Below are 140,652 nucleotides of genomic sequence, written 5' to 3'. Positions count from 1 at the left end.
GTGAATACCTTATTAAAATAAAATTTTATTAGCTATATGATAATATTTAATGTCATTTGACTTTGTACCATAGGTATTTCCGACTTAGTAGTTGATGATTTTTCACACATTAATGATCGATGGCACATGTTTAAAATGGTTTATATATTGTGTATCTTTCTTTTTTTACACATTTTAAATAAGTTATGTAATTATTCATCATTTATTTGATTTTTTATAAGTATCTTATGTTTTAATTTTATACATTATAAACAAATCTCACCATTGCACTTACTTTTTATTCTATAAATGCATATATTTTATATATGACTAAGTGGATAACATGTCCTTAGTATCTACATCTTTATATAAAAGTGATTTATTTTCAATAAATAATTATGTTTTAAATTAAAATAATTATATTACTAATTTTATCTTTTTAAGTAACATTTTTTTTATTTGATTGTTTTTATAAATTTGAATATTTCTAAAATTAAAATAATGACTTATCACAAAATATTATCTATAAAATAATTAAATTTTATAATAAAATTGTAAAAAAAATATTTATTTTTATAATCATAATTTTTTTATTATCATAAAAGAAGTGAATAAACATAATTATTAGTATATGTAAAAAAGTTAAATACAATAACAGTTTTTTATTTTTTTTCTAGAAAATCTTAATAAAAGAAATGTAAGTTATACAAATAATAGTGTGTTTGAATTTGAATTCTACCTAATAGTTGTCCATATTATATTTTTCCAATGATTATCAACAACATTCCCATTATAAACTTTACCTTCTTTGGTTACCAAAATCACCAATAGATGTGGAATAAAAAGGTGGATTTGTTTAATAAACAAATAAAAAATAGAAAATTGAAAGTGTATGTTTGAGAAGGTGAAAATAAAATGAGAGGAAAAAAAAATCGTGAAAATGAGAATATGAGATTTGATCAAAATACAAATGTGAAAGAGATCAAAATATAATTAGCGGAATTAGCATGGAAATTGTTTGCATTATATTCATTGTTTCTGCATCACAATATTATATATATATATATATATATATATATATATATATATATATTGATTAAACAGTAAATAAAAGATAACAATATCATTACTAAAAAATAATATTTTATTTTAAACTTAAAGAATGATAAAAAGAAAAAAGAATTAACAATTAAATTTTAACCCCTTTATCTTTCAAATACGAAGTAAAGTGACACATTTTAAATAGTTTTAAAATTTAAAAAAAATGTGAAAAGTCACCTCAAATTAAAAAACAATTATCAAAATATCATTACTATCTTGAAAAAATGGTCTTTGAAAAGTGAACCGCAACCAATCGAACAATTTTTCTTTACTCTAACGTTGTTTCCTCGATAAACGTACACAAATGTGAAGAAATTTTTGTTTTATAAAATATTAAGTACGTCTTGAAAACACCATTTTGTTTTCCTCTTTTCTCTTAAAAGTATTAAATTATAGGATAATATTAAGGTATTGGTTAACTAATAATAAATGTACATCGATATAAATGTAGTGATTAAAATAATATAAATGTATATAATAAATTTTATAAAAATAAAAATATTTTTTTAAATTTTTAGATAATAATTTACTGTTACAAAATAAGAATTTTAAAATTTTTAAGATCTCTATTTTAAAAGGAAAAAAATCAATTAAAGTTTTAAATAGACACTTTAATTGTTCTTTTTTTTAACATTTTTAGATGTTTAACATTAATTTTTTTGTTGGTTCTTTTGTTAATTTATACTTTCTTATGTTATTTTTTTAAAATTTTAGGTGTTTAACACTATTTTTTTGTTGATTTTTCTATTAATTTAATTTTTTTTTATATTTAATTATATTTAATTTTTAGCAACATTAGTGATTTTATTATTTAATTAATTTTTAACTTTTATTTGTGAACATTAAATAAAATATTAAATACACATGTACAATATTTATGAGCATTTTTATCCTTTAAAAAAAATAAAGTTACATTAATGATTATTAGGTCAAATTCTATTTAATATCATATTTACCTATACATTTGTATATTAATTATTCTTAACCAGTATTTTTATGACACTGGTTAACAAGACCCTTATACATGTGGATGGTGACATCTAAAACAATTAAAGAAAGTTGGTGTAAGTATTTTCGAGATTTAATGTTGATTAAGTATAATATCAAATTACACTATATGAATGTAGTAATTTATTTATTTATTTATTTATTCCATTTATCTTAATAGAAATTTTGATTTGTCACTCATTATTATACATTTTTTTATTTCATAGACTTTGACATTTTATATAATATTTAAAAGTCATCAATAATCTATTATTACATAATAATTTATTAAAAGTAAAAAATAAAATAAAAGAATTATTATTTTATTTTCTTCAACCAAACAAGCTTTATTGTTATATATAACATGTTCACTTCATTTTTCTTTAACCAATCATCATAGCAGGTCCTTCTTTGTGACAGAGGGTCTTGACCCCAATTTGTTTTAGATCTATATAAATTAATATATAATTTAAGTTTTTTTATTTTAATATATTTGGTATTTAAAAATTTATGCATTTATATACAACTTTTGACACTTCTAACATATTTGTTGAAAATCCACTGCCAAATAAACTTTATTTTTATGATATTATTTTTTCACTTTTTTCATCTATTTTCATTTAATTTTTTATTCACCTTCTATTTTTGATTTAATCCAAGTTTTTTTTTTTCTTTCTAGCAGACAGACAATTCAAGAGGAATGAGATTTCTAAAAAGAAAGTTTTGACAAGATGTATTAACAAGATATGCAAACCTACTTCCAGTACACACTTTATTACAAGTTTAAGTCTACTAAAAGTTTCAAAATTAAAAATAAATAAATAAAAACTTAAAATCACTAAAATATGTTCTTCCTGTAAACTTTAGTCGATTATAACGAGTGTGGTAGAAAGATGTATTAAAAAATAGTATATTTTAGGATTTCAAATAATATAATTAGAAATAAATTAAAATATTCTAACTTCAAATAACAACTTCAATTTCATTTTAACATTATTTTTCCTATCCAAAATTAAATTTATATTATATTTATCATAAAGGGTAAAATTGTAATCATAGAATTTCATTTATTAAATATAAAAATTAATTAAATATTATTAATCACATTATACGCAAGACTTTTATAAATTTTTCATTCATATTCAGTTAAATTAGACAAATTTTTTTTTTAATCCAAACAACTTCATTTTTATCTACAAATCAATGTAAATCTACACCCTAATCCAAACACATCATATCCCTTCAAATCCTTCAAACTAAATTTTTATTTCAACTAAAAAATAAAAAATAGAAAACATTGAATTTGTAGACTTCATTCCAAAGGAGTCGTACATCACAATTACGATTTATATAAGATGTCGTTAATAAAAATTATGATTTTCTATCCCAAGTCGTTCAACTCACATACGACTTTGTTCCTTTAATAAAAAAATAAAATACTTATTCTATTAATGTTAATATCACACTGAAGTCGTATTTATTGTGTACGAAGATAAAATACTCTGCTCTATAAATTCAAACAAAATTGAGCAAAAAAAAAGTATTTTAGCCTTATATTTGTATTCTATTCTTATTTATAATAATTGTATTTGTATAACATGAAAGAGAAATAATTAATTTTAAGAAGCCTTGATTGGTCCATATTCAATTAAGTTGAGCTAGTTTCAAGTGTAGGTTAAACTGAGTGAGATGAGTCTATGTTCATCCAAGTTGAGATTAACCTACACACAATTGAGTTAAGGTAGATAGACCCATCTAGGTCTTGATTCAATTTAGATCAAATTAGTCCTAACTTGACAAAAACAAATCAAGTTGAGCTTAAATAAAACTAAATCATTTAGCCCGAGTTGAGTAGAGTTAGCTCAAGCTTCATCGAGTTAAGTCATTTTAGCTTAGTCTAATAAAATTGAGTCAACATGAATCTAAATTTAGTTGACTAAAATTCAAGTTAAGTTGAGTCAAGGTAAAATCATATTCAATTGAGTTAAACTAGGTGAATGTCAAAGCAAGTTTAGTCCAATTCAACTAAGTTAATCCAATTCAAATTAACTTTAAGTTAAGTCGAATCCAAGTGATGCAAAACTAATCAAATCATATTTAACTAAGTTATGTTAGAATATGTTGAGTCAAGACACCAAATCACGAACATGTTAAATTAAGTTGGGAGAATCCCACGTTACATTGGATTGAGTTTACCTAGACTAAGGTTAAACTAAATCTACCAAAATACATAATTACAAATATGAAAAATTTCATTCTTTCAATAAAATTTAAAATTATTTAATTTTAACTAATTTAATTACTCCAATAAAATTCTAAAATTTTAATTTCTATCAAAATTTCTTACCCAAGAAGACATGTTTTGGTTAAAAAACATTTCAAACTATCTATAAATAAATAAATAAATAAATTAACCTCTTAAAATGCTTTATCCAAATAGTACCCCATAACCATGCTCAAGTATCTTTACCCGGATGACTCGTACAAATCCTACACAGGCGTAGACATTAGGTAACACATATTTTTCAAACATCACTATCCTACTGGTTTAAAAATTGAGTTGCGCATTAAAGTAATTTTATAAGTAGCCCGTACTCGCCATTGAACCACCAAACACCTCACTGTGAAGCAATATTGAGTCAGATAAAATACATAACGAGCACATATCATACATACAAAATGCCCCCTCCCCGGCTTTGATCAGCTCCTCGCTAACTCTTACTGGTACTTGCTCGAGTGGCTTCTAATGAAACTAAAAGTTAACAATGACTCCTTATGTGGCGAGCTAATGGGGAGACCTTTCATTTAAGTATCTAACCTCATCAAAGAATATATCAATAGAAATTGTTCTTTGTCGGGAGGAAAGCTACGGGATTGACAAAGAAAATTCATTACAATGAGTATATATTCATTTGAACAAATATTCTATCTAATAACTGTAAAAAATACACTGACTACCCTGACTTGCTACAGTCCAACTTTGATTGGTAGTAGTATTAGAAGGCCTAAAATGAGACATTGCTGGGCCAATGCATTCTTCAAACAAACAATCAAACATTCACCAAAGCCTTCTCATGTTATAGTTTTCCGAATACTCTATAACCTCAAGGACACGATAGGTCAAAAGTTCTAGCTGGAATGATCATATTTGTCGACTGAAGTACATGTTCATAAAGTATCTAGATGGATTGAAACCACTTAAAATCACTGCAAATAAGAAATTGGGTTCAGATGCAATATCAATCAATCATGAAATAACATAAATGATACCGCTCAATACTTACAAATAGGAGAAAGGACAATTACGATGCCAATGGGGTACAGAAAAAAGGTGGTCCTCTCCAAAAAAGGCAGAACTACAACCACAAATTATATCAAATAAATTCAACGGTATTAACAGTTTCCACAAACTCAACAAAAACTTATAGTTTCAGAGTTATACACACTCAATAAACAACTTTACCCAAAACATTTTAATGTACATTTATTCACTATGCTGACCATACATCCAACAGAGCCACATCATATGAAATTGTTCTCCATATCATACAAAAGGGGGACTTTAGAGTAAAAAACAAGTATTAAAACAGAATCACTGCAAATGAACATATTTATGAAGAGCTTAATTTGAGGATCCAGGCTCTATAGCCCTTAGACACTTTTCATGAAAAATACAGCCATACCCAAGGATATTACACTAAAAGAAGTATTATGAACTAATCTCAACGAGGTGAAATTCACTTACACAATCAATAACTTCGTATAAAATGTGAATTTCACGATCTAACTACTGAATTGTAGGTACTGCCTCCAGTCCTTTTTGTAACAATCTTACATGGAACGTTAGTCTTGATTATTTTCAGACTTAAACGTTTTCTCATCCCTATAAAATCAGTGGCTTTTTTTGGTCCCTATTAAATATTTGTTTGCTTTTGATCCCTTTAGATTTGAAAATCACTAATTTTTTCATCCCTAGAATTATAATACTAGTTAAAGGCTTATATGTTGAATAAAAGGTCAATCACCATTCTGTAATAACGCATAATAGTTTTGTGATATAATGTTTGTATATGACATCCAAAACAAACTCCTAAATAATCAATAAAATAAATATTATCTATCCGTCATAAATGAGTGTTAGGAACTAAAAAAGTTACAGGGATGAAAAACAATGAAAAATTTTATAGGGACCCAAATGAAGACTCACTAATTGTACAGGGATTAAAAACACATTTAGGCCTTATTTTTATAAGAGTCCCTCCAAGTTGTTTACCTCATTGATTTACATTTTTACAAAAACTCCCTTAAGTTGCCATACATCAACTAGGTATACAGATCGAGAAAAAGGAATTTCAGTGGTTTTAAGGGTAATTATGGAAAAATTACACAAATTGTTAAAAAATTTAATGCCATTAATTAAATTACCAATATTATTTAATTCTTGTGAAGCAGTTAAAAGGATCCTATATATATAGGATAAAAGATAGTGTATATTCTGAGATTTTTCATATTAAATCATATAAAAATTGAATGAAGATAACTAAATTATTCTTATTTTCATATCTTTTAAATGTATATAGTACATTAAATACGTTAATTTTGATGTGCATATAATTTATGCAACGCATACTTTTAATCTATTGGTGAGTTCTGGGATAAAATAATCTAGTAAAAGGTTGTTGAACTGCGTGTAAGAGTGTGTATGGATATGCTTTTAATCTATTCGTGAGCTATGGGATAAAATAATATAGTAAAAGGTTGTTGAACAGTGTAAGAGTGTGTGTGTGTGTGTGTATAAAAGTAAAATATTAATGAGTGAGAGAGAGAGAGGGTTACCATCATAACCTAGGAAATTTAGATAATGATAGTATGAAGCTCCCACCATGAACAGAAGATTTGACAGCAATACTGGAATGAAACCGTGAGCCACCAATAGAGGAGATACAAAATAATGGATCACTGTCAAGGGACCAGACATCAGTACCACTCTAATGCAAGATATTGTAGTTTCCTATATCATAACAGAGTTCACACTAACCAAGGAGTCAGAAATTACCATAGAGCAAAACAAACAATGGGAAGAAAGAGTTGCAGTGTACATCAAATGCATACATCCTTCCATGAGAAACCAAAACAAATATAATCAGCTATTGAAAAATAATTAACAAAATTATAAAGATAAGGGTGTTCTCAATTCAATTCTTTGCTTATCAATTGATCAGACATTTTAAAGAAACATGGCCAAATATTAGAAAATGTTCTCAAAATACTAGCAAACTAAGTAACACATGAAACAGGCACAATTACTTGAACTTACCATTCAACACGTTGTTCAACCACATAGCTATTTGGAGCCTCTTCTCGAAGATAAGAGTTAGTCAGGAACCTAGAGAATACACGGATAATATCCACCAGTGTTGGTACCAAGATCAAGTGATTAAAAAAAAAGGATGCAATAATTTGTACAGGAAGTACCCTTACCAACAAAAAGTTGCCAGAAATACACCTGTCAGTATAAAGTGGAAAAACAACACTGAGAAGATAACAAGAAGTGTATGGGCAGTACTATGGTCATACCTGAAAGAATATGGGAAAATACAATACCAAAAGTTAGTAGAGGCAGAGTGGGAACAAATATAAAGTAAAGTTACATAATGGATAATCCAATAACAATAGAGGTTTGGTTCATGATTCACGATTTAATAAGATTCACGTACCAAAGTCTAAATCAACTGAATGTTTTCATAAGGGAAGTTTTCAAAATATCCTCCTTCAGTTAAATAAATAAAATACAAGGATTTACTTTAGCTGCATTGCATATCCTTTCTGTTTTACAAAAGTATAGTGAATTTTAGCTACTGGTCCACAAGGAGCCACCACCATCAAATGTTCTAAAAAACTTACGCGGCACAATAAGCCAAAGTTGCAACTGCCAAAAGAAGACTGCAGATCACAACAAATGCAGGGTCATCACGTGCCCATTGATTCTTGGTTTCTAATATCAAACAATAAGAAGGAAATCATTAAACAATTTTTTGAAATCACCAAATGAAATTTCCTAATTTCATAAAACAGACATTAATTATACAATTAACTCTGAAGTCCTTTTTTCCTGAAACATTTGCATGATCGTGTATCACTAAAATAAGTTGATTTGCAAGCCTAATAATAAGCCAAAGTTCTTCATGACTCATCTTCAAAAGCAGCTCTCTGTGAAAGATTTAACTCTCGCATTCAAAGGTAATTTTACTTGAAAGAAACGTAAGCTGTGAAATTCTTAAATTCTATCCCATCATTGGTTGTGTCTGTCAGTTGTTATACGCATGTATAACGTTTACAAGAGATTCGTGAAAAGGGAATGGAATGATTAGGCCCAAATCAGTTAAAAACAATATTGCTCATAATCTCTTGTTTGAGAAGAATAATATTATGATCCCAAGTAAGTGAAATCAATTCACCAGTGAAGATAAAAGGAATTTCAGCATAAGATCAATGAATGATGTCATTGGCATCATTCATTAGTCATGGTTGTGAAGCCCACGAGTCAGTTTGTAGAACCATACAAGTCTACAGCTGTGGGCAGGGGAATCAAACAGACTCAACTTCAAACTCATTACTTGATAGACTCAACTGGACTCATTAGACTTCCATTCTCTCAGGAGCAGGAGGCTGGAAAAGGAATATGTACGAGCAGGAGGAGGCATGTGGGGCGGAAGGAGGCTGGAAAGGCTTCTGCCTCAGAGAAGGGCCGCTACCTGCAAACTAGGGTGATCGCCAAGTGCACCTTATTTTATACTGTCTCCTTATTTATTAAAACTTCACATTGGCTTCTGATTCTAATGTTGTTTAGTTCCACCCAGTGAATTTTAATACAATTTGAGGTATTTGAGTTTGTTTTTTAATCCCTATCATCCATTCTATTTGTACTTTCAATCCAGAATCAATGCACATTATTTGTGTTCTGTTATGTGTTTTCAGAAATAACCATTGGCAATTCTCCGAAGTAATCTATTGTGCTTTGCTATACTGAAATAATAAGCACTAGAGCACCATTCTGTTGGATGCTTTCTATGGTCTACTGCTTAAGTTTGAACCTTTCATTGTTCCCTATGACAATCTTTGTACTTTTCCTCACCACTCACTATAAGGAGTTTTACGAACATTTTGTATTAGGCCCACAAGTCAAGTTTAAGGATGCTCCACAAGTTTACATATAAACTCTTGGCTTTGACAATCTACCACTAAATGCATTTCCAATCTGACACTACATGTAAGATACTTACACCAATGACAACTATTTATTGTCCCTGGAACATATCACAAGGATGCAACTAGCCTAATGCACTATAAATTATTTCAAATAAATGCTACCCAAGGAACATAGCCTAGTAAAACAAGCTCAATAAGATTGGTGAACTAATCACTGTGAAAAAATTTGCACCAATAAATCAAAAAAGAATAAAAATATTCACAAGACACAGACTTACGTTTGTGATATTTAGTATGCTGATAGCTGCATCCGTTGTACAGTTCCATTCCAAGAACAACACCAAAAAAGCATTCAGAGAACCAGTTATAGAAATTTCAAATACACACAAAGCAGAAGGGTTAATCTCGACAAAGAATCATGAGCATACACAATAATAATGTCCCACGAAATTAGATTCACATTGCTATTGCGTTAGATCATGGTAACAAAACGCGAATTTCATTGCTAACAGCAAGGGGAAGGGCAGAGATCAGATGATTTAATTTACATGTACTTACACAACTTTCGGTGACGTACATAGATGAAGCATTTGCCAAAAAGTGTATTCAATATCCATTTGTTGCCACTACAAGAATAACAAACGAATCAGCACAGATTGAACACTGACGCCTATCGGACTCTTCAAATCAGAACAGCACAGTCCAACCTATTCAATTTTGAACCGAAACATTAAGAAATTGAGCAACAATTTGGCTTACACGCCGAGCAATTTAAGCAATGGCATTTAGGATGTAAGAACGAAAGGCAGAGATAAAAGCAGGAATTGGATCTTAAAATGGAGCGCGAAGTAAATCTACGAAATCGGGAAATTAAAGGAAGAGATCGGAACCTTGATGATTCTGCGGAGGTAAGGAAGCAGCATGGGATTATTAGGTCGAGAGGAAGAAGAGGAAGAAGAAGAACGTCCTTTGGAAGCTGTGGGTAACATCTTTGGCTTCGATGACTCCTTCTCTTCTCGATTCCTTTACCTCTTCTTCTGCAAACGATTCACGATTCAATTATTCTTTGTCGTGCTGTTATGTTTTGTTGATTGCGATCTCTGTATTTCTCTCCGGTAGCTACCTCGAACTCTCTCACAGATGCGAGATGGGATGGGAAAGGGCTGAAAAGTAAAATGACTACACCACCAACCTGGGCCAATTACAATCTCGGTACTGGACTCTAATCACCTTCTGACCCACTCTTTCTTACGGAGAAAAAAACCTTTCCCAATATTATCGATTAAATAAAAATTGTATTATAAGATTGCAAGTTTTATTTATATAAACTGATAATTACGCTTACATATTTTTTTATTAATAGTCATAAACAGTTATATTTTATTACATATATATTCTTTTATAAATAAGTGTAAATTATGCAACAATTTGTAAATACATAAGAAGAAATGGAAATGTGTTAACCGTAACATCTCATAACACATAAGGTTAGACGGTTAACAATTTGGTAAATGTAAAACTGTTAGGTTATGACTTTTTGTTCCTTTCATCATATATATCATTAGAAAAAATATTTTTTCTAGTTATTATAATTATATCACAATTTACTCTATCAGACAACAAAAAGTAGAAAAACAAGAAATAATAACGAAAATATGTTAAGTTGTCGGATTCATAAGAAACAGTGAACAAAAATATGTTAGTTGACAATGAAAAACATCTAAAATTTTCAATTCTTCTTCTTCTCCTCCATCTCACTCTTTTGTTAACTACCCCTTCACTTTTCTTTTTTTTAATTCTGCCTCCTCTCCTAAGATTGATTTTTGTTCTTTTATCCAAAAGAGATGAAAATAAGGTGTCTGTGTGAGTTCCCACTCATTTATTCATTGTTTTCCAATTAGATTGAGATTTGATTTGACCTGTACATAACATATACATCCCATGGGATGATAAAAAAACAATTAATTAGTAAATTTTAAAAATTTGTACGTCAAAAATACGCAGCTCCCCGTGATTTTTTGTGACTTGTAAGTAAATTTGTGGTACACAAGAAATATATGTCATTGGATAACAAACAGAAGATTTATTAGTATATATAAAAAATTTTACTAAAACTAATATGCAGTTCTCACTCATTTGTTCATTGTTATTCACTTAGATTGAGATATTATTTGAGTTATTTTTTTCTTCAAGTCAACCACCTAGGACAATTAATGAGGGTAGATTTTTGTAAGTTATAATCAAATTTGTAGTACATAACAGGTACATACCATATGATTATATAAACAAAATAAATTTTAAATTTTAAAAATTTGTACTAAGAATAATACACAGTTGTCCATGATTTTTGTGACTTTAAGCAAATTCTGAATACATAAGAAATATATGTCATTGGATAACAAACCAAAGATTGATTGGTATATTTAAAAAAATTGTACAAAATTGTACAAAAAGTAATATGCAGTTCTCCACACATTTTATTTATTGTTCCCCACTCATATTGAAATATGATTTGACATGTTTTCTTCTTCAACCCAGTCACCCAGTGCAAGCAATAAGGGTAGATTTTTGTAACTGATAATCAAATTCGTGATACATAACATGATATCCAATAGGATGATAAAAAAAGATTAATTAGTAAATTTTAAAAATTTGTAGGAAAAGTAATATGCAGCTCCCCATGGTTTTTTTGAATTGTAAGCAAATTTGTGGTTCGTAAGAAATATATGTCATTGGATAACAAACAAAAGATTGATTAATATATCTAAAATTTTTTACAAAAAGTAATATGCAGTTACCTACTCATTTGTTCAATGTTCTCCAATTAGACTGAGATTTGATTTGGCCTGTTTTTTTCTTCAATTTAGTCACCTAGTGCAAATAATAAGGGTATTTTTTGTAACTTATAATCAAATTTGTTGTACATAACAGGTATATCCAATAGGATGATAAAAAAGAAAAATAGATAATAAGGTTTAAAACTTTGTACGAAAAATAAACGGAGAGCAATTTGAAGAAATGACTTTAAATCTTTGTGTATTGACCCCCAATCGAATTGTTTGGGATTCAGAAGTGAAGGAAATCATTTTACCTACTAATAGCGGACAAATTGGAGTATTACCTAATCATGCGCCTATTGCCTCAGCTGTCGATATAGGTATTTTGAGAATACGTCTTAAAGACCAATGGTTAACAATGGCTCTGATGGGGGGGGTTTGCTAGAATAAATAATAATGAGATAACTGTTTTAGTAAATGATGCGGAAAAGGGTAGTGACATTGATCCACAAGAAGCACAGCAAACTCTTGAAATAGCAGAAACTAATTTGAATAAGGCTGAAGGCAAGAGACAAACAATTGAGGCAAATCTAGCTCTTAGACGAGCTAGAACACGAGTAGAGGCTATCAATGTTATTTCATAACAAGTTGAAATTGATGCGTCCCAATATCCGAAAACAATAAAAAGAAAAAAGAAACAGTCAGAAGAAAAAAGTAAGTAGAAAAGCTTATTAGATACCACAGTCAAAGGTATCTAATAAGTTATAACTATACCTTACCTACTATTGGATTTGAACCAATGACTCCCGCCGTATGAAAGCAATACTCTAACCACTGAGTTAAGTAGGTAATTTAGGACTCCTCCTCAAAAAAAAAAAAAAGAAGAGTACCCATTTATCAGATTAATTGATTATAAATGTAAAATTACTGATAAGCAATACCAACCCCCGTTCAAGGGATTCGATCATGTAATATTCATCTTGACAAGCAATTATCTTCATACTATGATAAAATATGTATCAAAAACACAAGGGCTGTAGCTCAGTTAGGTAGAGCACCTCGTTTACACGAGCGCCAATGCTTTTTTTCAGAGGAGTTCATCTTGTAATTAAAAAAGTTTATCTTATAGTAAGAAATCATGGTTTTTGTGACTTGTAAGCAAATTCTTAGTACGTAGGATATCATTGGATACCAAACAAAAAATTGATTAGTATATTTTAAAAAATTTAACAAAAAGTAATATGTAGTTCTCACTCATTTGTTTATTGTTCCCTACTTAGATTGAGGTATGATTTGACATGTTTTTTTCTTCAAGCTAGCCACCTAATGCAAACAATAAGGGTAGATTTTTGTAATTTATAACAGCTACATTCTATAGGATGATAAAAAAAAATTGATTAGTAAATTTAGGTTAAATTACTCTTTTGGTCCCTCTATTTGTCAAGAAATTTCGTTTAGTCCTCAAGTTTTTCGTTGTCTCAAATTGATCCTCATTTTCTTAAAAATGATTCAACTGGGTCATCACGTTAGTTTGACCAAACGGTGTCAAAGTCAATGGCACGTGTCAATCTCTGATTTTTTTTGATTTTTTTTTGAATTTTTTTAGTTGTTTACACGTGTCACTTCATAGTTGTGCCACGTGTCAAAATGACTCAATTTGATCCTTATATATTTTTTAGTTTCAATTTAGTCCCAATTTTTATAAAAATGAAGTAATATTGTACTTCTTTAAATTGACACTAAATATACTTTTCTATAAATCTTATGGTGATATTCTTACTAAAATTAACGCTTTTATTAAATATTTCTATAAACATTTTAAATTAACTTTAAATTCTATACAAAACATTAAACTTTGGTTTTGTTTTGAACTTTAAATTTAGTTCCTAAACTTATGTATGACAAGTTATTTGATTTTTCATTTTCACTAAGTTTGTATAATATGATACACTTGATGCCTTTATATATGATAACAAAATTGTTAATTTTTGAAATAAAGTTTGGGGTTTAACTTTGTTTAATAATAAAACTACAAAAAAAAAACTTGTTTAAAAATATTTCTACAAATATTTAATAAAAAATGTCAATTTTATTAAGAATATCATCATAAGTTGTATACAAATATTAAATTGAGTGTCAATATAAGAAAAGACATTATTGCTTCACTTTTGTAGAAATTGAGACTAAATTGAAATTAAAAACAAATATAAGGACAAAATTAAGTCATTTTGACACGTGACACAACTGTACATGACACGTGTAAACAACAAAAAATTCAGAAAAACCCGAAATTGACACGTGACGTTGACTTTAATACCGTCTGGTCAAAATTAACGACGAAGACCAAATTGAGTCATTTTTTAAAAAAATGAGGATCGAATTGAGACAACTAAAAACTTGAGAACCATACTAAAATAAATTGCTTGACAAATAAAAGGACCAAAAGAGTAATTTAACCTAATTTAAATACTGTGCATTCTAAAATACCAATTTCTATCGCTCCAATTAAAAGAATAATCAAATTTTCATTTTGGTTGGATGGTCTTTCATGAGATTGGATAAGTTTATGGACACTCCTACATAATATAGTTACGAATAATGATATTTTAATTCACTTTTTTTGACCCATTTTTAATTCACCACTCTTATCACCTTTAGATCATTTATTTTAATTTTTTGTAGTGATGGAATGTAATATGATGATATAAAGATAATGAAAATGATGAGTTAAAAATGAATCCAAAACAGTGAGTTAAAATATCATTATCCATCAATTACATTCTATCACTAGTATTCATTCAAACTCACATGCATTTGAAACTTTACCACTTACTCAAAGGAGAAAAGATTAACAGTCTATTTTTCCAGAACATTTATTGGGAGTTTATTTTCTTTCTTTTATTTTTAATTTTTATAACATGCGGAGAGATTTTCCCCCAGTAATTTAATAAAGAACATAACCTTTTAATATCACTATCCATATTTTTATCAGTTAAAGAACATCTATAAATATTGGAAATCGTTACTCTTTAACGGTCGTTTTCTAATGAAATTGTGAAATCCCCCAAATTCAAGAGGGGATTGGGATTTTGTAAGAGGGATAAACCGACACAACAAATATTATTTCCTCGTTCCCGTGTAGTTTGAAGGGTATGAAAAACAACTGTTTGGAATCAGGGTCTTGAAATCACTAAACTGACCTTGTCTCCAGAATTAGGGCTCACGTCTATAGTGAAATTTAGGGTTTTTGTAAATCCCGAAAATGTCGACGGGCAAACCCAGAGACGGTGATTTTCAGATTGTCGCAGCGCCAGGAAATTCGAAGCCGCCCCTCCCGCCAACAGCAGCATCGAGTGCGATAGTAGAGTATACTCCTGTCGTTTTCAAAGAGGAAGAAGAGGACCTAGAAGTCAAGCTCCGACGGATTATCGACAATGTTCCCGTTCGTGTTAGCAACACTTCTGGTAGTTCCGCCGGTTCAGGATCCGGCGACTTCCACCAGGTACAAGTGCTTGTCCTTTATCTTAAATAAAAGTTATCTTTTGTGCTTGAGGTCGCTCCAGACATAAAAATTGCTCCCTTTTGATAATGGAATTATATTATTTTTACTTTTTTTTTTTAATTGAGGATATAGCTTCCCCTGCTTAAATTATCGTTCGTTTGTTTGTTTTTATTCAAACGAGATAGCAAAAACAATTTGAAGTGATAACCCTATTGAATGTTGTTTGGCTTTTTGATCACTAAAGTGATGATACCCATAGGTTGTTGAAATATGATAACACGTTGTTGGAAATACTCTGTATTTAGTGAAACTGTTGAAGTTCTACGAGATAATGGTGCACGCGAGGTGTTTTTGTTGGTTAAAAAGTGCCGGGTTGAGATGGCAGGGTTTAAATTATTTGAAATAAAGCTGGCCTTATGACTAAGGATTCTCAAAGAAAGCTTTGCTTTTGAGTTTTTAACGATATGCTAATCTCCTATTTGGGGATTCAACCTAGAAAACTTATTTACTTGTATTATAGAGTAAAATACTGGTTCATGTAGAAGTTGGATGTGAACTGGTAGGAAAAAACATCATACTTCAATGTTGTGAGGTTTATTTACTCATGGATGAGTTCTGGATTTACCCATTATATAGAATCACAATCTCTCAAATGACAACCCCTATATAAGAAATATAAACCCATCTGAAAGGTATACAACTTTGCTCATTTTATTTTTTAAAATGCTGTCTTGTTATTGAATTTCATTAACACAGTTGTCGAACTCTCTAGAGTTAACCCGTAGACTCATATGAGTTTATGGTTCCAGTAAGAAATAATAGTGAACTTGTCGTTCAACCTTTTCACGATAAACACAAGCAAACATATTAAACTGGTCTAAAATTGCGTAAAATTGAGTTGGGAAACAAGTTCAGCAATTTGAAATAAAATGTAACTTTTGTCCCTTGGTGACGGTGTTTTACTAGAGTAAAAATTATTTGAAGGAATTAACTCCTTTTTGAAATGTTCTCACTTTAGAAACTTTTGTTTTTGTGAAACTATATGATTTGTTTCATTTATATAGTTTGATCATATCTAGCTGGTACTAATGTACTGCACATTTTACTGTTGGGGTTTGCTACATTGTTTATGGAGTTGAAATGTTTGCTGTGTTAAGAATATTATGTTATGCACATATGTTGGTAATGGATATTTCAATATATATTTCTATATTAAGTATTTTCTTGCAAGCTTACATAAGCTGCACAAGTTTAAGTCAACTTGACAACCTTGTCCGTTAATATTAAGGTATTCTTTCTTGCACTTGATGTGTCTTGCCTTGAGTTATGTTCTTAAGGCTTCTATGTGTGCAACATCTTTATAATTTGAGTAATATTTAATAATCTAGTCCTGCACTCTGAAGTGCTTAGCCACACACTTGGATTTATCTGAGTAGTGATGGCCTCGTTTAGATCAGCTTTTGCATGTGAGTGAGCTTTTCTATGATGAAAGTCAAGTTCTGTTGAGTTCACAATGGGAAGCTTTTAAAAGGTTGTGGTTCGTAAACTGGTTTCAAGCTATGTGAGGAGTTTGATTTATTTTATTAAGAAGTGAGGAGTTAAACTGGCATTGTATCTGGGTTTTTTTCTGTTTGTGTCGATTATGGGTAAGGTGATGGATATGTTGATCTGATTGTTATTCTTATGTGCTTGCAATTTTGTTTCCGACAGTATCGGCAGATGAGACGCAAGGAGCAAGATCGTCTTGCTAGAATGGAAGTCGATTACCAGAAAAGAAAAGAGGTGGCAGAATTTAATTTGAGAAGGGAGGAAAGATTGAAAGCAGCCGAGGAAAGGACAGCAAAGAAGCGAGCAAAGCGTCAAAAGAAGAAGCAAAGGAAAAAGGAGAAAAAGATAAAATTAAATGCCGAAGGAGAACAACAGAGAGAGAAACAAGAAGAGTCCTCAAGTGATGGAGACACGGACAACAATGAGAAGCCAGCACCGTAAAACAAGCTTTGGTGGTAGGTGGTAATATCTGGCTTAGGTAAAACACAGGCATGACTCTGGGTTTTCATTATTTGTATCCCAAATGTGATTTCTGTGGTTCTTTGTTCGAGAGGGATTTAAGCAAGAAAATTGATGCAGTTAGAGAACAATTCTTACAAGCTTTCCTACTAAAAAGAATCCATCTACTCATTGAATTTAATGCTGTGTAAATGGTAACACGAAATGTTGCGCAAATCAACTTAAATCCGATGAAGTCATTCTTCTAGTATTTTCTTAAAATTTCGTTATGCTATAAGGAGAAAAAATTTATAAGAAAATCTTTTAAATTTTTGTATTAACAAAAAATAGTTGTAGAATATAACTTATTCTAAAATAGTGTTTCTGAATTATATATTTTAATCACATCATTTAAAAGTAATCTTGAACTTGATTTTTTGTAACGATTTTCCTTCATAATGGTATAAATAAGTTTTAGAGAATAATTTCTGAACTTACCTTCCAAATTTTGGTAGACGAATATTTCAGATCCTATGCTTCTAGAAACAATTAATGGTATCTGAATTTACATACTGAAATATATCATCCACCTCTTTTGATCTTATTTTTTATCATCATTTTACAACAAAAATTAAAGTGCTTGTTTTGTAAATTCATGCACTAAAGAAAAAAAATATATGGCCTTCACAATTTCATATACTCTATGTTGTAATGTGGACATCACAATTATCACGAAAATAAAGAGTTTTATTGTGTAAGCGAACATAAATTAAATTCTACCTTAAACGGTAATGGATATAACTGTAGTTTATTTATTCTCTAAAATGCATTTTTTTTTACCGTCAGAAAATGACATATGTAAATTCTATATTTTTCTGCGAGTAAGTAAAAGTATTTATCTGTGATACTGCTACAATGGTATTTATTCCATTTGATGGGCCAGAAGGGCCAGGCCCAGCCCAGTATCGAGGGACATCAGAACGAAGAACGAATGACGTTTTTGCGTTTTCATCTTTCATGTGGAGTAGATGAGCAAAAACGAAAGAAAGAGGCAGCGTAACCGTAATCGCACTGTTACTAGTATCTATAGTTTGTTACTGACACCGCACAACTTCCCCAATCACCATGGGAGATTCTCAACGGATTTCCATTCACCGCCTTCTCGGCCAAGGCTTAGGTTCTCTCCCTTTCTGATTTCGTTCAATCTCCTCGATCCTTTACACGCAGTTACAATTGATGGTGCAATCTGATAGTAGAAAATATCGGAGTTGATTTTTTTTTTCATTCTATTTGATTATGTGTGTTAGTTGCCGATGTGGTGTTGTGGAAGAATTGGCGTGGAGCGGCGGCGCTACTCGTATCGTCTTCGACGTTGTGGTACCTGTTCGAGCGAGCCGGGTACAATTTCTTGTCTTTCGTCGCCAATGTCTTCTTGCTTCTCGTCCTCATTCTCTTTTTCTGGGCGAAAGCTGCTAGCATTCTCAATAGGTAGGTACTTTTTTACTTTCTCCAAATCATGTTGTGTTTCCTAGATTAAGGTCTCTTCTAGATTCGTGTACTTGATTTCTGTTATATAAGTTTTAAACACTTCATGACTGAATAGAAAATAATTTCATTTTGAGAAAAGGAATTTATTGCATATAAATGTTTCGTTGACTGTTCTAAATATTTATGCACTTGAAAATTGAAATGACGGTGAGGAGTATGCTGAGTAACACTAAATCTGCTGTAGTGTAGTGGTGAATTTACTTTCTTTCTTTTTTCATTCGAAGTTGATTTTAGTTTTTTTAATGTCGCAGACCCCTTCCTCCTCTCCCCGATCTGGAGATCTCGGAGGACACTGTTGCCAGGGTTGCTGATGCAGTGCAAATTTGGATGAACCGGGCTTTGACAGTTGCACATGACATAGCGATTGAAAGGAATTTGCTGCTTTGCCTCCAGGTATGGTTTATAGTTTAATTTTATCCTTGTTTTATGTTGATTTCTTTGAATATACATTGGGTACAGAGTTTTTTGTTGAAACTTCTTTATGTGAACTTGCTAAATCAGGTTGTCGGTGGATTGTGGGCAATATCTTTCATTGGTAGTTTGTTCAACTTTTTGACTTTGATCTATATTTGTAAGTTCAATCTTCTGTGGATTTTCAATGTTCAGGCTATCTTTTATGAAACTCTCTTGGTTGGCATTCATTTGCTTTAATATTTTTATAACTTTCTGGACAGGTATTCTTCTTAGCTTGTCCCTTCCTGTGTTGTATGACAAGTACCAGGATCAAGTTGACGACAGATTGCGTGTTATATATGGGACTATTCAGACTCGGTATAAAAAAATTCACAGTATGTTTTTAAGCAAGATTCCAAGTCAGTCACACAAAGAAAAGAAGGCGCAGTAGTAACAGGGTAACAGCATTCTATTCCTTTACGTGTATTTGATGCAAATAGTTGCTGAAAAGCGTATCTTAGCTATGTTCGTGGGCAATTTGTCTACTGAATGATTGAATGTCTATGACTCTACTGTTAGTATCAATGTAACTTATAACAATTCTGCCTGTGGAAGAGTTTTCATACTCGTATCTATTTGTGTCTCGGTAACTCTCTTCAGCAGAAAACTTGTGGTTTAGCAGCTCTCTACTTAAGATAGCAATTTTAATAGCATCTCTCTACTTTAAGACAGAAAACTCTTTTGTGCGACATCTTTCTATTTTAAGACAAAGCTTTTCTGTTCTGGCACACCCCCAAAGTCAATAAAATACCATTTGCTATATTTTTGACACTGCTATTTGGTCTCCTGTGTTACCTTTTGGTGAGTTTCCATGTCAATTAAAGTTGTCATTGGAAAAGTTATATGTGCCTTGAAGCTGAAATAACTAGTCATTAGTGACCGCTGAAAGATGTAAAAGATCTGCAGAAAGGGTATATTTACGGGATAAAGTTGTAATGCATACAATGTGTAATTGTATTTTCTGGTAGTTATATCATATTTGTGCAAATTCCATTTGTTTATTGTAAGGAGACACTTTTTTTTGTGTAACTTTTTCAACAAAATAATTCTAGCATTTATTTATGAGCAATATAAATAATTCCTTCACTCTGCAGAAAAAACCTTTAAATTGCTCACTTGAAATTTTTGGTTAACATTTTCCGTTTCATATTCAGGGTGCAAATGGATGAGTGAAGTTTCGTTAGGAGTGTACGATGAAGTGCTTGAGGTTTGAAATTTCTTTTTGCTGGGATGCTATGGCTCTGTTGATTGGTGGTTAGATGGTATGTTTATTCTTCAGAATCAGGATTGACCAATAGATTTGACGTAGGTGCGTATTCTCTTGTGATTTTCTATGTAGCACATGGAAGAGGCTTATGTGAACTTTTATCAATGGGTATATTGCCCTAGTTCAATTTTATTTGGATAATTTTATCAGAGAGGGTAAAAAGTAGGAAGAAAGGACATGGAGAATTTGTATGCATTATGGTTTTTTTCACGAAAAGGATTTGGGTTGGGTGGGTTATATAATGTGCTGCTGAATTGGTTACTTACGACTTGGAGAGTAACGTGATAATTGGTCAGATAAGGTTATAAGATGGATGTTTCTCTCCAACTTACTCTCTTGTACTTGTGTTTTTGGTTCCCCAAATATGCTGAAATGCCTTCTTCGTGTTTCCTTACCGAGAGGGAGTAAAGTGAGATACTCAGCATAGCGTATTGATACTATAATAAGTGTACAATGAATGATCATTACTGTCAATCTATTTATAATATTTTAATGGGTCTTTCGATTAAGTGCATAATGTTATTTATGTGTCAATTCTGAGACAATGTTGTTCCCGGTAACCGATATTATCTCAGCTCCAATCAAAATAATATTTTCTTTAGTAGAAATGCAACCCTGAAAAAAATATATTGAAAAAAAGTCTTGGCGTGTTCTTGCTAATTGTGTTTTGTTCATTGAGTACATTAGAATCGGATACATCAAGTCTACGAGTCGTTTACATTTTAAATTTGATATCGTTAATTGGTCAATATCGTACTATTCCTCTTTAATTATCCCGAAAAGTAATTCAGCTCTATTAGCCGGGAGTATATTATTCAGTCACTTTGAAAATGTAGTGTTTACTTATGGCCAAAATCAAACGAGGATAAAGCTTTCCAATGGCTGGCTCAACCTAGGGAATGATATACGTAGTTAATGCACAGGCTTGGTTTTTTTTAATAGGAGTAGATTTTGGAACCTGGTTTGCTTTTGTTGGATTTCTTGATAACTTCCAAATTAAGGCTTCGGCTCGAAGAAAAAAAAAATGGATCGAAAAAGAATAAACCATTTTGGTTTTCTGCTATGTAATGCATTTAACGAGTAAAGAATAATTTTGTACAGCTTTAAAGTTGATAAAGAATTCAATCACATCTCCTTCGTAATAACTTGTGAGTATTTTTTGTAGGAACCCATTGATTTAAAAGGCCATTGTCATTCGTAGTTGCTAATTACACTCCCTGGCCTTTAGGCACAAATTAAAATCCCCTTACTTAGTGAAAATTATTACTTTCAATGTTGAATGTAATTCAATCAATTATGATTTTCACCCTGATTTGAAATTTGAAAATGTGGATTGCTTGGTATTCCTCACTCAACCCACATATAGAATTGAGTACTTATTTTTCTTTTTTTACTTAGAAGGGATTCTGTATGAGCTAATCCTGAACTACTGATGGTTCAACATCGATAGATGCTAAATGTGACGATTGAAAAACGTTAAATAACCGTTAAATTACATTTATCTAAATGTTTAATTAATAACTTTTATACTTCTACACACCTAATAATTATAAATTACCATTTGATCATTAAATATTTGTCTTTCAAATTAATACTAAAAACAAATACTTTTTTTGCAATTTAAATTTATGCAGACCATGCAAATGAGTTTGTCCCATGTCATGTTAACCCACGTGACTGTAGATTATGCGAGATGGGGAACGGATTCAAAAACTCAGCCCTTTCGGCGCTTTTTCTTACGTCTGTGGACTAGTTTTTATGGTTTATCCCGCATTGTTAAAAAAATTGTATTTTTCAATATATTAAAAATTAATTCAAAAATAATTGGAGTATAAAGGTACTTATTTCATATATATCGGCATATAATGCAAATAGATAAGTTATTATCTCACTAGATGATAAACAAACAAAAATATAAGAAGTTATATTCTACTTAAATCTAATATTAGACAAAATAAAAATATTATTTTCATTTGTAACCTGTACTAAGGATAAAATTCACATTAAGATTATTGAAAAATCAGATATAGTATTTTTAAAACAACCGCAAAACACAATCATAAATCATAATAATATACTTCACATGTTTCTGAACAAGCAGTCTAAGCATTAACTGGCTAAATAAATAATTGTAATTAGAGGAGTTATCATTATATATACAAATAAAAATACGGGAATCCACTAAACTACTCTACCATTAGACAAAATAGGGATCCTATTTTTCATTTGCAACATCCACTAATAGACCAAAAATACATATATATATATATATATATATATATATATATATATATATATATAAATTATATGAATGAATATTTCATATAAAATTTAATAAATATATAATATATTTTGTTTAAATAGTGTCTTCATCCTAGCGGAATCCCTGAGATAGATCAAGAATATGGTCGTCCTTTATGTTGAGCAAAACTAATTGTGTGTATAAGCGTTAAAATTTTAATTTTTGACTGGACTAAAATACTCCAACAACTTGTGCAGTCAAAGGCATATATATGTATATTCATATTGAATATCCTTGCATAATCAATTTTTTATTGTAATCCATCAATCACCAAATTATAATATATTGCGGTCCATTCACTACAATCTGCAGTAGATTGGAGCATCATGTGATCAATCCTAAGTGCTTTGTGATAATGTAGTAGATAGATTTACCCAAGATCATTTTCTAACAAGACAACAAAAACAACAGAATAGAAATGGAACAAATACTGTTATATGCCTACCATTAAGGAAAAGACGGAGAAAACTATGCATTCGCGTGTTAGTAAACACTAAGAATATCCCATATTCAACATTCCCTCCGCCCGAATATTCCATCCCCCAACCCTATTAAACCCTGCATTTCGTTTCCCTTCAACCCTTCCACTCAATCACTTACAACCATCTTTCTGATAAGTATCATCGTAAGATGAAGTTTGAGAAGATCCTCAAGAGCCTCATCGAGCAGACCTTACCCAGTTGGCGTGACAAGTTCTTGTGCTACAAAATCTTGAAGAAACAGTTGAAACTTATGTGTTCCGAACATGGCCAAATTGATGCCAACCAACTCAACCGTTTCCTTAACCTCTTGCAGCTAGAGATCGACAAGTTTAACACTTTCTTTATTGAAAAGGAAGAAGAATATGTCATCAAAGGGAAGGTGATTAACCAAATACCAACTTACATATTCATCTCTTCATCTTTTTTATTTATATTCCATACTTGTTTGGATATACTTCTCAAGCAAACACTTACTAAAACGAACGTTTCTTTACAAGTTAAAACAAAACCTTTTCCTATGAGAGACATTTTACCTTTCTGGTTTTCTTATATTATTCGTACTTATGATTAAGAGGATTGTCCTATAACGAAACCATGGTTTGTGTTGCAGGAGTTGCAAGACAGAGTTATGGAAGCCTTGGATTTAAACGTAGACTTAATGTCAGAAATAGTAGATTTTCATGGAGAGATGGTGTTGCTAGAGAACTACAGTGCACTCAACTACACAGGCATGTTATGTTCTAACTTCTAAGACCTCATGCATGAATGCAGAATTCACCAAGTGGTTTTTTAATGAATATGTATATATACTTGAAGTGTGAAACTCTTCGTACTATAAGTTAACTAATCAGAAGAACAGATTAAACTTTGATAGAAACTTATATAATGTTTGTGATGGATTGAGAATTAATGAGTTTGATGATGGATATTTAAGAGCAGGTTTGGTGAAGATAATAAAGAAGCACGATAAGAAAACTGGTGCTCTACTTCGCGTGCCTTTTATCCAAGATGTGGTGAAGCAACCCTTCTATGAAATTGACGTAATTAACAAGCTTGTGAAGGAGTGTGAGGTACTCAGCATTCTTTTCACCAACGGTTCGTGCTCATCGATGGGCCAAGATTTTATGGAAAATGGTTTTGGCTCAGTGAGTATCAATGAAAATGAAGAGACTGTAATGCAGGTTCCCGATGAACTTTCTGACCTAAAAAATATGAAGAACATGTATATCGAACTAACACTGTCAGCACTGCATACCTTGGAACAAATCAGGGGTAGAAACTCAAATGAGAACATGTTCTCATCACCTTCTCCTCATAACTAGCCTTTGCAATTTCAAGAGGGTTGAAACGAAAGATAAAATGCACTAGAGATATAGCAACCTAGTAGATAAGAATAACATGGATCTTCCCGTGTTTTTTTTATATGTGGTTGATAGAGAGAGACAAAAAGATAATGGGAATCTCAGACACATGATGTGTGTTGTTGAGTCTTAGTCTCATATGTTTCCTGATATAGCAAATTCATCGATGCTCTTTTCTGTGTGGAGATCCAACTCAATAAATTTGAATGGAGAACTTGTTTTACTTATGGTAGGTAGGTGTGGTTTGATTTTTTTTTCTTTTCCTTTGTCTGGTTTCGATGTACAAAGTGGTTTTTCTTCAGGCTTTTGGAGGTGTTATGAACTGATAAGATATGTTCTGCTCAATCTTCAGCCCTCAAAATGAGGTGCAAGCAGTATCAATGTTTCTTGCAGATGTAAATTTTTATATGAAATTGTATGTTACTTGCATGTATGTTTAAAATTTGAATTATCTGTTAGATTCTTTTTTATTGTTTCTTTGTGTTACCTTCAAATATGAACACCAAGCAGTATCGTATGTTTACTGTTCATCGTACAGTCTTTTAGTTATTCCCATTGCTTATTAGTGATTATCTCAGTGATGTAAAAAAGGGAAGAAACCTTAATTCAAAATTTACTTCTAACGAGAGTTAAGACTCATTCCTGACCTTTTTTCGTTGTGTTTGACAAATACAAACCCTAGATGCCGGTTATAGTATCTTCTTCCCATTTTGAATCGATCGCAAGGAACATCGAAGAATAAATTTTTTAAGAACTTTCTTCAACTGCTTCAGCATCAGTAAAAAAGATGTCCAAAGTTGCTTAACATTTTTTTAATCAAACTACACTTACAATGCACTAGTGAAGCAAATTATTTTCTAACGAATCTGATAGTGATTTTTGTTTAGTTATGCGTCTAAAAAAATTAATTGGAGAACTGCCCTAATTGCTTCTGCATTTCCACCCGAACAAAAAAAAAATCTGACCAGGTTATTCTCTTAATTTGGAGTTAATTATTATTAGGGTCAGATGGGTTATCAATTACGTTGACTAAATTAAGAAAAAACAAATTTGTGTGCAATTTAAAATAATAAATCTTTTCATTCTCATAATTCTAATAAGGAGGACAAAAAGACACTAGTTTTGATCCTATGACGAAAAGAAACCGGCAGAAAGAATAAAGAAAAAAATGAACAATCACGAATTTGTGCAGAAAAACTAGCTTTCAAAAAAAATTTATACCATATCATATAGTATTAGGATCTCTTTGATTAGTTATTTTTTTAAGTATTTTTTGAGATGTTTTTCTTCTAATCGTTAGGAACTCTAAGGTTATGGTCTTTTAAAATAAATGATTTGAAGGAAAGGAAGAGATGAGATTGAAATGGTTTGAGCGTAAAATTGATGTTACTTCTTTTAAGTGATTCGAAAATAATTTTATAATAATTAGAGAATTGAGTTTATGTATGAATTTACTCATGTAAAATTTAATAGATAAAAAAGTTATATTATCAAAATGTTACTACTGTTAAAATTAATATAAAATAATATATAAATTATTTAAAATTATTTTTATAAATTTTATTGAATGATTAAAATTATAAAAAAAATAATAATACAATATATTTAATATGAAAATAAATTTAATATGCAAAAGAGGAGAAATAATTTATTTACATGAAGATTTTATTTTATTTTTAATAATAATTTTAGAAATAATAATTTTTTTTATTATCATAATAAATTTTTATTTGTGTTATTAATTTTGATTATTTTACTTTCATAATTAGAAGAAAGGAATAAATTACATACAAAGAAACTAATATATACAGATAATTTCGTAAATTAATCATCGTTCAATCACCTTTTATCATTTCAAAGGAACATGGTAATCACTTGTTATTTATTTTTGTTGTTTTATATATCATTTATATAATGAATATTTGAGTTGAATTTTACTTTTACTTGTTATTTTTGTTATCTTTTTCCAACAAATTGATCAAAGAAAGTTTTCCTAGTAATAAAAGGAACAAGGGATCCTAAAAGAAATATCAAACTAAATACCAGCCTACTTCGCGTGGTTTATAAAACTTTACTAAATGTTTTACCATTTCTTTATGGATAAAGGTATGGTTAGAACACGAAAAATTATAAACTTGATTCAAGTTCTTGCTATTCGTTATTTTTGGCATGACCATGTTTAAGGTCTTTTTCCCAAATTAAGGATCCCCCTGTTCATATTGTTTAGTGCCACTGATTTTTGGGGTTCTAATAAACTGTTATTACAAAAAAAAAAACAACATATACAGCCTCACACGGATTTTCACACTTATCTTTCATTTTCTATTAATCTAGAGTTCCTGTCTTTATCCTTTATGCTCTCTTAATCTAAAGATTCTAAAAGGTAAATCAATTTTATATAGTAACAGTTAATTTGAGTGAAACGAGGAAATAAGATAGTTCCATGCATTAGTTCTTAATTCTTAGCTGAGTATTATGTGAATCCGATGCATAATAAACCAAAACCTACTATTATGTGAATCCTGCGCATGAACCAAAACTTAAAGAGATTCTGATGCATAATAGGGAGTGATACAAGTACAATATGATGATGGGTAAAAAATAACTCTAACCGGGACAAAAACTTAGCATCATACTGTCAAACAAGCTGGCGAGTATTTTGAAAAGAAACAAAAACCCGCAGATTTCATGACAGGTCTAATATACAATTATTTCAGAGTTGCTTTTCGAAATTTCTCCTAATAGATCTTACCGTGGACAAGCTACGGAGGTAAGTGATGACTCCAAAGCTGTAAAGTGCAGACAGTCCCATCGACTCCCTCCATTGTAGTAATCTGCCCAAGGATCTTCGTTTGTTGAGCCATTATCATGTTTATTAGCAACATTTGCACGGTTCTTTTAAAACTGGAAATACACAATTTCGGGAATTGCCTAGGAAGAGGGCATTAAAATGTTGTATCAAAAAAGAGGAACGTAATTCATTACGCAAACAACCACCAGAAACGGGGGACAATTTTTGGGTGTGATTTCATCATACTAGTCTCTAGGCACATATTATGCAAACTTGGGAAATGGAGTCGCTTCTGAAGGTGGTAACGTGACTGATCTCAACAACTCCAGAGAGAAAACAAGCCCTAGGAAATGTGAAAGAATAGTGTTCGCTGATGCCTGCAAAAACAAAGAGGATAAATGTTTAACAGTGTTACTCATTTCTTGATGAGTAGCACCGAGAAGTCAAACATTGCGCTACTGCCGAAGACCATATATTGTACTCAATACAATCAAAATGTTGCTCACATTGAATTATGTTCGTATGGAAATGTTTTCGCTATGACCATTGATTACAAAATTACACAAGTATACAAGTATAATCTTGAAAACAGTAAATATTAACACATTCGCTATTACACTCTTTCCATTGCAGTCTTCACTACTCGATAAAATTCATGAGACCCACTAAAAAATGCTGAGTCTACCCCAAATTTAATCAATCTCATTCATTATTTGGTAGAACTTCATAAACTTTACCAAATTGTGAAAAAGTGTATTAGAAAGTGTGTTTTACCGGATATAAACACATCAACTTGATGGTGAAAGATATATACAAAACAACAGCCTTCCCTATTTTCAGAAATAAATTACAATATATCAAATTTGTCTTCTCTAAAATAACGGGCGCAATTAAAAGGTGAAAGTGGAGAGCAGTTAATCCGAGGGAGTAAACAATTTAACAATTAAATAGTTTGAAATGCATACATCACAACCTATATAGCTCTGCACTTATCCTCTTGAATGCACTCTCTCTTAAGGGGACTCGTCCAGTTCATCATACACTCTCAAAAACGTTACGAACACTTGAAAACTCTGGGAGGTTCTTTACGTAATAAGAGTTCAATTGTTTCTGTTTTCAATCCTACTGTAAGTTAAGCTCAACCAATCCAAACTTCAACCTCCAATAACAGGAGTCAAGACATGTCCCCAATTATTGTTTATAAACTTATTTTCAAAATGATGAAGATTGGCAATGGCAGAAGACAGAGAACCAAGCAGATAGAAGATCTTGTTCATATGACAAAAAGATGTTCATAACGGGGGCTATAATAAGATAAAGACCCGGCTTACATCTGAATGAGTGGCTTGTTAATAACTAACAACTATACAGGTCAAATGGGAAACTAGTGAGAATAACACTGATAAAAACAAGAGCTGGTCTAAAATAAAAGAATCTGGCTCCAGCACAAACCTACAAGAGAATAGACAAAAATGTAATCTGCAGCAAGGAAACTTAAGGACATACCTGCACCAAAAATACATCCAACGCGAGAACTGGGCTGTTACCAGGGGAAATTCCCTGATAATACGGGTTTGCAGAGGTAGTGAGAGCCTTAGCAACCAACAGGCCAACCGTAGCTTGCATCCCAAGAATAGCAGCGCCCATCCCCAACAGGTTCATTACTATACCATTTTTCAAGCCTTTCACTACATCAGCACGAGGGGGTGCCTGAAAACACAAGTAAAGGGAAAGCTAAGCTACCTCATCAAAATTCACCTAATAGATACAAACAATGATTTCACATTAATATAACTAAGTAAATGTAGTCCATCTTACAACAATTAGCCTCATTCAGAACCCTAAGCAAATTCAAAACGCACACAAACACACCTTGGAGGGGTCATTAGCAGTTTTCCGAAGCTTCTCCGAAAGGCGAATGTAACCAAAGGACCAAAACACAGAAATGAAGGCCGCCACAATTCCACCCGCCGTGGCATAAAATGTGGCCGGAGAAGTCACTTTTCCGGTAATGACAACGGAGAATGACAGTATGACGGCAGCCACGACAGTGCACACTAGCTGACCCCAAAACCCTAAGCTACCCAAACGCTTGAAATACCTGGCCGTCTTCTCCAATCTCTTCGCCACCTGCACCACAACAATTCCATTTTCAGGAACCCTAGAAATGCAATTGGATTTCGCAATTGAATAATTCAAAACCACTGGGCAGTACCTGCTCGAGTTTTGCCTTCTCTGATTCCTCATTCGAAGCAGTGAAAGCCTTAGAGACTTGAGAAGAAGCACTTGCGGTGAAGGGAAGCTTCCATGGTTGACGAGAGATGGAGGAACCGAAAGAAGAAGAAGAACGAGACAAATTGAGAGGGAGCGAGGGCAGGGAATTCGGCCGCAGAAGTGGTTGGGAAATACGAGGGGCGGTGGCAGCAGAGGCTGACAGTGGAACCGCCGTGAAGCTGCCGGCGCGTGTTGCCGGCAGAAGAAGCGTTTGCATTGCTGCTGGTGATGAAGAAAGAGGAGAGTCTCCGTTCGCCTTTTATGGTATTTTCCTTTTTCTGTCTTTTGCTTTTCTTTATTCGATAATAATCCCAGGCTTTCAAATTCGGAATATAACTGGGCGCAGCTTTCTGTTGGGCTTCTCTGTTGGTCCATTTCCTCTTTCCCATTGGGCCCTCCCACTGGATCACAGATCACGGTGTTGGCATAAGTTGGGCTGTTTCTTTCTGCACCCAATACTTTTTCATGTCACCACATACTTTTGGATTATGTCATTTAAAAAATAAAATTGTATTTTAGATACTACATTTCTTAATTATTAGATTGATAAATTGATGTTGAGCTATTAAAAAAATGCATCCTTATCATAAATTTGTAACAATTAATTTAGAACATTTTTTAAAAATTCTGTAATCAGAACAAAAATTTCAGAATTAAGCATGAAAGAGGTAGAGGAGAAAATACTTTAGAATTAAGCATGGAAGAAGGAAGAAGGAGAAAATCCTCAAACCTTGTTCTAACCTTTCTAATATTTCATTCATTTGAAAATTTTGCACATAAGTATTCTAAATTATTTTTCCTTTGAACTCTGTTCAATTTCTGGGTAACTCCAAGTTACTTTCTTCACCTAAGAAAATTTATCAGGAATAGGGTCTGTTATTTATTTACATTTGTTCAGCCATGGTGTAAAGTTGTCAATTTTTTAATGAAGCATCTCCAAGGATGTTTCATCCAGGAATCCAAGGATCAAAACTTTTTCTCCGGGATGGTTTAAAAAGTTATTGAAATAAGACGTTGAGTAAGGTTTTCAATACGTTTTCATTCGTTAACTAACAATTTGAAAACTAGACGTTGTATCAGTTTGTACATGAAAGAAAAAAAACTTTTTTAAGGGCTGAAATTATATAATAATTAAGGAGGCGAAGACACAGAAGAAGGAATCACAAAGTGGAATATTGTTATTTTGTTTGGTTTGATCATAAATAGGCAAACATGTGATGAGGCAATGTTGTCATTATCGAGCACCTTAATGTGGTCACATGTGTAGTGCTGAGAAAATAACAAAAAGAAAACAAATGCATGATTACCACTGAAGGAAAGAGCAAGACAGCCTCAGCTAAAAGGAAAAGCAAAAGAGGAAAGTGGATTCAAAGCTGGATACGCTCTGCCATCTTCCCTTCAAACAATTTCCAACACAGACCATTACAAAAGCAAAAACTTTACACAACTTTAAACAAAGTATGGCTTCGTTTTACAATTTTACTGCATCACCATCCCTATCTTATTTCCTTATCTTACAAGTAACCATCAAGAGGATATGCTACTTTTAACACTTCTCACGATGCATCTTTATAAAACAATTCAAATAAATAATTAAATATATTTTTTGTACTCAAAATATTATATAAATTGTGTTTCTTTTCAAATTAAATTATAAAAAATTTAATGTATGTAGTTTATAAAATTAATATAAAATTCTTCTATAACTCATAATATACGTAGTATTTTTCTGACATTTTACCCACAAGAATTATGTGATAACAAATAAATGAGATTAACAAGGATACACAAATATATAATGTGAAAACTTTAATTATGGAGAAAATATTAAGATCATTGTTCAAAGATAACCAGAAAATAATCATTATGTGTAAATTCATCCTCAATATTTTGACTCCAAATACATTCACACTTTCCAAAATAAAAATTTAACTACACCTCACAATATTCTATTACAAGAATATAAAAAAGTCAAAAACTAACTCAAAGTGTTTTTGATTTATAACAACTAAAAACATAAATCTAGAGTCGAATATATAACAATTAACATACACTCTCTTATTTATCTAGAAGAAGTGAAATTTTACAATATACATATTTTCATCATATTCAACATTTTCTTATACCAAACATAATTTTATGATAAACTACAATAAAACTTTCATATGTCATTTCTTGAGAAGAATGTTCTATGTAAATTTCATAAATTATAGAATTATAGACTAAACACAATGTGTTATAATCGTTTGAATATATAAAAAACATATTTAGTCTTAAAATAAAATACAAACTTTAATTTCTCTTATTATTTTTCCTCATGTCTTAATCTTATAATATTATTATAATATTATTAATGTTGTATGTTTAAGACGGTTTTCTATCAAGAAAACCATCAAATATATAATTTCTTTATTTTGCATGAGTATCTCTCTATTCTCAACAATTTGGAGAAGTAAAAGTTTGAATTGTTGCTACAATATATTCGTTTATGTTTAGTGTGTGTATGAGTATACTTTAAATATAGTTACATAAGAACAAAAAATCAAACTATGTGATTCATGTCACATTGAGTAAAATTTTAGAAGAAAAATGAAAAGAAATTGTCCACTTTTATCCAAAATGATTTCACATGGACACAGTCCACAAGAAGGATCGAGGGTTTTCATAAACTAATTATGGGACCATATATTGGTTCTAGTAGGGTCTTGTTATCACAAGTTTGGAGCGGGATTTCAATTCCTTTGTCTTTGGTTGCATGAGTTTTATCAATAGCCCTGAAACAATCTTTTTGCCACACACAAAATGTTTATCACGGTTAGAAATTTCAAAAAGATTCTTATATGCAGATATTCGTAGATAAAAGTTATAACGAATAAGGAAATGAATATTATAAATAGATATTTATGAGTAATGGGTACGAATATTTTTAATACCGCATGTTAACGGGTAAGATACATATATCATAGTATTTGTATACCCGTGGATACCCGTACTCGTCATACTCTAATTAAAATGAAAAAAAATAAAAAAAAACATGATTAAAATATTAAAATATTAATTTTGAATGAGCTATTTTTTTTATCAATTAGTTTTAAAACAAATTCATTTCTTTATAAACTGTCATTCAACACTATTTAAATGGGTTATTTGGATTTTGTTTAAAATTTATGAATGTTATGTATTGTATTTTATTTAAATTTACGATTAAAATATGAAATGTTAAATATTTTTTTTTTAAATACATGCGGGTACTTGTAGATATCCGTGGATATTATAAAATTATGCGGATATCCACATAACAGATACCCGACGAATATGGATACGGGTATGGAACTAATATTTATCCAGACGAGAGAGCTACTACTTGTACCCTATCCGACCCGCCCCATTGACATCCTTAATCATGTGGTTTCAAATTTTTTTTTTCAAATAGCATACTTTTCTTATTATTTACCTAAGATTATTTTATAATCCAATTCTAACCTTATTTTGTCACATATATGAAAAATTAAGTTAAAAATAATTTTTTTAGACCAAAATTATGATGTTTTTCCAATTTTTTCAACTTTAGAAAACACTATTTAAAAGAAAATCAAATTTAAAAATACGATAATAAAAAAATTAACAGTTTACGACATTGATAATATCTAAGATTTATTTTGTAATAACTTGAATAAAACGTTAAATGTAGTGAACATTTATATTTTTCTAAAAAATATTCAGTTATTTTATTATAAAAATAAAAAATTTAAATACTGATTTAAATTAATGATTTGAATGTTTTTATAATTAGAATTATATATTAATTTAACTACGTAAAAATAAAGTAATATATACATATTTATGAAATTAAACTTTATGTAATATCTTATTTGTAATAACTAATTGATGTAAGGTGTGTATTTTTGTTAAGTGTAATAAATATTTTAAAAATTGAATAAATATATTTAATTTTGGTCTAATAGTATTTTTAAATTTTATTTTATTAAACTAAAAAAAATAAAAGAGTATTTAAATTAAAAAAAAATTGTTCTAACATTAAAATAAAATAATATATTTATTAAAATTTTGTTAATTTATTATAATATTATGACGCTTTTAATGGATTTATTGAGTTAATTAATAATATATAGAATGATATATTAAATTAAGTTGTGATGTCATTGTTAATAAAATAATATGTTACGATTATTTCCACACTCCAACTGACTGTGGTATATTCAGTAATTAGTTCTCCAAAAGGGAATAAAACAAGATCATCATTAACTTTTTATCGTCATAAATTAAAATTTTATAAGAGATGAGGTTATTGTGAAAGGACAAAGGCACTTTTCATTTTACAAGTTGAAAAGAACCAATGGATAACTAACTACACAAAGTAATGTTTAATTAACGGTTTAAACAATTACTTAGTTCCTACTTGTAATTAATTATTATTCATTATAAAGATGAGTTCTGAAATTCTCCCATTATATAGCTCCGACACACTTATTTTCCTGCTACTTGAAAAATTCCTCAGATTACGAAACTATTGGTCCTCAACTCCACTTATCCTGAAAAACCTAAACATTGGTTCCAGAAATTGCTGTGTGAAACCACTCCCACATTCCTCTCAGATAAGTACACTGTTTCTTTAAGCAACCTTCTTCTGTCTGAATCATTGAAATGCGTCTTCAGAATTTAAACAATGCAATCAAAAGTAGTATTGTGTTCATACGGAATAATGGAATTAACCACTTGCAGATTGTGCTCATTTTTTTTTTTCAATTTAAAACCACTTACTCGTAATCTTGGACTGTGTTAATCTCAGATGGAGGTGAAGTCTCATGTGAAAGCCTTGTCCCTTTCCACAAATTACTGACATACTCATCAATAAAGTATGTACATAATTACATAAATTCAGACTTTACCCAGAAAAAAAAAATGTGAATCTGTGCGTTGTGTTAAAATAACTATGTAACCTCGTGACTTAGATTAAAATAAGGAAACTTGGGGGTTTGGATTTATGGCAATTGTTTATGACTTTTAAGGTTGGAATTAAGATTAAACACGACATGCTTTTCGAAGCCTTCTGTGTCCATTATTTAAGAAAACGATAGGGACAAGGGCAGTTACAAATTGCAACTTGTGAAGTCACAGAAACACCTTCCTAATTACTGTTGCTGTGAATGATCCTCAATTGTACAGTGAATTGTTTTGGCCTCGTTACAGTTTATGTCCGTGACTCTTTGTTTCAGAAAGCACAAGTGTCCAAATTGTTACTTAGGGACTTCAGTAGCGAATGAACATATTCAAATTATTTGTAATCACTAACTACCACTCATAATTTGACACCATTTCAGCATCCTTGTCCCAATCCTTCGATTGTCTTTGACCATGATAGAAACCAAACGTAGGTGGTACCGAACCCAGCGTAGACAGGCCAAAAACAAACACAAAAAAAGAAGAGCAACCCGGTCCTTAAGGTCCCGTGGCCTCAACTTATTGTCTCCTTGCATTTTGATAAGGAATTCCAGAAGAAACTATGTGTTACCATTTCAATTCAATTCAAGTCTCTGTTTTTGTTCTTATTTAAGATTTTTTGTTCAAACTGTCATCATTATTAATTTGACTAACTTTTAAGTTAAAAATACTTAAAGTAAGGAGTTATCTTGGGAGTGAAAATAGACATACCCGAAATTCCTCTGTCATGTCCATTTTGCATTGAATTGCATTGAAACACCATAACTGTTGTAATTAACTCTTGTTTGTCAGCAGTTTAATTAGAAATGAGAGACAGAACTACCTCCTGCTGTCTGTTTTTTATTTAAGTAATCAATGGAGTTCCTAAAAATTGGTCTATGTTATTCCTACAGCCTGTAAATTCCATGCCAAAACAATTAGCCATATATATTTTTTAATGTAAAAGACGGTGTAAAAAAAATGTACTAAAATCACCTTCCTAGAAATTTCATTTTTTTCACCATATCCACAGAACACTAAATTCACGGGGGTGGTGGTGGAATATGCAGATACTCTGCTACAGGTTATGGGGTCCAACTCACTCGGGTGTCTTGTAGCAACAATTAGATTCCTTTCACTTCTATTTTCCAATTATGTGTAAAGAAATTTGTTTTTTCATATATTTCTTTTGTGCGACTTGACAGAGAGAGAGAGAGCAGGCACAGCAGTCCCATATAACTCACTTTTATTATGTTTCCTTCAGTTTGGTTTAGTTCACTTCATCTTTATCAACTGCACAAAGCAGAAGAATTATCACTTTCTCTCTGCAACTCAACCCAATTCCTCCTTGTTTTTCTTTTCTCAGTAAGTACCCTCATTTAATCATTTTCTCAGTCTGCCACACTCTAAAACACAACCTAGCTACTCCCCAAACTTCTTCCACTGATCAAAAGATTTGGTGAACAAAACAAACAACTTGTAGTTGGTAACCATATCCTTTCACTGTTTGTCTCTACCCTTCTTTCCTACCTCTTTTTCTACTCCCTGAACTCGTAGTTCCCAATATGTTACATCACCCAAGGGAACCATGAGCCTTAATTCCCAGAATCTCCATTTCTTGTGGAGGCTCTCATCCTTTCTTCTTCTACTTCTTCAATCTGCTACATCTCAGTCTGTTACATCTCTTAACTCTGATGGGATTCTCTTGCTCAAATTCAAATACTCCATTCTCAGTGACCCTTTATCAGTCCTAGAGAGCTGGAACTACGATGATGCAACACCGTGTTCATGGTATGGTGTTACGTGCGACGAAATTGGAGCCCCCGGTACCCCTGATTTGTTCAGAGTAACAGGTTTGACACTTCCCAATAGCCAACTTTTGGGTTCCATTTCTGAAGACTTGGGCTTGATCCAATACCTTCGCCACATCGATCTCTCCAACAATTTCCTTAATGGCTCTCTACCCAACACTATCTTCAACTCTTCCCAGCTTCAAGTACTTTCCCTCTCAAACAATGTTATCTCCGGTCAACTACATCAGCTGGTTGGAAAACTAACAGACCTGAAAGTTCTCAATCTCTCTGACAATGCCTTTGCCGGGTTGGTCCCAGAAAACCTCACTACTCTACCAAACTTAACGGTTGTTTCTCTGAAGAGTAACTACTTTTCTGGTAGTGTCCCAACCGGGTTCAAATACGTGGAGATTCTGGATCTGTCCTCCAATTTGTTCAACGGTTCTTTGCCAGAAGACTTTGGCGGCGAAAGCTTACGCTACTTGAACCTCTCCTACAACAAGATTTCCGGAACAATTCCTCCAACATTCGCCAAACAGATTCCTGGAAACTCAACAGTGGACCTCTCGTTCAACAATCTGACAGGGGCAGTACCAGAGTCTTTGGCTTCGCTCAACCAGAAGACAGAGTTTCTATCAGGAAATGCTGATCTTTGTGGTAAGCCTCTGAAGATTCTGTGCACTGTTCCCTCTACTGAGTCCTCTGCTCCGCCCAATGTCACCACATCTTCACCAGCCATTGCTGCCATACCGAAAATTGACTCAAACCCTTCATCAAACACAACAGGAACCCCCACCAGTTCTCAGAATGTATCGCCAAGTGGCCTAAAACCTGCCACCATAGCAGCAATTGTGGTCGGAGACTTGGCTGGCATGGCCCTTTTGGCCCTCGTCATTCTCTTCGTCTACCAACAGAGAAAGAAAAGGTATTCGGATCCAAATCCAAACCCAAATTCTAAACGAGACACTAATGCTGCTTCTGGTAACAACTCAGAAAAGAAATACGAAACTGCTTCACGACAAGATGCAGATGCAAAAACAGTAACCCCTTCACTTCCCTGTTCCTGCTTAACAATCAAAGAAGAAGAAACCTCAGAGGCAACTAGCTCGGACAGCGACCGCGAGAGCAACACCGCAGTGGACATCATGGCAGCACAAAACGGGAACCTTCCGAAACAAGGCACCCTTGTAACAGTTGACGGGGAAACAAATTTGGAGCTTGAGACTCTGCTTAAGGCTTCAGCGTATATTCTGGGAAACAGCCGCGTCAGCATTGTCTACAAGGCAGTGCTAGAGGATGGGAGAGCCTTTGCCGTTAGAAGGATCGGTGAGTGTGGGATTGAGAGAAGGAAGGAGTTTGAGAACCAAGTGCGTGCCATTGCAAAGCTTCGCCATCCCAATTTGGTTAAGGTTCGCGGCTTCTGCTGGGGCCGAGATGATAAACTCCTAATATGTGACTACGTCCCCAATGGCAGCCTCGCCACCATTGATCACAGTAAGTTCACTCTCCACCTTAATCATTATGACATCAAATATCATTCATATTAATCTCTTCCTCAGATCATTAGGTGATTTGGAATGATTTTCTTGTACTTGTCCAAACTGCTAAAGTCGGAGTTTGACTTTATCAGCCAACATGTTTAATGATATCGAATTATGTTGTTTGGTTTTGTTTTGTTGTTAGTGATGAGAGTGTTATTATGGTTTAGGAAAATCAGGTTCGTCCCCTCTGAACTTGTCCTTGGAGATACGGTTGAAGATAGCAAAAGGGGTGGCACGAGCGTTGGTCTTCCTTCACGAGAAGAAGCACGTGCATGGCAATGTTAAACCCGGCAACATCCTGCTAAACTCAGAAATGGAAGCCATTATAAGCGATTTTGGGCTGGACAGGCTACTCCTGAACGATGTGACCCACAGAGGAAACGGTTCGGCCAGACAAGTGATGGCGAACCAAAGAAGCCAGCAAGAGGTGGCATTTGGTTCAAGTCCCTTCGGCGCAATGGGATCATCGTCGAGTGGTGCGGGCCACATAATGGTGTATCAAGCCCCGGAGTCACTTGAGAACATCAAACCCAGTCACAAATGGGACGTGTACTCTTTTGGAATGGTGCTGCTGGAGCTTCTAACTGGGAGGGTTTTCCTGGAGCGGGAATTGGAGCAGTGGAACGAACCGGGTTTGGTGGAGGAGGAGCAGAACCGGGTGGTGAGAATGGCTGACGCAGCAATAAAATCTGAAATAGAAGGGAGGGAGAATGTGGTATTGACATGGTTCAAGTTGGGGCTTAGCTGTGTTTCTCATACCCCACAAAGGAGACCCTCCATGAAAGAGGCTCTACAAATCTTGGACAAGATCCATGCTTCTGCTCCACTCAATTAATTCTTCTTCATAATGATGTCGCTGATGTGTTCCTTCCACACACACACACCCTGTTTTTAGATCAAGGTGTTTAATTTCTTCATCCTTTTCCGTCTTTTCTTGACTTCAATTAGCATCAACAGAGGAAAATATTAGAGACAAGTGCTTGTTTATGCAACGTGACAATGATTGTAACTTTGACTAATCACCGCTCAAACGAATCATTGTCTGATCTACCTGCATTTTTTGTCATGGGCACGGGCACGAGCATGGGCATGGGCATGGACATGGACATGCATGTGCACTAGTTTTTCTCTTTTTTGAATCATCACGCGCGGCTATAGAATAAAACAGAACTAAAAGCGAGTTATATTATATTGTGATTAAGATACTAAGACAAAAATGTTTTGCTGTCTCATTCCATCTTCGACAAAATTACTCAACTTTATATGTGTATACACATTTTAATAAATATTAAATGATATTTCAGTTACCGTATCGACAAAAGTTTAAAAATGATTTACTTTTTTATAGAGAAATTAAGTAAATTATAAATTATCTTAACAAGTCAAGTTATTGACTCACCTATACATCTAAAAAGTAATTTGTTAAAAAAATTAGGCTAAACGCATGTTAAATGGCACAGGTGGAGCACGTGCTTACTGGTTTTAATTTGTCAGTAGTTTAAGGGTAATGCATGTGATGAATGTGGTTTGGTGGTGGAGAATAAGTGGTGTAGTTCAATTTTTGTTTCAGACCATGACCAACTCTTGACTAGCGTTTTAAAATTTTAAATTTTCGTCCAATATTCCCACAACTCTTGTGGGCAATTCTTTGTTACAGAGTTCACATGTTAATTACTCAGATGATACTCATTTCGATAAAGATGAGTTAATCTGGTATCTGTTTTAAAAAAATGTCAATTACTAATGGCGTTAATAATTTTCATCTGAAAATGACATAATTGAAGTAATTTTTCAAGAGTTAGAATGCAATTCACACTTTTTTTTAAAACGGGTACTAGATTGACACATTTCTATCAGAGTGAGTAACATACGACGAGTAATTAAATCTATAATTAAAAATTAAAAACTCTTTAATGTTTAGAGAAAATAAAATTATAGAAAAATAAAATAAAAAAGCATACCAAAGTTGTTTTGCGTATCTCCCGAAAGAGAAATGTTTGTGATCCCTACCCAATATTTTGTTAATAGTGTAACACGAGGACAACGAACTATTTTATTTGGCAATGAAATAATAAATACATAAACCCCTGTCTACTAACGACAGAACCAAACTCACTCACCATAATCTTCATACCAGTATTGTCTATATTGGTCTGGTCCCCTTTATAAATTTATTCATAAAAACCTATGTGTATGCATAAATTTGGTTTAAATTAATTTTTATCACTTTTCGAAATCAAAATTGAAATACTGTCCAACTAATTTTCTTATTTTTTATATTTTTTATTTTCAATCTGTCAGACTTTGCGTTAAGATTTTTATTTTCTAGATTGATCGGTGTATTTCACTCCTAAGGGAGCCTTGCTACAATGTGCAAGAGTTTTTAATTAAAAAATCATCACATGAACAGTGCAATTTTGATAATATTCTCCTACGCAATAATTATTTTGTATGGTTATAAGGCATTTCAACTTTTATTACATAAGCTCATTTGAAATAAATTAGTGAGTGCTTCGACTTCATATCAAACTAAAAATTAAATATCCTTAAAAAACTGAAAATTGAATTATCTAATATTTTGGTTAAGAAACATAAAGGTCAAACTACCCTACCACCAATATTGAAATCTTGAGTTAAGTAATATTAATTCTTTTAAATTTTCTTAGCTCAATTACCTATTCTATTAAATTTACCTTGTTATTCTTTTTCTCCCCTCTTTTTACATGCAAAGAGATTTCAATCAATATAAACATATCTCTCCAAGTAGATGCAAATTTATTTATTATTTTGGAAATTCTGTTATGAAAATTTCATTCCAAAAATTTTATTCTAAAAATTTTAGAAAAGTTTTTTCAGAAGAGTTTCCGGAATTTGTGTTTTGGAAGTTACTTTTGCAGAACATGAAATGGTCATTTTAAAAATTTGAGGGGTGCGCGAAGAAGAAATTGATGGGATCCTTATCTAAAACATAAATTTTACATCCTTATGAACTGTCAAAGACAGTCCAGGTCCAATTGTTTTTCGAGAAAATAAGCTGACCCACTACTTCGGTGCAATTCTATTAGCAGACTATTTTTTGCACTTTTTTTTTCATATTCAGAAAATTAGTTTCAAAATATAAAATATAAAATTAATTTTCCGATTTTTTTTTAAAAGGTGATACGAAAAAAAAAACAGCGAGCAATTTTATGTTTTATTTTTACTTTTCAAAATTATTAGATTTGTTAACGTTTAGGCCCAATATTCAGGAACTTGTGCAGGACATAAAGCCCAATACACAAACAAAAGATGGTTTCAAACTCACAATAAGGCTTCTGATAAAAAAAACATCACAATATCGCCTCGGAGAAACCAAAAAGAATGTTACCAAATGGCCAAGATTCATGATCGATGAGAAAATCTGTTTAAATTTTCTTTCTTTTTTTTTATCGACGATACTTTTGTTTTGTTTTACATTTAAAAATATTGTCGTGTATATACTTTCAATCTATTTTTTAAAAATTCTATTGAAAAATATGTTTTTAACAATACAGATCTGATATATATTATTTTTTAACTTTTGATATCGTACGACACATGTTTTTAGTTTAATAACAGACTTACAAAATCTGACTGATTGAATGCACCCGTATACAATAATTTAAAGCGTCTTGAAAAGTGTAAAAAAAGTTGTTGCATGTTTATCACGTTTCTCCAACTACTCCATGATAGTGCGGTGGTTATACCATGATGCACAATGTATTATCACACTTATAATTTGTGTACATTTATAATTAAGAGAAAGAAACAACCTCAGCGCTCCGAAAAAGTGTTCCATTCTCTCGTTGCAGTAGCAAACAGAAAGCAATGGAAACCAACACACTCACACTCCCAAAACCCAAAAGGCAAATCTTCATTCTCTCAGGCCAAAGCAACATGTCCGGTCGCGGCGGAATCGTCAGGGCCCCCGATCGCAAATACTGGGACGGCGTCGTTCCGCCGGAGTGCAGCCCCCACCCCTCCATCCTCCGCCTCGCCGCCAACCTCCAATGGGAACCGGCAAACGAGCCCCTCCACGTCGACATCGACACAGGCAAAGCCTGCGGCGTGGGCCCCGGCATGGCCTTCGTCAATGCGCTGCGGCCGCGCGTGGGTGAGGAGGTGGGACTGGTCCCCTGCGCCGTGGGCGGCACCGCCTTAAAGGAGTGGGCGCGTGGGGAGGAACTGTACGAGAATATGGTGAAGAGAGCGAAGGAAAGCGTGAAAGGGCACGAGAATTGCGAGATCAAAGCGTTGTTGTGGTTCCAAGGAGAAAGCGACTCTCTGAACGACGAAGACGCTACAATTTACAAGGTTACCATGGAGACCCTCATCCACAATGTTCGACAAGACCTTAATTTGCCATCTCTTCCCATTATTCAGGTTTCCAACATCACTTTTCTTCTTCTTCTTTTTTCTATTTCCGACAAACTAACCTAAATGTATTTTCGCATAATTCAGGTTTATTTTAGGAATTATAAACAAAATTATGGATAACATATTGAATTAGGGCACAAGTAGTGTAGATGTGATGATGATATATGAGTGTACCGTGTAGGTTGCGTTAGCATCGGGATTTGAGTTCATAGAGAAAGTGAGAGAAGCACAAAAAGCTATTGATCTTCCAAATGTGATTTACGTTGACGCAGAGGGATTGCAATTGAAGGAAGATAATCTTCACTTAACCACCGAGTCTCAAGTTAAGTTGGGTGGCATGTTGGCTCAGGCTTATCTCAAACATTTTCATGTCTAACTTCATGGAAATCAAGTCCAAGTTTAACCCCTTTTCTACTTTCAGTAATCGATTATGGTTTTTTATATGTGGGAGATGATTGTGTGTGAGAGCTTGTATTTCCGAACATATATAATATTATTATCAAATAATATTATTATCAAGTTTTTAGTTATTCAATGGTTTGTAGATGAAATTACCAAAAGTATTTACTATGTCCACATATTCTGACCCACTACTTTAACGACTCTACTAATAATGCAATGATATTTTTACGAGTTCTTTCTAAATTGAGGGCGGAAGAACTTCTTACCCCTAAATTTCTACTTTGGTTTTCTACAATAAAATTGATTTTCATATTTTACAAAGATGGGCTTAGTTCTTCAAAATTAACATTCTTTTCACTAGAAGCACAACACTATTTTTTGGTAAGAACAACTTGTGCTATGAAATTATTTGTTGCGGTTACATTGTACAACATTAAATGTTTGCCATAAGTTTTTTGTTTTCTTTTTCACTTTTCAATTTTGTAAATTTGATAAAAGAAATTTACTAATTTTGATTGGGTTGAAATTATTGAGACCACATCAGATGACATCCTTTTCATGCTTGGCCAAAAGGTAAATCCAAGTAAGACACGATTCTTTTGTTTTTTTGTTTTCCTCAAGTTCAGTTTTTCTGTGTGTGCTAACAGACTCTTTGGCAGGGGAATGACTCTTCTTCGGTCTCTGTTTCTGAGCATTAATATTCCATGCAAATTGACTTTTAGTGATCGTTCCTTTCAAGGCTAAAATATTTATAGATAACTATATATATTTTATTAGTAAACAAATGTATAAATATTTTAATTCTATCTATTATAATACAAACAATATAGATAATCTTTTCAGTGCTTTTCAGAAGTATAGATGCTTCCAAAGTCTCTTTTCTTGTTCAATTATTCCTTGTTTCCTTTGCATAATCCAAAGTCTGATTGATCTGTCTGATTCATTTTGTTTCGGTTCATACTTCCTCTTTTCACATTGTTTTCTACCATTTTTTTGTTTCATGCAACAACTTCAAACCATAGATTCTTCTAAGTTTCTTTTTCTTCTCACTTATCCTGTTATTAATTGTATTTTCATTTATCATTGTTTACTATTTATGCCATTATTTTTGTAAGTAATATGCAAAGGATGAATCACTTAGGAGACTCTCAGACGCATACTTTTTACAATTAAAGAATGGATAAGGATACAAATATTCCTTCTGATTATGAACTCATTAGTTAAAATATTTATCCTCGTTAATTTAAAATGATATCTGAAATATTCAATAAAGAATAATTAATATTGTTTATACTTACAAATATATATCTCACAAGTCGTACATAGGTCTTATACGTTACTCTTTGAGATAAAAAAAAAATACTGTTTTCTTAAAATTAAAAAATTTTAACCGTATTTTTTAATAAATAAGATATTATTAAATTGATAAAACCTTCTGTTAAATAAATCATATAAAATTAAAACTTTTTGCAATAAATAAAGAGATAAATAAAATCAAGATAACCTTATTACAGCAACCACGGTTTGCTTTAAAAATAAAATAAAAGCACACCAACTGAATGGGTCCCACATGGTTGAGGTGATATATGAGTCGTTGGATTGTAATAGATGGATAGCTTCACGCTACAAGGAGAGCGTGGCATCGTGTTTCTGTCTTTTTCACTTTTTATGTAACCAACACCTCAGCTCCACCAACCATGCTATGCTGCTCCTCCTGTCTCTCTCATACAAGGATGTGAATTGGTTTAATATACAGCTGTACAGTGAAAAGGGTAAAAAAACTGTAATAAATGTAGGGATCAGATTGACACAATCTTATTAAATTGGAGTATGAATAATTAAACATATATTGAAACTAACCTTTTAAAGATAACTATTACACAAAACAAATTGTCTTTGACTTTTATCTCTCTATTAAGTCTTTCTTAAAAAAATACAATAGATAAAGTGGAAAATAATAAATTGTCCATTAAATAACTGACTAATAGAAGTTGTAATTTACTTAAAGTCTCATAAAAATAACCATTTTATTCTGTTTAATATTTTAAAAAGTGAGGATATAATTGGTAAAAAAAATTTAATATATTATTGAACTTTATAATATAAGAAGAAAAGGGAACTTTTTTTTATTCTTCCAAAATAAACGAGGGAGTGATTAATATTTTTGTTAATTTTTATAGTTTTTATTATATTTATGATTTAATTTTTTATATATTTATAAGTAAATCACATATAATTAAAAAGTATAATATAATAATCGATATACTGTTTGTTTACAGTGTAAAACAATTTTGGTTTAAACTTGTATATATATTTGATATCGTTGAATTTTTTACTGAGATTCGAATCAAACTATTTAATCAAGAAAAAAAAATCGAAAGACATTATATTTTTATTAGTTTTTTTTATCTCTTTTGTAGAATTGTTTGATTTTGAATTTTCTAATTGTCTGAATACAATAGGTATTTCATATTTTATTCCGTAATTTACCTTAATACAATAATGTGTAATTCATTTAATACAATACAACGTATATTATTACTAAGACCAAAATTGAATTAGAAAGTGGGAGGTGGAGGTGTATAGAAGTTGTGTATGTTTTAAACTCCAAACATTTGTACGTTGAATTCCTACTTACTATTTTACCTCCAAATTGCAGGATTGTGATTGCAAGCACTCAACAAGTGTGTGTGCGTGGTTTTACACCAAACCAAGGGGTGTGCGCATTCATTCATGTATCTTAATACTAATTACATTATTAATTACATGATAAGTACAATTTGATAATACCAATAAGAGGAGAGAGAGAAAAGAAAAAAAAAAAAGAAAACACCATTGAAAAACAAAACATAAACCCTATCACGTTATAAAACCCTTGAGTCTCAAACAGACTCGGTACTCTTCACAGTCTTTCATTTCTTTCATTGCAATTTCTGCCTAATTTGATGGCCACCGCCACATCCACAAACCTTCGCTTCCCGTCGCCCTCGCTTTCTCTCTCTTCGAGGCTTCCTCTCTCCTCTGCCTTCTCCGTCTCGCTCCGCCCGCGCCGCGGCGCCTCCGGTCCGCTCGTTGTGCTGGTATCGGCGGGGCTCGGCGCGAAGCCCACGGTGCTCGTCGCTGAGAAGCTCGGCGACGCGGGGCTGAAGCTGCTCAAGGACTTCGCCAACGTCGACTGCTCATACAATCTCAGCACCGAGGAACTCTGCACCAAGATCTCACTCTGCGATGCCCTAATCGTGCGCAGCGGCACCAAGGTCTCGCGCGAGGTCTTCGAGTCCTCCGGCGGCAGGCTCAAGGTCGTCGGCAGAGCCGGCGTCGGAATCGATAATGTGGATCTGGCCGCCGCCACCGAGCACGGCTGCCTCGTTGTCAATGCGCCCACCGCCAACACCGTCGCCGCCGCCGAGCACGGGATCGCTCTTCTTGCCGCCATGGCCAGGAACGTCGCTCAGGCCGATGCTTCTGTCAAAGCCGGTGAGTTTTCTTTGCTTGGCGTTTCATCGAGTCGAAAATCGTTTGGATTTGAATTCTGCTATTCAACCATGCTTTATTTGAAATGCTGTATAGAGTTTAAGTATTACGTCATTTTTAAATTGTGTTTTATAGTGATGTTTTAGCGTTATTATGTTATCTTTCACGCGTTTTTCTCGTAGAGAATACATGGAACCATTAGGTTTGAATCTTGTCATTGAACTACGGTTGATTTGAAATGTTCTGTGCGGACTTTAAATTTTACGTGATCTTTTTAGAGTTAATGCTTTTTGTCCTTTTGGTATTCTCGAAGAGAATATACGGAACCAAATTTTGTATTGAATGCTTTTCGTCTTATAAAAGACGAAAAATCTTTTCCCGATGAATAAATTTGTCCGTGACCGATTAATTTTTTCTGTGATGAATTAGTGGTTTTTCTTTGAATACCGTGTTTCTTGTAATGCTTTATTATTATTATTATTCGTTGTGGATTCTGTTATTAGCTTCTCTTTAACATGTTGCCTTGTGCAATCTAGGGAAATGGCAGAGGAATAAGTATGTTGGAGTTTCCTTGGTTGGGAAGACACTTGCGGTGCTGGGATTTGGGAAAGTTGGTTCTGAAGTTGCTCGCCGAGCCAAGGGGCTTGGTATGAATGTCATTGCCCATGACCCATATGCTCCTGCAGACCGTGCTAGGGCCATTGGTGTTGAGCTAGTGGGCTTTGACGAGGCCATTTCCTCTGCGGATTTCATCTCTCTACATATGCCTCTCACAGCTGCTACATCGAAGATGCTCAATGATGAGACTTTTGCAAAGATGAAGAAAGGAGTTCGCATAGTCAATGTTGCTCGTGGAGGGGTCATTGATGAGGATGCTCTTGTTAGGGCACTAGATTCTGGGATTGTAGCTCAGGTCCGTGCAACTTCCATTTTGAAGCACTAATAGATCACTTTAATGAAATAGAGAAGTATGTAATTGGTACCCTGCATACTAAAGAGATAATGATTGTGCTATTTCTTTGTTTCAGGCGGCACTTGATGTTTTCACTGAGGAGCCTCCACCGAAAGACAGCAAGTTGATTCTGCATGAGCTCGTTACTGCAACACCGCATCTTGGTGCCAGTACTGCTGAAGCTCAGGTGAGTTACTTTTGGATATGACAAACATTTCTTTAAATCCATTGTCACTATTGTTATTAAAGCTCTTGAAAATGATTTCCAGGAAGGTGTGGCTATTGAAATAGCAGAAGCTGTTGTTGGGGCTCTGAAAGGGGAGCTCGCAGCTACCGCAGTCAATGCACCAATGGTTCCCTCTGAGGTATCAGGAAAAATATTAATACTCTTCCCTTTCTCTGTATGCATCATTTGATTTTATTTCCATTGCTACTCTCCCCGGCCTCGAGAAAGTCGTTGTAACTTGATTTATTGAAGTGTATTACTAGTTTGAGATACTGATTTTGGAAGATGGTACCTATTTTCTTTAATTATGGATAACTTTAGGTGTTATTTACTCAAATGGTCTAAACTAAATGCTTAACGTAATGTCAAAGTTTGATTTGATAAATCTGACGAGAGAAATTGGGAAATGGGAATACAGGGAATTACACCAGTAGTGTTATTGTCAAATTTGAAATTCTGGATTTTGTTTGGTGCTCCACTTTAGCAAGCACATCATAATATAATGAGTCATGAATTAAAGTTGCTTTATGCAGTACATAGTTTGACATCTATTTGTTTCTTTCTTGTCTGCAGGTGCTATCAGAATTGAAACCGTTCGTTGATCTTGCTGAGAAACTGGGTAGGTTGGCTGTCCAGCTGGTAGCAGGAGGAAGTGGTGTAAAAACAGTGAAGGTCACTTATGCCACCGCTAGGGCTCCTGATGATCTGGACACCCGTCTTCTTCGTGCCATGATAACCAAGGGTCTGATTGAGCCCATATCTAGTGTTTTTGTGAACTTGGTTAATGCTGATTTCACTGCTAAGCAAAGAGGGCTGAGGATAACCGAGGAGAGAGTTATTCTTGATGGGTCACCTGAGAATCCATTGGAATTCATTCAGGTCCAGATTGCTAATGTGGAATCCAGATTTGCAAGTGCCATATCAGATTCCGGGGAGATTAAGGTGGAGGGTCGGGTGAAAGATGGAATTCCCCATCTGACAAAGGTGGGGTCTTTTGATGTGGACGTGAGTTTGGAAGGTAGCATTATACTGTGTAGGCAGGTGGATCAACCAGGCATGATCGGAAAGGTTGGAAGCGTTTTAGGTGAGGAGAACGTGAACGTCAGCTTCATGAGTGTAGGAAGGATTGCTCCACGCAAGCAAGCTGTAATGGCAATTGGAGTGGACGAACAACCTAGCAAGGAATCTTTGAAGAAGATTGGAGATATCCCCGCTGTTGAAGAGCTCGTCTTCCTCAAGTTGTAAGATTAAATGGTTGCCCCTATTATTTTTTCCTTTTTATTTTGTAATTTGGATTGGGCATGGTTGCTGAATGTGCCCGGTTTTGATGTGTTAACCATGAAACTAGTAGCCTAGATTTTAAGGGGAGAGAGAATAATTTGCAGTGCATTTCATGGTGTGGTTTAATTAGTTATTCATAGCGCCTTTTATTTGAAAAGAACGACCTGCTAAGAATATTTTAAAATTCCCGTTATTATGCGAGTAACCTAACATAGATTTCCAGCCCAGTTGTCAAAATGTCAAGTGCAAAACCATGGTTTTTCAGTAATTAAACTCAAGTTGATACATATTGCACAGCAAATTCAGCTTGAAGTATTTGTAGTTGTTTGGATTTGCGTTGGAATATTTAAAATTACTCCAACGGTTCGATACCCCTCCCAGACTTCCAATCAACTTTACATCAGTTCTTGTAGCATTTGCCTATTTCTTTGATTCAACGTGAACAAAATTCCAATAGGTGTATATTTCTTTACCACGTTTTTTGAAAATAATTAAAGCACTAGCATACTGTTGTTCCCAATATATACCAATTTAGTACGGTTCTGGTTTCAAGTAAGAATTCGATTTTCTGCGAGTCAAATTCTGACCTGCGTTACATTAATTATTTTGTGTTTTTTCAGACAGAATTCGATTTTGGAGCCGAATTCTGAAATACAAACTAACTTTTAACTTTGACTTAATTTTTTTTTAAATAATCAATAAAAAATATTATAACACCACCTTAAAATCAGTAATATTATATAATAATTTTTTTTGGATTTTTTTTACTTTTATTATAATTCATACAATTTTGTTTCCAAACTTCTATTAAAAAAATACTAAACAAATTAAAAAATATTACTTTTATATTTCCAATATATAATATATTTTTTTTCATTTTATTCTTTCATTAAAAAAAAATCTCAGTTCAGAATTCGATTCCTCGAAAATGAAAAAAATCTCAGCTCAGAATTGATTCCTCGAAAATCAAATTTTGACCGGTAAAACGTAACAAAAGTAATGTAATGCAGGTCAGAATTCCACTCCCCGAGAATCTAATTCTCACCTTAAAACCAAAACCGTATATTGGGAACAATACGCTATCTGGCTAATTATTTTGGGAATATGTGCTAGATGGGAAAAAAAATCAAACAAATGCACTGTATTCAAATATCGATTTAACACGATATTATGAATGCTGAAACACAATTCTTAACTAATTTGAATTACGTGAGTTTAAACACTCCGCTTGTAGCTTCTGCATATTTCATTTGATTGAGAGGAAAATAATTACTTGTGTTTTTAATGTACAAGCAAACAGTTTTTAGGTTAAAATAATTGGTAATGTACTTTTTGTGTCAATCTTTACCTGCTTCCTTTTATGTCGAGTTGTTTACTTGTAGCTTTATATCCGTCTTACTCTCATTTTCTTCCTTTCTATGAGTTTTTTTTTTTTTTTCAATTTCTCTTTCTGTTTTTGCTGATTCCTTTTTCTCTACCTACTTTTCCGTAAGTTTTCTACTTTTTCTTCTGTAATTTTAATTTTTAGGTATAAATATACATTTGGTACCCAAACTTTTTTGGAAAGTTCAATATGGTATCCGAACTTTAGGAATGTTCAATTTGGTAACCCAATTTTCTAAAGAGGTTCAATTTGGTCCTTTCCGTTAAGTTGGAGTTAACACCATGTCCGTACAGGACACGTGTCAAGCTATGAAATTTTTATTTTTTTTAAATTTTTTTTCAAAAAATTAATTTTTTTTTCAAAAAATTAATTTTTTTTTCAAAAATTTAAAAAACTGCCACGTGTCAGTTTATTATCGTGCCACGTGGCAGCTTACAAGCATGACACGTGGCAGTGTAATAGTTGTTTTCAATTTAGTACTCCAATTTAAATTTTTGGTTCAATTTAGTACCCCAATTTTTTAAAATCATTCAATTTCGCCATCTTCCATTTGAGACCAACTTAGTAAATAAGCTTAATTACAACCTATATATACATGTTACAATAACTTTTTATAATATATATACATCAAATCATTTCACCTAAATACTTAAATTATTTTATTTTTTTTATTTTAACCTTTGTAATTTTTTATACATGAAATTTTTTACACTTGTAAAAAATAAAATAATTTGAATATTTAGGTGTAGTGATTTGATGTATAAATTCAAAACAATTATTTTAACATGTTTATATAAATTATAATTAAGCTTATTTACTAATTTGGTCTCAAATAGGAAAGGACGAAATTGGATCATTTTAAAAAATTTGGGTACTAAATTGAACCAAAAATTTAAATTGGGGTACTAAATTGAAAACAACTATTACACTGCCACGTGTCATGCTTGTAAGCTGCCACGTGGCACGATGATAAACTGACACGTGACAATTTTTTAAATTTTTTGAAAAAAAAAATTAATTTTTTGAAAAAAAATTAATTTTTTGAAAAAAAATTAAAAAAAAAATAAAAATTTCATGGCTTTACACGTGTACGGACACGGTGTTAACTCCAACTTAACGGAGAGGACCAAATTGAACCTCTTTAGAATATTGGGGTACCAAATTGAACATTCCTAAAGTTCAGATACCACATTGAACTTTCCGAAAAAGTTTGGATACCAAATGTGTATTTATACCTAATTTTTAAGTTTGTGCTGTGGTTCTCTGTTCCAATACTCGCTTCTAACAATAGTCGTGAAGGTAGGTAAAGATCTTAAACCAATATTACTGCATAATTAAACACTCTCTTCAATCTTGCGTTGAGTTTAAAACATTTATTAATTTATCATTAGTTGCATCATACGTTTATGGTTGAATCATGGGTTTGGGCACATGTCACATGCTAAACACCAAAATCCATTTGTAATCATGCCCACTCTGTTATAAGCCAATATACACCATGTTTTCTCAAAATTTGCACCAGTTGACGCTATGTCAGAAATATGTTTCCTTTCCTTAGAAGGGAAGAGATATTGAAATGGGAAGAGTGCATAGACTCGTACAATAATGGTTTCTCTGTTTTTTATGCAGTTGGGAGGGTATTTGATATAGCTTAAGAGATACGTAAGTTATCTTTCTTGTAAGTGTGTTAAAATTCAGACTAAACAAGTTCTAAAGATAAACAAGAGTAATTAAATTTTTATACACTAAACGAAATTCAATGTAGTTAAAATCCAATGGTTTTATTCGAATTTTACTCATTACCCTAAAATCTTTACCTGGTGCTTTTTACCTAGGTTTTTTTGTTGTATGCACACTAAAATGTTAACCTTTTAACTACTTATTTTACTGGTTGAGTTGTACTCGTTATTATTTTACAAACTATGCTGCTCTTGGTACCATGAAAAGCGAATCTTCATGTTCAAATTCTTGATTTATGAAGCAGAAAGAAAGGAACCTCCCCCGAGAGTTTGTTGGGACATGTTGAGATTATGAAGCACTAAATAGGCAGCAATACCAGCAGCATAACCTGCTAAAGCAAAGCCACTAACCTGCAACAGAGACATAAACACCACCAATCTCATGAACTAAGCATTAACATTTTATGATATCAATTGTGAGTAGGAAATACCTTCCGTAAGTACCAACAGAAGTTCACCTTTTCAATCCCCATAAACGCAACTCCAGCAGCTGAACCAACAATTAATATGGATCCACCAGTACTAGCACATAATGCAATCAATTGCCAGAATTCAGAATCTTGAGGGAAAGAAGAGACATCGTACATTCCCATTGTTGCAGCAACCAATGGAACATTGTCTATTACAGCAGATATGAGTCCAATAGCACTTGCAATCAGTTCACTACTCGGCACATGTGCATCAAAGTAATTTGCTATTTCCTGAAGAATCCCTGCTACCTCCAGGCTAATTGATCGAAATGCATGAACACATGGTTATTGTGCAAAACTTACGGCAGCAGAAAAACTAAAATTTATTTCCTCACTACCTGCTAACGGATAATAGAATTCCCAGGAAAAACAGTGCTCCCTGAGTGTCTATTCTTGACAGAGCATGTGGCACTTTTAGCTTTTGCCTCTCAGAGTCACCATAATGGATAACATCGGTGACGATCCAAAGCATGCCAAGTCCGAGAAGCATTCCCATGTAGGGAGGTAAACCTGTGAGGGCCCTGAACACTGGGACAAAAAGCAAAGCTCCTAAACTCAAGGAGAAAACAAAAAGTCCTTGTGGAACACTCTCCTCAGAGGCAAAGACATCGAGAGAGTTTTGTCCTTTTCCATCATTAACTACACTGGTGAAGACAAAGTTAAGAACCAACGTTATCTAAGTTCTATATGTTAAGCTAAATCTCAGTATTCAAATCAGCTTTTGAGGCTAACTTTTGCAGTGTATGAAGAAGAGTGTCTACCTAGTGAGGGACATCAGAACTAGAGGAACAGCTAGAGAAATGACTGATGGTATAAACAAATCCTGCAAAACAAAGAAAACCCAATAACCTTCATTGTTTGTTCTACAGATATTTCACACAAACTGTTCATATGATCTGAACAGATATTTCCCAACAGATAACCTTCATTGTTTGTACTACAGATACTTGACCGTGTATCCACAGCATAGTAGTGGTAACAGCACCAATAGGACTCCATGCACCACCAGCATTTGCTGCTATTACAACAACAGCTCCCAATATCCTGTCAAAAGAATCCATACCAACTTCTTCATATGTATGATGAAGTGCACCAATTAAACACTAATGATCGAAATCTTAGATGATGCATGAATGTCCATTCAATTATTTTTGTGGTATTGTATGAGATATGGTCATATTTAGTACTTCACATTGAAAGTTAATAACAAATACATACTTCCGTAACTCTGACAGAGGTACCAATTTTCGCAATAGAGAAATCATCACTACGGTACTTGCCAAGCTGTCTAGAACTGAACTTAGAAAGAACGTAACAAATCCAATCTGCAAATTAATCAATCAAATGTTGAACAAACATGTAGGCACTTCAGAAAGAATCAGCTTAGAAGATTCTTTTTTTTTGCCAACAACAATGCATTGGCAACAGGAAATCACTTACCACCCATAGGAGAAGGCGTGGATTTTGGGTTGTTATATTGTCTGTAACAAGCTTAAATCCTCGATGAGCGTCAATTATCTCAACAATAGTCATTACACCAACCAAGAAAAATACTATTTCACTGACTTGTGCAGATGCATGTGTTAGCTCTGAAACTGCTATATCAGTTGATGGAGCCTACAGACAAATCCATGAAGAATAAAAGTAAAGAGCAATGCAAAGTCCAAATAAAAGAAAGGAGACAAATTCAGTAGTGAACGATTATCATTTGTTAAGTAATTGTATTGGGATGCTGGAGGAACCTCTTTGCCATAATATCAATGGTAGAAAAATATATTTCTTTTATAACTATAGCTACCCGTTGCTCCGAATGTCAAAGTTGGAAAACTTTAACCTACAAATAGAAACAAAAAATATATTTGGTTTTATTTCTCACCTATTTCTTTCAACGGAAGCATCCAACAAATATATTTGGTTTTTACTCATTGTATCTTTTTTCTATTCTATTTCTTTCCTTTCTACTCTTTTTGTTGAAACAGAGTATAAAAGCTTAAAAAGTTTGTCCATGAACACATCAAGTTTTGACAAATCATTAATCAAGAAAGAATCAAGTGTGAAAAATCAATAGAAAATTTAGACATTTACCCCAATACTTCGTATCACCCATAAGCTTACAGCCATCAACAGTCCCACTCCACTTTTATTGAAGGCTAGATATTCTTCAAACATGATGACTGCATAGCCTATTACAAATACCAATGCCATAGCAAGATCCTGCAGTGCAACATAGAAAACAACAATGGAAATAGAGTCTATTTAGAGACAATTTCTCAAAGGCACACGTACTTTATTGTGAAACATGCAGTAGTCAAATTAGGAGCCACTCAAGAATGGTTAACTGTCACTGCGCTCTTATTCAAAATCTTGTGATCTTTGCTTCATCAAGTGAAACTATGAGACACTCTGGTAGTATCTTATACCATTTTCAAAGTGCAGTGCAGTGAGAGCATTAAGGATATAAGAAGCAGATTCTGCAACTTTGTAACATTACTAACGTGTTCCATTTCCATGATTCTTGCATTAACAGTCTGAATCACCAAAAAAGTAAGCCTTTGATTTTGCATTCTAAGTCTCTTACTATAGCTCATTCCATTATTTAAAAAAATAAAAACGTTTAATCCATTAAAGATTACAGGGGTGAAGTAGAGTAGCCTCCTTGATAAAAAACGTCGCATGAAAGAAACTAATTCCAAATAAAAACTCTGGGAATTAATCAATGTTCTGCAAAATTTGGATCTTTCGTGAAAAGTGAGGTACCATTAACCCAGATTACACGCACGCCAACATCAAATATCGAAATTGATGAACAAGCAGAGCAGGGTGAGTAAAAGGATTTTCTAAGAACTTGATTAATGGGTGATAGGGATAAAGCACCTGAAACCGTTTCCATGAACTTGGTTGAGACTGAAACGAAGAAACTGTGGAAACTCTGGCTTTATTTTCAGCACGTGACAACACATTGTGGTTTGCAGCTTCAAGCTTTTCTGCTATCTCCAGTTGAGTGAAGGCAACACAGCAAAAGACAATACCCTTTGAAGGATGGAAAATATATAACATGTTTATGCTGTAGTAAGCACCAAAAGCAGGTGAAAATGTTGGTTTCAAGAATCATAAATACCTGTGAACACTCGAGTACAAAGAGCTTTGAGTTTGTTCCTGAATGAATGTAATTGGTCATTTCTGCAAAATCATGCATTGCTAAATCCTGCTAACTCCAATCTCAAAATGTTACAAAGGCATCACAGGCCACGCGATTCACATTACAGGCATGGTAAAAAAACTATAAACCCTAACTTTTCCATCAATGATAGAAAGACACTACTGATAAAATGAAAATTTCCAGTTCAGTTGCAGATTAACTAAATTTAAGTGCTGAACACTGATAAAATATAGTGTTACAAATCACAATAATTGTGCTTTCAAGTATAACTTCTTCGTAAGATTTTTATTTGATGTACAATTTGGACTTTGATAGACCCAATGAAAATGCTCAATTTAGAAAATAATTTAAATATGACAAACTAGTGACAAACAACAAAAGGAATTATAGGAAACGGTCATGCATATAATAGGATTTAATATAATTTTGAACAAGAAAAAAAATCAAATTTATCTTTTTCATGGAGTTATTACATTAAATATTATTTAAATTTTTTAATTTTAAAATAGATATTTATTACTAGTATTATTTCAAAAACACAATAATGGTTTTTACAGAAACATATAAACATTTACTTTTGTTTTAAATAAATGATAATTACCCCTCTTTTAAATGTGACACCCGTTTCCTTTGTTCTGGTTGGAAAATCTAATTTCCTCTTTCTTGTTTGTATATTTTTTTAATTTTTTTAATTTTTTGTGTAACTTTAATGTAAAATGATTTAATCTAAAATGTTAATATAATATTTTCAATAAAATAAGAAAAGTAAATGTCTTTTTACTAATTAAAAAGAAATTTTATAAAAAAAAATTAAAGAAAAGATAAATGTCTATTTAAAAATTATAATAGATATAAATGACATCTGAGCAAAAAGTATAAAAGTGAATATATATTATAAAACCAGATGATTGTAAGTATTATTTTAAGCCGAGTTATTTTAAATTAAAAAAATATAAGTAATAATGCACTAATACATAGTTATTTTGAAAGCCGTGAAATTATCAATCATCAACTTCTATTCTTCTTTTTTTTTTTTTCAAAAAGAAAGCACAAATCACATTGTATAATTCAATTTTATATGACATTGTGTTTTAAAATTACTTACCAAATATATGTAAAAAATATTAAGTTATATCATTTGTAATTTTTATAAAATAACCTTTAATTTGAAAATAAAAAAATCCTAGAAAATTTTAGATTATATAAATGTTTCTTCAAATTAAATGTTTATAATGCTTTCCTTATTAGCATTTATGGAAAAACGAAATTGCTAAAGAAATTATGCTGTGATGAAAACAATGTAGTAAGGAAAGTATTTTAAATATTAAAAAATGAAATTAGTTATATGCTTTATAAATAAAATTGACCACTATTTTAACATTTAAAATAAATTTTTATACAAAATATTTAAATTTTTATGACATAATAAATTAACAAAATTAAAATAAAATCATGCATATCCATCCCAAGAATAAGAACAGTGCAAACAAGACAATGGATTAGAGTTACAGCAATATTCTTGCAAAACTTCGTACAATGAAATGAAGGTGTGGCATTTGGATTTTCAGCAGAAGCTAATTGAGTTAACATGCATTGTTTAACGCATATCATATCATTATGATTATGAAGAGTGAATTAAAATGAGGTGGTAACAACCATGAATAAGCCATGCAGAAGCAGAAGCAGAAGGAGAGCTTCACCATCGTTCACATCACCATCCATGGTTTCAACCTGAGAGTAACAAGACAAAGAAAAACCTTTTTTTATTCCATTTACAGACAACCTTAGATCATACAAAGTTTGACTTAATTTGTTGTGTTAGCGAAAGAGCTTGTTCTTACAGTGTATTGGGAGCAAACGTAAACGGATGGAAGAATAAGCAACTCGCATAAACTGTGTCGCTGTTTTTGGTGCTCAAAGCTCTCCACACTGTTCGCCAACACTAATATTATGCAGACACTACTTCCCACCAACAACTTTTCCATCATTCTCATCCCTCAACCTTCTCAACCTGCACCTACCTCAATACTTATACACTCGTACTCATGCCTCTCTCACACGTCTTCAACAGTTATACCTTATGGGTTTATATTTTTTTTTCACGTGGATTATAATTATAGTCATTAAAAGATTCTGATTCTATATGATTATATAACATTAGTCTTATATATATAAGACATTTGATATCACTTTTACAAAAAAAACTTAAGACAATGGCGTTATGGGTCTTTATTCTTATATAGTGTTTAACTTTGTCGTTTTTATCCAACGTGAGACTTTGACTTACACTTGCACTATTCCGAACAATCTCCTCTCAAGAGTCAGTCACTTCGGTAACCCTTTTTTGTGTTATTTATGGTTATACAATATAGTCGGTTACTCTGAACTATCGATTCTGATACTACTATTGAACCATTATTGAATTATATATTTTTATATGGGTTATAATTATAGTCATTAAAAAATTATAGTTATACGTAATAATATATATATATATATATATATATATATATATATATATATATATATAATATTGTTCGGATAAAACATTTAACTTTAAAAAATATATCAGAAAATAACAGATAAAAAGAAGTATGTAAACCACGACCGGATAACATTTTTCATTATTTAAATTGTTAACCATTGATTATATAATACTTTACCGTAACTTGTATTTTAAGTAAACGGTAGTTGGATTAAAAATTAAATATTAAGGAAGGGTACATTTCAAAGAACAAAGGTACTGTGATTAAGATAAACCGCTCAAATTAAAATGTATATCACTTTTTTTTTTCTGTATAAATATGATTTTCTAAGCATATCTAACAATGTAAAACAAGATTATAATATTAAATGACAATAATAATAGTTTCTTAAGCATTACTTCTATGTAATTATCTACAAGTTAATAATTTTGAATTTGGATAACAATATAAAAGTAATTAGGTTATCAATGTATTTTAGTTAAAAACTATACACCTAAAATTATGAAAGAAAGATTATCTACTTATAATTAAAAGAGATAAACAATGAACTACAAATTTTAATTAGGTATAAATTTTAATTAACATAATGATGGTTAACTAATATTTTTTAAATAAACTTGAATATTAATTAAAATATAAGAAAATAAAACACTTATTTAATTAAAAAACTATTAGAGGACGAACAAATTAACTTAATATAAAATTTCACAAGACATATATATAATATTTGGTTACGTATTTTAAAACTTGTGAATAGAAAAAAAGGAAAAAAAGTGTATTTCAAACTTAAATTTATAATAAAATATTTATTTATTTTAGAATTCCGAAATCTTCGTTAAGAATATTGTATTGTTCTTTTGTTCGATTGAAGTATGTATATTTGTCTATTATGTAATAGTATTTTAATTTGAGTCATGTATTTGTGTCTGACACGTATTTATGTTTAATATTTTAGGATACTTTAATATACTGTCAATGAAATATGTAATTAATAAAATAGTAATACTTTTATGATAATGAATTTTTATGTTAACAATTTTAGTACATACGATTTTAATTTAGATTTACACAATAACAATTATATATATATATATATATATATATAATTATTGTATATTTTTTAAAAATTAAATTTTTAAAAATTATTGTACATTTTTTAATATACATATATATTACATATATATTACGTATTGTATTCTATTATTTTCAAAATAAACATATATCGACGTTACGTGATATTCGATTCATACATATATTGTACTTGTATATCATATGTACTTGTAGATAATGCAGATTGTATTTGTGTTGGATTATTTTAAATCAAGAGCCTTTAAAGTAAATTTTCAGAAAATATTTTTGAATTTGTTCTTTTCTCTCTGGTAAAAATTAATATGAACGGCGTTTAGCAGAAGGTTCCATTGTCAATTCATGTAGATGTTGCATCCTTTGAAATGAGATAAGTTTGTGAAGAGGGGATAATTTTCGAAGCAGCTGATTGCGGAAGTTACATACAGTACACCGAAGCCGTACAATTCCTTTTGCTTTTAAGGTGACAAACCCGAGTACGAGGATGCACCTATTGGAGGAAGAAAGGAAATTTCATATTCCAAAAAGAATATAGATTTTTTTAGTATTATTTTTATTTGCTAAAATTATATATATATATATATATATATATATATATATATATATATATATTAATTATTAGTATAGATAGAACAATCTTTTACAATCAAGAGGAGTGAATTTGTTTCGCATATATTTTTTTTTGTTCTTTTCACTTTAAATAAATTTTTTAAAAGATCTTTAATTAATATGATATATACAATAATACATAGTTTTGAATATTTACACTTGACAAGATAAAAAAAATATGATTAAAGAAAAGCATAAAATACACTTTACAATATGTTGTATGAAGTAAATAACAATGTATCTTAAAAGTTTATATTCATATTTGAACTAATCAAATAACTAAAACCATATTATTTCAACTAATCAAATATAAACATTAATTTTATTAACTGAAAGTTTATTTTTTATTTCAAATATTAATTATTACATCATTTTTATTTAAATAAATGTAGTATGTGCTCAATTTATTTGTTTCTAAATTGACTTATTACATCAGTTATCTAACATGATAAATATTTTATATTACATTATATCGATGAGTTGACAACCGATAAATACATAATTCAAAATATAAATCTGTCACGACGTTCTTTTTATATTTTTTACATTGGTTTTGCTTTAACTGATCTAAAATTTCGTCGTAAAATCTTCTATATTTGTATCGATGATATTGAAAAATATTATTTATATAAATATATTTTTCAATTTTAAATTACTCATTTATATCATATTCATATTAAATTATACTTTTATAGATATATAATTATTATTATAAATAACTAATCGCAACTTAACATGCAATATTATTAGGATCTTTATATTTAAAATATTATATATTTTAATTCGTAATAACTTTATAACAATAACTTTTTCAAAAATTGTCTAAACAAATTAAAATTTTAAAAACGACAATAACTTATATACATAGTAATATATTAGACATGGAATTTGAAACAGATATTTCAAAATTCAAAATTTCAGGATTCTCCCAAGATAAACGAGGTCCACTACTTTAATACCCAAACTTGATCAAAATCACGCCTTTGACAAAAAATAAAAAATAAAAATTCTGTCCAGGTTCATTGCATGCCATTTCCCTTCTCTAAAACAAAAGTCTTTCAATCACTCTTATCTGAACCTCTGAAGTTACTGAATTATTCCAAAGAGGAAGAAAAAAAACCATCTGGATAATTTCTAAAAGTTAATTAATTTATAATTTATTGTATATTAAATTCTTTAATGATAGTCAATCAGTATCAATGTCATAATAATGTTTTGAATAAGTATTCTATAAGATTCTTAAATGAAAATTACCACATAGGTTACTTGATTAACAAATATGACAGTTAAATTTTTCAAAAGAAAATCACAGTGGATATCTCTTTAGGAGAATCAAATGAAATTTGTGTGAAAAAAAATCTCAGTAGTTTGTAGCGTGCTTCTTCCAAATAAAGAATAGTAAGACGCACTTCAAAGATTCCACCAATTTGGGACTTGAGAGAGTACCATTGCTCCACTCCCTCCTCGCCACCATCGCCGCCACCATCGCCGCCACCATGGTTTTCTCGGAGTTCCGACCGCTCGACGAGAAGACCCTCGTCGAATACATAAAGTCCGTTCCTGCTCTCTCCTCCAGACTCGCCAACAGTTTTGATGATTTATCAGTTAAAGAAGTCGGAGATGGCAATCTTAACTTCGTCTACATTGTTTCCAACTCCCAAGGTTCTCTTGTCATCAAACAGGTAACAGACACTTTCACGATCCAAAACCCAAAGGCCCTATGCTCCAAGAAATCATGGGCAATAGCCAATTTCGTTTCTTTTTGTCTCACTGTCTCAAAGCTCAAACCTCTGTCTTTGGGGTTTTGAATTGTTTCAAAGCTCAAAATTGTGTCTTTGGGGTTTTGAATTTGTTATAGGCTCTGCCGTACGTTCGTTGCATTGGGGAATCGTGGCCCATGACAAAGGAGAGGGCTTATTTTGAGACGCTGGCACTGAAAGAAGAGGGTCGTTTGAGCCCTGAACATGTCCCTGAAGTGTATCACTTTGATCGTACCATGTCTTTGATCGCCATCCGTTACTTGGAGCCCCCGCATATAATCCTCAGAAAAGGGTTGATTGCAGGAATTGAATACCCTCTTTTAGCTGAGCATATGGCTGATTTCATGGCAAGGACACTCTTCTTCACGTCTCTGCTTTTCCGTTCCACTACTGAGCACAAACGAGACGGTATAACCTAACTCTTGCCACTTTTTTGAGAAGCTAGACAAGGGAATTTCTAAAAATGTTAGGCTTTATAAACTGATTTAACTTTAAAATGTCAGGATGTATAAATTGATTTTAACTTATGCTAGAACTTTGACTCATTTTGCCTCTCTTAATTCGTTTTAGGTAATCTATTGCATGATCTCGATAACTGTTTCCATTTTAAGGTTTAGTCCCTGATTGAGAAAAGTACTATTTTTATTTATACAGTTTTTTGTGACAGCTTATATCTGTCAGATTATTTTATGGTTGTACCCACCAAAATGACCAAAAGCTAACTTTTATACTCGTATAGGGATCTATCCTATACTGTTTTCTAATTTAGGAACTAAAACATTAAATAAAGACGTCACGGACAGAGTAAATAGTTCAACATTCATTTTATTTTCTTGTAATCAGTGTATCATTGTGAAATTTATGTATATTTACTCTGAACGATATCCTCTTTTTGTGACTACAAGGAAGGTCTTACACATAATTATCTACGGGTGTTACCATTAATTTGAATTCATATTTGCTTCGTGCAGTTGCCGAATTTTGTGGCAATGTGGAGCTATGCAGGCTTACTGAGCAGGTCGTTTTCTCTGACCCTTATAAAATTTCTGAATATAATCGTTGGACTACGCCCTATCTTGACCGTGATGCTGAGGCTGTCCGGGAAGACAACCTGCTGAAGCTTGAAGTTGCTGAGCTGAAATCTATGTATTGTGATACACTTTTTGTACCCAGTATATTAAGTAATTTTGTTGTTACATTTTTGTTATAAGAATAATAATTTATGTTTCTATAGGTTCATCGAGAGGGCCCAGGCACTAATACATGGTGATCTACACACTGGTTCTGTGATGGTTACTCGTGAATCAACTCAAGTTATTGATCCAGAATTTGCATTTTATGGACCAATGGGTTTTGATGTTGGAGCATTCTTGGGAAACTTGATTTTGGCCTTCTTTGCTCAAGATGGGCATGCTGATGAAGCAAATGATCGAAAAGTAAGTCCTCTTTTTCCATGTCTTCTGTGATCCTTACTTATCCTCTTCTTTATATGCTATAGTTGTTATTTAGTCACATATTTATTGTTATTGTCCAAAATCAAAGTAAAACTTAGACTCTTTATTTTTTAGTTGTACTTTTTATTTCACAATGGTAGTTTTGTTTCATGACAGAGGCTTGTTTATTTCAAGAGTTCTACATATTTTTAGACATATCATGGCATTTGCACCAGCTATTTCTGATTTTTGCTGTCTCTGCTTATTTGTAGTTCTTAATTTACTGTATTGTTCTCTTGTTTTGTCTGTGAGGTGCCAATGACTGGCTCCTTGTTATATCCTAAGAGAAGGATTCCAGTGTACTTGTTGATGAGTAATCAGAAATATACCATGTGCTTGTTTTAGTCCAACACTACTAATAAGTGAAGACTTGGTTTTTGGATAGAATTGTTTCATGTTTGTGTTCAGCACATGGTCTTACACTTAGTACTTTTTAGGAGTTCCTTTCTCTCTTTCTGTTCTGACTTTGTTGAAGATTTCTTATCCTCGGACCTTGTACTTCTATTGGTGTGTTTGGATTTCCTTTCAAGAGCACGAAATGGACATTCAAATTCATGATACCATGCCCATGGATTGACTTGAACATGCTTGGAATTTGTGCTAATTATAAATCAAGCACTCATTACATCGTTCTTTTATTAAAAACAAAGTCGAAGATTTGGTTGGCACTGCATCTATTGTTAGCTGGAAGTAGCCTTGTTTTGTTTATCAACCGTTGTGTCTTCACCTCATTTAGGTGGCCTTTTCTATTCACTGGAGTTACTGTATCACGATGCAGGTTGCTTAAGATAATGTGCTTTGGCATTTAAACTGTAATCCTACATAATTGTCTAAGACCATTGATTGTAGCGGAGAATGAGTGTTATTTATTTCTGATGTAAAATTCTATGTTGCGCGCAGGCCTATAAGGAGTGGATTCTGAAGACAATCGAAGACACTTGGAACCTTTTCCATCAGAAATTCACCTCACTTTGGGATGAGCACAGAAATGGTGCTGGTGAAGCGTATCTTCCAGCAATCTATAACAATCCCGAGGTTCAACTCCTTGTACAGAAGAAATACATGACAAATTTGTTTCACGATAGTCTTGGATTTGGTGCTGCTAAAATGATACGGTGAGACTTTTTCTCTGTAATTTGTTTTCCTCTTTTAACAAGAGGTAAAGATAATGTGAGATTGCAGAAGAGAATGATATATAATATGTGTATCTAATTATGATTTTTTGGATTTTTTGGTTTATGTTAACTATGCTATGTAGTGATTCTTGATCATATAATTAATAACTTGATTGACAGGAGAATTGTTGGTGTGGCGCATATCGAGGATTTGGAATCCATTGCTGATGTTGCCAAAAGGGCAACTTGTGAACGCCGAGCTCTTGACTTCGCTAAGATGCTTCTCAAAGAAAGAAGAAAATTGGAAGGCATTGCGCAAATTATTTCAGCAATTCGGCAATACTAACATCAGCTTTTGCTATATCAATACTTCTTTACTGAATCATGTTTTCCAACATGATGTCTTTTAGTTGTGTTGTGTGTAACACTATCTACATGTTTCCGAATCCAACCAAAAACATCATCATGTACGAAAAATTATTTTTAGGAGAGGTTTGGTCAGTGATTGATTTTTTTTTTCTTCTATTTCATGAGAAAACAGTATATTAAAACAAATAAATAAAAAAGATATTCCTCTGATTCTTATTTGAATTTTGAATTATTTTTGAAAATAGAGAATAAAGAAAATAATATATTCTCCTCGCGCAGTTGTGAAGTTTGACCGTACATTTTGAAAGGTCAAAATAATATATTCTATTCTATTTCGTTTTTTAGTTTTGATAAATATTTAAATAAATGAATCTTTTTTTTACTATTTAACTATATACTTATCTAAAAAAAAGTTTAAAAATAAAAATAACTATCTAAAAAAAAGTTTAAGAATAGAAATAATTTATCAAGATGTAATAAAAGATTGAGACATAGTAATTATTTAAAAGAAAAATATATGATAATAGATTAAATGGTTATAAAAAGTACATGCTATATAATTTTTTCTTTTATATTTATAAAATAATAAATATATAAAAAAATTAATGTTGATGAAAAATATTATTTATTAAACTTATATTTTAATATTAATGAACAAATATGTATGAGCAGAATATAAAACATAAGTTTGTGTCTAACTTTCTATTTTGTTATTTATAAGTAGAAGAAAACATGTGAGAATGAGAATATGTAAAAAACAAAAATAAAAAAAACATAAAAAGTATTTCAATAAAATTGTTTACTTTTTATTGCATTTGAGATAAATGTGCAAAAGTAAGAATAAAAGAGAAATAAAGGTAAATGTAGAGACAAAGGGAGTGAGATTTGCATATACTTCAATTACCTCTCTTGTGATATCACGGGCACACCATATTGTTCTATAATTGATTACGTCCCTTTGTATTATAACGAAAATCGTCTAACCCCACACAATTTCTCTAAATATTTTCAAACACACTAAGTTCATATAATACACAATATTTATATATTTATATATGTTTGATCGATTAGTAATATATATTTTTATATTCTAAAGATATATCATTAAAATAATACTAAAAATTATTTAAATTTTGATATTTAGTGAATATTATTTAATTTTATTTTAAATATAATTTTATTATTATTATTTATAATGATTTTTATTTATGTTTATTTTAGTTATAATTTATGTTTTTGAAAATTATCCCTATATTAAAACATTATATATATATATATATATATATATATATATATTACACTTTTTTCATTATTTATATTTTTTTTTACTCTTTCAAATGAAAGTACTCATTAGGTTTAGGAATAAAGCCTGATTGAAAATGTACTGTGGAATGTAAATTTACTTGGGTAGACTGGAAACAGGAAAGTCTCCCCTTAATGGTCTTGGTCTTGGAAAGTACAAATGTCCAATACAGAAAAAAATTTGTTTTGCAAAATTCAACAATATATTATCTATTCTACCTAAAATACTTCTTCTTAAATGCATCATATCAATGAAATATGTATTTTTTTTTTCATTTCTTTATTTTAATATAAGTAATCACATTGTACGTTCTTTTTTTTTTCTTCTCTTCTCCCATTATAACTCAATTTATTTCACTTTCTTATTTTACTTATCTTTTTAAGGAAAATGTGTTTTCCAACAGGACAAATATATGATAAAAAGAAATTTAATTATAAACCACTGAATAAATTAAAAATGAGTCTCGGAGACATTGATTTTAAAATATAATTTTAATTAAAAATTGTACATTAGTGAGACTTTTGGTTTCTGTTGAAGAATCAAAGTGTGGTTGAAAAGCATGGTTATAGTGCTTTATGTGCAGAAAAGAGAAGGTGCTGGTCGATCACGACATTGACTTCGTTTTAAATGTATGTTTGTTTCCTTAAGCACATTCTAAATCCTCTCCTTTCCTGGTAATTGCAGTGCCGTATCGGATATGATCTAGACCATTCTAATGAGAAGCGTCAAAAACAGAAAACATCTATCACAAAATAGTTGAAAATGCTGAAATATAAATTTGCATAAATAAAAGTTATTTCTCCTTATATGTCTTGGAGAATACAAGTTAAATGAAGATTTATGGTCAACATTAGAAGGAGTATAGTCCATGATAAGGGGCAACCCGAGATTTGTATAAGAAACTTTATTGTGCTATTATTAGTTAGTTAGACGAAGGATGAACAATTACTTATTTTAATAAAAAATAAGTTATGAGTGTTATTATTTTCTAGATATGTGAAAAGTATTTTTTTATAAGTTATTGTTATTCTAATTATTAAACATTAGGAAATTTTAAAGTTTGAGTATGTAAGACCCATTCTTTTATTTAAAAGTGTTAAGTGTGATTTTACGAGAGCACCTAGAGTTAGTTTATTGTTTTTTCAAGATCCTTTTTAGCTGCTCACATATTTTTATTATGCATCCTAAAATTAAAATATCTCACTCATTTTTTTCCCGGTTTGAAATATGAGTTGTGCCAGGACAGTTACGAAACTCTCATCTCAACTAGTGGAACTTTTTTTCACCATGTAAGTTGAGTTTAAACTCCCGTTTTTCTCCCTCTCCATTTCAGTTGCTTCGGTTTTATTCTGTGTTCCTCTTTAGAGCCTTATTCTTATTCTTGTGTGCATGTTTTTCAACTCTCTAATCTGTCTTTGGAGTTGTGGTGTTGTTACTATTAGAGCTCTCTTCTAGCAAATCGTTTTCCTAGTGTCGAGGTAAGGGAAGTTAGGACTTTAAAACTTTTTAAGTGTCTTGTATGTTTTTGGTTTTGAATCGTGTGCAAAATGTTGGTTTAATGTTCGTGGTTGTGTTTTTTTTATTAATTTTGTTTGGGATTTTTGGTTTTTGCATGTTGAAAATCTGATATTCTAGCTTAAACGAGAATAGCAGAATTTCATTTTAGTCTCTGTTCGAATTTTAATTTAAGCGAGACTCATCTATGCTAACATTATAATTTCTAACTTAAACGAGACCACCCATGTCAACTAAAACAAGGTTAAAAGCAAGTGAGTTTAAGCTTTTCTCCATTTAAATGACATATTTTGCTCAATTGAGAATTTTCTCATTTGAAGTGACAGCGTATTTGATTGAGCAAAAATAAAACAGAAAATCAACTTTCCTCTTATACATTTAAACTTTTAATTAAGAATTTTGCATCTTCAGAAAACGAAACTCAAACATAGAGGTTTGGCGACGTCTTTCCATATTAGAAAATCAATCTGGTGTAAGATGGATAATATATATATATATATATATATATATATATATATATATATATATATCATCTTAAAAATCATTAATAAAAATATAGAATAGCTGATAATGATTTATATCTTCTAAATGTTTATTCTCTTCAGAATCAATCACAACATCGATTCCAATATAACTTACAACTGATGAACATTTACAAGTAATACAAACCTAGCGACACAGTCGCTTATTTTTTGAAGGAACAAGTTCTTAACCGTTGACCTAGCTAGGGTAGATTCCCATACTTATCCTTGTACTCTTTCCAAAGCTGATCCACCGATTCTCCCAATAGATCAACAAAGAATTGATCATTATAAGCAGTTCTCATCTTCTGATTCAGTTGTGCCACAAACCCACTTCTCAGACTCTCACAATAGTCAAGAAAATGAGCAGTAACATCATAACCCTGGTCCCATTTTGTTCCTTCCCCTGCTTTTCTCCAGTGGCTAGGTGCATAGTTTGCCTTCAGCCTTACATAATCTGCAATTCCTTCAATTAATCCACTAGGACCCTCACCATTCCCATTCCACTGCCAAACATGAACCATTTCATGATATAACACCCCCGTGATTTCTATTCTCACATCCCCACTATACCCATTAACGTACCTTGCACTCACGTGAATCTCATTGTTGATGGTATATGCAGCCCCGTCGATGTCATCCACGAATAAGCTCACCTTCTCCACGTTTTTTCTATCAGCAGGGGCGTTTTGCTGGAAGATCCCCCATATGAATTGGGTGGCTGAGTCCAGTGTCTGCTTCGCGTATTCTTCTCCTATCTCGTCACGGAAACGCACGCCACCGGGGGTTGAGAGGGCGTTGTTAGTGAAACTGTATTCCACTGCTTCTGTTCTTCCTTGCATTGCAGCAGCTACGAACACTAAGAACCAAAGCACATGCATCATCGTCATGGTTGCTTTGCTTTTACAGAGACTTTGTGGTCTGGTTGTTGCAGAAGCATAGTGTTGGATGATTTATATAATGAAAAACATAGGAAAAAGTGGTCGCTCCACGCCATTCACGTTGTTTTTAATGTTTGTTTTTTTCGCTCACAGCATTTTGAATGATCCAGGTAACATGGGTTTTTCTTGAATTTTGATTGTATGCTGATTTTTTTTTCTGTTATTTTCAAAATACATCGATATCATTAATTTTAAAATTTTAAAATATATTAAAATTATTTTTAAAATATTAAAACTATGTTTTTTTAATATTTAACGGAGAATAACATAAAAAAAACTCAACAAAAAAAATAGACTCGGTTTTGTATCATTTGACGTAGTCCAATAATTACAGTAAGAAGGAGCATGGAGAAGACATAGTCTACAGGTTACTTTTTCTTTTTCTGCAATGTAAATAGTCTTTCCACAATAAATGTTGGTAGGAGGAAGTTTCATATGCATCATTGGATGTCTAATTGTGGATAGAAGAAATAGATAAGATACGTACAGTTTTGTTTAATCAATTGCATTGAAAATAAATTGCAATGCAAGAATAGTTTAATTGAGAAATAAAAGATAACTTTTTAAGAAAAGTAATAATAATAATTATATAAAACGCATTTGAATAAAATAATGCTTCAAAAAACATATAAAAGTTGTGAAAAAAAAGGAAAGCGATAAAAAGTTTCATAAAAATTTATTTTTGTAAATCTGAAATTATAGTTATATAATAATATATATATTTTTAACTTAAAATCACAATTTTGTTAAACTAAAACTTATATATTTTTTTATTTTACGTATATTAACTACTTTATCAAACACTGCTAGTCTTTGTAAGTTGATTTATCTGTTCAAATTTATAAGTTAAAAACTTATCAACTAATAAGTATGAACTAGTTTTACCAAATAGACCCTCTTCTAGTTAAATATTTCTCTCTAATTATTTGATATATGATAATTTTAGATGCCATTTGGAATCATAGGAGTGCTATTTTGGAGTGTTTGTGCGCCATTTGGCACAGTGACTTGTGCTCAGAAAACATCCATTTCATTTGGTATAAATAGTCAAAATAAACATAAATAGATAAAAATCTTATCATAAGGTTGATTTTGTGACAAGATCTTATCATAAAATATATAAGAAATCTTCACTCCATTCTATTGTAAGTTGACCATTCCTCACACTCAAGAATGGGGATTCATACAAGTCAGGTCAAGTTTTTTCTGCAATAAATTATTTGAAAATTTCAATGCACAATAATAATTTTCTGTTTATCAAATAAAAAAATATTATTTACAAAATAAACATATCTTAAACTCTTCCAAAATTTGATGACATATTTATTAACTAGGCCGGCATGCCTCACGGTGACCTAGAGGTATTAGGATTTATATAGTTTGCTTTATAATTAGGTTTTTGTTTGACTGTTTATTTTATTAAATAACTATATCTCTCCACATTAAATAACTGTTTTTTTATACAAGTATTACACAACTTTTAGGATTAAGTGTATATAAAAATGAACAAATTCTTGATTTGATTCTTGAAAGATAGAGATGAATGATAGGCACTGAATATTTTTTTCTTTTAATGCAAATGAGTCCCAATTTGATAACTAAGGGTAAATTCATAGTTATATTTGTCCATATTAGTGGTTGTCTTTAATAGACTTTTAGTCACCATTTATACACTTTGTTAGAACTTCTGCCAACCTCGAAAGCACATCAAAACTAAATACAGTGTAATATAATCTGTACAATCTTATTTTAAGAAAAGAAAAAAATCCAACGATTATAGCTAAGCTTATTCCACCTTTTTTCTGCGTAAATATTATTTAATTTTATTTTATAATTTCTTGGATTGAATCAATTAAGCCTGGTGGAATAAAGATTCAACAACACAAAATATTGCCTCCTTACAACATGTCAACATGTGAACGATTTTTCTCTATCATTTCTTTGACATATGGTTCAGTATTGGATCAAAACTAATACGTAATTAATACCAGAATCTTAGAGCTGATACAATTTTATTGAAAAACATAGTCATATACTCATTTATTCTTTAAATTGAAGCTAGTCCTCTCAGGCAGTATTGCCATACTTGGCCTTATAATCTCGCCACAGCTGATCCACTGGTTTTCCCAGTAACTGAACAAAGTATTGATCACTGTAACCATTCCTCATCAACTTGTTCAACTGTGCCACAAACCCACCTTTGAGAGTATTACAATAGTCCAAAAAGCGAGCAGTAACATCATAACCCTGGTCCCATTTCTGACCTTGCCCCGCTTTCACCCAGTGACTGGGTGCATAGTTTGCCTTCAGCCTCACGAAGTCTGCTATGCCTTCAATCAACCCCCCAGGAGCACCACCATTCCCATTCCACTGCCAAACGTGGACCATTTCATGATACAGCACCCCTGAAACCTCTCTCTTCACATCCCCTTGGTAGTTTCCAACGTATCTTGCACTCAGATGGATCTGGTCGTTGCTCGTATACGCAACTCCATCCATGTCATCCACGAATAAACTTACCTTCTGCACGCTTTTTCTGTCCCCGGGGTTGTTCAGCTGAAGGACCCTCCATATGAATTGGGTGGCAGAGTCGAGCGTTCGCTTCGCGTAGTCTGCTCCTATTTTGTCACGGAAAGCTACTCCACCGGGAGTTGAGAGAGCCTTGTTAGTGACACTGTACTCAACTCCATGTGTTCGATGAAATGCGTGAAGGAATACCAAAAAGCAAAGAACATGTTTGATCATGGTTTCGCTTCGAGCCTTTTGCTTTCACCTGGTGAGTAAAGTTTATGGTTGATCACTGCACAAGGATTGAGTTTGGTGCTTGCTTTTTATAGAAAACAAAAACAAGAGTCCCTTACTTCCATGCTACTAATATTTTTATTGAATGCTTGGTTGTTGTTCCAGCATGGAACGTAACTTTGAATGTGTCTTCTTATGGTCAAGTCAACTTTTCTAGAATGGGCCAAACTTGTTAGTCAACAATATGCATCAATATGTGTCCTTTAATTTCTTGATTTTTCTTTTTAAATATTACTTTGTAAGAAAATAAAATTGTAATCTTATAAGATCAAACGGGAGTAGAAAATGGATGCAATAAATAATATAGATTTAATTCTTGGTTTTAGGAAAGCTGTGTTGTACGAATGAGACGTATTCCAACCGGAGAAGGTTGTGATAAGTTTTTAATAAAATAAAATAGTATGATAATTATGGAGTGACACACAAAACAGTCAGTTTATAATGTGTAATAAATATGTCCTAGGAGGATCAGTAATATTAAATTAATTTCATGGTAAGTAGTGCTAAATTCCAATTCTGGGTATATCAAACCTAACGTACTCCTTCAAGGATTTTATGCCTAGAGATACTTTTAAATTAATTTTATAAATACTAAAAATATATTTAAATCTTAGCATGGATTAAAATAATTTGACTTAAATATCCTGGTTCATTTAAAAAATATTTATGTTTTCTTTCATGTAAATTTTATAATATTTTTTTGTCCTTGTAAAATAAGAGATTTTTTTTAATCTATGTAAAACATTTTTTTTTATTTTTATTTTTAAAAATTTGAAATCAATATTTTTAATATTTATTTTAAAATAGATAAAAATAAATTTATGTTATGAATCATACAAATTCTTTTTTGAGGTGTCAAATGTTAGTATTATATCACAAATACTAGTTGATGAAACTTAAAAAACAAAGGATAAAAAAGAAAACTCGTTTATTTTATGTGAATTAAAAGTATATTTAATGTAAAAAGTTTTGATCAGAAACGAAATCACATTTACGGTACTGAGAAGCCAATGCTCCCCCTTTCCTAATCATTTTAGTTTTTAAAGATAATTGTATGTATAATTATAAATTATAAATTATTCTCATAATTTATACTAATGTAATAAGAGAAATCCAGTCAATGCTAAGTATACATAACATAAAATTAGATTAGAAAACTATCACGCTCTTTTCATTTCTCAATTAAATATTCCTAATATTGCATCTCTTTTTTCGGTTGAAAGTGCACTTATTTAACATTTCTACCAAATAATTAGGTCTATAGAGGATTACACAACACCAATGAGATTTGAGCTCAATCACATAAAGCATTGACATCATTCTCAACTAACAATATGGGTCTTCATCCTTATATAGTGTTCTATTTTCTCATCTCTAGCCAATGTGAAATTTAGACTCACACACTTTGATTCCTACCAATATTTTTCTCAAGGGTGAGTCCCTTCAACCACATTGGTACACTCCCCCTCCAGCGGAAGCATTCCCACTTACGAGTACCCATTCACGTACCGTCGTCCATTTTAACAGGACATACTTATCTAGAACCTAGGAAGACTTTCGATACATGGACCTGCACTCGTATCAGCCGGTTAAGATTCATTAGAGAGATATAACATCAATGAAACATGAGTCAAACCACATAACCCAAAACATTATCTTTCATCTTGTAATTGGTTTCTATAAGAAGTTGAAATACATTGATATAAGTTACACCAATATATTTATGGATAATGATACTTTAACCTATTTTTTTATGTCGAAAAATGCCAGGAAATAAAAAATGTAACAATATAGTTATATACTTTCTTCGAATTGCAATTTAAACACTATATTAGGCGTATAATTAATTTAAGTTGAATCAGAATTAGATAGGAATATGGGAAAAAACAAAGGTCACCTTTTTTAGTTTTTTTTTTAATGTTTGTGTTTGGCATTGCACCATGATACGGCCAGGGTGCATGCTTTATCCAGAGACAGAGATAGAAAAAGATTCGTCCATGCGGCTATATGGTTAAGATTTGTGAGGTATTAAATAGATTTTTTGATGGATATATTATGAATAATGATATCTATATTTTAATTATTATTTGATGATGGAATAAATATTACTATTGTGGTATTTAATTCACACATACTAGTTAATTTTTTGTTATTGTTAGAATTCTTTTAATGTTCTTTTGAAACAAGTGAATAATTTTCTAAAATTGGAATTTCTTTTAAGAGATTAATTTTCTAAAATTAAAATTTTACGATCAATTCATAAAGTTTTTGAGGGTGATTCATAAGGAGCATTTAACTAAAATATGAAGTGAAATTTCTATCAAAAATATTAAAATTATAGGTTTATGAATTTTAGTTTTGTATGCTCTTCAACTTTTTCTATCCAAAATATTCAAATTATAGGTTTAAATTTTTTATTTTTTATGCTCTTCAACTTTTTTATCTTTAACATAAGACTTAAACTCGTATATAAATTTCTTAACATCAATTTATTTAGATTTTCCTTTAAATATATCAAAATTATTTACTAATATTTTGTCATACAAATTTATTTTAATTATACTTTCAAATAACTTTATTATCATATTTTAAAAAATCATATTTACACAAACTTATTTAAAATTAAAAAATAAAAATTATCTCAATATTTATGGATAACTACAAATTGCAAAAAAAAAATTACAAATATTTTTTCTAGATAACGAAAGAGTAATGGAGGACATTTTTCTAAACAATATAAATGAAATCATGGTATTTTGTTGACATTAACAAATAAAAAAAAAATGAAACATTAGAGATGTTCCGAATCGTGTATATAAAATGTCAGAAAATAAATACAAAGAAGATGTAAGTATATAAAAATTGAAGTCTAGATCTCCACACCCAGAAAATTAATCTTACAAAAATAAAATTATCTCTACATAACAAACCATGAAAGTATGTAATACACATAATCGTTTTCTCCTATTTTCGCTAGTATGAAATAAAACAATAACACCCTTTAGATTATTGAGGAAATGTTGAAGATTACATTCAAAGTGTAAGAACGGCTAGATAAGAAAACCAAGTACTTTTATTCACCAATATTTTTCAATTTTCACATCAGAAAAAATTGATATGAGTCTTCTATCTTTATCTTTACCTGTTCATCTTATTATCAATTAGTTTACGCAATGGTTAATTACCTTAATTCATTCGTTATAAATTGAAATTATGATTAAATATTGTGTGTACACGAAATCTAGATTTTTTACTGGTTTTGTTGGTGTTGTCATCTGCTGAACATTAAAAATACACTATATTGATATTTTAAATATCTTTTTAATATATTTTAAAATATTAAAATTAATAGTAATCAATGTATTATAGAGATGCAATAGAGAAACAACATAAGAAAAATCAACAGAGAATCTAAATTCGTACACAGGGATATTCTACGTAACACAAATTCGTGTTTGACTTTTATGATATGCACACACAAAAAATCATATTAGTAAGAATTATAGGATCAATAAATGAAATTAATGTCCAAATTAATCTAATAGATTTTGAGAATCATACAAAAGAGAGATTAATACGAATCCATAGAGGAATCCGATTCACTCCTCCACTACTTTGTGCATCAGCTACATACAAGGAACAAGAAATAATTGACGGAGAAAAAAGAGAGATTAGACTATGTGGGTTGAAAATGGGCACTTCAATTTTTTTTTACTTTGTTGGGTCAATCGTGAACAAAGAGTTAGAACTAATAGCATTTAGGTTTAATTGCTTTCTACCAGTTCACTTCATTTTTTAATTCTCCATTTGCTATGCATAATAATAGTTGTTTGCACTTACATATAAAAAATAATGGTAACAATAATTGTTTGCACTCATAATTTAATGGGCGTGCCACTTCATCCACAAGTCGCAATTACTTTTACACTCCAAATTTAAACAAGAAATATACATTTGAAAAATATTTTCATAAACAGGTTTAGAAGAAAAAATATCATCCAATTAGGTTGCGGTTATAAAAAATAAATTATTTACTACATATCTTTAATTGAATTATTTTTAAACAAAGATACACATGCGAAACAAAAAAAAAAAAAAACAATGTTCAAACTTTCTTTTTGAGAATATTGACTGATAAGATATAAAGATTCGTATAAATGTTTGTCAAAAGAATCTCCAACCTACATCTACCACATATATACTAACATAAATTAAGATGTAATTACGACTGTGTATATATTTTTTAAATATATGTAATATTATATTAGTACGTGATGATATTGTAATGTTATTAAGTTAAAATATAAAATAAATTATATTTATTAAAAATAAAGTGAAATATATTAAAAAAGATGAGAGAACAACTATTGATAAATAGAGAAAAAGAGAAGAATTGAGATAAACAATTTTACAAAAATATTTGTAAAAATAACGGTCAACTTTTAAAAATATAATAAATAATTATATTTTGAAAGATAAAATTGATATTTTAAAATGTGAACATAAAAATAATCTAAATATATATTATATATTATTATAGATAAAGCCTTCTGCGAAAGTCCATTGATCCAATAACAAACTAATTGAGAATTGGATAACAGGGTCCCTCCACAACAAATTCTTTAGTGGGCTCAATCGGCTATTACGAGGCCCATTAGTAGAACAGCGACCCTTGTGTTTGTGCATTAGAAAAACAAAAAGGACAAAACAGGAAACAAAACAAAAACTATCACACAGAGGATTATAGATCATAAAAGTTTTTTGTATTAATTATACACTTAGAGCAGCTTTCAAACCCACAAAAACATTACAATATTTCACTAGATAAGTTGGTAAAAAAAAAAGAAAATAATTGAAGAGAACGTAAAGACTTTCTTCAATGACCTCGCCCTTTGTGACTAGGCCCAGAATAAGCCCGATTGATGAATAAATCAATGAAGGAAGGCGAAGAATATTGATCTCTAAGAGATTTTCTGGCTTCTACACAGTTAGAGTACGAGAGCAAGAACATGAAGATGATGAAAAAGGTTGCGTTAAATGCCACTACAACACAGTAACCCTTCATTTTTCTAGGTGCTAGATATACCAAATGACATGGTCTGAACCAAGATTAGTGCCATATTTATACATAGGACGTGTGCGTGAGAAGGTTGGAAAAAAAAAGTACGTTTTTGTGTCTTACTTCATTATTGTGGGGACCTAGGTACGGTAGCGGAATTTGAATGTTATTAGTATTTGCAGTGCATTGAATTAGATATCAGACAAAACATATAAAATACTTCGGTCTTCAAACAAGACTCAGTAAAAGGTATGGAAAATAAAATTAATTAAAGGAGTTAACATTGTTTTAAAAACTGTATATATGTTTTCTTTTTTTTACAAGAACCAAGAAAGTTTTTACTATATCAGATATGTCCTCTTCTTTTAGGTTTGAATACATGCCTAAAAACAATATTACTCTCTTTATCACATAGCCATGCATTTATTAAGAATTCAAATGTGATACTAAGTCCCACAATGATTAGAAATGAGAAAATAAAACACTATACAAGAATAAAGACCTATAAATCTATTGTCTTAGAATTTTGAATTGAAAGTGGTATCAATGTTTTATGTGGTTGAACTCAGGTCTCATCAGTATTGTATCTCTTCAATGAACCCCTCTACAAATCTAGCAGTATTGATCTTATTTTGTGACAAAGCGTGGTACTCGAGTATTGAATTGAAATCCTTAGTTACTATTTTGCTGAGACTAAAATGAATTGTTAATTAGTATTGGGAAAGACTGGGAATTGAGTTTGAATCAGTCTGCAGTTTATTCTCAGAATTTTCATAGATTGATGAACATCCCTATTTATTGGTCTAACACCATCTCAAAGTCTTTTAAGTCATGCTCATCAATACATTCTCATTCTTCATATATATATATATATATATATATATATATATATATATATATTGTGATATTGAGAACAATTCTTTTAAGTCAATTCAGTATTCACATCTGCATTTACACACAATGAATTGGTTAAGAGCACGCCAATCCAAATTGAATTAGCAGTTGCTGACTCGTGAAAATGGGTCAAATTTCTTGGCTTGACGTTGCTACCACTTTCTGATGCATGCACGAGAAATGTATAGTTATTATTGCAACTGTAGCAGAAATCTCAGGAAGAAAACCACTTTTTTCTGTGCACATGATTTGAATTTGAGTATAAGTTGTATTTATGGTCCAAACATTACTGGTTTTTTTCACCGATTGAATTAATCTTCGGCCTTTTGTATCACTAATCCATTACAAAATACAAAATGGAAATATTTTCTCTGTTCACAAAAAGATTATAAAAACAATATTCTTATATATGTTTTATTTATTTTCCATAAATTTCATCTCTTTTTCTGTATAATTTTTATTGTTGTGTTCAAGAATGAGTAAATTATATCTTTATGGGAATAAGGGAAGTGACTTTATAACCTTCATTACAATTTTTATTCTTTTGTTTTTTATTTTAATTAGCCTGAAATTTAAAAGTATTCCGGGAAATATAAAAAACTAACCAAAAATATTTTTAGACGTGCTTAGGAATAAATTTTAAATTATGATGTTTCTATCAATTACATTATCAAGAATATAGAATATTGAAACAAAATATTTTACCTACACAAAAAAAAAGAATGAAGAACGTTATTATTTACGTGCTTTAAGTTATAATATAAAAGTATATGAAAGATGGACTCGGTCTCGTAAAAAACGATGGGTTTATATGGGCCTTAGGCCCATATCAAAACATTAATGGGTTTTACCGCTAATGGGTTTTCGGTGTGGTAAAGCAATGATAAAGGCACCATCCCGAATTGTTTTGAATTATTTAAAGAATGTTCACAAATTATTTACAACGATTTATAATTCATCTTAATATCGTGATTAAAAAGATTATTTAAAGCTAACTAATAAAATTGTAGAGGTTCTCTTTGCAGAAAAAAGTTAGTGTGGCAGTGGCTGTGATTTTTCAAATGTTTCAACTAGATTAGTAATTTTTTTTTTATCAGCAGATTAGTATAAATTGTTGGTTTACACATATTAACCTAATTCAACTAAAAAAGCTTACTTAAATTGGGTTAACCTGAATTGAAAACTCTAATGCTCATCTTAACTAAAAACATTTAATTATAAAATATGTTGATCTATTTACATCACCGACGACTTTTGGCATAATACGACTTCTTCAATCTAATTATCTTTGTCTATATTTACTAATGGTGTGAAATGTTTATCAAATTTTGAAAAATATAAATACATGATTGAAGAATTTTATTTCTATATATTTTGAAAGTGTGTAATACATCAATTATGTAAAAAATAATAAGGAAGAAACCATTATAAGTTAGTATGGAATTTTTTAAACAAGATCTATATGAGAACTTTCAAATTTAATGCAACTGAAGTTTTTTCTGATAAAATTATTCAATAAAAAATTGAAAAAAAAGGTGAATAACTACAAAAATCCCAATACAAAAAAAAAAAACATATATTTAGCCAATTCTCCTACATGTGAAAAGTAAATGTTTTAGAATTATAACAACGATTGGAATTCGAATCTTTAAAAGAATAAATAAATACCAGAGTAGATTTTAGTATTTCTCATCTTAGGATTAGAAAATTAGAAATCTGAGATAAAGAAAATAGAAAAATAAAGGTTTAGATAATAAAATCAGAAATTTTTTAATAATAGATTTTCACAAAATGTTAGTTAAAGAAAATTTTATATTTTGGATACATATATGAATAAGGAAAAAAGTACAAACTAGAACTAAGATGAGATGACAGTATGTATGATATCGAAATTTTGAATAAATTAGAAGTTATTTATTAGAGAGGAACTTATATTGCACAATCTTATCGGATATGCATAAAAATAAAGATAACAAGAAATGTAGAAGATATGTAGTGTCAGACAACGCTTATAAAGGATAAAATAGTTTTAACCTTCAATGTAGTCTTTAAATACATCTTTCTCAAAGTGTTTTCTTTCAGAGTTGAGTCAAGAATCAGTGTTGTTAGTGATTAAAGATTATGCATTTATTTGTTGCATATCATTTGTTTTTATGCAAAGATAAGAGATACCCACTCGTATTAACTTATGATTATTAAATAATGAAATTTTATAATTTGCATAAAAATTGAATATTAAAATTACTTTTAGTTTGAATATATTATTTTGATCTTTCAAATTATTGATCAAAATCCACAAATAAACATGTATACTTTGGATGAAACAATATATTATTATTAAGTTAATTTTGCATATAGATATATAGTAAAAAAAAAAATTGAAACTAAAGGTAAAGATATTGACATGGAGAGTAATGTTAAATAGAATACCAAACAATGATAATAAATAATGTTTATGTTGGGTTTTTTCATGGAAGATGTTCCTTGAAAAGATACAACATTAATGAAATTTAATTTACATTTATTTGAGACCCTCTCACAAAGTGAAATTTTATATTTGAATCTTCAAAATGAAAAAATAAATTAAATTCTCTCATATGCTAAAAAAGATATTGTAAAACTTACAAAACAATTACTTAAAAGTGAAATCTACGTAACAATTGATTAAATAGGTGTTAGGAATGCATTTTTATGCAAGTCAATTGACAAAGCATTCTTCTATAATTGCAATGAATTGTTCCATTACAAAAAAACACGCGCACCCAGGTCGAAAAACAACGTAATTAATAACTCCAACAACATGCTTAGTTTAAAACAAATTCTGCAGATTCATAAACAAAAACACAGACAATTAATTTCCCCCAAGTTACAACTTCCCACCATCTATTACTACGCTCTCTTCAAATAATTGTTTTGATGTTTGAAATTCCATTCTTTTCACCAACTTTCCACATTCCTAATGTTAACCATTTTATATACAAATCTAGGGAAATTCTATCACTTGTTGCTAACTCAGTTTTTTTTTTGAAGAATACCTTCAAGAAATCAATAAATTTAATATATTTTTAGTAGAAGTTATAAGGGTTTCTATTTTAGCTTCCTTATTTTTATATTATAATAATGCTTATGTTTAAACTGATTAAGTATTAGACGAAGAATAAGGGTATAATTGAGAAAAAAATAAGTGATTAAGATAATCTTGTTTTGAATTTTGAAAATAATAGCTAAAGAGGAATATATCTATTTTTAAATCCAACAATTAAAATGAAACTGAGAAAATATTTTCTATTTACAATTTGGGATGGAAATGCATTCCATATCTGGACTTAAGATCGAGTTAATTTATTTTCATCATCTTTTGTCATCATATTTTAGAAACAATAACATAGATAGTTGTGTTGTGTCACCTATTTTATCGCCTACCTAACTTCTCGATTAAATATTTTTATTGTTTTCTTTCTTCCCTTTCTAGAACTGTATTTGACATATTACCTTTCTTCAAATTATCCCAAATTGCCATTCTTTTTTCTCTTCTCTTTTTAGAAGTGCATTTCGTGTTATCTTATTACCTTTCTTTCAATCTTCTCAAATTTCCATTCTGTTGTCTTTACATGATTAAAAATTAATATAAGACATAATATAATGTACAATGTGAAGCTGAAAATTCTAGAAGAAACGAAAGCTAACTGCATAAAACCAAACAAGAAACTACGTGAGTGTTTAGATAACAAGAAGCAAACCAAAGATGTAAAAATTACAAATCGAGATTTGCCCTTTTCATAATGTTGGAAGAAAATTGCTATGTAACTCGGATATCACATTCATACCCTGTTACGAGTGCTGTCAACTGGTGTCATAATATCACGCGTATTTGGATATTGCACCACCATTATTTTGTACAACACTCCAAACACAACCTCAAAAAACCCCGTCACATGTGACGACACCCACAATAAAATACCTTAACACGATTGTTTCAATGGACACATTCATACTTGAATGTCGTGGACATGCTATGTGGTTGATGAAGCGAAATTTACAGAGAAAATATATAATAAAAATATAAGGAATCCTAGAGTTGAAGGCCTACATAAAATATTTGGTTGCTTCCTTGTATAGAATAATGATAATATATAGATATAGTTGTTGTCCTGAGAAAAGGACCTCCAAAACAGATGTTACATATTTAAGGACAAAATCATGACCTCTGAATTGTACCTCATGTGTGAACTTTGAACCACTCTTGTTAATTGTTAACCCTCTTTGCCATTTCCTGCACTTTACCTCCTTACCCATCTATCTCCAGATAAGCTGTCATATTGAGTACAACTCCAATTTGGGCAGACATAGGAACCCATTTCCCAAAAGCCTACAAATTTTCAAAATCATTCATTCATCTTCCTTTCTTTTCACTACTTCCCTGATGGTGAAACCCTCTTCCCTATTGCACCAGGTGACCAGAAATCAGCACCGTTGCTACTCGCCACGTGTACGGTGCATCCCACAGGGATCAGGCACAGACCCCTACTCCTCAAGTCCTTCTTCACTTCCCCTTCGCTGTTTTCTCCTTCTTCTCCCTGAAATAATGCACACACACCAAATCTCTTCAGTCATCAATACCTACCTTATATGGCAATGTGTCACACTGTTCACTCTGCTCACTCACTACAAACAAGGATCAGCATTTTCAAGTAAGCTATAATATCTGCAGTATTGTCCCCATCAAGCGGGCCCTGCAACTCCCACCTTTGCTACTTATACATTTTGTTTACTTCTAATAAATCAAGCTTTTCAATTGCATCCACAATATCGGGGTTTTGCAACCACACTTGTGACTGCTTCGTACTACGTTTGTCTACGGTTTTTCACAACATCAAAGGTTTAAGGTTGTGACAAAATTGCATGTAATTGTGACATCAGTTGCATTTATCAACAGTCTCTCGTAAAGTCAAAGAGACAGAAGCGTGAATCGAATTAAAAACCTTGCACGATAAAGAAGAATGCGAGAATGATGAAAGATGGGATGGGACTCACGTGCTGCTGTTGGTGGTGTGAGGAAGACAGGCTTTGCAAGTAAGGAGAGCACAGGACCTGAACTTGGTCATGAAGAAATCTTATATATCCCATGGCCTCGTGAAGCACCGATGCTGTATCTGTCTGCACATGCAGTTTCGATCAACACTCAAAATCTCAATTCAATCAACCCCTTTTCAATTTACAAAACTCCAATTCTGAAAACACTCACCTTGCCGAAGGGAGAAACAAGCTGTTGTAACGCTGCGATTCTTTCCCCGAGCTTCTCCTTCCTCTGATATTCCAAATAACTCGTTAAACTACATGAAACTATGACAATAACAACCTTTTTAAAAACCATGCGACATTTTTTTTTATTAGAAAACGACAGGCCGTGTATCTGTGACCGAGAAAAGTTTGAGTTCGAAGTGAAGACAGAGAAGAAAACGACATGCAAACAATCCACGGTCGATTATTTTCCTTACCTTTGCATGTCCGGTTGAGGTGGGGTTCTCTGCTTTGGTCTTTTTAGTTTGTCTCTGGCCTCCGACACCCACCTTGGCCACTGGTTCTTGTCCCAACCCATTCCGCTTTTTCTGCAAACTCTTGAGCAAAAGACAAAATGAAAAACGAAAAAAAGAAGATAGTAGCCAGAAAACACACAGAGAGAGAGAGAGAGAGTGACATACAGTGGACTTGGGTAGGGAAGTGAAGGCGGTGTTGGTGTGGTTGGAGGATGAAGCAGAAGAGGAGTCACTGGAAGTGATGACAGATTTCTGAGGGGTGACGGGAATGTGGGGTTGGGTTCCGAAGCATAGCATCTTGGGTGGCTTGTGAAAGGAGAAAAGAGGCGAAGCGGAGAGGTTGTGTTGATCGTAAGAGCAGTGGTGGTGAGGGAGAGACAATGCAGGTGTTGTTGCATCATGGTCATCTCCGAATAGTAACTGAGAAAAAGTGGTCCCTGTGAGTTCAAATTCGTCCTTGGGGTCCATGGTTGGGAGTTGGAAATGAAAAATGAAGGGGAAAGAGAAAAAAAGAGGGTTGTGTTGTGTTGTGGGAGAAAGAGAAAAAGTGGAAGAAACAAGTGTCGAGTGAGAAAGAGTGTGGAAGGGACATATGTAAATGTTAATGTCTGTCGTGGTGAGAGTAGTAATTGGTGAGAAAATGTTGGGAAGAAAGAAGAATAGAGCGATGGGCTGGGTGGGGTGCGGTGTGGTGTGGGAAAGTGGGCTCTTTCCGAGGACGGCTTCGGTTTTCGGCAACCAATGGTCAAACCCACCTGGCCCGAGAAAACCGTGTTTGAGCCCTCCAACGCGTTTTTGTTCCTCTCACCGCTTCTTCTTCTTTCTTACCTCACCAGATTACCAGTGTTAGTTACTGCTCTACTGTTCAATATTTGTACCAATTCATTTGTCATCATTTTGCAATAGAATTTCCTTCCTAAACTTTTTCTAGTTTTACAGTTTTTTCAATTCTTTTATAAAATGGTTTTAAGACTGTCTTTATAATACACAGGAGTGGTTTTAATTTTTGTTTTTTATTACAATTGTTTAATAATGAATTAATAAAGTTTTCCGAATTGTGCAAATGAAACAAAAGTTTAATTCTTTATATTCATATTTAATTATATGATTCATTTATATTTTTATATACATTTTAGTATATATTTTTTATACGATTGAGTTTTCTTTAACCGAGTGTATTTTGTCAAATATTCTGACATCTAACATCTAATAATTTAATATTAATTTTATTTTAAATGTAAAGGTGAATTATTGATTTAAATATAGAAATTAAATTACTTAGATATTACTAAAATCATTTATTTTCTAAGTTTGTGTCTCGATTATAATATCAAAATCTAGTAATTATGATTATGAATCTGTTACTGAGCCTTTCTTAAATCGACCATTGATTAAGAAAAAACTTGATATGGGATATATTAATAAATGAACTCTAAATTTAATTTAATTATATAAAAATTATAAAAATTGTAACGTAAGATTTGTCCTTTATTTATATATTCTAAATTAGTTTTATTATTAGACTATGTGGTACTTTTGACACACATCTCTTACAATAAAGTATATATACTCGATATGTAAGATTATGTATTAATGGTTGATCTCATAACGGATTGAATAATATATCCAACAAATAACATAAGATGGTACAATAGGTCAAATAAAAGACAAATCTTGTTATAATAAACTCTAACAAATATAAATTTTAAGACTAACTCAATATCATAAAACTAAATTATAAATATATTTCTCCACCTCCAAAAGATAGAATCTCTTACGTTAAAATTAAGCGTGAAATTTGTTTTGTGCGTGTGAGAGTTATAGAATCTTCAAATCTCCTTTATTTTGGATAGTGTGAATTGATTAATCAAATGGTGTGGCTTGTACCGAATAAATTTATCTTGGATACACGTGTGGTTTAACAATACAAAGGAAGTTGAACTTATTATATCTCCTATTGGGATTTTTTTTTTTTTCTTTATCAACATGACAACTAAGAACTGGGGTGAAAAGAAAGCAAGGACAAGAGAAGCATTTGATGATAAAATTATTTAGTTTTGTTCTATATTAAATAGACTTTATCTTTTATTTTTTATATTTTATACCTATTATCTTAATTTTTTTTAGTATATAGGGCTTTAGATAATAAAGACTAGAGAGATTAAAAATATGTGTATACAAAAAAATATATTTACACACGATAATTTATAATTTATTTTATGAATTAATAGATTATACACTGCAGACTATTTTAGTTAGATTATAGGTTTTACTGGGTGATAACTGTCTTGAGCTATTCAATGAATCAACATAACTAGATGGAATCCAATTAAATGAAGTTGATTTTAATTTATGATTAAAATAAATCCGACATAATCGATTTTTATCTGGGTTTAATAAAGTGACTTTTTATTTTACTTTAAATTTTAAATTAATTATATTATTTTTTAATAAAATTAATACTTAAAAATAAAAAAATTTATTAAATAAATAAAAGTTTTTAAAAATATTTATCTCATTAATTCAACTCAATCTAATCATTCATTAATTTGAATTGGTTAGCTTCTGTATAAAAAAAAGTTAAATACCTATTTAATTCATATTTTTGTTCATGTAAGATCATGATTTTTTTTTATAGCTTTTTCTTTTTAATTTGAAAAAAAAATTATTTTTGTGTCAAATTACTATCGTGTCATGTGATAGTAGCATAATTATATTAGTATAGTGTCGATTGTTAATTTCTTATATTATCTGTGGGTGTTTTAATATCAGTTTATAAATGGGTTGGATGTAAATATCATACCATCCTTACTCGCGAGTGTTTTAATATCAGTTTATAAATAGTTGGATGCGAATATCATGTTATCCTTAACTGAATGTATATGTTACCCACAAAAAATTAAAAAAAATTAATTTATATTTTATTAAGTTAAATTTATAAAATTAAAATTTAATTTATATTATTTTAGATTAAATTTAATGAAAATGAAAATTTAATTTATATTTAATATAACTTATATTTTTTTGTAAATTTAATTAAATTTTCTTTTGAAATTTTATAAAATATTTGTTTTTTAAATATTAGTAAGTATTCACGGGTATCCGCAAAAGACCCGCAAGTATTTTTAAACGGGTTCTCGTGTGGGTAACGGGCGGGTAAAGGGGCGGGTAACGGGGCGGGTAGCAGGTGGGTTCTTTTGTTACGAGTCGGGTTGCAGGTATGCATTATTTGCACCCGACCTGACCCGACCCGACCCAACCCGTTGTCATCCCTATTAGTTAATATTAGTGACCAATTTAGAGATCAATTCATAATAAAAAAACTATTTTAGTTACCAATTTAGAGAGAATTATAATTTTTTGAAACTATTTTAGTTACCAATAATTTATAGCTTATACTTTGGTATATAAATTTGTCAATCCCTGTATGGATTGGGCTCATGCTCATTGGTAATGTATCTAAGTAATTCTCTCTCAAAAGATCCAATAGTGGTATCAGAGCCTAGTTTGTGGACGACTTAGGTAAAACCCTCTATTGAAAGTCTTGCTGACAGTAAGTCAGGTAAGCGTGTCCGTTAAGAAAAAAAAAATGGCGGTACAAAAAAGGGGTACTTCGTAGTTAGCTCGAGAGGGAAGTACCAATGTGAAGGGACTCGTACTTGATGGGAGATTGTTCGAAATTCAAGTGTGAGTCTAAGTACGACATTGAGTAAAAATGAGAAAGTTGAACATCATACAATGATGAAAACCCATAAACTCATCGTCTTAAGATTCTAGGTTAAGAATAGTGTTAATCCCTTGTGTGTGGGTCGGACTCATGCTCATTGATATTGTATCTTTCCAATGATTTTCTCTTGAAAGACCCAACACTAATTACTAATTCACAAAAATATATCTAAACTACATTGAACAAACTCAATAAAAATAGGACTAAATTATTATTTAAATTTATAAAAAATAAAACAAAAATTCAAGCCAGACCAATTAATCATACATTTTGTTTATTTTTAATATATTTTACTTATTATTATTATTATCTATTTTTAAAATTATATTAATGCACCATTTTGAATATTTATCAAGATATTTCAACTTTCTTTATGTAGCTGTAATCGAAAAAGGTTAACATTAAAAATTTAAAATTAAAGTAATATATTATTTGTATGATAATATATAAAATTATATTCCATAAAAATTTGTCAGAAAAAACCTTATTGTAACATTATGTTAAGTTGATAAATAAAAAATTTCTCAAAAAAGGAAAACAATTAATACTCATTAGATATAAAAGTTCACATAACATGACATATTCAAATAAAACGCAAATATAATTAAAAAAAAGTACTTATTTTATTAATAAGAGTTATTGAGTTTTTAAAAATATAAGATTGCAATTATATAATAATATATTAGAAGCTAACTTCATCAAAAAGAACCTTAATAGTGGTAGGAGTTAATTTCGTCCATCATGAAAACAGATGACATGATAATAAAATTTTAAATTTTATTTTTATATATAAAAATAAAAACTAATAAGACGATCTAAGTGTATTGCATTTTATTAATTTGTCAATATTCTTTTAAAATGTCTTTCTCTCAAAAATTAAAAGATATATAAATGATAATGAATGATATAAAAGGAGTTGGATGGCCATTAATAATTTTAAAAAACGAAGAAAAATAATTAAAATTTGTTTATATTTTATGAAATTTTATAATTATTAAAATACTTACAATAAGTAATGGAGGATGGTAGAAAAGACAATAAATAATTTGGTTTATATGTATGTTTGTGTGATTCATAAAGCTTGTTGGAAACTTCACTGGGCCACACGTGGCCCATAAACTAACCATGACAAAACCTGAGTCTACGTATGCAGTTATCACATGGACAAGAGAAATTAGACAGAATTCTATAGCCATAGAAGAAGCAGAACATGAGGACAGAGAAAATGAAAGAAAATTGGCGCCATCAATGAATCCAACCTACAACCTCAAATACGACACAAAGCTGCACTTACAACCACCAGTTCCTCATCCCTCCGTGGCTTAAACTGCTTCCAAGTTGGCAACCCCGTTATCATTCGTTCGCTCCTTAAAACCCCGTTCCCTCTTCCACATAACCTACACTAACATTTTCCCACACACTCCACAACACACAAGAAACACCATGGATATTTGGTCATGGATATGTGAGCTCCCAAACTCTGTGGAGTGGACCGAGTCTGACTCGCCACTCATGTTCGAACTGGCGAGTGAAGAGAAGGACGAGTCAGCTCGTTCCATCCACCTCAAAGCTGAGAGAACCTCCGGGTCTGACTCGGAAGCGGTGGTCACCTTCACCGTATGCTTGCAGGGTTTTCACCCTCACAACGCCCACAAGCCTCTGTGGGTCTCCGAAAAGTGCCACCTTTCATCACAAAACCCCTTCCTCCCTCTCCTCCTCCAACTGCTCCAAGAAATCATATCCAGCTCTCCCACGGCGCACGATAGCACCTGCCCCCGCTCCCAGCTCCAGAAACTCAAGCCCGAACCCATCGCATGGATCATGGACTCTCACACACCCGAGTCCCTCTCCACCTTCTTCAACCTCGTCTTCACCATGCGCCTCTTCTGGCTCTGCGCGTTCCAAGCGCCCCCCGAAGCCGGCTCGCTCTACTTCCACTCCCTCCTCACTCCCACCCTCGAATCGGCGTCGTCCAAACTCGCCTCCGTCCTCCGCACCTTCTTCATCACCGTCGGCGTCGACACCGAACTCTGCTTCATGCGTACCCTCGGTTACATCATAACAAAACTACACATGATAAAAGAACTGAGCGTAGGGTTAGGTTTAAAAACGCTCGTGCCTTCCCCCAGATTCTCTTACGCGACGGAGGCTCACGGTCTCTGGATCCTGAAGGGTTACTCCCCGGTAATGAATATGAAACTGGTGCGAAGCAACGCTCAAAAAAGTCAATTCTGCGGCATCGACGCGAAGGAGTCCATTCTCCGTTACGCTCTGGCGCACCACCAACTTGAGGCACACGTGCAGATAGAGTACACCGTTGGATTCTGCGAGGGGTTCATCCAGGTTCGTGCACGTCTGGATAACATACGCCTCCAGGTGGCGAGGCTAGGTTTCAACCAAAACGACGAAGTGGATTTCATCGAGGAGAAACACTTTCCGTCCCGGGGTAGGGTGTGGGTTGGCCCGGAGATCGGAGCGACTTACTGTGGCGGGCTGAGCTTGGGGCGGTCGACGGAGAACAGAGAGAGCGAAGTGGAACTCCAAAAGGTGGTGAAGGGTAATTTGGAGAAGTCGGAGGGTTCTAACGTGACAGCGTCGGCGAGGTCGTCGAGGAGGACGCGAAGTAGGAGTTGGAGAATGGACCAGGACGCGGAGGGCAACGCAGCCATATTCGACGTGGTTTTGCATGATAATGGTACGGGCGTGGAAGTGGGGTCGTTGAAGGGCACAAGTGAAACGGGTGATGAGCGTGTTCATGGACTGAGAGGGCGATACGTGAGGGGAAACAGAGCGTTTACCAAAAGCGGATCGGTGGTTATTGCAGGAGATGAATATGGAGAAGAAGTGGGGTGGAGGCTGAGCAAAGAGATGGAAGGGAGTGTGTTGAAGTGGAGAATTGGTGGAGAGTTTTGGCTTACCTATTTGCCCAACCTAACCAAGGGTTCTTATTATGAAACTAGGTATATTGAGTGGTGTGATGAAGTTGACTTGCCTCTTATTCATGCCAAAACACCATAGCCACGCATTTGTGAGCAGCAGAAGTTTGGGTGTAGATGTATGTACAATAAACTTGGAAATTAGTAAGGTTAGTTAGTGTGTCTGTTGTGGTTAAGAAATATATGTTTCTGCATACTTAAACACAAACGTCTTATGTGTAAGACTCATTTCCTAGTTCCATAGCCTCTATGTACATACAGTAAGGTCATATTCATGGCAAGTAGTTGTAAGACTCATTTCCAAGTGCTTTTATAATATTTAATTTCTACGAAATTTTAGTTCATTTTTTATGATTAATGGTATTATTTAACTAATAATGCAAAATAAAGATATTACAAGAGATATTATATGGGTTTTTGAGAAACATTATGATAAATTGTCCGATAGTAATTTGGTATGGAAAATGATTTTTTGATTATTAAATTTTGACAACTTTCTCTTATAATATGATGTGTCATTTTTTTATTTTAAATGGTTTTTTATTTTTTTATTTTTTCATTCTCTCATTCTCAATATTCTAAAACCACTTAAAAGATGACACTTCATATTATAAGAGAAAGTTGTTAAAATTTAATAGTCAAAATATCATTATCCATTTGGTAAATACTCAAAATTATATTACTGGCTAAGGAGTGCCAATATGAGGGAGTTTTTTTTTTTTCGTATTTCAGGTTGGTTTCAAGTTTGAATTTGTAAATATGAATTATTTGACTTTTTTGGTAAAGCAGGAGGAAGTCAAGAGGAGTGTGAACGACATTAGGATTAAAGTCGTCATTGTATTAGAGAAGTAAAATCATTGTGATTCATGACAATTTCAATATAAAAGAAGTGAAGTCGTCATGAGTCATAATAACTTTACTACTCTATATTAAACTAAAATCGTCATAACTCATGATGACTTTATTTTTAAAAAAAGAAACAAGAAAGACAGTCCTGTATAACAATTTCACATGTAAAATCGTTCTTGCTCGTCACGATTTCATTATATTTTACAAAAAAAAAATAATAAACCGATCCATATATACAATTTTAACTTCGAACAAACCTCCAAATAAATAAAAAAAACGTATAAAGATAAATGGGTCTTCCGTTCATGACAAGGCTTGAGGGAGAGTTCTTCTCTTCTCCAGCTCAACTAGTTTTTGTTTAGCATTTGAGGGTTTTTCTCTCCAAGTCGATTAACTTTTAAAATATGAATTTTATATTTATATTAATTAAAATTTAAAATGATTACAATTTTATTTCTGTTGCAATTTGTTCGGGCCCTACCTAGTGTATATATATAAAATAAAATAAATTCAATCTCACTTTTGTTTTTTAATAGTAGAACTTGGGTTTTATAGTTTTTAACTATATACGATCTTTCTGTTTGATCTTTGGTAATTTTCAAAACTATTTACTTTAAAATTTACAGGGATAGCTTTTAATCTCGACATCCAAATTTTAAAGAAATAAAAGAAAAGATAAAACATATTTTTAGTTTCTGTTATTAAATAAGTATTTAAATAGTTATAAATTTGTCGTCTAAAAACACGTATAAAATAAAATATGAGTATATCGTTATATGTATATTACATATTTTTTCTATTTTTATTACTCTTGACTATTAATTTATATATTGGTCGATAATTTACTCTTTGCTATTATCTTGATAAGATTCTTTAAAAGAAAAATGTTTTTTTTACCAACTAAATCTTGATAATTTTTTCTTATTTTTTGAGGTGTCATCTCCTAAATGATTTTTTTTTTATATTTCAAAATCACTTAAAAATATTATTTTATAAAAAAATTATCAAAATTTAATTATTAAAATATCATTTTTACATTTGTAATGGTTGTTGGTTAGTATAAAAAATTGGATAACAAGCGTAATGTCATATATTACAGTCATAGTACGACTATTATACACAATAATGGCTTAACTAAATTTCTTTATACGGTTATATATATTTTAATTTGATAATACAACTATAAAATAATTAGTGTCTATGTATTATTTTTAGATGTTAAAAAGTATTAACATTTGATGTCTAAATCTAAGAGTTAATGGTTCTTAATACTTACTGCAAGATTTTTTTTATATGGGCGATGAAGTTCACTTGAGGTATGTTGTAATAGTTGAATACATCATTTAATCAATTTTAAGAATTATAACATTATAGTTAAAAAAATATTAATTGGTTATATAATATGATTAAGTTTAAATGTTTTTCTTAACTATGTTGATATACATTTTTTTTCATATTTACATCGATTTATTTACTTATACTTAAATAAATCATAAGTAATGTATATACATGTATGACAACGACTAAAATCAAAGATTAAAATAATTGTTTGCATAATTAATATAGAAATACAGATATATACTACCATGTTCAAACACAAAGGATTAGTACAGTACTCTTATCCATTATTAAATGTTCCACGATTTTGTGATATGATCAATACCTTATCCTGTACCCATAGTTAAACCTACCACGAGTTAAAGCCTTTAATTATGATTGATCATTAGTAATTATAATTTCCATTATCACATTCATGCTACCGGATTCTATTCTATTCCTCAAGACATTACTTTATATATATATATATATATATATATATATATATATATATATATATATATATATATATATATATATATTTTTTTTTTTTTTATTTTAATAAATTTATACGTGATAACAAATTATTGACACAAATAAAAGATCAAAGTTCGTAATAATACATACATAAAATTATTTGAAAAGAAAAGGAAGAGATTATGTATTAAAATACATAATATATTATGTATTAAAGTAAATAATGTAATTGACAAAACAACAATATTACATAAATAATACTGGTTTTATAAAATGACACGACAATTCACAATTTAATACATCTTCTATTTAATTTTTCCAAACATGAGTTAGTTGAGTATTGACTTGTTGCAAATGCAAAACTGGTATATAGTGTGTACACGTCCTCTTGTTCCTTATAGAATTTATAATACGGCAAACATTCATAAAGAAAAAACTACTTTATCAATACTGCGAGTAAAAAATAAATTATTTTGTCAATCCAATTTAGACAAAACTTTTTAATCGATTATTTGAAATGAAATGCTCATAAAATAATTAATTTGATTTAAAGATTCATAATTTTATATTGCATCTCAAACAATAGGAAAAAATTAACATGATTTTATAGAACATGTGATGGAGTATCCCTCAAAAAAAGACACGAGAGTGAATATTGGATAGCTGTCATCGCCCACACCTTTCTCCACTCACATCACGTGCAAATCATAAAATATCCCATTTTTAAGCCAACAACAAAGATAGAAACACCATTTTTCGAGGTTGATGTCATATTATGTATCACTGTATCAAACTAATTTTTTTATTAGTCCCAGTGTTGGACTCTAAAATGTGGGAATTTTTTCTAATCACCCATTATTAAATTTAAAATTCAAATTTTGTTTTATCTGGTATTTTTTACTGTTAAAGTTATTTTAGTCGTTTTTCTATAAGACTTGATTTTTTTATAAATTATTAGTTAATTAAATAAGACATTTTTAATAACATATAAGTCAGATTTGTTAGGTTGAGTAGTTGCTTTGTAGGGTGGGTTCCAGGAAAAAACGCCGTCAGCGTGGGCCTGCAAATGCGTGTATAATTTAAAGCGGTCACTGTTACTTCTCTTCATTTACAGCTAATTTTGATTAGTTGCTTTATCATTTCATACCATATTATTAGCTATTAATGTAACATATTTTATTTCAAACAAAGCAATTAAAGAAAATAAAGTCGATTTTAAATGTGAAAAAAAGTATATTCAAAAGGGAATACGATATTGTATATTTCTGATTGCGAATAATCTTTCAATCAAAAATATATCATCTAGACAAGTAATAGATATTTTTATCCTTTATATTTATACTTTAACATCATGAAATGCTTTTCTTTAATTAAATTATAGGAACTCTAAACAAATTATTCACCTAACAGTCTAAACTTAACAAGATAAAATTTTATAAATTTACTATAAATAGCATTGTTTATGAGATAATCAATTACGACACCATAGTATTTTTATAGGCATACTTTTTCTTATATGGGAATTTAATCTAATCCTTATCGCATCTCTAATTAAATACTAAAGAAGCATAGAAAAGTTTCTTTAGTCTTTGTACTGTGGTTTAAGTTATATAAGAACATAATAAAAAGAATTTTTATTTCTTAGAATATATAAATTTTTATAATATTTATATTTTAAATGATTGTTTTTGAAAATTTAATTATTTTTTAATTTAAAATGATTATTTTATCTCTTAACTACTTATTTATTTAAATTAAATATTTATTTTAAACTAAATTATTATATGCAATAAAAAATAAATATAATATGTATTTTCACTAATATGAGTAAAAGATATAATACGCGGAAAAATACATTATATTATTTATGAAAGTTTGATCTATATAATTATTTTAATTTTAAATTTTATTTTGCTATAGGAAGTTACAATTTTAGTATCTATTCCCGATTTAAAATTTATTTCTAGTCGTCATTGGTAATCTTGAATAAGAAAACAAAAAATTATTAGTCTCTAAAACGCGTAACATTATCATAATAGTTTTTAAAATAGAAAATTGAAATTAATTATTTTAGTTCCCAGCATATGTGCATAATGTTTATTTATTTTTTCTTAGAAAAAGCTTAAATAAATTTTTGTCCTTCAAAAGTTTGAATTTTTGTGATCGAAAATATTATTACGATAAAAAAATCGAAGCACGTAAAGGAAATTTAAAAATATTTTAAAAATCAACATAAAATAAAAATGGAAGGCAAGTAAATAAATATTTTTAAAAAATATACAAGTTATTGGCCTGAGCGAGAAAATAATTTATTTTTCCTAAAGAAAATGTTATTTTAATTCTAAACATTGAAATAAAAAGCGTACATAAAATAAATTTGCAATTTCCTGTGTCTGGGGGAATGAATGTTAAAATAGTGAGAAAATCTGTAGAAGTAGATGACAAGGTACAATAATTTGTGGTATAAAATAGTATGTAGAAAGTGAGTGTGATGAGGTGCATTCAGAGTAGAGATGCCAACAGCTATGAGGCAGAGCAATCAGCTTCTTCTCCACCGACTTCTTCTCTACTTTGTCTTCTCTTCCTCACTGTGTTGGGCAAGCCAAGATGGAGAACGGGTTACAGTGCGCAACACCCCACAGAGTACGTGGTGGACGCCACTTTCAGGCAATGCAGGGGATGATGATGACTCTCCTCCAAGGCCCTTGAAGCTTACTTTCGCTGGGCCTGCGACGCACTGGACAGATGCCATCCCCATTGGCAATGGCCGTCTCGGTGCCATGGTTTGGGGTGGTGTACCCTCCGAACTTCTCCAGCTCAATGGTATTCTTGCTTTCAAACTCTAATCTGGCAAACCTTCGCTTTTTTAATTGCTGTTACTTCGATCCAAAGGCCAATGAAAGTGATGTTGTTGTTACATGGTAGTTGTAAGAGTTATAAACTACATGTTTTATTCCCCGTTTGATAATTTTTTATGCCCTTTCTCACTAACTCACCCTGTATAAGTTGCATTCTTAAAATTCACCGAGTTTGTACCCGCATATTGTCCTTAATTCCTTCAAGATCTTTGTTGGGATCCAATTGTACGTTTGGGACTTGAGTCCCGATTAGAAGTATGGTATTCTGGTGTGGGGTTTGCTCTCCACCTAGAAAGGGTTGTTTTTTCTGGTGTAGTTTTACTGAGGTTCTTTTCTTTGGATATATATATATATATATATATATATATATATATATATATATATATATATATATATATATATATATATATATATATATATTGTTAAAGACTTGTAAGAATAAAAAATAACGAAGAAAAGTGATTTAAGCTTCTTTCATGAGCTCAAACTAGCTATCAATAAGTTAATTTATAAAAAATTTCTTATTAGTTTTGCTAAAAGTTTTAATCAGGTGGAAACTAGAATTAGCTTATGAGAGGAACTTAGTTATTTTTTTTTCTCCTTATTTTCTTCTTCTGTAAGTATTTTTTTTTTTTTCATCAAATGGGTGACACTATAGCCATTTGTACTTGTGAACTTGTATAAGTGGGACGAAATGTCGAGGACATGGTCATGGTTTACTTTTTTTATGCAAGGTGAAACCAATCAACTATGTCTCTCTCTCTTTCGTGAAGCATTCTAATGTGAAGATTTAAATTTTCTTGTAGAGGACACACTCTGGACTGGGATCCCTGGAGACTACACCAACAAAAGTGCTCCACAAGCGCTGGCTGAAGTCAGAAAGCTTGTTGATGATGGAAAATTCTCTGAAGCTACAGCAGCAGCTGTCAAGTTGTCAGGAGAGCCTTCCGATGTATGTAATATGTCACCATTCATATAACCATCCTTGCTCTAAGTTTCGAAGAACTATACTATTTACTAAACTGATTTCAGGGGTTGACAACCCGGTAATATGATATATGAACAAAGGGATCTGATTAGGTGCTATTTTTCTACAATACAAATCTCATAATTTTATTATTCAACTTGTATTCCATTCATTCCCCCAGGCCTTCTTTTAAATTTGTGCTTATTCGTGCTCTCATTTGGACTATGGATTGGTGCATGAGTCAAGGAAGCTTTATACAAACTTGGTTTTCATTTTCCTGACTGTTATTTCTTTATATGAAGGTATACCAACTTCTCGGTGATATCAAGATAGAGTTTCATGATTCCCATCTTAAATATTCAAAGGAGTCTTATTACAGGGAGCTGGATTTGGATACTGCTACCGCAAAAGTAAAATACTCTGTGGGTGATGTAGAATTTACTAGAGAGCATTTTGTTTCTAGTCCAGACCAAGTAATAGTGACAAGGTTGTCTGCAAGCAAACCTGGGTCATTATCATTTACAGTGTATTTTGATAGCAAAATGCATCATGATTCAAGGGTAAGTGGACAAAATCAGATAATAATTGAAGGGAGATGTCCTGGTAGTAGGATCCGACCAAGACTGGATTCAATTGACAATCCAAAGGGGATTCGGTTTTCTGCAGTTTTTGATATGCAGATTAGTAACGGGGTTATACAAGTTTTAGATGATAGGAAGCTAAGAGTTGAAGGTTCAGACTCGGCTATTTTTCTTTTGACAGCTTCTTCTTCCTTTGATGGCCCATTTACTATGCCTGAAGACTCTAAGAAGGACCCTACTTCTGAGTCCCTCAGTAAAATGAAGTCTGTGAAAAGTTTTTCTTATGCTGATCTTTATGCACGACACTTAGATGACTATCAAAATCTATTTCGTCGTGTCTCATTGCAACTCTCCAAAAGCTCCAAGACTGTTTTGGGAAAATCTGTTTTCTACAAAAGGCAATCGATTTCCTCCCAAGCAAACCTCTCTCAAAAGGAAGGTGACACCATTCCAACTTCAGCAAGAGTCAAATCTTTTCAAACTGATGAGGATCCTTCCTTTGTTGAGCTTTTGTTTCAATATGGTCGGTATCTGCTAATCTCTTGTTCACGTCCTGGATCTCAGGTGGCAAACCTACAGGGTATCTGGAACAAAGATGTTGAGCCTGCATGGGAGTATGTTTTTCGTTCTCTTTTCATCCCTCAGCTAGCAATAAATAAATAAATAAAAAGGAAATTGTATACTATAGTTTCTTGTTTATAAGGTTGCTTAGAGTTTTGACATGGATATGGAGTATTAAATATAATATGTAGAAGTACTTTCACGAAGCATTGCTGAGAGTTTGTAATTTGTCTCCTTTTGTACGTCATCCAGTGGTGCTCCTCACTTGAACATTAATCTTCAAATGAATTATTGGCCAGCCCTTTCTAGCAACCTACATGAGTGTCAAGAGCCCTTATTTGATTTCATTTCGTCTTTGTCAGCCAATGGTAAAAAAACTGCAAAGGTATTTTTTCTTTTCCCTCTTGCTTTCATATTATTCTTGGCATTGTATTTAAGAAAGAGATCCATCCTTTCTGCTATCAGTAACTTTATATCTTGTATAGCAAAACAAAAAGACAAGAAAATATAGTCTACCATATTACCATTTGCTGTCCTGAATTTTATGTGTTCTATCCATATTTTCCTTTGATCTTTTGCATACAGGTGAACTATGAAACAAATGGTTGGGTTGCACATCAAGTTTCTGACATATGGGCTAAAACATCACCAGATAGAGGTGAGGCTGTTTGGGCTTTATGGCCTATGGGTGGAGCTTGGCTTTGTGCCCATTTATGGGAGCATTATACTTATACAATGGACAAAGTAAGTTCATATTTTTCTGAAAAATATCTAAGCCATGATCAACCGTTATACTTGTAAAGTTGCCTATTTCGTGAGTGCAATTGTCTGCTTCTATTTTCATGGCATAACTATGTGTTGGACCTGAAATATTGAATGAGGTTATTCATCTTCATGTCATGATAGGGTTCTCTATATGACCAGTTGATGTATTTTTTGTCATTATGATTTATGAACTCAATATAATTTCAAAATTGATACAAATCCAAATATTGCCTTGTTCAGCTATGACAATTAATAATTCCAGGGAGCAACATAATGTTTTCAAATGGATTTTCAAACCCCAACCAAAAACTTCAATTATAGATTTCAAGTTTCATCTAAGGATAGAACTTATTTACTGCCATTATTACCAATGAACCTTTGAGGTTATAAATATAGACTAGTTATTAGGTACCCATACCAAGGGATGGGGAATCTAATGTTTTATCATGGCACATACAGCTATATTTTTACTTGTAAATGCTATTTTCGTAAATTGTATCTGTTTTGTGTAGTATCTTTTGTGTGTATTAATTACTAGGTAAGTGATGGTTGAATTTTCTTTTTTTATATTAGGATTTTCTTAAAAATAAAGCATACCCTTTGTTGGAAGAATGTACATCATTTTTGTTGGATTGGTTGATTGAAGGCCGTGGTGGATTATTAGAAACTAACCCATCAACTTCACCAGAGCACATGTTCACTGCACCAGACCGAAAGCCTGCTAGTGTGAGCTACTCATCAACCATGGACATTTCAATCATAAAAGAAGTTTTCTCCATAATCATTTCTGCTGCTGAGGTGAGAATGATACTCACACCAATACTAGTTTCATATTATCCCAATTTTGCCTAGTCACTAAATATCTGAAAAACAGGTTTTGGGAAGACACAATGACACAATCATCAAAAGAGTCACCATGTATCAGTCTAAGCTTCCTCCGACAAAACTTTCTAGAGATGGTTCCATTATGGAATGGGTAAGTAATTATATTTATTATCTGTATTCCTTCCCTCCATCCATTTAATATCCATTTGGCCAGTTCTTGTGATCTGATATTTTGTTCTGATTTGCAACGACCAAGTTTGACTGTTTGCCAGCAATTCCATGTTAACTATAGCGCCTTACTTATTTTGCAGGCAGAAGATTTTGAGGACCCAGATGTACATCATCGACATGTTTCACATCTGTTTGGACTATTTCCAGGACACACGATTAGTCTTGAGAAAACTCCAGTCCTCTGTAAAGCTGTGGAATCTAGTCTAATTAAAAGAGGTCTTTTAGGAGAACTTTAATCTTTCAAGAGATAACATTTTTTTTTTCCATGCAATATGTCTGGAACTTATTCATTATGTTGAAATTTCATATTCTTAGATAAGTTGGAACAGCCATATATAATTATTAATAGGTTTAATTACTCATTTTTTTCCATAAATTTACAACTTTTAGTCTCTATACTTAAAAATGTTTCCATTTAGTAACTAAAGATATCCTTTTTAATGATCATTTTAATTATTTTTAGTCTCTAAGACTAATACGGATTAAAAATGGTTGTATAGATATTAAAATACTCTCTAATGGTTGTGTTTTTTTGCTTATGAATAGCTGAAGTGATCTTTTGTGTTCAGACTAGAGAGAGTACTTTCAACTATGTGTCAGCTTATAGCCTCTCTAGTTAGTTTAGTTGACGACTGTAATGGTTCTCCAGGAATTATTTTTACTTCTACGAAAGCAGGGATTAGTATGTTTATGTTCAACCTTATATATGACAACATACATAGTGTAAATCTGTATTCTTTTTCGTTCAACAGTAGTTAACATTCTCACTCTGTATTACAGGAGATGATGGCCCAGGATGGTCGACAACTTGGAAAGCGTCATTGTGGGCACATCTTCACAATAGTGAGCATGCGTATCGTATGATAAAACACTTGATTGTCTTGGTAGACCCTGATCATGAAAGTGATTACGAAGGAGGACTTTATAGCAACCTGTTCACAGCACATCCCCCTTTTCAGATTGATGCTAACTTTGGGTAAGGCTCAATTTTTTATAAAGACTGTAAGGTATCTTGTCAATTTCACTTTCATCACTTTCATGCGTTCACTGTTTTTTGATAAATCTGCTTTCTGATGCTAGTTTTTTCCCTGTTTTTAAACATTTTTGCAGTTATCATATCTTGTTGAATATATTCCATTGCATCTTATCAACATTATAACCCAGGACTTCGGCTCTTAATTTCTTCTATAACATCTTACACAGCATAACTGAGCAATTCCATAACTGTGAAAAAAACCATTACATTCTAAGTATTGAAGTGGACCCTCGGGAATAGTAGTATTTTTTTTACTTCACCCATATTCTTGGTAGTTAAATGCAGAAATAGAAACGTGGCACGAGATTAAACTATTGCTTTAGCTTTAACGACGAGGTGTGCTCCTGATAATTCCTTGGCTGAAAAAAAAAACACTTTTTGGTGGCAGTTTTTCTGGAGCAATAGCAGAAATGCTTGTTCAAAGCACAACGAAGGACCTTTACTTGCTTCCGGCATTGCCACGCGATAAATGGGCCAATGGTTGTGTGAAAGGATTGAAAGCTCGTGGTGGGGTGACAGTCAACATTTGTTGGAAAGAAGGAGATCTTAGTGAAGTTGGGCTGTGGTCAGAAAGGCTGAATTCTCAAGTAAGACTACATTATAGAGAAACCGTGGTCTTAACAAGTTTATCACCTGGCAGAGTTTACTCATATAATAACCTATTGAAGTGCGTGAAGACATACTCTCTCCCTCAGAAAAGTTAATCCTTGAATATTCTTGCAATACTTCTAAGTAAGAGACATTGTTTTTTGCAATTTGTCATGGGTTCAATGTTGGATGCAGTTTGCGGGATCAAGATACATTTATCTTGCTTCCTAAGATTATTCTTTTCATATAGCTGCTGAGAATGTAATTTAACCAATAATTTTGTTTTCATTGATGCATTTGTTTTACGTTTTTATGCGTAAAACCTGTGTAATGCTGTTGTCATTTTTAGTATTCAACTTCACTCGAATTCAATGGATCATAGATATTCTGCTGATCGAGAATATGTAGAGGGATGTGGTCTAGGTGTTTATGTTTGAATATGAATTGGGAGAATTAAAAAGGCTTTATTTTCAATCAACATATTTTCTTTCTTCCTCAATGTGTTTTGGAATTTGCTGCATGGAAGTTTAATAAGAACATTTTTTTTTTTTTTTATCTAAACTAAACACAGGTCAGGCTTTCCAAATTAGAGTACAGGTTGAGCAATGTGACTTTGCCATGGCTCTCATTTTCCAAAGAGCATAGAATGTTAAATAATAATAAAAGAAAGATTAGAGTGAGCTTCTACCCATGCAAATAATATATATGGAAGTATAATAAATGAGAGGTTTCACAAGAAAATTGTGGAATGTATTGTTAAGAAATAAATTTAGACTTAATTTTACAAAATTAGTTTGAAAGATAAGATTATTATCTATTTATATTTTACAAAATGATGTATGACTTCCAACATATATAATTAAAGTTTTTTTTAGATATTAAGTTAAATAGATTAAGAAAGACATAATTTAAATGCATGATAAATCTCTCATAATTTTTTAGTTTTTATATTCATTATCCTCATTTCAAGAAACATATATACTCAGAGATTTTATTTTTAGATGTTAAGTTAAATAGATTAAGAAGGACATAATTTGTCCCTTTACATTTTTCATTATTGCTTTATATTTTATACTTATAATTTATCGTAGAAAATATTAAAATAAAAATTAAAAACACTAACCACCATTCGTTAGTAAAAATTCTTTCTAGTAGTTTTTTCAAAATTATATTGTAATTTATACATAAATTAATTTAGGTTATGAAAAAACTTTATTTCTTTTAAAAACATTTATGTAGTTTATAAAAAAAATGTCCAAAAAAATTACAAAAAACGGTTACATACAATACAGGTTAAAAATTGGAAGCAGCTAAAAGCGACATCGTTTTATCTGCTCCATGATATACCTAAGCAAAGCAAAACCTACGATTCTCTCACTTACTCAGTAGCACCAGCCACCAACACTAAACCCTTGCAAAGCCCTAAAACAGCGTTCCTCGTCTCTCAGATTGGATTGCAATGGCTTGGCGTTCTGGTTCTCTCTCTCGTTCCTTAGTATCCACAGCTAGGGCTTCTCTCCGGCCGGCGGCGCCGTCAGCACTTCCCCGCATCCGTCCGCCACCGGTGACTGCCCCTCGCATCCAGTCCCGCCGCTTTTCCATGCCGGCTACCAGGTCTCGATTTTCACCGTTTTTCTGTCTCTGATTATTTAACGATAGCTAGAAAGACATCGTTTCAGAACGAATTGCTAATCTGCCGTCGTTTTAATTTCTCTAATTTAAAATTATTTTTGTAATTTGTTGCATTCTGAATTATATTGAGAATTTGTATTTTCCTTTTTACCAGGAATCTGGGGCAATTGGGCTGCACACAATCACTTTTACCTCTACAAAGTACAATGGCTATTACCTGCATGACGTCACACATTGTTGTCAGTGCTCGTGCCTGTTGCGAGCTGTCCCATGGTACCTTCCGTCGTTCTTGTCAAGATCGCTAGTAGTCTCTTTGTGAGTCTTGCTGGTTCTAGGATGCATGAAAATTGAGAATGTGAAAATGGTTTATGCTGTTTTGTCTTTAAGCTTATCATTCCATTGCCTCACCCAAAAATCCCTTTTAAAAAATCTTACTAATGTGCTGGATTGTATAGAAAAACCTTATATTATAGGCATGATAGATGGTGAATTTAGGTAGTCCTTTGTTGCTTTATGCGAAGAGATGAGTTGGGTAGAATTTGTGAGTTTGTCTAGCTTGGCTCATAAGAAGGTATTAAGATTTAAATTTATAGGGATGAATGGAAAGGATGGGTGATGCGCCAGGACATTGATCATCTTCCAATGGCGAGAGAAGAATGCTGCATAGTAGGTTCCTTTTTTGTTTTCCTTCGTTCAAAATTATAAATTCAGTAATGTTTTCGGTTAAACCATATATATAACCAAGTGATTGGTTATTCTTAGAGATGAACTGAACCAGTAGTCAGATAAGCAATTGTTTATTTTAATTTAAGTTATTTTCCTTGGCCGTGCATTTTGTCTATCTATTGCTTGGATAATTAATTATTAATTTCAGTATTGAAAAATCTCATGCTTTGAGCTGTTATTGTATCCCCTCTCATTCTACTTTTGCTGGCTTTTCATTTTCATTCAACTGTATTTAACTTGTACATTTTTACCTAAATATAAAATATTTTATGGTTTCCAACAAGATTTACGGGGCCTTCCCAAAAAAAACTCACTTGAATGAACTATTTGAGCATTTTAAATTCCATGCACACATTTGCTTAGTTTACCAGAAATAAAATCCATGCCAGAGTCATCCTTGAAATGGCTGTATGTCCAGCCCTTTCATCAGTTTTATAATGCTACTAATGAGTAAACTACATTCCTTTCACAGGTGATCCTGATTCCTGAGGTGAGGTTCTAAGTCCCCATTTATTATTTTGGTTAAAACTTAAATACCTCCTTGACCCAACTTCAAATCCTTTGCTCTGAAAGATGAGATTTTTATGCTAAAGAGGTTACTGCCTTGAAAATCTTCCTACGAAGGCAATTTGAAAGTCTCGGCAGCCAGGCATGGTTGTCAAAAACCACATTCTGTCCTTTTATGTAAAGGGTGATTACAACCTTGGCTTTCTCCTTTATATGACAAGTGTTCTACAAGTGTTCTACAAGTATTTTTATCAAAAAAAAGAACATGTCGAGATTGTTTACTGTACTACTTTTAGTGTTTGCATTCTTAGTCTGTCAAAGAATTTGCTGGCTATGGTTGTACGTTATTACCACTCAGGCCTTTTTGGATATTCATGCTATTTTGGTGGTTTCAATATAATTTATACAATGCATGCACGTGGATATATAATTTCCGAAAAAAAAGTCCTCTGTGTAAGAAAACTTGTGAGCAAATAATCTGAATGTCTGGTTGAGCAATATTGTCCAAAATCTTTTTAATGCCATGAAATCTCATGCTTATGCTATTATGATTTCCTTTGCTGTTGCAGGTACGTGAGGAAGCTGTTGGATTTTCCCAGTTGGCTGTTTTGGATACGAGTGACCAATAATCAGGAATAGTGTTTTCTGCTAAGTAACAGTTGTAGGAATGTCGAATTAGACTCATCGGTCATGTTCATCATTTGTGCTACTTATTCAACAGAGAAAACTATTTATCTTCCCTAACTCGGAACAACTTTCGTGATTAGTTCTTGATTCTTCTTGCATCTGGCATTGTTTAAATGCTGTACATTTGTGGTCTTTCTTAAAAATATTTGCGAAATAATGTCTGTGGTTTGTCACTTATCAATCAATGCACTAAATTAGCCCATGAATGGGTTTTTCTGGTCCTTATTATTGCAGAAAACTTTATCAAATTATAAACAAAGTAGAAGTTATGTTGCTTGAGGTTATGGTAAGATAAATGGTAGTTTACAGCATTGAAGACTTGTAGTTATGCAAATTTTTAGAAGGGAGTTTATCCCTTTATACAAATTTACTTTGAGTTGTACAAATGTTTTTCATTCTATGTTTAAAATTTTGGTTGGACATGTATGTCATTTGTGTCAATTGATTCTAGTTTCAGACATGAATTATTTTTTTTCTTTTGAAATTATTTAGTTTAATTAATTTATATTTAATAGAACATTGGCATTTGATCAATCAAGTATAAGTTTAATACATAAAAGCATACCAAAGATGTTGATTTATAAATATGATAATTTGTTTTTAACTTTATTATGTTTTCACTTTGCAAATTTATACGAATAGTAATATGGAATTAAGCTGCAAATAAGTATTATAGTTTGCAGTTAAGTTTACTCTTAATTGACATTGTGACGCCGCAATTGTCTCTTTTTGATATTTGTATTTTAAATGTGTCTACGTATATTTGGATGGGTAGTAACTTTGAATGGGACAAGTATTTTGACATCTAATAAATATTTATGCATTCTTTATATTCACTATTTTACTTTTGATTCTTTTTATAAATGTAAAATTTAACTTTTATTTAATAATAAAAATAACTCTAAAAATGGGTTATTGACATTGTGTATGAATAATAAAATAAATAAAACAAAAAATGAATTATTAAGTTATAATTAATGATCATTGATTTTATTATTTTTATATTAAAAATTGGAATAGTTAATTCTATTAATTAGTATTATTATAAATTTATATAAAAAATTGTATAAAAGTAAAAAAACTTTTTGAATTTCTAAACAAATATCTCTCTAACACAAAATAAATATTTTAAAAATTTAAAATTTCCACTAAATAGTAAAAAAAGAAAAATCCATTTGACACTAGGGATGGCAACTGGGCGGGTACGGGTATCATGATCCCATCCCCATAATAAAAATTCATCCCCAATCCCAACGGGTATACAACTTTTGACTCATCCCCATCCCCACCGGGTAACGGGTATTTTCTTATACCCATACCCATACATTTTTTTATTGTTCCATATATCAATTAAATATTTTTTATAAAAAAAATTTAAAAATCACACCAACGGAATCATGATACTATCAAAATATTCAATATTAAAATAACATACTCTTTTTTATTTTCATGATGTCAAATATTAAGAAAAATATTATAATAGTATAAATCTCAAATTAAAGTATCAAATAACAACTAAATAAAATTCAAATAATTATATAAAAGCTAAAAAATTACACATTACTAAAATTTTATAATAACCAAAATATTTATTAATTTTACAAATGATCAGTGATTTCATTTGCATTCGATCCACCTACACATAGAAAAAAAATGAAAAATTAGATATGATATAATAATTGAAATTGAAAATTTTAATTACTAGAATATAATGTACCTTCTTCATCAGATTCATTTTCACTCATGAGAACATCTTTTCCTTTTAATTTTTTAACACCTACAAACACCAAATGTAGAATATTAGATGAGAATTCACAAAAAATACTAACAAAAAATATTAATAAATTTGAGTAACTTACCTAGATGGTTTGAGTTCCATATCCAACTTCTTGTACACATCAAAGCCTCTATAGTAATATGATGAAGTCGACTACGGTGAGAAGTTAATATCTGACGCAGATTCAGAAGCTACAGTTGTTATTGGAATAGCTAAAACATCCCTTGCAATTGCTTGAAGGGTTGGAAACTTTAACCCATTTGTTTTCCACCATGATAGGATATCAAATTCTTGTGTAACCGGCAAATTATCTTCTTCCAAGTAATAATCCAACTCTGTTTTCATAACTGTAGTTCTTGATTTTTTCTTTTTTGCCATAAACTCTAAAAATTCATTCGCATCATTATCAACATCCTTTCCCAACTCCAATGATGTAGCTCTATAAGAAGAAGTTTCATTCTTTTTTGATTGATATTCCAAAACCAAATCATAGCACATTTGACGAATCCTACTAAGTTTCAGATCAAAATCATTACCATACAATTTATAAAAATAATATTCTAACATGTCCATCTTGTACCTTGGATCTAAAACTGAAGCAATTGCCAATATATCATGAATAACACTCCAGTAACTTTCAAATTTCTTTAACATTTGTATTGCCATATTTTGAATGGTTATCTCAGGAGATTTAACCCAATCATTTATTGCAATCTTGATCTCACAAATCTTTGGGAAAAAGATGTTGGCAGTTGGGTATTTGGAGCCAGAAATGATTTCTGTGATGTCATTAAATAATTTTAGCCTTCGACAAACATCCTTTGCAAATTCCCACTGCATATCAGTTAGCAAAGAAGTGTATTGAGCTTCACGTTGCTTTAACCTAAAAAACACATCCTTATAACATATGGCAATATCAAGCATCTTGTAAGTAGAATTCCATCTAGTTGGGCAATCCAAACTTAACTTTTTAGTGAAAGAAATTCGCAATTGTCTAGCTGTTTCCTCAAATTTTTCCATTCTTTTAGGAGTTGCTGTCCAATATGCTACACTTTCTCGAATTTTTTCCACCCCTTCTTTTAGGACGGCTAACCCTTCTTTCACAATCAAATTAAGGATATGTGCTGAACAACGCATATGAAGCAAAGACCCTTTCTTAATGAGTGTGTCCAACTTCAACTTATCCTTAATTTTTTCAATCATGCTATCATTTGTGCTGCAGTTGTCTAAAGTGATAGTAGACAATTTTGTATCAATATTCCAATCGAACAAACAATCAACTAATACATTGCAAAGTCGATCAGCTGTGTGAGGTGCAGGAACATAAATGAACCTATAAATTAAGAAATATTTTGTAAGACATATAATCTTTCTAGAGGTGCATAAAAAAAATTACTGGAAAATTTATAAATTAAAAAAGGTGTACCTCAAAATTGTATTTTGCAATGTCCAATTGTCATCAATATAGTGAGCTGTGATAGACATATACCCTTTCTTTTGATTGCTTGCAGTCCACATATCCGATGTAATTGCTATTCTTCCTTTATTTGTATCTATCAACTTCATAACAACTTGTTTTTCATGTTCATAGATGCCGAGTATCTATTTCTTTATCGTATTTCGTGAAGGAAGTTGAAATAATGGTTGAATTGTTGTCACGAATCTAATAAAACCAATATGGTCCACTATTGACAATGGATATTCATGCAATATAATCATTGTTGCAAGTTCCCTCTTGGCATTTTCTTCATTATAAGCTCCACAAGCCAATTCCTTTTTGCCACTTGAAATCTTAGAAAAAAGTGTTTTTTGTCCCCCTTTTCCTTCAACTTTTATCTTTTCAAAGTGTTCCCACACAACACTTTTCAATTTCCCTTTCTCAGGCTCTACTTGTGTTGTTGAATGTATTTCATCATGAACTTCTGAAGGTGTTTGCGTAGATGAATTCAATGGAGATTGACTGTCATTATTGGAACTTTGAAAGGGAGTTGGTTGTTGTGAACACTGTGGTGGACTTGGTACCTGCAAATCTTGATCTCTTGTGCTCATTTTCTCTAGAAACTAACATACGTAACAAAAAAAAATCAAACAAAGTAAAAAGGTTAATTTCTTTTTTAACAAAATATAAAAGGAAAACCAATAATCAAGTTTAAAAATATTTCAAATATTTTTTATACTATTAAAAATTTATATTATACCACTTAAACGAAATAGCACAAATAACAAAATTAAATTAATAATAATTCAAATTTAAACATAGATTCTTCATCTTTTGATCTTGAATTAAATTAAGGATTTATGCAATTGAGCACTTAAAATTGAGAATTAAACATTATCATGAAACAAAAAATAAATAATAAATAAAAATTATCATAAAGGAGTAAAGATAATTAAATGTGTGACCCAAATTTGAGAATATCCATTTGAACATAACATAACGGAAAAAAAAATGTATAATTAAGATTATGATAAAAGGAAAAGTACCTTGAAGATCTGCTTAAACCTTAAAGAACAAGTCAAACAATTAAAAGAGAGTAAAAAAGTGTATAACCAAAGTAACAAAAAGAAGAGCTACAAAATAAGAGTCAAACATTTTCATGAAAATAAATAAATAAATAAAGATAATCAAATGTGTAACTTAAAAATTATTTCATAGAATGAAATTGAGGAACACCTATTTGAACATAACCATGTACAGAGAGTAAAAATTATGTAATAAGAAGAAGAAAAATTACCTTCAAAATTAAATCTTGAAAAACAAACCAGACAATTGAGAGAGTAAACAAAGTGTATAACAAAAAACAAAGAGAATGAGAAATATGTTATATATATATATATATATATATATATATATATATATATATATATTATATTATATTATATTATATTATATTATATATTATATTACTATGTATATATATTATATGTGTGGATATCTTATGTTTATATATATATATATATATATATATATATATATATATATATATAATTATTTATATATATTATATTATATTATATATTATATTATTATTACTATGTATATATATTATATGTGTGGATATCTTATGTTTATATATATATATATATATATATATATATATATATTTATAGATATATATTTATTTTAAGTATATATTATATTATATTATATAATAATATAAATATAATAATATATATTATATTATTTTGTATATATATTATATGTATATGCGTAGATATTTTATGCTTTTATATATATATATATATATATATATATATATATATATATATATATATATATATTTCTTTTAAATTTTTATAAATTTGTAATGTTATAAATTTGTTTATAAAAGATCTCACTAGTTAAATGATTAATTTGTTTTATACGTATATATTATATATATTATATTATATTATTATGTATATATATTATATGTATATTATATTATATTATATTATATTACATGTATATGTGTAAATATATATATATATATATATATATATAAAAGTATATTTTATTTATATGTATATATACTATATTATATTATATTATATTATATTATATTATATTTTATGTGTAAATATATTATTTATTTATATATATTTTTAGATTATTTAATAAATTATAAATAGTTTAGTAATTTAAGCTGGGACGGGTATTTGGGCGGGTATATATATATCCCCATCCCCATCCCCATCCCCAGTTGAAAATTTCGGGTATTACCCATACCCATACCCATATCCAGTCAAAGCGGGGATTCCCCGTCAAAACGGGGACGGGTTCGGGTGATACCCACGGGCACGAGTTTATTTGCCATCTCTATTTGACACCTGAAAAATCTCTCATTTGTGAATATCTTTGAAATGTTTCAAAAGTACAAACTTTTGTTTTTCATAAAAGAAAAATCTTTTTAAAATTTCTCGTAAAAATAAAATATAATTATTTTATTATTTAATTCATATTTTAATTGTTCTTTTATAAATTTTTTAACTGTTTAACATTATGTGTTTGTTAATTTAAATTCTTTTATGTTTAATTATATTTTAATTTTTTAATAATATTAAAATATAATTATCTAATTATTTTTCAACCTTTTATTGATGTGTACAAAATAAAATATTAAATAGAACTCTAAAATGTTTGTGAACATTTTTTTTCTCTAAATAAACTAAAAGTATATTAATAATTATTAGTCAAAATTCATTTAATATTATAGTTAATAATATTTTTTTATAAAATTTAATGTGTATTAATTATTTTAACATGTAAATACAGGTCAGCATGACCCCATCAAATATTAATTAAAATGACACAACTCAATTAATAAAGCATTCTTAATTATCCAAATATCCTTACAAAACATTAAGTGCATAATTCTAATAGTACAACTAATGGCAATAACAACACACTTGTCAAATTAGATGTCCAAAGAAATGTTTTTTATTTTCAAATTTACCGCACACAACTAGAGATGGCAAATAAATATGTCCCTGTGGGTATTGTCCGAATCCGTCCCCGTTTTGACGGGGAATCCCCGCATTCACTGGATATGAGTATGGGTATGGAAAATCTCCGACTTTTTCAATTGGGTATGAGGATGGGTATGGGGATGTACATATCCCCGCCATAATACCCGTTTCCGTTTAAATTATTAAAATATTCTCAATTAATTAAATAACCATATATATAAGTATATTATTTTTTATTTCTTCTAATTATTTGGTTTGTCATGAAATTCATTCATATTTCAATTATATTTTTCATCTTATCATAACCTTTATGTAATTATGTTAAAAAAATGTATGTCAATTAAAAAATTTTATGTCTCACATTTGAATATTTCTATTATTTTTTAATATTTTTATTTATTGTATATTTTTCTTTCACATGAGAATGTTTAATACTCTCAATTTAAGTATTTAATAGCACACAAACCTTTCGTTTACTAGGTAATATAAAAAAAATCATTTACTTATTATTCTTATTATTAGTTTTTGTTTCATTTGAAGAACTCTTTTGTTTTACTAACACAATTTTTGTTATTTGTCAATCACTGAGTATATATGTTGATATTTGAAAAGTTTTTTAAGATCTCAAAGATATTTTTCAACTTATCATACCCTTAATTATACATTTGTTTTTCTTTGTGTGATTTCTTTCAATAGTCTTTCAAATTGTTTGTAAACATTTGTTAATTTGTTAATATTTTTATTTCTTGTTTATTTTCATTATGTAGAATACTATTTCAATATATTTTATCTAATTATTTTTTATTTTCTAACTCATTATCAATCATACTGTAATGTTTTTCACTATAATTGTATAAATAAATTTTATTTATTACAATATAAAAATTTAATGTAATTGTCATGAATATTTTGTTATCACCATCCAACATAATTGAAGTTCAAAAGATACAAGATTTATGTTAAAATTTTATTATTATGATTATTATTTGTTCTTTGTATCATTTTGATCAAGTAATGCATTATAACTTTTATTAGTGTATAAAAAAGAGATTCATTAGAATTTAAAATATTGAAGTAAACAAACATTTAAAAAATATTTTAATTTGAATATTTGTTTTCCTTTTATATTTTTAAAAAAATATTTTTAAATCTTATCAACTAGGTTTCATTAATGTTTGTAAATTTAATAAATGTGTTGGTTCTCATGAAATTTTATTTGGTATTATAATCTAAAATGTAAATAATTATAATTTATTTTAAACTTTTATTATGATTATTATTTGTTCTTTGTATCATTTTGATCAAATGATGTATTATAACTTTTATTAGTGTATAAAAAATAGATTTATTAGAATTTAAAATATTGAAGTAAAAAGACATTTAAAATATATTTTAATTTGAATATTTGTTTTTCTTTTATATTTTTTAAAAAAATATTTTAATTTGAATATTTGTTTTCCTTTTATATTTTTTAAAAAATATTTTTAAATCTTATCAACTAGGTTTCATTAATGTTTGTAAATTTAATAAATGTGATGGTTCTGATGAAATTTTATTTGGTATTATAATCTAAAATATAAACAATTATAATTTATTTTAAACTTTTATTATGATTATTATTTGTTCTTTGTATCATTTTGATCAAATGATGTATTATAACTTTTATTAGTGTATAAAAAATAGATTTATTAGAATTTAAAATATTGAAGTAAACAAACATTTAAAATATATTTTAATTTGAATATTTGTTTTTCTTTTATAATTTAAAAAAAATATTTTTAAATTTTATGAACTATGTTTCATTAATATTTACAAATGTAATAATTGTTTTGGTTCTCATAAAATTTTATTTGGTATTGTAATCTAAAATATAAACAATTATAATTTATTTTAAAGTATTTGATATCGAAGAAACAACCATTCTTCTAATATTGAATATTTGATAATATTATGTTTTCTTTATCATAATTTTTTTATTATTTTATAAAAAATAATAAAATTAATATTGAAGTAGTAAGAAAATGGGTAAGGGTATGGGTACGAGATTATACCCGTTACCCGGTGGGGATGGAGATGAGACAAAAATTTAATACCCGTTGAATTTGGGAATGAGGATGAATTTCTTTTACGGAGTTGGGTATGGGATAGCAAAACCCGTGTCCACCCCGCCCCGTTGCCATCCCTACACACAAATAAGTTTTTTGCAACGCCAATTAACATAAAAAAATAAAAGAAAAAAAGACAAAGACTAAAGATACAACTTAGAACAACGTATGAAAGTCTAAAATATGACATTAATGTCATAAAAAATTGTAATTATTGAAAATGGCAACTTAAAATTTGATATTTCAAAGAGAATTTCAAAGTAATTTTACAGGATAATTAGTAAAACATATTAATCATCTAAAATATTCAATAAAATATATACCACGCAAACTATATTCTTGTTTGCATCCTCAAAACTATCTATCACTCTTTAAAAGAAAATCATTGTCCTAAAGTCGAAGATTAGTTGTGTAGCACATATACTCACATGTATTTGTCACTTCACATGGGGAAAGCAGGTCATGTTCATCTTTAAATAATTCTAATGAAACCTTTGATTTTTAGCAACATTAATTCATCTAACTGAACATCAACATGTGCTGCTACACTAACATGTAGTTGTCATTTAGGAGATTTTGTGCTCATTTAAATATATTCTCATTTTAATGAAGCCTTCAATTTTTAACAACATTAACCTCTCTGCTCTTTATTTTGCTCCTTTATTGCTAAGAATGTTTTGACCTTGAGGAAGGCAATTATTGAAAGTGACATTGATCTAGGACAATTCTAAAACCTTTAAATGCGAGTATCTCTCTTGCTAGAAAAAAAAAAAAAAAACTTATTCATCAAACTTTAAGAAGTGAAATTATCTTAAACATCGTGCCTAATACACAAAGATAAGTGAAATAAGATAAACTCGAGAATATAACTCGTCATTCACAACAATGTAATAATTTTACCTTCGTGAATTTGTCACAAGGACAATAAACATCTTATACACCAGAAAATTCCAACAAACATCGTTTATTATTCATGCATCACAGCATTCATATTAAAATCAAAATGCTTTAAACCATAATCTTCTCTTTAACTACAATAAACCGTTAAAGGCATAAACACCGAAGAGTTTACCTTTAAAAAGGGAGAGATGAGAGATGAACGTATTAAAAGCTCATACATTGTTCTTTATAAATTCCTGTTCTTTATACTTGTACCTTAATTGAGAGCAAAACTTTAAACTATCATTAAATATCATTAACCAACAATAATTCTTAGTTCTTTTATTACATGTCTTTGGTGAGTAATGTCTAAGGTGCCTAAAGAGAAGAGGGTATGAATACTTTAGTTGTGAATAATGGGTTTTCTTAGTAACCACTCTTTGGTATGATGAAAAATTTAGTGATTGCTAAGGACTGGACTTAAATGTCATATTGTACAGTAAATAAGTATTCAGTGTTGTTATCTCATTCCTTTACCTCTTCTACCTTCAAATATCAAAATTTAATTTTGTATAAATTGTATTCTAACTTCGTAGGACCTACCATAACCTAATTCTTCATCTTACAATCTGGAAAACCTTTTTCTCGTATTCTTTTTAAAGCTTCTGAAAAGGCTTGTGTCCTTCTTTTATGTGTAACAGATAAAGGCAAATATTTACAGTTTAAAATCTTCCGTTTTTTTATTCCTGTCTTTACACAAATCTTTTTTATGTAAAGTTCAATTAAACTTTTCTTAGAATTTTTTTTAATTTATTTTCAGCATTATCAATATAAAAATCTTTAAATAGTTTACTAATTAGGAAGTATCGCGCGTGTATATATATATATATATATATATATATATATATATATATATATATATATATATATATATATATATATATATATATATATATATATATATATATATATATATATATATATATATATATATTCAATTACTACAATTAAAATCTTTAAAATTTGTGAACAGAATATATGATTTAAGCTTGAGGTTAACCCTAAAATTTAATATGATAATCTGAGAGAGAGTGAAGCAACAAAATTCCTAAATTTTGGCCTAAGTCTGAAATTTAATATGTAGTTCTGTTATATTCAATCTTTCAGCGTGTAGGGTAAGTATCGATGAGATTGTTATGAAAAAGTGGTGTCTTCTTTTATCGGATCATGATTAATGCGGACAAAAGAAGCAGTGGTTTCTTGCATGTTTAAGCAGACAAATCTATCTCATCTTTTAGTTTACACAATATTTGACATCTGTACTATCTTGTTTGATCAATTTAAGTTGGACTCTGTAAATAAGTATCCATCCGAAAATCCGAAGATAGAAATTATGAGACGTAAATATGTGTAGCGAGAAACACAATCTGGAAATATCTCTTGCTACCCCAAGTTGTTATCGAAAGTGGATACGAGACAGAAACCATGACACTGTTCCATGAATTCGGTGTTATGCAATGCAGGACCAAGGACCAAACACTTTTTATCTTCAATCTACATACACTCCACAAAGCAGAGCTGGGATTGGTTGGTGAGGTGTCTTTTTCCATGATCTGTATCAGAGAGAAAGTGTGGTGAACTGTGGGCAACTACCTTTACAAAACAGGGAAACAAAACAATGGAAATTTCCTGTTATGACTCGGTTTAATGAGGGAAAGACCAAGTACAAGTGGCTTCTTTTAGGACCATTGAAAAAGATAAAATAAGTGCATGTGCAAGTGGAACTTGGTGCAGTTCTTCCAAAAAGCCCCAACAAGAAAACACCCACGTAGATGCAGTGGTTCAACAGGGGAAACTGTTCTGAAATAGCAATGGACCTAGCTATGTACTGTTTGCAACTTTTTACAACCATTATTGGAAATAAGAAGGGTACTGTTCTTCCCCACAGAACATCAAATCCAAAAGCAATGAAAAGCCAACCCAACCCTACATGACATATGCTTAAACTCAGAAGTCAGATCCTACTTTCACTATCAAAAGGAATATAAAAGGTGGGAAATAAAGAAATGAATTAATATAGCAGTGAGCTAAGTGGATAACCATGACATATGCTTAATCATGAATGCTTAAACCCCATCACATCTAATACCTATCCTACTAGAGGGAAAAGTATAGCATATAGGATGGTGTTAGGAGCACACATGGCAGGCAGTTCAAATAAAATGAGATTTGATTTTGACAAGAGATGGAATGATTTAGCATTGTCAAACTTATATTTCTATGGGTATTCCTAAGATAGCCAAGAAATGATAGAACTTTGTAAGGAGAAAAGAGGAAAAAGAAAAGATGATAGTGGGGAATCCGAAGCCTGAAGGGAGCCAACAGTGAGATGACATAAGCATTGTTCCCTACAGAACCAAGCATCAACAGGTGGGGTTACTGATTCGGATGACAAAAAATTAAAAACATCCCATCTCACTTCCATTACACTTTGATACCCCTTTCGGTTAGTTTTTCTGCTTTTGATCTAAACTTAAAAGGACTCCAATGAGCCTTTTTTCATGTATTCAAATTCAACTCCCCTTGGTCATCAGAGATATCAGAGAATTTAGGGGAAATGATGATCGGAGAAGATGAAACAATCGTATCAACAGCCAAAGAACAACCAGTTGAAGTGATGAACGGAGAAAAGGACAACTATGGAAGTGAAGATGACAACCCCAAAGAGTGGTTGAACCTGAACATAGGAGGCACTTCACTCTCAACTTTTGGAGACCCCGATTTTCAATCAAGACCAGCCACTGCAAAAGTTTTTTCATGCAACTTCTGCATGAGGAAGTTCTTCAGTTCACAGGCATTAGGAGGTCATCAAAACGCTCATAAAAGGGAAAGGGGAGCTGCAAGAAGGTACCAATCTCAGAGGTCGATGGCAATGATGGGCTTCTCCATGAACACACCAACTATGCTTCGATCACTCGGTGTCCAGCCCCATTCACTCGTGCACAAGCCATGCAGAGGTGGTACTGTGGTGGCACCCAGCTTCCATGATGCACGTGCAAGGCTTGGGATGGCTTGGACGCCTTTCTCGTCAGAGGATCAAAGAGATCTGGTGTGGCCAGGTAGCTTTCGCTTGGTTCCACAACAGCCACATCCATCACAGGAGCCACTTAAGCTTGATTTAGACCTCAGACTCTGATAGTTGTTGGCCTCACCTTTGAGCTTTATCATCTTTTTTAGCCTCTAGAGCCTGATCTTTAACCTAAGGAGGGGAAAAACACAGGTAGAAGACACTTGACCTGGAAGAGTCGATAACTATTATGATGGTACAGCATAGTATGTGCTAGGAGATTTGTAGTTTCCACTGTCTATATTTGACATGTTAAGCACCCGAAACCCAAATTATGACACCCTGGCTATCTATTTCACTTCTTTTTAGTTTTGATATAAATCCCGATATGCAGTGCTCACTTGCCATGTTACTGACAGATACTCTGCTTTTCCACCTTAAAACTCATTTTCATCCTGCATGTACCACAGACACTTTGTGGGCGCTAGGTACGTTCAATATAAGGATGCTTCCACATATTTAAAGCCTCAATTCCTAATCTTAGATTTTAACTAAAGATGACAAATTCGAATGAAACTTTCCAAAACAAGACAGTCGTTACTACCAACGTCCTTGTACAGAGAAAATTCAGGAGATTTTCATTCAAACTTTAGAAAACGCATTTTTTAATGTCAAAATTAAAATATGAGATACTCCAGCTTTGCTCACCCTACGTGATGATTTATTACATCTATCGCATACTTACTTTGAAATAACAATCCAATTGGGTAGAAAGGGACATGTACAACAACCATTTCTCTTGTTTAAGAATGGTATTTCGTGAACAAAATTCACGAAAGTGAAACAGCCAGGAAAAGCTTAGTGAATGCTAGTGTGAGCGGCTGCTCGGTTCCCAGCATTTCCTTTTTCCCAGGGAGTTTAGCTTCTTTAACATGAAAGAGAAGAAAGTGAAAGTTGTAGCTGTTATAAATATAATAGTTAAAAGTGTGACCAAATGCACAAGTTTGAGTAATAAATTATAAAGTTGCTTAAATGTCAACCTATAAGTAATAACTATAACATCTCATTTTTTTTTTTCATGTGAAATGGGTCCTTCACATTGGATCCCCACCTTTCGTACAAAAACTAAACACCCAGAGCTTATCTCATAAGAAGCAATTTATGGTTTCTAACAGCCAGGTAAAACCATGAACAAAATATGAACAACATAAGAATTTATCAGAAACCCTTATCCGCTACGCGAATTTACAGTCTTGTAACTTAAGAGGAAATTACAAGCTTTTTGGTCGTATGCATTATGATGGGGAGCTTCTGGCTGATGAAGCTTGGATCACCATACGCACCAGAATCAAAAGGGTGTTCTTGCTGCATCAATAACAGAATCAAATGCAATGAGAAGGCACTCAACACTAAGTTGTAACTCGTAAATTACAGCCACGCCAAAGAAAACTTACAAGATAAAGGCAGTTAAAGAATATGAGGAAAGCATGGGAACAAAAAGCTAAATCTAATTTGATACAAGAAAAAACTAATCAAAGCAACTAAAACAGAGTCTATCACAGCGACCAGTCACTAGCTGGCTGTCATTGTCACAAGGCTTGAAAATAGACACATATAGGATCTTGAAAGTTTTTAAAAGGAAGGAGAAATAACTGATGAGATATTACATGTTTTCTCAAGGGAAAAAACCTCTATAAAGTAAATAAGAAGAGATATATCCATCCTTTACATTTAATTGATCAAGACAATGTTGTATTTTAAAATAAATTATGACAGATACACCCGTTGCTCACTAAAGAAGAGCCTATTTCGAGGAAAAAAATACCACATTAATAAAGATATTTCGAGGAAATGCATGGCCACGTATAATCGTATTCCAATCTGTCCAGACAAACAGGGCCATGACAGAATAAACAAGAAAAAATGACAGTCAACGTGGGACCAGCATTTTCATTTTATTTTACTATTTTCTTTAACGAACAAAATGATGATTGTATAAGCTTGACGTTTCCCTTCTATTATTTACACATCTAACAGAACTTAAAAAATCATCTTTCGTTTTTTATACTAAACCAACAATAGGAAAATTTACTTTGCATTTCTATTTCATTCCCTTCTCCACACAAAGTAGCTTGCCCTCGAAAGTAGCTTCACAGTATTGCTCTCTCCCAATTAGTTATTTATTGCATTCTACGTGGTTACTTCTTTGACAGAAGATCCACCAGAAGATACCATAAATTCATTGGAGGGAATATTATCTCTTGGAAAAGCAAGAAAATATGTGTTGTCGTTTGGTCCAGAGCAGAAGTTGAATATAGATCCATGGCTTTAGAGACTTGTAAACTTGTATGGATTAAACAACTCCTTCAAGAGTTGTAGATTTGTGATTTAAACAGATGAAATTGTACTATAGGCAGCCCTTAATATCACATCCAATCCAGTGCTTCATTAGAGAACCAAACACATAAATCAGTTGTCATTTTGATAAGGAGACACTGCTGTCCAAGGAACTTAAAACTAAAATTTTCAATTCTAACTAAGTTTTTGAGAGGGCCTAGAGTTCAATTTATATGTTACAAGCTTGGTGCATACAATTTGTATCATCCGGAGAGGTGTTAAACATCTGTTTATTGTTATTGGTTGTACTACTTTTATAAATATACTTTTCGGGTGTACCTAGCTTAAGGGATTAAGTGTCATAGACTGTAGCCTTTTTTTTTAGCTCGTACTTGTACTCACTATACACACACACACACACGCACACAGAATATACATCAGCTAAGAAAGTGAACTTGCTGATTTTTTATCATTAATTAAATTCGAGGCAAACACTTTCACAAGAGGAAGATTTTTCAAAGAATCTTGGCTTCACAACCAAATTAACCCTCCTTTTGAGTTCTTGAAGCCATTAGGTTAAATATTAGCACTTCATCTAGAATCTCAAACAACAAAAGAAAGAAACATAGTGAAGTAAAAAAAGAGTAGACAAACAACCTAAAGTCCTTATTATTGACTAGATCAGCACAGAGCAATAGACAAGCAACCTTTTTACTTTCTTTACTGTGGCCGCTATCAACAGAAAAAGAGAGTAATGTTCAGAATTAATGTAAAGAACGAAGCACAAGTGCATAGCAGAAGCTTACTGCAGACAAAGCTTGAAATGTAGATTCTCTCCAGCAGCTCTCTCGAAGTATAATGGGACTTCTATTTCCACTAAACACACAATGCATACGTGTTTCTCTCAATCTAATCAGCACTCCATCAACTCTAAGCTGCATCAGTACCAGAGTATTCAGGTAAAATTCAAGTTTAGGGAAAGTGGTGATGATGCTAGAAAATGGGATGCTGACACAAGGACCCTAATCTCAATGTTTATCAGAGGTATAGGTATTATAGATATTTGGCAATAACTTCCTTATTTTATAAGACCAACATTACACTATCAACAATAAGAGTACTAGTAAAAATGAAATAACTAAATTGCTAGCGAAACATCACTTATGACTGAAGGAAATTTCTGATTTAGGATACAAACAGAGTAGCTCACCCAGAATCGCAACAGAAGAAACCAAGAGCTTGGCATTACTCTCTGTAAAACCAAGAAGCAATATCATCAGGCATTGGTAATCATATTAGTTTGCATAACAAAAATCAAATCTCGTATCAACAGAAGAAACCAAATTAGTGATTACCACTTTTACAGTAAGAAGTGATACTCCATTATCAGCAAGTTCATCCTCGTATAACACCACCTGTTGTTCACAATGAGGATTCATTTATTTAGGATGGAAGTAAATAACATCAAGGAAGATAATATCGATAATTTGTTATATGTAAGGCACTCAGAGAAGTAAAACAAGAGCATATTCATTTAGGATTTTTGTTTTTGACTATCATTAATATATAGCAGATTTCAGTAAACTATTTAACATGTGCAGATTAACAGCATGATCAATTTCTGAAAAAGAAGCACTATAGTAAAAGAACTAATAAGGATGTTATTTATATGTTTTTCCTTTCTTTCACTTACGTTCTTGCCTCATGAACCACGAAAAATTGTTTCTCACAGAGACATTACAATGCAAAAGCAATTCTGTCACAGAAACTTGCTAAGCAATCATTCAATGTATTCATTACAGACCTCATCATAGAAAAGTATGGGCTCTTTGGATGCAAGTGCTGCTACATCAATTTGATCCTTGCAGTCTTCCCAAAGGATATCACTGGTTTCCTTCGAAATCTCTCCCTCATTCTACCATAAATAAATATATCTTAAATAAAACATAAATAAAATATTAATTCAAGTTTCCAGGTTTTCTTATAACAAAAAATATTCAATATCTAGCTGTGGGCATGAAAAAAATCATGTAGAATTGTACTCGTGACTCCTATATGAAAAATGGCATTCAGGATGACAGATTAGTCTGTAGAAAAACAAAGCAAGAATGCGTACCACATCTTTATCAATCTCAATATTGCCACTTCCACAATAAGGTGTTGTAAATGTGTAGTCGTAATCTAGTATTACTTGCTGAGAGGGCTTGCTGCACATTTCCCCCAAAAGAATGTGAGACTAACTAACACAACGGTCATTCAGACATTTACACATCCTATTCAATGGGAGGGGTAGACTGCACAAACAATTACCAGGCAGTTTCATACTAGATACAAATCTCTTGCAAGAAAGAAAAGACCAAATGAACCTAAGCAATGTCATTTGAATTTTGAGCAATACATAACCATGAAAGTAAATATGCCAATAGCTTACCTTCTAAATTTCCACTTAGCAGCTGCAGGAACTTCAACTGGCGGCAAGGCTTCCTGTTTCCAGCCACAAAGAGCATCAAATGCATTAAAATGAATTCTGGTGCCACTGCTCAAGTGTCTCAGAATTAAAGTGTTCTCCCCGAAAACCATTTCCGGTAAATGAGACGTGTTGAGTTTCTGTTCCCACCTGCAAGGCACACATCCATCATCAAATCGAAGTTCTTTGATGTTTCTTCCAAAATATCAACGGGCAAAACATGATGACGACGCTGAAACTTGTAAAAGCAACACTAAAACACAACTTCTTCCATAAAATAAATTACTACGGAATAAAAACGCTTTCCGAATTAGAAATTACAGAAGCTAGGGTTAAGTGTGATGCGAGAATCACTCACTCCTGGATGGTGGAAGAGTTCAGTATGGAGTGCCTCCGAGTCTCGATCAACCAACCACTGATGCGAATGCCTCGCCGGCCATCTTCGGCGAAGAGTTCGGCGCCGGCGGTTTTCAAGTCGTTCTCGTCGACTTCCAAATCCATCTTCGCCTTGGGTCTCAACTCACCGGGTAATTCCCGAATTACAGTCACAGAGACTCTCTTTTAAGAATTGGGTATTACATGTGGGCCTTCCGGTCAGCCCCATAGGCCTTTTTGTACTTCCATAATTTCTTGCTATACAGAAACACAATCAAACTAATTTTTTAAAATATGGTATTTTCTGAAAAATAAAACCCATAATATTTTAAAAAATTTAAATTATTCAAAAAAATTTTAAAAATGATATTTTAAAACAAATATTCATAATTTATTCCAAAATACACGTAAGAAATTAATTTTTAAACAATCCAAATCTAAATAATGGAATGTGAATATCCAACCCCAACCCATCTATGTTCACTCATAAAATTAACTATTTTGTTACTACTACTGAAACAAAAATTGAAGTTAAGGAAAAAATAAGTATAATTTTAAAATAAAACAAATCTTCTCTAAATTCAATTCAACAAATAAAAGTATTTTAAATTTTTTAAGTATAAAATATATTATTTTACAAATTTGTCTCGCTATAAATCTACACCCCAATGATATAAGCCTCATCAAAATTAATTTGTATAAAATAAATAAATAAATTATAAGTCGTCCATATTTTACTGATTCCACAAATTAATTTATACCATTATATAACACGAACTCATCTTTTTGTGCCACATTTTATTTTTTAATTTTATCTAAATAATATTCTTAAATTAAAATGATTATCATATTCTAAATTTAACCAAATTTGATCGTTTTTTCACTTACCAATTTTTTTAAAAGTAAAATAACTATTCACAATAAAAAAATACTTATAAAAAATAAGAATTGTTTTTTATTATACTAATTATTTATATTTAGTTTCATAATTATAATTTAATTATTTAGAAAAATATAAACACATATGTGAGAGTGAATGTATTTTTACTAGTACCAATAAAGTCAGTTTTTTTATATATTTCACCATGAATTTTCTTTGACTTAAAAAATATATGAATGAATTTAATTAAAATACATAAAAAATAAATTATCGTCTCCCCTAAAATAAAATTTATAAACTTCTATAATAATCGCTTTAAGTTATACATAAATATCTCCAATAAGTTAGCAGTGTAATCAAATTCTAACATTGCATAAAATTAAACTAAAAAAACTGGATCTTTGACTAACTCATTGTAAATAAACTAATATTAATAACACTGTTAAAAATACTATATAATATCAAAATTCTGAAAGGTATCTTATTAAACCAAATTCATATATTTAGTATTTAAAATGTATTCCTTTCATTATTTCTTTATTTTTAACTAGTACATATTAACACTTTTATAAAATTCTATAATTAAACAATTGTAAAAATACATTGTCTAAAATATATTTTCATTAATCTTCTTTATTTATTTGTTTAATATAAAAGATATTGAAAAAAAAATTAAATGGAACAGTTCCCAACAAATTAACATTACAATATGAAACGTATAAAAGTTAAACTATCTGGAAAAAATAATGTTTAAGGACAATCTTGAAAAAAATTATATACACAAAAAGTGAAAGTTTATCTTAATTTTTAAATTTCCACGCCCAATATCAGTGTACAGTAGAACCCATAAACAAGTTCACACCACTTTTAAATTGAAGGCATAACACATCTCCATGAGGCAGTTTAACTCTTGCCAACATCATCAAGTTCGTAATCCTCCTCCCCTTTGATGTTGGCTCATTCCTAATTTCCACAACTACAATATATCACAAATCCAACTTCAGCTCATACAAATCACTACCTAAATCAATTATCAATCACTTGTCCCTCAATGTCTCATTCTATTTCCATTCCTCTTAGCATTCCCCACATATACACAACAGTCCACCAAACAACAATTAACAGATAGCTTATCATCATGCGTCAGTTCCAGGGCATTCATTTGGACAGGAAAAATAGCTTCCCAACGTTATAAGAAGCCTGCAGCAATTGAAGTATACGATGCCCCATCCCGCTATAAGTAACAAAACAAACATCTTAAAGAGACTGGGATTACCAAAAAAAAAAAATCAACCCTGAAAATCAATCAAAGATTAGCATCTTATCCATATATCCTGAGAACAGTCAAACAAATGAGCAGCTATATTTACTAGAGATTGCCTGCAGGTTAATTAAGTGATGACATTGAATGCTGACGTACAAAGATAAATAGTTGCCCTATTCTCATTGTGTTTTTTTTTTTAGCTTTTTTTGCACTGTAATGGAGGAAAAACCATTGGAACAAGTAATTGAGTCTCTGTAAATAAATAAAAAATCTAAAAATTGCAAAACTACTGAGTGAACTATTTTAGTGCTTGCATGAGGAGCAACACTAAAACAAAATCACCAGAGATCAATACCTGAAAAGCTATCCTTAAAAAATACAAACAATATAACACATCTTATGATTACCTGCCTGAATGGAAACAAATCCATCGAGATCCGAGTTGATCATCTCATGGGATCTCAATCTCACAAAAGATGGACAGTTTAATTTGAGGCCTTAAAGAAGGTTAAAACCGTATTAACATGTCATTTCCTTCTCCTGGTCTTCATTCTCTTGCCCCTTTGGGTTTGATGAGCATTGGGTGAACTTGTTTCCAAGCCATTGATATCTAGCTGCGTTTCAGATAGTTGGTGTTCTGACAATTTCTTTCTTTTTCCAGAGCTTGGGGCTTTTGATTTTTCTCCGCTGACCTCCGGGGACATTAATTCACATTCACCCCCTTCATTTCTCCCTGAATTGGTTTTCATTAGTGATGAGTGCCGGAAGCTCCATCGTGTATTGTCAAACCATTTGGCAACCTGAAAGTGAAATAAGAATGAGAAATTCAGAAAGTCACAAGCGAAATTCGGAAAGGGTTTCAGAAAGTTCACTGTTAAGCGTAAAGCTAAAAGATATGACCTGCTGACAAGTAAGTCCAAGTTCTTGTGCCAAGCTTTCTTTAGTAGCTCTATCTGGATACTGATTTTCTTTAAAAGATATGTGAAGTCTCTGAAAATACAAGAGTCGTCAATCTTAAGACAAACCCTTTACCAGACAAACAGATTATTTTAAATAAAGAGATGCAGGGTTCAAAGCATCCAAGAAAAGGTGGATGATGGCTTGGTGCAGCATAGAGGTGGCTGATTGCAGTTTGACTTTAGGAAAAGATTATATACACACTGGATTGTCTATCATTTTTCTTTCAAGTCTGGACAACACACTTGATTATAAACCATTTTCTCCACTTGTTTGCACTTCACTTCCCAACACTTTATCTATCTACCATTAAACAAGAGTAATTATAGTTATAGTTAGGTAAAACTTTCCATGGCTTTGATAGCCACTTTGAAAAAAGTTACACCCGAAACCCTTCTTCATTTCATCCACTCAACCTTAATCACATGGAAGAGTGGCACTCTTGATACTTCATAATAAGAATCTAAACACACCTAAAAAATGTAACTTCTGCAATATTGATAACTCGTGTTACTATATTTACATAGAAACTGAAATGAAAGATTCTCGAAACAGAAATTAAATTTAAAAACCAAATCTAGATGGAAATGCATTACCTGAACTACTGCTTCACCTAGTCTTTTACAAGCTGGAGATCTAGACTTTTGTTCACTAGAATCAAATTTCACAAGGCCATTGAGTGATTTGGCAGGTGAATTTTTTGTATTTTCAAATTTATTCTGATGGCCATTCCTCTTAGGAGTGTGCATGGAATTATTTGAAGCATTTCTATTTGGTGACACAGGATTCACATTCCCTTTCTTCTTTCTACTAGGAGTAACAGTCGCTGTCCAATCTTCATCCTCACTAGTATCACTGTGGTATGTCTCCTACAAAAGAAAATAGCTGCTTAAAATATTGGGAGAGTAAAACCAAATAATGGGACAATAAAGATTGTTGACTCTACACACTCACCCTATTTAAACTTCAGATACAAGCATTATCATGTTTCAAGTTTTGCAATGTATATGTATAACCTACTTCAAATGGGAAGCAAACCATACATTTAGAATCAGAGTAGTATTTTAAACCACGTCATTAAAATGAACTTACATCATACAGCTTTTTGTAGTCCAACCTTTCCAAATTCCTTTTCCCAGAAACAGGTGTAGAACCTTCTTGACCAGCATCTGGCTCTAGTAAAGACGACAGTTCATCAGCCATAGATAGCTTCTTACCAGCTTTACCCCTTTTTTTGACATAACTTTTCAAGTACTTAACATCATCCAAGGATGCAGATCTGATTTCATCATCCTGTCCAGGGGACGTGCTATCCACAATTGCAGCAGCAAGATCCTCAGAGTCAGATGTGAAGTCAGAGCTTGAACTTTCTTCATTGACTTTATTGTCAGCATCTGGAGCACCAGGGTCATAATCACCATCATCAGAATCTTCAGATGGAAGGCCCAAGTATTGATCCCCATGCGAACCCTCCAAATTCTCAGAAGCAGAAGCATAGTCAGATTCCTCAGAACTTGATTCGTCTCCTTCACCTTTCACATCCTCTGGACCATTAGGATTGTAATCATCATCATCAGAATCATCAGAAGGGAGTCCGAAGTTGTCATCCTTATTATTTCCAGCAGCTGCTGCTTCAGGAAAAACCCTCTAAACAAGGATCAGAGACATGATCAGGAGAGAGATCCAAAACATTAATGATTTACAGAGAAAACACTAAAATTGCCCACTGACCTCCCAATTGTCATTAATAGTGAGACTTGTTCCAAAGGAGTCATTAATAAGGTCCATGCAATCATCTTTGCAATCACATCCAGGGCATAACCAACCCTCGTCACCAGGTGGAACTGTAATTCACAGAAGTAAACATAAATCATAAATAACTAGGAAGAACAAAGCGACTAATCAATTAGGTAGACCAGGGATTACTGTCTTCGGTTAACAATGGAGGATATAAACAATGCTGGTGAAAGCCACGGTCACAGACACCATCACAGAGAATTATATCATTATTAGAGCTCAACTCTTTGGAGTGGCATTTTGCACAGAATATCTGCACCATAAACTTCAAAGTATTCATATCTCCTAAACCCTAGAAAAGCAATCCAAAATTCAGGAACTAAAGATAAAAAATTAACCTACATCCTCACTGTCAATCTCTCCCTCAGAATCGAATAAAGACTCTGGTAGCTTTCCTTCAGCACACAATGAATCCAAATCTCGAAATAGATCCCTAATGTTCAATTTGCGTCGAAGAATTTCAGACTTGGCCCGTTGAAGTTCTTTCTCAGGCTTCAATTTTTCCATACTACAAAGTAATCACAATCAAACCAATAGCCACAAATTACCCATATTGAAAACAAAAAATGAAAACACATTTCTAGCATTTGAAGGTTCACAAATGCATGAGAAGACTTTTTTAGCAGTACAACTAGCAATCCTACTCAGGTTTACAAGAAAACAGGAGTGAGCAAACTCCTAGAAAACAAGAACAAACAAACTCCTGCCAAAGACTACAACAGAAGTTACAGAATGGTCTAGCACAATATCTTCAGCTCTACAAATACAGAAAGGGTAGGAATAAAGAATATAACTATAAGAAATACTGAAAAAGAGGTCATTCAATTACAAATGCAGCATATGAAGTGTGTTTTGATTAAAGTGCGTACAACAACACAAATAAAATGTAGCACATAGGTAATAAGCTTTGAATGACTGATCTACTAGCTCAGTTGCTTAATCCTGCAGTAACGTTGTGAGATTCCACAAAAAACTAGTTTCAGGACAGTCTCGTCAGAGATAGAGAGGTGAGAGAAGAAAACAGCAAGGGACCAAATTGAATGAATCCCAAAGCACACGAAGAATTAAAAATAAAATAGAAATCATACAAAGTTGTTCATCATGATAGACATTAATAATTGTGTAATTAAGATAAACTTCAAATGGCATACTTTTGTCAATCTCAGCCAAACCAGCCATGGATTGTAACGTTATCAAAAACCATATCCATTGAGATCAAGATGGGGTGAATCATAGTAAATAAAAAACTTGTAACATAGAACATAAAACAGACCATGACCTCCCAGAAGATGCAAAATTAGACGTAAAGATAAACACGTGATAAAAAAGACATAGATAAGGAAAAAAGAGGCAGTATCAACAATGCAACCCTACCTGCTGAAATATTTTGTTCAGAAAAACATAGGCAAACTGAGTTCGAACAGAAGCAGAAGAAGAATAATGTCCCAGCACAGTAGGCACAGAACACTGTTAAAGGAATGAGAACTACAACCAGCGCAAATAAAAATAGAATCCCAGCAACCCAACCAGAAGATTGGAGACAATGTTGGAGCAAAGAGAAAAAGTTTTGGACAAAAGAAGACGAGAAGTGAGAAGAGACTTGTCAAATGTCAGGCAAAAGAAGACAAACGAATACAGGGAAAAAAATATTAATTCTAGGGTTGCAAAACAGGCTGGAATCTCAGGTCCAAATATACTGGGCAAAAAATCCAACCCAGAGAACCACTGCCTGGGACCAGAACAAATGGAGATTCCTTGATTACAAGATGAAGATTGAGATCACGCTTTTTCCCGATCATTTGCCTGATTCAGCACACAATTACAATCTTAATCGTGATCCTGACAAGTTCACACGCCTTTTAGCTGCAAATTTATGTACCAGAAAAGTAAGGAATTCGTAAAATTAATTCCATTACATTTATTTTTGGAAAGGATTTAATAATCAAAATAACATTTGATATAATATCTAAATACAAAGTCAAATTCAAAGATCCCATTAAACTGTTTTATCCAAATGCAACAAAAGGAGAGTCTTCGTTCAGCACAAAATAGCATACTGCTTTAGAACTCATAATGAGACTTCATGCAATAATAATCCTGATACCCGAATACAACAGCTTACGGAATACAATCATTTCCCTGTAAAAGGTAAGTTATAGAGCATCTTGCCATGAAATTTTATTGTAAGGCCTTTGACACACTAATGACCAGAATATTTCAGATTTCCATTTCAATTTCACACCGATTAACCAACAGAAATTAAATCTATAAATATAAGCTAATATCTAACATAGATCAGGATGCAAATGCAAATATGCAAATATAGATTACAAGTCAAACAAGGCACAAGGTAATGATAAAATCTACACACCTGTGTCCTTTCCAGCCCTCGCCTGAATAAGCATCAATCAAGCTTTTCTCGTAGCCTATTCTGTTTAATAAATATTTTAAGCGAGATTTGATTCTGGAGAATTGATCAGTAATTCCAACCTCTCCACTCTTTCTCTTCTTCTTACGAGCTTTCCTCTTCCCTCCATCATTGCTATTATTATTATTATTATTACAATCAACCAAATTACTACTTGGTTCAGGTGTCTTGGGATTTTCTTTTGTTTTAGACCGCAAAGCTCTGTCACTGCTTCCTACCGATCGTAGCATATATGTCTTCTTCAATAATTTTGAGTTTTTTTTACCCTTGCGCCTCAATTGCGAATTAGTGGGGCTATTAGACACTTTTTCTGAAAAATTGGTCACAACATCTCCAGAAGGTGGATCCAACAATTTATTTACATAACTTGTATTCGCTTGAGCTGGACTAGATTGCTGTTGGCCATCCTCGGCAGAGGCAGGAACGGATTCCACGGGTTCATTCTCAGACAATGGTTGGGATGGGTTTTCTGGCTTATCGTTAGATAACTGTAAAGAAACTTCTTTATCAGTACTTTGTTGCAGGTGTGAACCTTCTACAGTTTGACAATTCTTTTCTGAGTAATGTTGAGGTGGTGCAGGCAGTAAAATAACAGAATTCTCTGTCGCATTAGCATAAACTTGATTTGATTTTTCATCGATAACTGAACGGGTTAACACAGTGCCAGACTCCCGTTGTTCCTTTAGTAAATGCTCAGTCCCTAACTGTACTTTTTCAGACAATTCAGATTTTTCAGTACGCATTTCTCCGGCGGTACTTTTGTTATTGCTTGTCAATTCTCCAACTGGACTAGTCATATGTCTGAGGAAAAAACGCACACCGCAGCATCCACCACTATAGTCTAAATGTGAGCCAAGTAACTAAAAAAAAATAATCTTGACATTATCCACTAAGTATCTGGAGCAATAACATAAATATACATACGATACGGAAGTGGGAGAGTGAATCAAACATTAAAACTAAAAGGCACAACCAAAATACTCATTCATGCAGCACATATACGCCGATTAGCCAATTGTTAATAGATTTTGACTACTAATAAAAACCAATAGCATTGGCACAGTGTAAAAAAATTTCAGTTCCAAATCTACTTCCTAACTTCAGAAACAATACCTACAATAGTAGAACAATGTCACAGAACATTCAAGCATTTGGCTCCACAGAATGAAAGAAACAAAGCCCTTGCCTAAAAATGAACAAAAAAGAGGGAGCTGTTTGGAAATGATTCACTTAAGCTATGACAAGTTCAGATAAAATATTGAATAGGAGACGGAAAGTTCAAAGAGGGAAAAGCAGACGAAGTCAGAGAAGCTGACGGTTAATACGAGATGAGAAGAAAGTTGTGCGGAAGAGGAACTTACTCTTGGTAGTGAAGATGAGATAGCAGTCACCACAGCGAATGGTAAAGGGTGGAGGAAGAAGAAGGGCTCGATCTGAAATGGGGATTGGCTGCAGAGGGAAGAGGGTGAAGGAGAGAGAGAGAAAGAGAGAGTTGAGTTTCGTGAGAGTTCCCTTTTCTCAATCTCAGCGCCAAAGTGAGAAAAAAACGGTGCTTCGTTTATATTTCTTACTCCTCCAAATATGGGCCACCAAGCAAACAACGGCGGGTACTGGACCTTCGTGGATTTCAACTATGGGTCTTCCTTATTGCACTCCCATTTTTTCTTTTCTACACCTCCATAGTCATCGATAAATTTCATTTTACTCAGAGAATGCATATGGAACCTAGTGTTAGTTTGTTTGGAGATTTTCTCCATGGTTGTGGGCTTTATTCTTGATTTAAGATGGGGAAGTAGGTATTAAGAGAATATTGGAGTTACATTGAGGGGATATGTCTCAAAATTTGAAGCAACATAGGGAGGGACAACTATGGAGGCCATATGAGAAAGAGACTTTTGCATTATGAATTTTACAATTAAAAACGTAATTTGTATTCTTATTTTACAAACTTGTATTATTAATTGTATAATTAAAATATAATTTACATTTTGAATTATCTTTTAAATTTTTATTATGGATTTTACAATTTAAAATATAAATTTGTATTACTAATGCAAAATGTAATTTATATTTTGGATTATATTCCAAATTTACGTTATGAATTGTATAATCTTAAATATAAATTTATATTACAGATTGTATGATCTATAATACAAATCTATATTTTGAATTATACAATTCAAAATTTATAAAAATAATATTTTTGAATTTAGTATTGTGTAATATAAAATATCTATATAAATTGCATAACCAAAACTATAATTAAAACACGAGATAAATTTACGGTATCCTTTCATATTGATTTCAATAGGTATGTAATTTGAATTTTAAAAGGTATGGGTGCAGGAAGAAGACATGGAGGTCCAAAAAGAAATTATCTTTAACTAATGGGCCATTTCGGGGACTGACCCACTGTTGTCACTGAAAAAGATATATACAAATTAATACACCATAAAATAAATAAAAATTTATAATTTTATGAATTAATATAATATGCTAACTTATTACAATAATACAAATTAACACGACAAAATTTATGAATCGTTAAAATTATTATCTTTTAAGAGGGTTGTAACACATGATATTAAAAGTAAGATTAAATATGTTTTTGTCTTTTAACTTTTTGTGAGAATTGAAATTAGTCATTTTTTTGTAAATCTTGAACTAATTTAGTTCCTAAATTATGTATATGCATGGATATAGTCATTTTAACAAAATTTTATATGTTTCAAACACATTTCATTATAATATTTTAGTTTGTTTACATCATTTGACACATTTTTCTCTTCAATGTTAATCGAAAAACATGTTTAAAATATCAAATAAACTTTTAAAAATTTGGTTTAAAGGACTAAATTAGGGATGACAAAAACACACGTGCCCATGGGTATTCGCAGATAAAAGTAATGATGGATAGTTGGTATCTGCGGGTTTTTGTTACCCACGGGTAGCGGGTAATGGGTATTTTAATACCCATTTATAAACAGATTGGGTGTGGATATCATACTATCTGTACCCGCGGATACCGGTTACCCGTAAAAAAAATAATAATGTTTTATTAAGTTAAATTTAATGAAAATTAAATTTTAATTTATATTTATCAGATTAAATTAAATTTAAATTCAATGTAATTTATATTTTTTTGTAATTTTATTGAAATTTAATTTTAAATATTTATACATTTTTTTAATATTTGCGGGTATCCACGGGTATCCGTGGTTTTTAAAATATTTGTGGGTCTTTTTTAAACGGATACCTGTGTGGGTAGCGAGGCAGGTAGCAGGTAAATTTTTTTGTCGTGGGTTGGGTTACAAGTAGGTATTATTTGTGTCCGACCCGATCCGTTGTCATCCTTAAACTAAATTTACGCATTTTTAAATATGAAAGACTAAATTGGTTCAAAATTTTCAAAATGAACTAATTCTAATTTTTACTAAAAGTTAAAAAACCAAAAATATATTTAACTCTTAAAAGTTTGCATATGTATTGTTAGGGTAACAAGCGGACAATAGATAAATTATTTTAGACTAGGTAGATAATAATAGACACCACGTGTCCTCAACTTGACTCATTGTCATTTTTATATGCTTCAGTGGTCTCAAAAATAACCATGATCTTAATAGAAAAAATATTTCCATATGGAATCATAAATACCTATGAAAGTGAAGTTATATATATATATATATATATATATATATATATATATAAATCAAATGTAGCTTTTCAATTTGAATCAAATCTACACTAGTGAAAAGTTTAAGAGAAAACACATTACTTTACTAAAGTAAAATTTGGAAGAAAAAAAATTGTTGTCACTAAAAAAAGAAATTAACATATTTATAACAAAATATGTACCATCAAATTATTTATGACAAAGTATGTGTAAAACTATACAATTATTTTTAAGGAAGTTTTTTCTTTCTCTTGAATTGGTTTTATGGGATTGGGTAGACGTTTAGAATTAAGACTTTGCATGTAAGGTTTGTGAGTAAACATAATCTTTTATTAGTTTAAAAAGTGTAATTGTATGTTTAAATTATTGATCAAAGTAATTCATATACAAGCGTAACCTTTTCATGAGACCAGTGGGTTTGGAAGTGAGTTAGGAGGTTAAGGCTTGGTTAAGCAAGTTGTTATAGTGAGAAAAACTAGTTAAATTTGATAGTACTTTAGGATAATATGGATGATGAATATAACTTGTTAGAATGTTGAGTTTTATTATAAAAACAAAACTATATTTTTGGACAGTATTTAAAGGGTTTTTGATTTTGTGTGGATAATATATGCGGTGATTATTTTTTAGATATTTGTCACTGTGATTATGTATTTGAAATATAGTTAATGTTTGCCATAAACATTAGTAGTTAGTAATGTATTGTATAAGTGGGTATTAAATTATTGAAAGTTGTGAATATGATACATTTGTACCAATTTGTGTGTATCAAGTTCTGAATTATTTGTAATATCACATACATGTTGGTAAATAAATGAATTTTATGATAATTCTCTTTGCTATTGTAAATAAAACTACAACAATACGTGAACTAAAAACATGCATTACTATAATAGTGTTTGACTGTGATAATCTTTTTAATTAGCTGGGATATGTTGTAGTTTTTACAGTTAAAATGTACAGTGTGCAAGTGTGTCAAGCTGTACGAGTTGGGTTGGCTGTGATTTCAAGAATGTGTCAACTCAGTCAATTATTTTTTAAAAATTGTTTTTCTTTTGTCACAAAATTACAAAATTTAAGTATCAATTTCATTAAAAATTAATAACATATTTTTTTACAAAAATTAAAGGTCTCAAGTAAACCAATAAAACAATTTGTAAAAAGTTTGCCTAAACTAATTTAATACGTGAAGAAAAAAAAAAAACATAACACACTTGTTCATAATATAAGTATCAGAGTGTGTTTAACATTACTTAGGTTTGAGGTTACTAGTATAAAATTCAACACTCAACCCATATAAGAGTGAGCTAGTTTGGGTTGGATTGGGTTTGACCCAATCATAAGTGAAACCTAATCTAATTGGATAGGATTAGGATGAATTGGGTCAGCTAGTATCTTAAAGTAATGAATATCTTTGGTCAAATTAGTTCAATAGGGTATTATTTATAAATCTTTGGATTATCAGACTTTTAAGTAAGAAACCATACTAGTTAAGTAAGCATACATGGTGGTTGAGCCGAAATATTATTTTTTTACGTTTTAAATAACACATTCTTAAGTGTTATATTTATCACTCCATTACACTTAAATATTATCATAGTGGAATTATTGGAAAATTGAAATTTACTAGTAATTATTTTTATGATGGAATATATGAGATATGCAAGTATATAAGTTATTATATGATTTGCAATGTAGATAGGAATTACAACAAATTGGGTTGGGTAGAGATAATGTTTACCTGAAACACTATATGCAACGAAAAATTTAAAAAATCACTTATTATCGGCATTGTTATTCATTGAATACTTACTTGCTTAAAAAATATCCACAAATTTATTAAAACTCATGGGTACCCGAGATATCCGTGGCTATTTAAAAAATAGATATTTTATATTTTTTAGAATAAAATTTAAATAAAATTATAAAATATTAAATATCAATAGAAATTTAAATTAATTTTGAATTTTAGTTAAGTTTAATATAGTATAATATAAAATATTTTTTAATTTTAATTTTAATCTTTTGTAAGTAATGAATATTCGCATATATAGATAGTACGATACTCTTACTCGACTCATTTATAAACGATATTAAAATACTTGCTTTGTGAGTACCATTTATCCACCGTTGATTTTATCCGCAATTACCGTGGGCACAAGTATTTTTGCTATTCCTATATGTGGACAATGAGATATGGATTTTGAGATGTATGATGTGAAATGAAATGTGAATTGAGTTAAAAAGTATATGGATAAAAATTATACAATTAGTATGTTGTGATATAACATAGGTTAATTTATAATTGTGGGTCATTTTTTTCTAGAAATTACAAAACAAGGTTAGCTGACAAAAAAAAATTATAAAATTGGGTGAAGTCGGCTGGACCCATAATAACATTTACAAAGAGGTCGCTATAAATGATATTGTCTTCTGTCAAAAAGTGAAGTCGTCATGTATCATGACGACTTCTAGATTTGATAATAAGGAAGTTATCATGACTCATGGAGACTTCATCTCAAAGTCGCTAGGACTCATGCCGACTTCATCTGAAAGTCATTAGAACTCATGACGACTTCGTCTTGGCCTAGGAAAAAGAAATTGTTAGGACTCCTAGCGATTTTGTCTCTTTCATGATTCATGTAGAAACCGTTTTCATTTATAAAGACATCATAAGTAAATTCGTCAAGAGTCAGTCCAACATGATCCTAATTTGTAATAAGCTGGTCAAACAATCCTATTTTATAAATTAGTGTTCAAAAGTGATTGAGAATTGAAAAAAAAAAAAAAAAACTATTACATACGTGATATTAAGATATTTAAGTTGTATATTGATTATGAGATTTTGAAGGACATGTATTGATTCTAATGATAACATACCATATAAAGAAAATTAGTAGGTGATAAAAGCTAAATGGGATTTTTATGACATGATATTTGATGTGAAAAAAAAGGATATATGTATAGATATCATATGAATTTGACTTGTTATAGGAGGAGAATGTGATTTAATTTCCATTTCAACCTAACCATCATATATTTTCATACATCTATTTTTACTCCATTGTTACATAAAATAGACATGTTAAATCAAAATTTACTGCACATCTATTTAAAATTTCAACATATGTGCATCGATTATATTAACAATCGGTTTAATATTTATATATTACATAATTATTCAGCAGCTAGTTTTTTTCCAAAAATTTATAATCAAAACAATGTTGTGAAAATCCTTTACGAAGCAAGTGAAAATAGGAGAGTTGTTTGTGACTGGTATAAGTGGAATGGTACAAGGGTTTCATTTGCTTTTCCCCAAAATAGCAATGGTTTGCTTTGTACTTCACTCCATCACAATGATGAGATGGTACTCCATAAGTACCTTCTGTCAGTTAAACCATGCAGATTTGGTAACACGTAATTGAACCTGCTCGTGATCAGAAAAGATTTTCTGTTATTTTTTTCAGAGTTGAAAATCTCCAAGATCATGAGTTCAACAAATTAATGGCGTGCTGGGTTTCTCTTTACCGTCAATATATTTTCTCTTTACCGTCAATAAGGTGGGCCATTCTCTGAGACAGAAGAAAAGAAAAAACGGTTATGCTGCACAGGGTCACGGCTCTGAGAAAAGAAAATGCAGAAAACGTGTTTGTTTCCTACATTCTTCGAGCATCCAGATTTTACACACAGAATTGAAGAAAAAGAGCAAGCTCAGAGGAGAAAAGTTGTTTCATCTTCAAGGTATAGATCTCCTTCTTAACCTCTTTTAACTCCATGTAAATTGTTTGAGTTGTGTTTTGTTTTAGCTGCATTATGTGTTGTGTATGATCTTCGCATGAAATGATTTGTGCACCCTTTCAACGCCATCATAATCCATTCTTCCAACCAGATTCTCACACACATAGAAAATACCTCCAAATCCGCCATTCCATCTTTCAGCTTCTTCATTAACCCTCATCTCCTGAAACCAATCATCACATTCGTCATTTTTCTTCTCTATTTCTCCTCCATTCGATCAACCACATTCATGAGTCCAGCCTTCATCCGTTGTTCATCTCCAGCATCGCGAGCTGTGGTTGAAGCTCGTTTCGCGAGCGAGAGAGGAGAAAAGGGGAAGGTTCACGTTGACGCCAGCAAAGCCGCCGGTAGTGACTGGCGTCGCCGGCGATGACCATGGCTGGCAAGTGAGCTGCGGCTGGTTCGGCGTCGCTCGTTAGAGGGAGAACGAAGGAGAGAAGCTAACGTTGACTGGCGACACTTCCGACGGTAACAGCGGGGCCGGCTACGGCTTCGAGCGGTGCGGTGAGGAGGAGGCTCGATGTGGGCTGCGGCTGGAGTGTGGGGAGGAGAGAAAGGGTTGAATTAGTCCTCGGTTGCCTTTTTGATTGAAAAGAAATTAGGGCCGGATTAGGGGAATTGCTTCCTGCACCCTAACAAAATTCTTCTGTTCACACACCTCTTTTACCCTATTGGACCTGGACTTTGTTTCAGCTTCTTTTACTTCTTTTACCCCTCCTTACTCATTTTGTTTTTTTGGACCTTTACATCGCGCACACTTGTTTACGTGATGCACACCCCATCATGTTTTTGGGCTTTCTACTGCCTACATCCACTTTTCCACATACACCTCTATTTTAAATTTTTCTCTTTTATTTTTTCTTTTTTTAGGCCTTTATTTTACATTTTTAACGTTTGCTTCTTGATACTTAACTTTTTCCCATACACCCTTTTTTCTTAAAAATAATAAAATCATAAAATCATAAAAAATTAAAAAACCAAAAAATAAAATGAACATAAATGATAAAAACTTCCTTTATTTTGTTATTGGTGTTTTGAATAATTAATTAAATTAAAAGTAATTTAAATATTAAAATAACACAATTGAATATTGGAAACCAGCTCATAGAATTGGAAATCGAAAACATTATCTTAAATAAGAAATTTAAAATAAAGCAAAATAAGATTATTAAATATTTAAATACATGCTTTAAAGTAGTTTAAAAAGTATCGAAAATATATTAATTAAAATAACAGTATATTAATAATTGAAGAGATAAATATAATAATAAAATTCATATGAGAAAAATAAATTTATTCTTTTGAAAATAAATACTAATTTAAAATTGATTGACATTATTTTTTATTACTGATTATTAATATAAACTAAAAATAAATTTATTTTGATACTCGACATGATATTAATACAAAAACCTGATAAATGTATATGTTATGTTAGTTAAATGCAAAATTAACTTTACTTAATGTAATTGAATTAAATTTACTATTAGGCATAATACTTACAATCTATTTTCAAACCTAAAATTTATATTTACCACCTAAATATGTATTCGATAATAACAATAATAATAACAATATCCTGGAAAATTCAAATTCTTACTTTATATCATTAATTCTACATTAATTTTTAATCATAAATAAAATTAAGTAGGAATAAACATCAATCAAATAAGATACGTAGAAAAAATCATGGTTAAGAGTAAAACTTAAAGCTAATATATGACAATTTGTTAGAAAAAAGGATTTAACATTTGAGACAGTTGTTTAATAAAAAGAGAAAATTAAAGTTAAAAAATAAAATAGACATATTAAATCAAATTTCACTTCCATCTATTTAAAATTTAACATATGTGCACAGATTATATTAATAATAGTTTTAATATTTATATATTACATAATTATGCAGTAGCTAATATTCTTAAAAAAAATGATAGTTTATCAAAGTATTTTTTTTACAATTTTTGATAAAGTATCTATTTAAATAAAAAATACTACTTTATTACTTCATTTTAATTAAAAGATAAAAGATTAATCTATTTTAATTTTATTTATGAAAATTTTGTCACATTTATAAAAAAAATTGTAATAAAATAATTTTTCAATTCTTTATTAAGCATCAAGTGAAAACACAACACTTGAACAGTTGTTTCTCTGTCTCTGACTAGCATAAGTAGAATGGTAAGAGGGGATTCATTGGTCCTCTTGCTGTTTCCCAATGCTGTTTTCCAAAAGAAAGGAAAATGAGCTTTTGTCATTTTTTTTTAACAAATACAAACTTTTTATAAATAGAATTAAAGTAAATTAATTTTTTATTTTTAAATAAAAATTAAGTAATAATTTTTTTTTTTTTAACTTATGTAATAGTTTGTCAAATTTTATTAAAAAAGACTCTGTTAATATATCATTTTCCTTTCCCAAAATAGCATAAGTTTGTTTTGTACTTCAAAAGTAACTCCACCACAATGATGAGATGCTACCCCTTCATCGGTGCCCTCTGTCACTGTTAAGTCATGCATGCAGATTACACTTCCACTCGTAGTTGAACCTGCTCAGGATCAGAAAATATTTTGGTAAGAGAAGATCATCATATCAAATTAATGGCGTGCTGGTTTTGCCTCACACAAAGGCTGTGTTTGAATTTGAAGAAAATGAGACCATCGTATGAACCGATAATCCTGTTAATCTTTGTCTCACAAAATCCCCAACTCCTCAATCACAATTAATTTATATTTCACACCCATGGCCTCCTTCTTCTATTTTCTTTCCTCCATCAAATCCTTCACTACATGCAATAATTTCCATAGTCACCTGCAGCTACAAAATGTTCAAGTACTCCAATAGAACCCGTCTCCGCAGCAGGCCTCTCCATCGGACATCAAGGACGCATTCTCCCTCTTCGCCAAAGGCGCAGACTCCATTTTTGCCGACCAGCTCCTCTGCTTTATGCATAAACACCAACACCACCTTCCTGGTAATCCGATTCTCACCAAGCTTTCTTTTTATGCAAAAAAAAAAAATATATTTCATGCTTACCAACTCACAAGCCAGGGATTCCAACAACACCAAAGCACACGAAGCTTCTTCAGGAACCAAAGCTACTCTCCACAGCATAACAAAAGTCTCCGGTTTTCAAGATAAATGCAGTGCAGGAAACAATGAAAATAATCAGTTAAAATATAAGTCCAAGACTAGTCTTTCTTCCCATATCTCCTCATTAGAGCGAGAAGTGAATGGATGCCTCTTCTGCATTTCTCCGCATTCAAATCCACACAAATTGGTGGAAACAAACGCAATCATTGCTTTTCCTTCTTCGTAAATAGTAAATAGGTGAAAGCAAGCATAACCTAAGAAGAGTGATGGATAAATGCATAATCATCATAAGATATTTTCTCTATTTCCTGTCAATAACAATGCTTTCTGCTCTCACCCTATTTATTCTCTTGTATAGATCACCGAACAGTTTGGATTAGTTATGTAAGGTCCTGCATTGCATTGCATTGCATTGATGTCTTGTTATTAGCTTCTTCACTTTTATTTTTATTTTTCATTTCTTGAATTTATCTTATGTTCTATACTTGGTTTAATTCTTGAATCGATTTAATCGTTCTATAATTCCTCCTCTATTACCAGTTATAGTTTTCTTGAAATTCTCGTTGTTTACATTTATGTGAAAACAGTGGCTGGTGATTAATTGTTTTTTCTTTTGCATAAATTTGTGATTGGCTAAACTTGTTGGTTGTATTTTTATTTTTCTTCTTAGGCATAACCAAATTTCTAACGGAGGACCAAAGAATGCCCAATTTTAACTGACGATCAAGACAAAGGGATTGAACTATGATCTGAAAGTTTGAATTTATGCTAG

At 31.4% G+C, this 140,652-nt stretch overlaps 19 protein-coding genes across 26 annotated transcripts; 11 read left to right on the top strand and 8 right to left on the bottom strand.

Moving 5' to 3' along the window:
- Positions 1-4,668: 4,668 nt before the first annotated feature.
- Positions 4,669-10,505, bottom strand: LOC114191820 (protein unc-50 homolog). Of its 2 annotated transcripts, none has more exons than XM_028081228.1 (10): positions 10,167-10,505; positions 9,835-9,983; positions 9,555-9,580; positions 7,972-8,062; positions 7,549-7,644; positions 7,385-7,453; positions 7,124-7,182; positions 6,904-7,026; positions 5,352-5,423; positions 4,669-5,274 (listed from the first exon to the last, which is right to left on the bottom strand). In XM_028081228.1, exons 2-10 carry the CDS (start codon positions 9,891-9,893, stop codon positions 5,210-5,212), a joined length of 660 nt encoding a protein of 219 aa, XP_027937029.1. In that variant the 5' UTR covers positions 9,894-9,983; positions 10,167-10,505; the 3' UTR covers positions 4,669-5,209. The 2 variants fall into 2 exon arrangements, with proteins under 2 accessions (XP_027937029.1, XP_027937028.1); XM_028081227.1 differs by having other exon boundaries at positions 9,835-9,902.
- Positions 10,506-15,083: 4,578 nt separating this feature from the next.
- Positions 15,084-17,776, top strand: LOC114190133 (PRKR-interacting protein 1). The gene is made up of 2 exons (XM_028078914.1): positions 15,084-15,555; positions 17,266-17,776. Exons 1-2 carry the CDS (start codon positions 15,316-15,318, stop codon positions 17,542-17,544), a joined length of 519 nt encoding a protein of 172 aa, XP_027934715.1. The 5' UTR covers positions 15,084-15,315; the 3' UTR covers positions 17,545-17,776.
- A 753-nt stretch (positions 17,777-18,529) lies between these two features.
- On the top strand, positions 18,530-21,308 carry LOC114190041 (reticulon-like protein B11). 2 transcript variants are annotated; one of them, XM_028078796.1, is made up of 6 exons: positions 18,530-18,718; positions 18,849-18,939; positions 19,341-19,482; positions 19,591-19,660; positions 19,764-19,940; positions 20,697-21,308. In XM_028078796.1, exons 1-5 carry the CDS (start codon positions 18,667-18,669, stop codon positions 19,931-19,933), a joined length of 525 nt encoding a protein of 174 aa, XP_027934597.1. In that variant the 5' UTR covers positions 18,530-18,666; the 3' UTR covers positions 19,934-19,940; positions 20,697-21,308. The 2 variants fall into 2 exon arrangements, with proteins under 2 accessions (XP_027934597.1, XP_027934596.1); XM_028078795.1 differs by having other exon boundaries at positions 18,534-18,718; positions 18,849-19,029.
- A 2,310-nt stretch (positions 21,309-23,618) lies between these two features.
- LOC114192337 (SPX domain-containing protein 2-like) lies at positions 23,619-25,396 on the top strand. Its single transcript, XM_028082031.1, has 3 exons — positions 23,619-23,972; positions 24,204-24,321; positions 24,533-25,396. Exons 1-3 carry the CDS (start codon positions 23,742-23,744, stop codon positions 24,913-24,915), a joined length of 732 nt encoding a protein of 243 aa, XP_027937832.1. The 5' UTR covers positions 23,619-23,741; the 3' UTR covers positions 24,916-25,396.
- Positions 25,397-27,483: 2,087 nt separating this feature from the next.
- LOC114192182 (protein TIC 21, chloroplastic) lies at positions 27,484-30,312 on the bottom strand. Its single transcript, XM_028081815.1, has 4 exons — positions 29,961-30,312; positions 29,618-29,875; positions 29,252-29,455; positions 27,484-28,122 (listed from the first exon to the last, which is right to left on the bottom strand). The coding sequence occupies exons 1-4, from the start codon at positions 30,234-30,236 to the stop codon at positions 28,009-28,011; spliced, it is 852 nt and encodes a 283-aa protein (XP_027937616.1). The 5' UTR covers positions 30,237-30,312; the 3' UTR covers positions 27,484-28,008.
- Positions 30,313-36,167: 5,855 nt separating this feature from the next.
- Positions 36,168-39,344, top strand: LOC114191542 (receptor protein kinase-like protein At4g34220). The gene is made up of 2 exons (XM_028080768.1): positions 36,168-38,247; positions 38,462-39,344. The coding sequence occupies exons 1-2, from the start codon at positions 36,549-36,551 to the stop codon at positions 39,127-39,129; spliced, it is 2,367 nt and encodes a 788-aa protein (XP_027936569.1). The 5' UTR covers positions 36,168-36,548; the 3' UTR covers positions 39,130-39,344.
- A 2,700-nt stretch (positions 39,345-42,044) lies between these two features.
- LOC114191545 (probable carbohydrate esterase At4g34215) lies at positions 42,045-43,224 on the top strand. Its single transcript, XM_028080770.1, has 2 exons — positions 42,045-42,695; positions 42,871-43,224. The coding sequence occupies exons 1-2, from the start codon at positions 42,141-42,143 to the stop codon at positions 43,063-43,065; spliced, it is 750 nt and encodes a 249-aa protein (XP_027936571.1). The 5' UTR covers positions 42,045-42,140; the 3' UTR covers positions 43,066-43,224.
- Positions 43,225-45,953: 2,729 nt separating this feature from the next.
- LOC114191543 (D-3-phosphoglycerate dehydrogenase 3, chloroplastic-like) lies at positions 45,954-49,217 on the top strand. Its single transcript, XM_028080769.1, has 5 exons — positions 45,954-46,568; positions 47,102-47,478; positions 47,594-47,704; positions 47,787-47,882; positions 48,317-49,217. The coding sequence occupies exons 1-5, from the start codon at positions 46,037-46,039 to the stop codon at positions 48,986-48,988; spliced, it is 1,788 nt and encodes a 595-aa protein (XP_027936570.1). The 5' UTR covers positions 45,954-46,036; the 3' UTR covers positions 48,989-49,217.
- Positions 49,218-51,883: 2,666 nt separating this feature from the next.
- LOC114190920 (sodium/proton antiporter 2-like) lies at positions 51,884-57,761 on the bottom strand. Its single transcript, XM_028079998.1, has 12 exons — positions 57,619-57,761; positions 57,434-57,508; positions 55,736-55,822; positions 55,492-55,647; positions 54,703-54,831; positions 54,058-54,234; positions 53,836-53,942; positions 53,541-53,661; positions 53,379-53,440; positions 52,956-53,261; positions 52,579-52,873; positions 51,884-52,498 (listed from the first exon to the last, which is right to left on the bottom strand). The coding sequence occupies exons 2-12, from the start codon at positions 57,497-57,499 to the stop codon at positions 52,382-52,384; spliced, it is 1,623 nt and encodes a 540-aa protein (XP_027935799.1). The 5' UTR covers positions 57,500-57,508; positions 57,619-57,761; the 3' UTR covers positions 51,884-52,381.
- A 3,540-nt stretch (positions 57,762-61,301) lies between these two features.
- On the top strand, positions 61,302-64,905 carry LOC114192531 (methylthioribose kinase). The gene is made up of 6 exons (XM_028082279.1): positions 61,302-61,640; positions 61,817-62,126; positions 62,690-62,864; positions 62,953-63,154; positions 64,112-64,326; positions 64,507-64,905. Exons 1-6 carry the CDS (start codon positions 61,455-61,457, stop codon positions 64,670-64,672), a joined length of 1,254 nt encoding a protein of 417 aa, XP_027938080.1. The 5' UTR covers positions 61,302-61,454; the 3' UTR covers positions 64,673-64,905.
- Positions 64,906-68,074: 3,169 nt separating this feature from the next.
- On the bottom strand, positions 68,075-68,988 carry LOC114190557. Its single transcript, XM_028079493.1, has one exon. The coding sequence runs from the start codon at positions 68,922-68,924 to the stop codon at positions 68,238-68,240; it is 687 nt and encodes a 228-aa protein (XP_027935294.1). The 5' UTR covers positions 68,925-68,988; the 3' UTR covers positions 68,075-68,237.
- A 1,839-nt stretch (positions 68,989-70,827) lies between these two features.
- LOC114189951 lies at positions 70,828-71,812 on the bottom strand. The gene has a single exon (XM_028078680.1). It carries the CDS (start codon positions 71,718-71,720, stop codon positions 71,043-71,045), a length of 678 nt encoding a protein of 225 aa, XP_027934481.1. The 5' UTR covers positions 71,721-71,812; the 3' UTR covers positions 70,828-71,042.
- Positions 71,813-81,455: 9,643 nt separating this feature from the next.
- Positions 81,456-84,157, bottom strand: LOC114190713 (transcription factor bHLH113). Of its 2 annotated transcripts, none has more exons than XM_028079694.1 (5): positions 83,433-84,157; positions 83,229-83,348; positions 82,976-83,038; positions 82,765-82,887; positions 81,456-82,307 (listed from the first exon to the last, which is right to left on the bottom strand). In XM_028079694.1, exons 1-5 carry the CDS (start codon positions 83,733-83,735, stop codon positions 82,143-82,145), a joined length of 774 nt encoding a protein of 257 aa, XP_027935495.1. In that variant the 5' UTR covers positions 83,736-84,157; the 3' UTR covers positions 81,456-82,142. The 2 variants fall into 2 exon arrangements, with proteins under 2 accessions (XP_027935495.1, XP_027935496.1); XM_028079695.1 differs by having other exon boundaries at positions 83,229-83,339; positions 83,433-84,152.
- A 4,210-nt stretch (positions 84,158-88,367) lies between these two features.
- LOC114190374 lies at positions 88,368-90,264 on the top strand. The gene has a single exon (XM_028079225.1). The coding sequence runs from the start codon at positions 88,438-88,440 to the stop codon at positions 90,010-90,012; it is 1,575 nt and encodes a 524-aa protein (XP_027935026.1). The 5' UTR covers positions 88,368-88,437; the 3' UTR covers positions 90,013-90,264.
- A 4,765-nt stretch (positions 90,265-95,029) lies between these two features.
- LOC114191507 (alpha-L-fucosidase 2) lies at positions 95,030-101,423 on the top strand. The gene is made up of 10 exons (XM_028080709.1): positions 95,030-95,396; positions 96,238-96,383; positions 96,701-97,593; positions 97,793-97,925; positions 98,126-98,284; positions 98,879-99,103; positions 99,180-99,281; positions 99,442-99,577; positions 100,142-100,337; positions 100,786-101,423. Exons 1-10 carry the CDS (start codon positions 95,087-95,089, stop codon positions 101,099-101,101), a joined length of 2,616 nt encoding a protein of 871 aa, XP_027936510.1. The 5' UTR covers positions 95,030-95,086; the 3' UTR covers positions 101,102-101,423.
- Positions 101,424-102,328: 905 nt separating this feature from the next.
- On the top strand, positions 102,329-104,759 carry LOC114189674. Of its 5 annotated transcripts, none has more exons than XM_028078305.1 (4): positions 102,329-102,599; positions 102,772-102,932; positions 103,816-103,833; positions 104,420-104,759. In XM_028078305.1, the coding sequence occupies exons 1-2, from the start codon at positions 102,445-102,447 to the stop codon at positions 102,920-102,922; spliced, it is 306 nt and encodes a 101-aa protein (XP_027934106.1). In that variant the 5' UTR covers positions 102,329-102,444; the 3' UTR covers positions 102,923-102,932; positions 103,816-103,833; positions 104,420-104,759. The 5 variants fall into 5 exon arrangements, 4 of the variants coding, with proteins under 4 accessions (XP_027934106.1, XP_027934107.1, XP_027934109.1 ...); XR_003605717.1 differs by lacking the exon at positions 103,816-103,833 and adding an exon at positions 103,211-103,283 and having other exon boundaries at positions 102,330-102,599; positions 102,772-102,890; positions 104,420-104,758; XM_028078307.1 differs by having other exon boundaries at positions 102,332-102,599; positions 102,772-102,890.
- Positions 104,760-115,101: 10,342 nt separating this feature from the next.
- Positions 115,102-117,189, top strand: LOC114191736 (zinc finger protein 4-like). Its single transcript, XM_028081103.1, has one exon. The coding sequence runs from the start codon at positions 116,365-116,367 to the stop codon at positions 116,941-116,943; it is 579 nt and encodes a 192-aa protein (XP_027936904.1). The 5' UTR covers positions 115,102-116,364; the 3' UTR covers positions 116,944-117,189.
- A 597-nt stretch (positions 117,190-117,786) lies between these two features.
- Positions 117,787-122,204, bottom strand: LOC114191734 (TIP41-like protein). Its single transcript, XM_028081102.1, has 8 exons — positions 121,977-122,204; positions 121,583-121,768; positions 121,268-121,358; positions 120,956-121,066; positions 120,507-120,566; positions 120,362-120,403; positions 119,958-120,086; positions 117,787-118,179 (listed from the first exon to the last, which is right to left on the bottom strand). Exons 1-8 carry the CDS (start codon positions 122,117-122,119, stop codon positions 118,075-118,077), a joined length of 867 nt encoding a protein of 288 aa, XP_027936903.1. The 5' UTR covers positions 122,120-122,204; the 3' UTR covers positions 117,787-118,074.
- Positions 122,205-124,254: 2,050 nt separating this feature from the next.
- On the bottom strand, positions 124,255-130,849 carry LOC114190959 (homeobox protein HAT3.1). Its single transcript, XM_028080055.1, has 9 exons — positions 130,681-130,849; positions 129,263-130,179; positions 127,234-127,399; positions 127,021-127,144; positions 126,826-126,938; positions 126,187-126,741; positions 125,691-125,963; positions 125,038-125,127; positions 124,255-124,937 (listed from the first exon to the last, which is right to left on the bottom strand). Exons 2-9 carry the CDS (start codon positions 130,114-130,116, stop codon positions 124,665-124,667), a joined length of 2,448 nt encoding a protein of 815 aa, XP_027935856.1. The 5' UTR covers positions 130,117-130,179; positions 130,681-130,849; the 3' UTR covers positions 124,255-124,664.
- Positions 130,850-140,652: the final 9,803 nt, after the last annotated feature.

This window comes from Vigna unguiculata, chromosome 7 (assembly GCF_004118075.2).
Source record: "Vigna unguiculata cultivar IT97K-499-35 chromosome 7, ASM411807v1, whole genome shotgun sequence".
Classification (NCBI taxonomy): Eukaryota; Viridiplantae; Streptophyta; class Magnoliopsida; order Fabales; family Fabaceae; genus Vigna; species Vigna unguiculata.
This window is presented reverse-complemented; position numbering and strand designations above follow the sequence as displayed.

What these genes read in the sequence shown, in the direction of transcription:
- LOC114191820 (XM_028081227.1), bottom strand. Translation starts at nt 10,265, where the DNA reads ATGTTACCCACAGCTTCCAAAGGACGTTCTTCTTCTTCCTCTTCTTCC. An exon ending in GCATACTAAATATCACAAAC is followed by an intron (nt 8,063 to 9,554) that starts GTAAGTCTGTGT and finishes GTTTGATATTAG; the next exon opens with AAACCAAGAATCAATGGGCA. An exon ending in GTTGAACAACGTGTTGAATG is followed by an intron (nt 7,183 to 7,384) that starts GTAAGTTCAAGT and finishes TTCTCATGGAAG; the next exon opens with GATGTATGCATTTGATGTAC.
- LOC114190133 (XM_028078914.1), top strand. Translation starts at nt 15,316, where the DNA reads ATGTCGACGGGCAAACCCAGAGACGGTGATTTTCAGATTGTCGCAGCG. An exon ending in GATCCGGCGACTTCCACCAG is followed by an intron (nt 15,556 to 17,265) that starts GTACAAGTGCTT and finishes TGTTTCCGACAG; the next exon opens with TATCGGCAGATGAGACGCAA.
- LOC114190041 (XM_028078795.1), top strand. Translation starts at nt 18,667, where the DNA reads ATGGGAGATTCTCAACGGATTTCCATTCACCGCCTTCTCGGCCAAGGC. An exon ending in GCTGCTAGCATTCTCAATAG is followed by an intron (nt 19,030 to 19,340) that starts GTAGGTACTTTT and finishes TTAATGTCGCAG; the next exon opens with ACCCCTTCCTCCTCTCCCCG. An exon ending in ATTTGCTGCTTTGCCTCCAG is followed by an intron (nt 19,483 to 19,590) that starts GTATGGTTTATA and finishes TTGCTAAATCAG; the next exon opens with GTTGTCGGTGGATTGTGGGC.
- LOC114192337 (XM_028082031.1), top strand. Translation starts at nt 23,742, where the DNA reads ATGAAGTTTGAGAAGATCCTCAAGAGCCTCATCGAGCAGACCTTACCC. An exon ending in AATATGTCATCAAAGGGAAG is followed by an intron (nt 23,973 to 24,203) that starts GTGATTAACCAA and finishes TTTGTGTTGCAG; the next exon opens with GAGTTGCAAGACAGAGTTAT. An exon ending in CAGTGCACTCAACTACACAG is followed by an intron (nt 24,322 to 24,532) that starts GCATGTTATGTT and finishes ATTTAAGAGCAG; the next exon opens with GTTTGGTGAAGATAATAAAG.
- LOC114192182 (XM_028081815.1), bottom strand. Translation starts at nt 30,236, where the DNA reads ATGCAAACGCTTCTTCTGCCGGCAACACGCGCCGGCAGCTTCACGGCG. An exon ending in AGAAGGCAAAACTCGAGCAG is followed by an intron (nt 29,876 to 29,960) that starts GTACTGCCCAGT and finishes GTTGTGGTGCAG; the next exon opens with GTGGCGAAGAGATTGGAGAA. An exon ending in CTGCTAATGACCCCTCCAAG is followed by an intron (nt 29,456 to 29,617) that starts GTGTGTTTGTGT and finishes TTGTGTTTTCAG; the next exon opens with GCACCCCCTCGTGCTGATGT.
- LOC114191542 (XM_028080768.1), top strand. Translation starts at nt 36,549, where the DNA reads ATGAGCCTTAATTCCCAGAATCTCCATTTCTTGTGGAGGCTCTCATCC. An exon ending in CCTCGCCACCATTGATCACA is followed by an intron (nt 38,248 to 38,461) that starts GTAAGTTCACTC and finishes ATTATGGTTTAG; the next exon opens with GAAAATCAGGTTCGTCCCCT.
- LOC114191545 (XM_028080770.1), top strand. Translation starts at nt 42,141, where the DNA reads ATGGAAACCAACACACTCACACTCCCAAAACCCAAAAGGCAAATCTTC. An exon ending in CATCTCTTCCCATTATTCAG is followed by an intron (nt 42,696 to 42,870) that starts GTTTCCAACATC and finishes TGTACCGTGTAG; the next exon opens with GTTGCGTTAGCATCGGGATT.
- LOC114191543 (XM_028080769.1), top strand. Translation starts at nt 46,037, where the DNA reads ATGGCCACCGCCACATCCACAAACCTTCGCTTCCCGTCGCCCTCGCTT. An exon ending in CGATGCTTCTGTCAAAGCCG is followed by an intron (nt 46,569 to 47,101) that starts GTGAGTTTTCTT and finishes TGTGCAATCTAG; the next exon opens with GGAAATGGCAGAGGAATAAG. An exon ending in CACCAATGGTTCCCTCTGAG is followed by an intron (nt 47,883 to 48,316) that starts GTATCAGGAAAA and finishes TCTTGTCTGCAG; the next exon opens with GTGCTATCAGAATTGAAACC.
- LOC114190920 (XM_028079998.1), bottom strand. Translation starts at nt 57,499, where the DNA reads ATGGATGGTGATGTGAACGATGGTGAAGCTCTCCTTCTGCTTCTGCTT. An exon ending in TTGTACTCGAGTGTTCACAG is followed by an intron (nt 55,648 to 55,735) that starts GTATTTATGATT and finishes CATCCTTCAAAG; the next exon opens with GGTATTGTCTTTTGCTGTGT. An exon ending in CCTCTGTCAGAGTTACGGAA is followed by an intron (nt 53,662 to 53,835) that starts GTATGTATTTGT and finishes TTCTTTTGACAG; the next exon opens with GATATTGGGAGCTGTTGTTG.
- LOC114192531 (XM_028082279.1), top strand. Translation starts at nt 61,455, where the DNA reads ATGGTTTTCTCGGAGTTCCGACCGCTCGACGAGAAGACCCTCGTCGAA. An exon ending in GTTCTCTTGTCATCAAACAG is followed by an intron (nt 61,641 to 61,816) that starts GTAACAGACACT and finishes AATTTGTTATAG; the next exon opens with GCTCTGCCGTACGTTCGTTG. An exon ending in GTTGCTGAGCTGAAATCTAT is followed by an intron (nt 62,865 to 62,952) that starts GTATTGTGATAC and finishes ATGTTTCTATAG; the next exon opens with GTTCATCGAGAGGGCCCAGG.
- LOC114190557 (XM_028079493.1), bottom strand. Translation starts at nt 68,924, where the DNA reads ATGACGATGATGCATGTGCTTTGGTTCTTAGTGTTCGTAGCTGCTGCA.
- LOC114189951 (XM_028078680.1), bottom strand. Translation starts at nt 71,720, where the DNA reads ATGATCAAACATGTTCTTTGCTTTTTGGTATTCCTTCACGCATTTCAT.
- LOC114190713 (XM_028079694.1), bottom strand. Translation starts at nt 83,735, where the DNA reads ATGGACCCCAAGGACGAATTTGAACTCACAGGGACCACTTTTTCTCAG. An exon ending in CCTCAACCGGACATGCAAAG is followed by an intron (nt 83,039 to 83,228) that starts GTAAGGAAAATA and finishes TTGGAATATCAG; the next exon opens with AGGAAGGAGAAGCTCGGGGA. An exon ending in TTGTTTCTCCCTTCGGCAAG is followed by an intron (nt 82,888 to 82,975) that starts GTGAGTGTTTTC and finishes CTGCATGTGCAG; the next exon opens with ACAGATACAGCATCGGTGCT.
- LOC114190374 (XM_028079225.1), top strand. Translation starts at nt 88,438, where the DNA reads ATGGATATTTGGTCATGGATATGTGAGCTCCCAAACTCTGTGGAGTGG.
- LOC114191507 (XM_028080709.1), top strand. Translation starts at nt 95,087, where the DNA reads ATGCCAACAGCTATGAGGCAGAGCAATCAGCTTCTTCTCCACCGACTT. An exon ending in ATACTTATACAATGGACAAA is followed by an intron (nt 98,285 to 98,878) that starts GTAAGTTCATAT and finishes TTTTTATATTAG; the next exon opens with GATTTTCTTAAAAATAAAGC. An exon ending in CAGATTGATGCTAACTTTGG is followed by an intron (nt 100,338 to 100,785) that starts GTAAGGCTCAAT and finishes TTTTGGTGGCAG; the next exon opens with TTTTTCTGGAGCAATAGCAG.
- LOC114189674 (XM_028078306.1), top strand. Translation starts at nt 102,445, where the DNA reads ATGGCTTGGCGTTCTGGTTCTCTCTCTCGTTCCTTAGTATCCACAGCT. An exon ending in TTTTCCATGCCGGCTACCAG is followed by an intron (nt 102,600 to 102,771) that starts GTCTCGATTTTC and finishes CCTTTTTACCAG; the next exon opens with GAATCTGGGGCAATTGGGCT.
- LOC114191736 (XM_028081103.1), top strand. Translation starts at nt 116,365, where the DNA reads ATGATGATCGGAGAAGATGAAACAATCGTATCAACAGCCAAAGAACAA.
- LOC114191734 (XM_028081102.1), bottom strand. Translation starts at nt 122,119, where the DNA reads ATGGATTTGGAAGTCGACGAGAACGACTTGAAAACCGCCGGCGCCGAA. An exon ending in AACTCTTCCACCATCCAGGA is followed by an intron (nt 121,769 to 121,976) that starts GTGAGTGATTCT and finishes TGTGCCTTGCAG; the next exon opens with GTGGGAACAGAAACTCAACA. An exon ending in CACTTCTTACTGTAAAAGTG is followed by an intron (nt 120,404 to 120,506) that starts GTAATCACTAAT and finishes TTGGTTTTACAG; the next exon opens with AGAGTAATGCCAAGCTCTTG.
- LOC114190959 (XM_028080055.1), bottom strand. Translation starts at nt 130,116, where the DNA reads ATGACTAGTCCAGTTGGAGAATTGACAAGCAATAACAAAAGTACCGCC. An exon ending in GAGGGCTGGAAAGGACACAG is followed by an intron (nt 127,400 to 129,262) that starts GTGTGTAGATTT and finishes ATTACTTTGTAG; the next exon opens with TATGGAAAAATTGAAGCCTG. An exon ending in GAGAGATTGACAGTGAGGAT is followed by an intron (nt 127,145 to 127,233) that starts GTAGGTTAATTT and finishes TTTATGGTGCAG; the next exon opens with ATATTCTGTGCAAAATGCCA.